This window comes from Protomyctophum parallelum (assembly GCF_964188405.1).
Source record: "Protomyctophum parallelum genome assembly, chromosome: 19".
NCBI lineage: Eukaryota > Metazoa > Chordata > Actinopteri > Myctophiformes > Myctophidae > Protomyctophum > Protomyctophum parallelum.
The window spans coordinates 38,968,672-39,108,111 of record NC_139717.1 but is presented as its reverse complement, the minus strand read 5'-3'; the positions used below and the strand labels follow the sequence as shown (position 1 = coordinate 39,108,111).

The 139,440-nt window shown below is 42.8% G+C and overlaps 4 protein-coding genes across 7 annotated transcripts; 3 read left to right on the top strand and 1 right to left on the bottom strand.

Annotated features, from left to right (window-relative positions):
* Window positions 1-42,264: 42,264 nt before the first annotated feature.
* On the top strand, window positions 42,265-54,112 carry LOC310876968 (fibrinogen-like protein 1; the record flags this gene model as incomplete). Its single annotated transcript, XM_083790616.1, has 9 exons — window positions 42,265-42,283; window positions 47,682-47,758; window positions 48,915-49,130; window positions 51,212-51,331; window positions 51,632-51,746; window positions 52,494-52,631; window positions 53,148-53,364; window positions 53,545-53,740; window positions 53,894-54,112. 9 exons carry the CDS (start codon window positions 42,265-42,267, stop codon window positions 54,038-54,040), a joined length of 1,245 nt encoding a protein of 414 aa, XP_083646742.1. The 3' UTR covers window positions 54,041-54,112.
* A 2,924-nt stretch (window positions 54,113-57,036) lies between these two features.
* On the bottom strand, window positions 57,037-80,608 carry snx9b (sorting nexin 9b). Of its 3 annotated transcripts, XM_083790176.1 has the most exons (20): window positions 80,264-80,608; window positions 78,508-78,594; window positions 77,796-77,870; window positions 76,741-76,878; window positions 75,620-75,697; window positions 73,404-73,569; window positions 68,144-68,176; window positions 67,458-67,593; window positions 66,191-66,275; window positions 65,489-65,614; window positions 63,969-64,086; window positions 63,726-63,856; window positions 63,110-63,213; window positions 62,877-62,980; window positions 62,588-62,665; window positions 62,261-62,337; window positions 60,330-60,419; window positions 59,289-59,403; window positions 58,914-59,005; window positions 57,037-58,566 (listed from the first exon to the last, which is right to left on the bottom strand). In XM_083790176.1, exons 1-20 carry the CDS (start codon window positions 80,276-80,278, stop codon window positions 58,519-58,521), a joined length of 1,896 nt encoding a protein of 631 aa, XP_083646302.1. In that variant the 5' UTR covers window positions 80,279-80,608; the 3' UTR covers window positions 57,037-58,518. The 3 variants fall into 3 exon arrangements, with proteins under 3 accessions (XP_083646302.1, XP_083646303.1, XP_083646304.1); XM_083790177.1 differs by lacking the exon at window positions 68,144-68,176; XM_083790178.1 differs by lacking the exon at window positions 75,620-75,697.
* A 4,333-nt stretch (window positions 80,609-84,941) lies between these two features.
* moxd1l (monooxygenase, DBH-like 1, like) lies at window positions 84,942-91,755 on the top strand (the record flags this gene model as incomplete). Its single annotated transcript, XM_083790615.1, has 13 exons — window positions 84,942-85,214; window positions 85,439-85,585; window positions 87,491-87,643; window positions 88,023-88,109; window positions 88,519-88,674; window positions 89,038-89,140; window positions 89,264-89,436; window positions 89,806-89,897; window positions 90,002-90,098; window positions 90,186-90,245; window positions 90,791-90,918; window positions 91,171-91,255; window positions 91,576-91,755. 13 exons carry the CDS (start codon window positions 84,942-84,944, stop codon window positions 91,753-91,755), a joined length of 1,734 nt encoding a protein of 577 aa, XP_083646741.1.
* Window positions 91,756-92,289: 534 nt separating this feature from the next.
* rps6kc1 (ribosomal protein S6 kinase polypeptide 1) lies at window positions 92,290-133,910 on the top strand. Of its 2 annotated transcripts, XM_083790723.1 has the most exons (16): window positions 92,290-92,447; window positions 95,398-95,433; window positions 99,527-99,647; window positions 100,598-100,713; window positions 101,027-101,120; window positions 101,276-101,329; window positions 101,441-101,878; window positions 103,180-103,301; window positions 103,545-103,643; window positions 105,471-105,518; window positions 106,111-106,243; window positions 107,532-109,208; window positions 116,634-116,723; window positions 124,694-124,776; window positions 128,279-128,374; window positions 131,589-133,910. In XM_083790723.1, the coding sequence occupies exons 1-16, from the start codon at window positions 92,346-92,348 to the stop codon at window positions 131,688-131,690; spliced, it is 3,411 nt and encodes a 1,136-aa protein (XP_083646849.1). In that variant the 5' UTR covers window positions 92,290-92,345; the 3' UTR covers window positions 131,691-133,910. The 2 variants fall into 2 exon arrangements, with proteins under 2 accessions (XP_083646849.1, XP_083646850.1); XM_083790724.1 differs by lacking the exon at window positions 99,527-99,647 and having other exon boundaries at window positions 92,312-92,447.
* Window positions 133,911-139,440: the final 5,530 nt, after the last annotated feature.

The following is a 139,440-nucleotide window of genomic DNA, read 5'->3' as shown; positions in this document are numbered from 1 at the left end:
TCCCTAAATGTGAAAACCGCTCTCAAAGAGCACTTACAGGTGGCTGTTTAAGTGGTCAAATGTCTGAGAATACACATGAATATGAATCAAACACAGATGAAAGTGCTGTCAATGAAGCTATCTATGAAATCTATGAAAAGGTCTAATCTGCAACACAATTTTATAAAATGTTTAGTGTGTGTGTGTGTGTGTGTGTGGGGGGGGGGGGCACAGAAAGACTTCAGTGCATTGTGCCTACACATGTTGCGACCGAAGGTCGCAACATGTGTAGGCACAATGCAAGGAATGAATGCATTCGCCATGTATCCGAAGGAAGTCTGATCCAATCACTTTTAGATTTACTCCAGTTTAAGTTTTGTTGTATTCAAGATCTGATTTTAGGCATGTTTAAGCCTCCAGGAAAATCCGTGTTGAGGTTCTTAATCCACTGTTTTTCATTAAAACGTCTTTGTCCTACTGTCCAGTTGGGATTGTGTTGAAGTCCAGCGCCTTTTAGGGCTTCAATGCCGTGAGCCGTGAAATGTTGAACCAACCTTGTGGTTGTCTTTTTTGCATTGTTAATATTATATCTGTGTTGTCCCAGCCTTGTAGCTATTGTTTTACCCGTTTCTCCGACATATTGTAAACCACATTTTTCACAAATGCAGTTGCTGGTTCTAGCTGTTATATGTTGTTTAATCTCCAATACGCGTTTTGTAGTTCTATTTTTGACTAATTGTTTGTGTTTGAAGTATTCTGGTCCCTGGCGTGCTGGTGTGTTGATTTATTTTAGCTTGCTGTGCACAAGATAGTCTTTAAGATTTTTGTTTTTTCTGTAGGCCGATATAATTTTATAATATTTTAGAAGATCATCCGTTCGGTTCTCAAAATTCCTTTTTATTCTGTTGTTGGCTAGTCTGCTCTGTGTGGAATAACTGGTTATCAGGGCTAATTTGGGGCCTCGGGTCCTCGTGTATCCTCTTAGTCTGAGGGCATTAAATAGCGTTTTACAAGCTGTGTGTGCTGTGTGTGCCTGCTCCATCTCTCTCTCTCAGCTAGGGGGTCCTTGGGCTGAAAACAGGGCCGGATCTACCATATGGGCACTTTGGGCATGTGCCCAGGGGCCCTTGGGCACCAGGGGCCCCTCAAAAAAAAAAAAATCCACAGAAAATGTCCCTGCTAATCCGAATGAAATAAATGGTGTCTAAAAAGATTAGTGTTTTATTGTTGCATTTGTTGGTGAGAAGGGCAAATTGTGTGTGTAAAGCAGCAACAATGTGCTAGATTGGCTGTCACTCTGGGGGGGGGGGGGGGGTAGGCGACCGGAAATAGGCCAATATAACGGCATAAAACCGCCCCAAAACGGCTCCAAAAAACAGCAAAAATGTTGCGCGCGGGTGAAGGGGGGGGGGGCCCTTTGAGCTTCAGTGCCCAGGGGCCCTCAGAGGTGTTAATCCGGCCCTGGCTGAAAACATTGAAGACCCCCTGCTGGCATGGTGAGTCAGAATAGGATACAACACACAAATGTGTGTGGTGAGGAATAAATTGGCATGACGACTAAATTGGGGAGAAAATGGGATAAAAGGGCACCAACAACAACAGGTGGGTAATGTATGACAGTAGCATTCGCCACAGGGAATCCTTAAGAATTCTCAGGGAGACAGCATGGCAATGGCTTTACTGATGATTAGGACAGCACTGGAAAGACACAATATCTTGTGATTTTCTCTCTGCTCTCCTTTCTCTGAACTCAAAAGGAGGACTCTCGTCAAGGTAACAAGACTACTCGCCCCGTTTCTGTTTTCCTCCCAGAATTTTCCCCAGTGAGGGGTGGGAGAGGCTGGACAGCAGACGGATGGACTTTGAATTTCTCTAACTAGAATTCCGGGAGGAAAAACGGGCAAGCACCGGGGCGAGTAGTCCAGTATTCCTCGTCAACAGCACCTGCACTTGATTGCTGTGAGTCAATCAATTGTTCATTCAAACGAGGGCATTTTGAACAACTACGCCTACCCAGAACGGGCAGTCAGGTGGGCACATGCTACTCGAAGGCAAGTGTGGATAAAAAGAACACACTCTTTTGTAAACATTTTATCATACAGGATTAGTCTACAACTTACAATATTTGCATCATATTTATTTGCATGCAAAATATTCTTTCAAATACAAATACTAGACTCAGGTCTGTTTAGTCAGGCGTTAGTCCTGTTAGTCAGGCAGCCATAAAGGATATAGGCATATAAGCTACTGTAGTCTGACAGGCTTACATTATTTAGCATACAGTAACATACATTCAGAAGGGGATCTCTAATCATAAAAAGCCACACCCGTGTGAAGTGAGGGGCACTAATATATTAAAGTCTAACTCATGTTGATTAGGTGATGTAATGGTGACAAAACAAACGTTCAATTATCTTTATTGTTAATGGCATTTAATGTTTGTGATAGGGACAAGATGACGTAGATTTTCCCTTCGTGGTCAATGGCGTTTTTAAAACAAATATTGAACTCAAAACAAACATTAAACCAGGAGGGCCCTCAAAAAGTCTAAGAAAAGGGTCCTATACAGACTGTTTGGAACTTTATCAAGTCGACGTTGCAGTCGTTAGACGTTCATCAGGACAGACATTTGCACTTTTATGGTTGTCCATGATGCGACGCAACTGTATTCAACCTTTGAGGTGTGCGTCTGCCTTCTTCTAAAAGCATTAACATACATTAACATACATTTTAGTAAGTTGTCCGTGGTTCTTGCAACCCAGCAGGTAGTCCAGGGCCCCCTGGGCACTGGCCCCGGTCCATAATCCAAGCCATGCTCCTTGCTGTATCAGCTTCTGTACCATACGACCTTGTGACTACACTTCAGTGTAAATAAATTAGACATGTCCCAGTAGAGACTAAAGGGATGTGTGCTCCGTTGCATCTGCGACGCGCTGTGATGCTGTAGATCAGCTATTTTCAACATGTGACAGCGAAGCATAAATGAGTGTATTCCCGCCCAGCCTTTTATGATCAGTGCAGGTTTAGCATATACTTTCTGTATGATAATAAGCCATAAACACTAAAGCACGTTTACTTTGCTGTACAACAGCGAAAATAGCCAGATCAGCTATTTTCCTTTTTTTTTTTTGCCAACGTTAGCAATATTGTTTTCATTGTTTTACAATGACAATGACATGCCCAAAATAGGGATGCCAGGTTGAAAGTGGAACAAAAAGGAGGACAGGAGGACACATATTTCTGAGAAAAAAGTAGAACGCAGCAGCATTTCCAGTTAATCACACTTAAAGGAGCATTCAGTGATTTGGGTGATTTGGAAACCCGCCTGGTCCGCCCCGGTAACAAGATGTTCACATGCACGCATACAGTGGGGGGGGACACGCAACAGGCCAACAGCACGCACACCAAGGCCCGCCCCCGCTCGATCATGATTGGCGGAAGGCCCCTCTCTATCCTGATTGGATGAAGGCTGGGCCACCTAGCCAAAAACGAAACCTACGGTTTTTTGACCCCAAGGGGTTAACTGGGGACATGGAGGAACTCCTTATATGGTCAGCACATTATAGTAGGCAGTGTAAAATTGCCCAAGGGCCAAGGCTCCAAAAACAGTCAGTGATGCTTTTTGTGGATTTTATTTCTCCCAACTCCAGCTCCAGTGCAGATATTCACAGTGAAAAAATATCAAACAGCTAAAATAATACTGGACAAAAATCCAAAATAAAGAACTCAAAAATACTTAATGCAAAACTTAGGACAAAGGAAAAATAACAAAACTGCACTAGGCTATGCCCAAGAAATGGGCCCTAGCAGCTCTCTCACTGGGCTGTCAGCATGTTGCCTGTCCGAGCATAACTGACCAGCTCTGCCTGCAGTCTCCCTTTTATAGGAGAGGATCCTACCACAAACAGAGAAGCAATTACATCTACACAGCTTATCTACAAACTCACAGATATCTGCTGAACATGTATAAGTAACCAAATAAATAGATGTTCTATTTTAGACTAAACATCATTTGGGTTTGCCTTCATTTCCGAAGATAATAGAAATACTTTGCTCATCAACATTGTGAAACACCCCTACTCCTCGACAGTACTTGGCACCTCCCCTCCTTCCTAAGCTGAATGGCTGAGCCCTGCTCTGGTTCAGCAGTTCGGATTCAGACAGAAGAGTGCCAGCACTGGAGAGGCCATACCAGTGACAAACAATGAGCTAACCACAGGTTACAATAAACTAACTGTTTTCCCTGCAAGTCTGTGTGTATCATTTCATTTGCACATCATTATGAAACCTGAATATCTTGTGAATAAATTGTGAATGCATTCATCAACAGTATTGACCTTATATCATTCATGATAGGGCCTGTCTGCCCCACTACCCACCGTCTGTGTGGTGTGTGCGTGCGTGCAATGTCCTTAATCAGAGTGTGTGTGTGTATATAGGCCAGGGCACGGGCTGCCCCGTGACAGGGAGGATTATCACAACAAAACAAAAAAAAAAGTGATATTTGAATGAAGTGAAATCACTCCTACAAGGCATGTCCTTAGTCATTTTTTAGTCTTCAACAACCACAAGTGATGCACTGTGCTGCTTTCCTGGAAGCTAAAAGGGGCAGGTGATTCTTGTAAAAGGGGTTCAACCATGCCTCAAGCCAATTTCAGGAGCACTGGTAAGCTTTAAGGAAGGGCACTGGAGCATCTAGGGCAGTTAAAGATGTTTTAATAGTGTGCAAGTAAAAATAAAAGGTGTGTGACAGTGTTTAAAATCAATGTCAATAGACCACATCTCTGTCAGGTTCATGACCTTAATGAAGATGTATTGACATTTTGAAACGATTGAAACGTTACATCACACTCTACTAGAGTGACAGTGTTTCAATAGCACCCTGCTCTGAGATGCAGCGCCTTCCTTCTGAATGATTCTCATCTTATAATCTCATCACTGTGATCCTGTACAAAAAATGTCTGAGCCTCTTTCAATGGAAACAGTGTGAGGATATAACCAGCACTAAGCCAAGCTTACGAACCACTATTGCTTTCTGCAATTTTTGTTTCCGAGTTTGAAATGTGTTTGCTTATTCTCAAACTGTAACAACATAACATAACTCAACATAACATATATAACATATCAAGTATACTCCGCTATCAAAATGCACAATGCTTGACTATTTGACTCATTGCAGTCCCAGCTCTCAGACATCAATAATTGTCTCTCCAGTCAAGACTGGAAGAACTGTCAGTAGACTCTGCACAGCATGCCTTATACTTACCGGTAGTTGTGTGTGGTGTTAGGCTCCAGAAATAGCAGATCTAAAAGCTCACTTAAATGGTAATGTAAATGGGTTACATTAACCCATTCACACACACATTCATACACCGATTGCGGCGGAAGCCATGCAAGGTACCAACCAGCAGCCGGGATTCGAACCGCCGACCCATGGATCATTGGACGACCTGCTCTACTCTACCTCTTGAGCCACAGTCGCCCCTCAACTTATTATAGTTAAGACTAACAAAATAACTTAAAATAGAAGTTTTCCCTGCATCAGCTATCTTACAAAATGTATGTAATTTGATGCGTTATGTAATACTAGTGCTATATAATAATAGCGACAGTAGGTCGCAGATTACTATGAAAACCTGCAAAGATTACTATGAAAACCTGCAAAACCTGTCAGTCATTTCATCAGTGAATTCCCTCCCAATCAGTAATGTGATCTATTGCATCGCATTGCGGCATTACCCACACTGTACATCATCATTTGGTGTTCATAATATTCAGAACGGGTAAGGGCTAGTAATATAAAGCAACTGCTGTACACTGTTGACTTGTGGCCAATAATTCTGATTGATGTACTGTATGGTGGTGTCTCTCTTCTAATTTGCAAATTAGTTGTTTGTGATTTCTCACTTGGATTGCAGCTCGGATCACCCACTTTATGACCGCTCACTTCAAACACTCTGTTCTGTTAGACGAATGGCGTAGGGGTGTTAGATTTCACTGCTGCCTGCCATTTAGGCCCAAAAAGATGAAGCGCACACACGCGCGTGCATACACGTTGTCATGAGAGTGCATGGAAACAAACACGGAGATAAAGAGTGCGCGCGCGCACGCACGCACGCACGCACGCACGCACGCACGCACGCACGCACACACACACACACACACACACACACACACACACACACACACACACACACACACACACACACACACACACACACACACACACACACACACACACACACACACACACACACACACACACACACACACACACACACACACACACACACACACACACACACTTAACTGGTACAATCCAGATTTGATCTGGGTGGACGTTTTGGTAATGCTGATACAATAGGAGCTACTGCCCTGGCGCTAATCAAGGCCGTTTTGTTTACCTGCATTGACCAGTTCAATCAAATCAACCAACAAATGATCTTTGTGCCACTAGCCGTTACCATGGTGACATGGTTTGGTTCTTGACTCTTACCTGTCCTGTGTTTGATTCTCACCGTTGTTGCTGCTATTGTATGACATCCTGCGATTTCCTCCAGAGGTCAATGAATACTTTATCTTTATCTTTATGTTAGGTTGCCATTGTTTACCCTCATTGTTTAGATGACTGAGCTTCTCTTCTTCCCAGCTAAGTCCTGCCCTATGCGGGAGCTAACTATTTCCGCAGACAACGCCCTGGTAACGTCTGTCCCAACAGCCAGGAATCTTGGTGTTGTCCTGGACAGTCAGCTCTCATTCAAAACTCACATCACAGCTGTCACTCGATCCTGTAAGTTCACACTCTATAACATACGACGAATTAGACCGTTCCTCACCCAGGAATCAGCCCAGCTCCTAATCCAGACAACAGTCTTGTCAAAACTCGACTATTGTAACTCCCTCCTTACTGGCCTACCAGCATGCGCACTTAAGCCTCTCCAGCTGATCCAAAATGCCGCAGCTCGCTTGGTCTTCAACCAGCCAAAATTCTCACATGTCTCCCCCCTGCTCCGCTCCCTCCACTGGCTCCCGGTCGCTGCCCGCACAGAATATAAAACTGGCATTCAAAGCAACCAAAGGTATGGCTCCCCCATATCTTGCAAGTATGATTGAACCCTACAAACCCTCCCGCACACTCAGATCAGCCAACGCAGGGAAGCTGGAAGTACCCTCACTAAAAACGCCGGGACAACGCTCCACACGTCCCAGACTCTTCTCCCTTCTGGCTCCAAAACTGTGGAATGCACTTCCCATTGCAGTCAGAACTGCAGCATCACTCCCAATCTTCCGCCGTAGTCTGAAAACCCACCTTTTCAGACTCCATCATGGCCCATAGCTTTTATGTGATGTATTCCCATGCTTTTGTTCTTGCTTAATGTAAATCGCTCTGGATTAAGAGCGTCTGCTAAATGCCTAAATTGTAAATTGTTTACCTTTCCAGGAACTGTTTTTAACCCCTGCCATTATCACAGCATTGGGCTACGGTGAACCCGCCCACTGAGTTCAATGGACAGGTGCAGGCACCATCCTGGGATAATAGGAAAGCGCGTGAGGTCACGTTCCTGCAGTTTTTCCAAAATGTAGTTTTTTCCCCACTTTTTTCTTCTTTTAGTTTTCCCTGTATTCAAATTTTTGCTTTGTGTGCCGAATAGGTGTTTCTTCCATTTTAACTTCCTTTTTGCTGAATTCAAATATTCTTCTATGTGTTTCCTTTGCATAATGTTTGTGTAAAGCACATTGAATGGCCTTGTTGAAATGTCCTCGCCTTACCTTTGATATTCAGGAGCCCTCAGAACTGAACATAAGGCACACAGATCGGATCAGTCAGCCTCCCTGAATCCAAACATTGATAAGAGAGATAAAAGCACAAATCAAAAGTGCAAACACTAGCATGACTGAGAGGTCATTTTGACATATTTTTTGAGATTTTGAAGTTGATTATCTTTGCCCAAGAAGCTTCCATGACCATCATCATCATCCATCATCATTCCATCATCTCAGAAATACGAATGTAAGCACATGTTACTTCTGTCACATTTTACTTCAGTCATGCTAGTGTTAAAAGCAGACAGGAAGTGCCCATTAATGCCCACCAACAAGTGGTTGTAGGGTGCGTCATCAGCATTGATGGAATTATGGTAAAAGAAGAAATAAAAACGTAGTGCTCACGAACTGTATAAGCACTGTTGGAAGAAGTACTATTTTTTTACTGAAGTAAAAGCAATATCAATATAAAAATACAGTATAATCCTGTATTTACTTGAGTAAAAGTACAAAAGTACTGTCATCAAAGTTATATTACCAAAGTGAAAGTAATCATTATTTCACCATTTTTAAACACTTTTTAAATGTTTGTCAAACTTTTTCAAAAATAGCAGAGCTCACAACGTGTCACATCACAACACATTAAGCTTGTATGTAGAACATCTATGTTCACAGTATACAACAGGGCTTAGTAGGTTAATGTCTGTTTTGTTATAATGATCTAAATCCACAAATTAAATCTGTTAAATTATTGCAGTGCACTAAAAAAGTACAATATTTGCCTCAGAGATGTAGTATTAGTATAAGTATAAAGATTGTAGTAAAAGTACTTGCAATTGCACTTAGTACTTAATTTCCACCACTGTGCATGAGGGTGTTCATACATTTTTAATTAAGATGAATTATGAAAGCTCAACAATACAAACAGTAAAATAAATTCTGTGGGCTTGTACCTTGTAGGGGTTGAAATTTGGAAGATGTGAGTGTTTCAAGTGTAATAGTTATTATTCAAGTAATAATTTTGTTAATATACAGAACTGTTGAAAATGAACAAGAGACCCCAGTGTGGCAGTAAGGATGCAGTAAGGATGCAGTAAGGATACAGTAAGGATGCAGTAAGGATGCAGTAAGGATACAGTAAGGATGCAGTAAGGATGCAGTAAGGATACAGTAAGGATGCCGTAAGGATGCAGTAAGGATGCAGTAAGGATGCAGTAAGGATGCAGTAAGGATACAGTAAGGATGCTTAGAGTTAGACCTGAGAACGGCTTCTACAAAGTCTTCTAAATCCTGACAGCTTTCTGAAAAACCTATGTTTCTAATATATCAATGGTTGTCCAACTATTTCATGTCAAGGATCCCAAAAATGATATGTAATCGGCCACAGCAAAGATTTGAGTTAAAAAACGTTAGTTTTGGAAGAATATACCGGTATATTCAAAGATTTGCGACCACATTTTCAAGATTTTTGAAACATAGCTGAGCTCGTAGCGCGGCACTCTGTGTCACGCTATGAGCTTGTAGATCTGCTATTTTTCAATAACTAAAGTATAACATAATGCTTAAAACACCAAAAGGGGTTCACGTCCTGAATAGGTTAAATTCCAACAAGAAGACGACAAAGAAGCAGCGTACATCCGTGCACGCTCATTGCTGTTATTTTCTGAGACCTTCCTTTTCCTCTGAGACAGGCATGTGGAGTCCACCAGAGTTTGTTTGACTGTGGCAGACACATAAGAGTTTCCTGCGGTAATGCGTCTACATTACACTTTTCAATGCCTGTTTATTGTACAGTACTACTACATTTCGGTTGTAAACAAACCATTCACAAAATAAAGTACCGTAGTACACTGAGTGAGTGGACAGGTGAGCTCTGTCCATGGTTCGGAAACACATGAACTGTGGAGCTGTCCAAGGTGCTGAGTAGTACAATGGAAAGGTGACAATGTTGTATAGTATGTATGTACAATACAGGGTAGACAGTTTACACTGTAACATGGACAGTTGTGACCAATTATCAAGTCCACATTTATTGGGAATAGATGCATTAGAGATGGCAGATGTGCCTGCAGTTAATCATGCCTGTGTTATAAGTTACAACTTACAAGAATGATGCATGCTGAGAAATGTGTATACTGTAACGGTCACTAATGTATAATCATAAGTCAGAGCTTTCCACACATTACCAGCAAGACATACGTACATTCGCATCTAGCAATGGTGTGGCCTCCCTGTCCACTCTTGAACTATTGATTGCCGTTGGTGAATGAAGCCTCACAAATCACACCGCAGTGTTCGGTGATGAGGCCGAGCTATGCAGGCTGCATGGCTTCTTGTGTGAATGCATTATAGTGTGGTGATGGTCTGCCATCGACTCTTTTGAAGACATTGAAATGGTGAGTACAAAAGTGCTTCACGTGAACAATGTTCCATGAGACTCTGAAAATTACTTTCAGATTTGTACAGATTTTCAATTACAATCCAACTTTAACAGTCCGTGTAGCAGAATCTACTTTTGAAGAGACAGATTTACACAGATACTACATTACATACCGGTAAACCCTGTTCTAGACAGTATGGCCAAAGACTGCTATACTGTAGCTACCTAAAGGTAAGTATAATTCAGTAAAATCAGTAAAAGGAACTAGAGGAAATTAGCAGGTAGACTTCTCTCATCCCAGCCCCTTCCATCATTAGTGAGATTTACAGTATGCTAAAACAAGTGATGACGGCTAACTTACTTGGCAGAAAACAATATGAACCAACCTGGCTAGTTTTAAGAATGAAGGAACTACTCCTCCCATAAGCCACTGCTCATACCTTTCTAATGCGTCCAGCCAAAACGATCGTTTAGCTTCAATCTTTCAATCACGATGTAAAAAGTGGTCAGATGAACTCAAGCCACCTGTGATCAGTGGCCTGGTTCTGTCACGGTTGCAGAATGACTGGCAAAAATCAGGAAGTCCTGATGAAGCACTATGCACACCATAAGCCATATGCTGAACCACTTCAGAAATACAACACAACAAACCAGATACTTCCAAGGCAGATCACAGTAACAAACACAAATGTAGTGCGTGCGTGTGTGTGTGTGGGTGTTATGAGTCCAGTCTTAAGCCCAAACCATTTTAAACCAGTACCAATAGGGTATGCACATACGCATAAAGTGAATGGCAAATCGAGTGGCAAAATGAGTGACAAAGTGAGTTTAATGTAATTTAATGCAATCAAATACAAGTTTTCTGTTTGGATGTATGGGCTGTCAATTAACCCATTCTGACCGGGCACCCATTTTGGTGTCGGCATCATGTCGTGCTTTAGCTATTGAAAAATAGCAGATCTACAAGCTCGTATCGCGCCACCGAGTGGCGCGATACGAGCTTTTAGGTCTGCTATTTTTTTGAAAAATCGAAGAGCGACTGACATTTTTTGAATCTGATCTCAGGTCAGAATGGGTTCGTCAGACCAGTGTGTGTCCGGCGGAAACCTCGTGTGAATCTGATCTCAGGTCAGAATGGGTTAAGGCCACTCAGTAGGCGTTCCTGGTTCCGGGTTTGATGATGATGTCACGCGCATACCCTCTATATGACTATGGAAAGTGCATGGGAGTGGCCCAAGTGGAAAGACAGACGGGCAGAGGGAGAGATGCAGAAAGAGAGAAATAGACAGTATAGAGCCAGACCATGACAGGTTCATTGAAATCTGAATTCTGATTTCTGATTTCGACTGGGTGCTGTTGTAGCCTATGTATGCACCCACAAAACCATGATTCCCCTTATCTGCAAATCAGACATCAAGTAGCAAAAATACACACATGGCCATTCAATATACTGTATAACAATCAGAACCACCTACGTCAGTAATTCTTTATACTGTAACCAAACTACTTAGGACCTAAAGGAAAACACAAAACTGTTGCTTTTGAAACCAAATTGCAATATTTTTTAACTGATTTAAACTGAAAATCAAAAATAATAATTCAATTCAATTGAACAATCAATAGATATCAAATGAAAATCTTCAAACTCTGATTAGTTTTTTAATTTCCACAGCGCAGTTCCTTTCAATGTCTCCAATGAGTCAAGCATCAAAAAAGTAATCCCAAAAGTATTCCAGAAATTATAAAGAAAAATGTCGATCAGATTATACTAAGATCCCCATATCTTATATTTTCAGAAAATCAAGTAGTTCATAAAGTCAGAAAAAAGAAATTGCTCCAAAAGAGAAAAAATATATATTCCTCACCCAACCTTCATGTCAGGAGGAGAGCAGGTTCCTTTGTCTAAAAGCTCTGAAGGGATTCAGAGATAAACCCTCAGAAATGTTCCTTGACCAAACTTTTATTCTTCCAGATCTCAAAGTTTTCCTGCCCCTTATGAATTTCTGATTATGGTTTATGGTCTAGTATAGACCTTAACCCATTCTGACCGGGCACCCATTTTGGTGTCAGCATCATGTTATGCTTTAGCTATTTAAAAATAGCAGATCTACAAGCTTATATCGCGCCACCGAGTGGCGCGATATGAGCTTGTAGGTCTGCTATTTTTGAAAAAATCGAAGAACGACTGACATTTTTAGAATCTGATCTCAGGTCAGAATGGGTTCGTCAGACCAGTGTGTGTCCGGCGGAAACCTCGTATGAATCTGATCTCAGGTCAGAATGGGTTAAAAGAGTCTCTATGACAAACCACCACCAAACACACAGACCTCCTCACTTCCTGTACTTTTATAGTTGTTCCTGGTACCTCACTTCCTGGAACTATTCCTAACATGCTTTCCCCACAGCTCCCCCCTATGAGCAAACCTTGTCTGCAGAAAACAAAAATATCTTTGGGGCTTTTTGCCTTTATTGATAGATATACAGTATGGGTTGGCAGGAAGCGGGGAGAGAGGGTGGCTGGCAGACACGCAATAAAGTTCGTTGGGATCGGGACTCGAACCCTGTCAGGCTGCCCGGACCGCTAAGCCGGCCCGGGCCATAAAACTTTTTTTTTTTTGCTGTTAAATATTCAACCATATTTTAACCAATATTATTCCCTTGTTATCACCCAGTGTTATGTTTCATTATCTTTCAATACTCGATAATAGGACAGGAAAACATTTCTTCACACATTTATGGGCAGTGTCACAAAAGTATTCACATACTTCCTTTCAATGAAGCTCACTGATACACTGTATACTATCTACCTGTAAAATAGTCCTTATAGAGGACAGCCATGTTATTTTATCCACTTACCTAAGAAATGAAGAGAGAGAGAAAGACAGAGTGGGAGGGAGGGAGGGAGGGATGAAAGTAGACAGGTCTAAGAGCAGTGATGTACTGTTCAGGATTTTTGTCAGAAGCTGAAATAAATTATATAGTGCAGATTTGAGGGTAGAGCGCCCAAAGGTATTTCGCTGAGCCTTTGTCTTCTCATGCAACAGAATTCTAACATGAAACCCACGCCAATGATCTCCTGCTGAACTCCTTAATGCCTTGATGAGGACGTTTAAGGTGAACCAACTGTCAAAGACAGGCCTGGAGGGAACAGATACATCGTCATCACGTCTAGAGGACGGATTCCGAACAGTCGATGGAAGCTATAGGTTTAGTCTTTGTTTTCAGAATGTGCTATTTCCATACAGTCCGTTACTTCACCTTGATAGCAGACGCACAGGCTGTCACTCATAACCTTGGACACGCCCCCAATTTATAGTTTGTGTTGTGGATTAGCAGCTACTGCTTCTGGTGTGAAACATACTGTATCAAACTGCAGAAATAAGATAGCCTTACTGTACAGAAAACTATAACTTAAACTTTGTTTAATGACTTTGCCTTCCAGTCCACTGCTTCTTTCCTTTTATTCTGAACATTCAGGTCTATATTCAATCTAGCTTCTCTCGCAAGAAAACATGAAAGCGCTCTAGGGAAACTTTATGTCAGCTAAATCAACACAGTTTCTCTGAGACAAGCAAAAAAAACCACTTCTCTCAGCAGAGCACTGTGTCTTCTCATTTGTTTGGTTGCCCCAAACTCTTCACTAGTGTCAAACATACTGTAAGTACATTTGAGCTAGCCTCAGGGTTGTTCAAATATTTGATATGGAGGGATAGCTACTATGATTCAAGAAGGTCTTTGGAGACGTAAGTGTTCCTTTCTGTAACCTCGAGCATTCATTGCGGAGATGTCAAAAGAGACATTTATATACACATCGGCCGTGGCTGTCTCATCTCATCAACTGTCTGAGTCAATATTGCTTGGACAAGGAGGCCTTCCCCCCTTGATTGCGAATCTATCCCCCTAGACACTATAGGCAACTGACTCCATTAGCTGGGCCAGGATATGATCGGAGATGGAGGAGTTTGAATTGCCAACACAATTTTACACACATGCACAACTGCACACACACACACATTGACTGGACTGGCGTATACTGACTCCCTCTGTAAAAAGGGGTTGGGCAGACTGCTCTTCCTCCGAAAGGTTACATTTCTTAATATCTGTTCAAAACTGTTACTTTTCCAAAAATTTGAAAAAAGGTGTCCAGTGTAGTTACAGTAGTAGTCGCAAGCTCTTGTTAATACTTTTCATTGGTTAAATATGAAGGAAACGAAAGGGCCTTTCTGTGTGGAGTTCTCCCCGTGTCCCCTAGGGTAGGTACCCTCACAAAAAACATGCAGTAATCCTGGTCTCTAAACTGCTTCCCCCTGGCCAGCCGGTGCGCCTGATGGAGGGGAAAGGAACTGGTTGGAATAAAGTGTTCCTTCCACGGAATCCACGCGCTACGTCCAACCAGGGAAACTCCCCCCTGTCAGGTGTAAAGGAGCAACTTAATTGGACACTCAGGCATGAAGGAAGCATGAGTTAAAGTCCGTTGCTGACTAGTTTGGCGGAGGGTGTGTAGAGCCCAGGATCACATTAGATAATTGACCCAGGGGTGAAAAATGGGTTACAAAATCGTGGGATAAAAAATAAAAAATAAAACCCAAAGACAAACATAACTACTTATAACCTGGCATATCTTCTTTCTTCTTTTGTGTATCGTCATCTGTTGTCCGACATTTCTTCTTATGTGTGTACTGTGTGTGTTGTGTTGTCTTGTATACTGTGTGTACCAGATTTGCTACTCTGTACAATCCTCAGTGTTAATGTACCTCTGACAGTGAGTTTATAGGGTTACTTCACGTCACAGTGGTACACAACCAGTGGTGTATATACTACATTTCGTCTTTCTGTGATGCTGTATGAGAACCTAACAATTCTTGCATGTTAGGAGAGATAAAGTGATATACTGTATATGATATATGTTTTTAATTCATCCCAGATTCAAACTACAATGATCTTATTCCGCAAATCACAAACTCAGTGAGAATACTGCATAATCTGGCCAACAACACTGACTGGCAAAAATGGAGGCCTGAGCAGTATTCTGACCGGGCACCCATTTTGGTGTTGGCATCATGTTATGCTTTAGCTATTGAAAAATAGCAGATCTACAAGCTCATATCGCGCCACCGAGTGGCGCGATACGAGCTTGTAGGTCTGCTATTTTTGAAAAATCGAAGACACTTTTAGAATCTGATCTCAGGTCAGAATGGGTTAATAATGAAACTGTCAGGATGTAATAGACATTTTTAGAATCTGATCTCAGGTCAGAATGGGTTAACACTGACTGGCAAAAATTGAGGCCCGAGCAGTATAGGCTACAGGGGCACCTCCTCCACTGCCTCCAGTCAACCGCGGTCCATCCACACACACAGCTGCCAATGTGATGCTCCTCTTCAGTCAAAGCACTAATAGGTTTCCATTCGCTCAAACATTGTCAAAAGTGCAATTGCCCGCATCACTGAACATGTACAGTACATAGCCAAATTAATTTCAAGAACCCGGTGATCTACGTGAATTAGGCCTATACTTTGTCAACAATATATTTCTCAGTTGCTAAAAATGTTAACAAAAGTGTAATTACATGCATCACTGAACATGTTGCATGTTTTGCAAGCAAAGCCCCTTGGTTGATGGAAATCCATAGCAAATATTATATTATTAATCCCATCATAATTTCCCATTTAAATCATTTCATTTTGAATAACTGTGTTCCTCACTCTTTACTGTAGACACAAATAACGGGCGCAAGAGATATTCTTGTGACCTGTTGAACCCAATTCTATTTAAAAATACATCATGTCTTCTGCTCTGAGGCAGGGGAGCTGGAAAAACCTTTTTTAATGTAAAGTTAAAGAGAAAAAAGGAAGGGAGGGCAAGAAACTTCTGCTTCCCTCCTTTCCTCTGTGGATCTACATAAGTCATGTCAGTGGGGTATAAGCATTGACCTGATTAGTTCGTATACTTTGAACTTTGTTATTTTCTAACCCAAGGTAATTATTTGCTCTGTTGGAGACAGAACATAGTTTTGGAAAGGAGATTGAAAAATGTTTTCACACCACAAAAAGTCAGATAGGCAGAGAAAAATATTAGCTCTTGTTTATGCAAGCTACTGAAACATAGCTTGTAAACGTACATAAACATGACAAATAATTACAAAGAAGAAAAACAACAAAAAAAGTGTTGTAACCTGCCTTTTTCTTCTTCTTTCTAATTATTTGTTCGGCCCGAAGAATTGTGTTTGCTGTCATGATTTGTCACAAGGCTTAAAAGGTCTTTAAATAAATACTTTTTGAAATGTCTATGAGGAAAATTAATGGGGAATAATTTTCTGGTCCCTGGTAGGGGACTGCGACACTCTATAGGGGTTGGGTTTAGGGCAACATATTTGGGACGAAAAAGTATGGTTTCAAATATTTCAATGCCTTTGCAGAAATATACATTTTCTGACAACCTGGTTGGGATTTTCAGTTCAATGAAAATTATGAAACATTTGATGCTTATTTGGAAAGTGGACTGAAGTCTATTAATTAAAAAAATCAGATGAGTCATCCTTTAATTGCCATATTCTCCACAAATGGGTGAGGGCGAGTGTGCGCATGCTAGAGAATGGTCCAGCCAGCCGTGTAAGATCCCTATGTGATACCACTTAGGTCATAAAAAAAACAGATGAGAATTTATTAGAAACATCTGTCAGTATCAAGTCAACTTATATTTTTTTACTATTATTTATAAAATGTGGACAAGTGGGTGAATAAATCAACTGGATTAATGGAATCACAAGATAATAAAAAATCACACCTGTGTGAAGTCAGTGGTGCAACTCCGTGTGGGGGTTCCCGGGGGAGGGGGGGTTCCAGACCCACAGGAATGCGCCCAGGGGACCGGGCCGGTTCCTGCGTGCCACCCCGCGTACTGTACTGTACTGTACTGTACTGTCACTGTACTGTCACTGTACTGTACTGGCACACCCAAAATCATCATATATACAGTTAATATGTGCGTGTGTGTGTTTGTGTGTGTGTTAGGTTGCGCACAGGTGGTGAAAAAAACAACCATGCTGTTTTCGTGCTCATACCCAGCCAGCCATCCACCCACCCAACCAGACAGCCATCCACCCACACACACACACACACACAGCTCCGTAAGTGAGTGGTGCTCCATAAGGGAGTGGTTGCACCACTCAAAAATCATACTGTATATGCGATCACCATGCAGCCAAAACTAATTTGCAATGTTTTAACAGCAAAGACGGCAACACATAGTTTAAGACAGATGTACGGTCTGTAGGCCTATAACAACCAACACGTCTACTCTACACTCTGCCAGAATTCCATTTGCTTGCAGATTGATTCAGACATCACATTACTGTATCGCCGTTTGTCTCCATCTCTGTATCTCGGTCCCCACAAACATTGACCACTCACAACACGACTCGAGCAGGTAAAGTGATTCTCAAGGAATCACTTTGATTCAGGTTGATGTGCATATCGTCTCACGGATCCCCATTTGATAACAATAGTTATATAGTTCAAATGTTTGGAACTATAGGCACCCGCTTTGCGGCAAGATCAAATCGTGTCGCCTGCACTCTCTTACTATTCCACTCGGCTACCACCTAGCCGGAGACACGATGTAGACCTACATCATCATTGGTCAACTACAATATTTTACAACACAACACAGCACAACAATATATAAACACTACAATAAGGGCAACAGTTAAAGTTAAAAAGAAGCAAGCTAAACTGGAATCAAAGGTGTTATGTCATTCATCACTTTACTTAATATAAAGAAAATTGATAGGCAGATTTCTGACCTGTCTAATGAGCATGGGACCAATTATATGAAGATAAAGATCTTTAAAAAAGTGTAGGACTATACAATTTCTTTTTTTTTATGCTACCACAATATTTTGCATATGGTGGTTATATGACATCTACCTGTATATGTAAACATATTATCATCTTTGGTATGTTCCGTATGGGTGTGTCACAAATATTGTGTTATATTATTCGATTTGATTTACTGTATACCCTGAAATCTTGAATAAACGAAACTGTGGGGGGAAAAAAAAGATCCTTAAAAAAACTATAAAATAAGATAAATTTTTAGCTATGCTCCAGTTCAACCACAGTAGGATTATCATGTGAAAATAACAGCCTGACAGAAAAAACATTCCGCCTTTCTCATTATTCCAATCTTGTCAGCCATACAAATGAAAGTAGAAAAACGAATGTGTTTTGGATCAGTAACTAGCTTGCAGGACTATATGACAGCACATCATCGCAGAGGCTTGAAGCAAAGCACAGGAGGATGATTTCAGTGCCATGACGCGTGAAATGTTTATGAGGCGCAGAGTGGAATGGGCGTTTGGCGATAAGCCGTGGGAGAATATAGAGCTAAGGACACGACATTCAAATTGCTTTTCAGAAACTGTGTGGAGCATGATGAAAAGCAGATTATGGGGTCTGCGGAGTAATCATCTATAAAATGATTTCCTCTTATTCATACATAGTATACTTTATCAGGCAACCTCAAGGTAGCCAAGCGTAACACCACATTTGGTCAGTCGTCTTACTCAGTACAAGGGATACACCTGTGGAATAAAACGACAAACTGATCTCAAAATGTTTAATGATGAAGTTAAAGGGATTGTGACATTAAAAAAAAGGTTTAGGTTTTAGGTTTTCTAATCTCAATTGCACCCAAAAAACATTAACTTTTAACATTCAGTAGATTTTCTTTGATCTGGGGTTTTCTGGCTCAAACAGGTGCTCTGATTTGCCGGCAGTTTGTGATGTAAGAGCCTGCAAATCCCATATATGTCAATGGGATTTGCCAGCAGCCTGTTTTCACTGTAGCTCAAAAGGCTTCCAATGGCACGGTGGCACAGTTGGTAGTGCTGTCGCCTCACAGCTAGGAGGTCCTGGGTTCGATTCCCCCTCGGGGCGCTGTGGGTGCTGGCGGCGTGTTTCCTCCTCCGCGTCATCAGTGCCCATACCCGAAGGCGGGGTTGGCGAAAGGGCCTTTCTGTGTGGAGTTTGCATGTTCTCCCCGTGTCCCCTAGGGTAGGTACCCTCACAAAAACATGCAGTAATCCTGGTCTCTAAACTGCCTCCCCCTGGCCAGCCGGGGCGCCTGATGGAGGGGAAAGGAACTGGTTGGAATAACGTGTTCCTTCCACGCGCTACTGTACGTCCAACCAGGGAAACTCCCCCCTGTCAGGTGAAAAGAAGCAGCTTGGACTCCTCATGCATAGAAGGAGGCATGAGGTCAGTCCGCTGCCCCCCCAGGTTGGCAGAGGAAGTGTAGCGCCCAGGATTACATTAGATAATTGGCACTGGGTGAAAAGAAAACTGGGTTACAAAATCGTGGGATAAAAATTTATGAAAAAAAAAAAAAAAAGGCTTCCAAACCCCAAAGAAAACTTCAGACCACAGAAAATCCACTGAATGTTCAAAGTTCAGGTTTTTTGGGTGTAATTGAGGTCATAAAACCTAAAAGAAAAAAGAAAAAGAAAAATAAATGAAAATGAATGTCATAAAACCTTTAAACTCTGGTTGAAATCGGGCCAGAGGTGCGAACACTAATATGTTAGGCAGATTTCAAAACTGCTATTGCTTTGTAATAAAATAAAATGTATCGTCACTGTCGGGCGGAAATCTGTACTGAAATGTACTGAAATGTACTGTAGGCCTATATCTGTTGTGAAGGCCCTTTAGGTCAAGAGCACACAGTGGAGTGCCTCAAGTAGTTATGCAGCAGCTGAGATTCATGATAATCAATAGATTAGACCAGGTGTGCTGCCTCAGAGGTTTAGAGAGTATGCACATGCATCACATTGCCACCGGGACACGCCCCCCTCATCTAGACCAGGGGTGGGCAACTTTGACGATGGAGAGGGTTACTATAGACACATTCAGAAACGGGTCTCATGGTCGCAGCCAACGTATTTCCTGTAGGTTGAAGACGACATATCTGCGGTGTAAACAGCTAGGTCTTCTACTACATTGAATGGTAGAGTGACTGATTGAGTGTCTGCTCAAACGTTACTCTTTTACCTGCTTTTTACTAACACTAACTTTACAAAGAATGCCCAGAACATCGGGACGCAGTTTATGGCTGCTCGCCTCCAACAGTAGAGGCAACATTCAACTTTGGTGAGAAACGGAATGTCAAAAAATACACCGTGGTGGCTGAGACCAGATCCATAGAGTAATGGTTGAGACGAAGCAGTGAAAGCAGTGAACACAAGGCTGCTGTACTTTATACCTCATACTAAGCATTTAAAGTATTTGGAATGAAGTACAGCAGCCTTGTGTTCATACAACAGAAAGACTGGCTATTGGGTAAGACTGGCGTTATGTATCTTTCAGGACCTTTCACTGCTTCGTCTCAACCATTACTCTATGGCTCTGGTCTCAGCCATGTTCTGTAAAGCACTTTGAGCTGCATTTCATGTCATGAAAGGTGCTATACAAATAAAGTTTTATTATTATTATTATTATCGCAGTGTATTTTTTGACATTCCGTTTCTCTCCAAAGTTGAGTGTTGCCTCTACTGTTGGAGCAGCCATAAACTACACAGGTTCACCCCGATGTTCTTGGCATCTTTGTAAAGTTAGTGTTAGTAAAAAGCAGGTAAAAGAGTATAATTTGAGAAGACTAACATCAGTCACTCTACCATTCAATGTAATAGAAGACCTGGCTGTTTACACTGCAGATTTGTCGTCTCCGCCTACAGGAAATACATTGTCTGTGACCATGAGACCCGTTTCTGAATTCGTCTATAGTTATTTCCAAATTCACTCCAGAGGGCCACATTGCATATTACTGTCGTAGCAAAAATCGGCTATTTTTACTGTATTTGAATTGAAATCCTGAATTTCTTTTTGCTATTTTTGAATTGGAATCCTGAAAAGTAACATTTTTATTTTATTTCAAATGCATTTTATGTATGTTAACTTTATTAACTAACATTGGACATAAAAAAAGACATACAGTATAGTCATTAAGCTACATATATACAGCATGTTTGCCTGTTTGGAATTGTAACAGCCGAAATCAATCAGTATTCTGATATTAACCTGCGGGCCGCATTAAGTGGTGGGGGCCGCATGTGTGTGAAATGGCAAAAATAGCAGATCTACAAGCTCACAGCACATCAACCAGCCGTGAGCTTGTTGATTGCAAATCGTCCATTTTTGCTACTTTTGCGTGAAACTGTACGACGAAGTATATGGCCCGACAGTGACTATGCATGTGTGCAGTGTGCACACACACACACACGCACACATCACAGTCCACAAATACACACATACTGCGTACTGTACTGTACTAATGCATACTGGGGAACAAAGTTCAGCCCATTACTCGCAACAAAAAGCTGAGGTTGGCATTAAACAGAAACCTGAGGTCAGCATTACAAGAAGCACATCTTGTGTCACAACATCCTCTCTCATACTATTGTAATGACAGAAGGGAATAGAAAGGAAACCGCACCGCACCGCTCAGAAACAGAATAAGTAAATTAATACTGAATGTATAGCTGAGTTTGCAAAGCCTACATGTGCACTCTGCCGGGGAAAGAGTACGCCTCTGTAAATAGCCTTATAGGCAGTGCTTGTATCTATCTATCTCCCACAGTCAAATGAACACTTACTACAGAGATACTACCAATTTCTTTTGAACCTGAACACCACTTTTGTAGGCGTACCTGTAGCATCTGCATCGGTCAGCTTAATAAAGCCCTTTAATAGTGAAAATGGTCTGTGTCATGTCATTACATTAACACTGCAGCACTACAGCCATTTGACTGACTGCCTGCAATTGGTCTAGTCTATTTTCGCCTGTCTCTGTTTGCCTGTTGCTATAATTATCTTCTACTGCCTTGTTCTATACTTCTGTCCTGCCTCCTCTCTTATTCTCTGTCTCTCTCTCTCTCTCTCTCCTGCCTCCTCTCTTATTATCTTTCTCTCTCTCTCTCTGTCTCGCACGCACATTCTCTCACACACACACACACACACACACACACTTCTCGGCGGCTAACGACTTTGGTGCCACATGTATCAATAGCGACCTGAAGAGTAGAGGAGGTTATTGTGGAAGCAGGAGGCTCATTCCAGTGTTGACGGATAGAGTGTATACTGATCGTATTGGCTGAGTGGAATGGCCAGAGAGTATATACAGTAAGCAGCCAAATTGGACCGGGCTCGTCTGTTCCACTGGTCGAGTCAGTGTGAGAGATGAAGTCATTCAACGTGCTGATTGACCATCACCCTGTCACATCCACTCCTGGTTTCACTTGCAATTTGATTTGTGTCTGTCTGTCTGTCTGTGCGTGTGTGTGTGTGTGTGTGTGCGTGCGTGTGCACGTGTGTGCGGATCAAGTGTGACGGTGTTTCTACATCAGCACTTTATACCTCCACACAACAGACATTCACTGTAACCATAAGATCAATATTAGCAGCATCCCTATTCGTATGTCACAACAGGCAAACATTTCGCCAACATATGCGGATCATGTTGTCATGCGTTGTGAGCTTGAAGATCGGCTATATTTCCGGTTGAAGAAATGCATTTAAAAAAGTTAGAGATGGAAAAAAAGGAGAGAACCAACAGACAGACCCTTGCGTGGCGGACGCCAGTCAAATAAGCACATATATATGGTTATACCGGTAAGTAGTGAATGACGTAAAACTGCACTGGCAGCAATGATAAATTGTATACACTGTTTTATGACAAAGGATAAATCAGACTTAAGCCTCACTTGCTGTCCATCAGTGCATTGGCACAGAGAAAACGTACTGCATTTGAGTGCTGAGCGGGCACAAAACACATTTACCACAAGATCTGACTTCCCATAAAACCCATCATTAAAGTATATATAGGCTATAGGTAACCACTTACGTTGACTGCAGAATCATTATCCTCTGAGGTTATTCTCCTGGCTATGGCCCATATGTAAGTTTTACAAAGTGATGCTTAATGAGTGAACTTGAAGCTCTCTCAAGAGCAATTCACTTTGACTTTGACCTCCAGACGTGGAGGAGGAGAGTATGTGTACAAAGGATAAACTAGAGAAGAGGTCTTCAAACAGGGGGTCCGGGACCCCTACAAGGGGTGCTCAGAGTTACTACAGAGTTACATTAACCACCCTAGCATCCCTATTCTGAGGGGAACGTTAGCTGAAAATAACGGCAAGGCGTTATATGCGCCTGTATTTTCGGCAAACAGGTTTGGTGTGTGTGTGTGTGGGGGGGGGGGGGGGGGGGGGGGGTAAATACACATTAACATTAATCCAACAGAATGCTCCACAAGTCTATGAAGCTATTTATGAAATCTATGGAAAGGTTTAATCTGCAACACACTTCATACAACATGTAGTGGAGGCTTCATCTCTCTAAATGAAGGGGTCCTTGAAGACCACTGAAGTAGAGTACATTGCTCTGTGCATGTATTGCATGATGCATTCAGCTGGTAATGGCCAATTCTCTCAGACAAAACTGTCTCATGGTAGAATCCGTCTTCATTTCCCAATACGTAATGTAGTCTTGTTTATATTTATTGATTAAGATCGAGCTGTAAAATAACCTGTAATTTTGTAATTTAATGGAAGGTTAGACCACTGCAACTGTGGTGTCTACTGTCTTGTAAACCGAGGTTATAGAGGTTAATAAAATGAAATTAAAACAATAAAATAATATCGCCTATATGCAGAATTGCGACTACATATCATAAACAATACTGAGCCACACAGTTCATATCTTTTCATGAGAGCTCTAATATTATTGCACAGCGCCAATATATGAAGCTATATAGAATAATAAAAAAAAAAGCTTCTTATCACTCTCTCCATTCTCTCCTCCCTACACAGAATGTCATTATCTTAATGCAAATGCACATCAAAATGCAAGCATGCATGTCATTACATCACAGAGTGGGAGGATGAAGATATGCTTCCAATGTGTGAGGGATTATGCCAATTAAACACTTGCTGTCAATCATACCCAGAAGACAACAGAACCTTGTTCTATACGCCTTTACTTTAAGCCCCATGTACACTTCTTTGCTCGTAGACAAGAGCTAATTCTCGACAAAGAAAACGGAAGCATCGTGTCACTTAAGCATCGATTCAACCTCACATTTGTGGTTGCGATTGGCCATGAGATGACGCATGTACTGTGTGATGATGTATGATGAGAAGAGTGCTCCTCACTTCACACGGGTGTGACTTTATCATCATGTAGAATGATTCAGTAGTGATCCTCTGTTTTCAACAAAGTCCTCCATGGTTACTGACACCAGGGGATGATAACAGGGTGGCAGGGTTAGAGGAAGCAGAGACTGCTCAATTCAAAGGATTTATTAATGAGGCAGGAGGTATAAGTCCGACCGATATACTGGTCAATATATCCATCACTATTTGACATTTCTTTGGACAACATTGTATATAGCAGTTGTGCAAGCCGATTAGTGTCCTTGTTTTTAACCCCTTTCAATCTTTCCGTACATACATACAATTTGGGCACGTTCCAGGTTGTACTTTATTGTTACATTATTATTATTATTATTGTACAGGAGGTACATATGAGTAAAACTTATTTTTGTTTGGCCTCCTTCAATGCAGTAGCATAGAGAGTGAAAAAAACCAAACAAAGAAAAAAAAGAGCATCATATACATGTGCATATAGTCTTGGTATATTGTACAGTATACACCAACATGATATTTTTGAGGTGCGCTAGCCCCTCCTATATACAGCTTTTGTCCTCACACGTCTCAATATTTGCCATTGACAATGAAAGGCAAATTCAGGACAAAAGTCTGCTAAATCTTGTCCCTACACGTCTCAGCATTTGCCATTGACAATGAAAGGAGAAATAAGGTCAAATTTCCGCCAACTATGGACGTAAATTAAACATCAAAACGCCATTGACAATGAAGGGAAAACTTACGTCATATGTAGCCTAGACGAGCAAATCGGCTAACCAATCACATGTCGGTGGGAACGCTTGGCCAATAAGGGACCACCATTCTTGATGATGATGTACGATGATGATGAGCGCCCCTCACTTCACACGGGTGTGATTTTTATTGTATTTCCCCTGCAGTCGCTATATACACTAGGGCCGGCTATATACAACAGATTTAGGAAGGTGCAGTTCAAGCATAATATAGTGCAAGAAAAGGACGGAGGTGTGCGAGACGGGGGGGCTGGCGTTTTCCTTTGCCCTGGTTCGCTTTGGTTCTCATCAGTTCGTTGATGCATCCGATTGTTTGGGGAAAGAAGCTTTTTCCCCATGTGGCAACGTCTCAAGCAGTCTGTGGTCGGGACGCCTTGAATCCATCATGATTCCGCGAGCTTTGCTGACACAGCGTTCAGTTAGTGCCCAGACTGTCTTCTATACTCACATATTGGACTCCACAGTCACCAGCAGGAAAACAGACGGAGAGTTCAGCTGGCGCAAAAGGAGAGCAAATGAATGGCGAGGATGAATGGGTCCTCGTTTTCGAGGCTGCCAATGATGATGGATGGGGTGAGATCACATCCGCTGATGCGTTCACTGTCCGCACAACCCTCTGCCTTTCCTCGCGGTTGCGGTTGGTGCAGCTGTCAGGTTGCATCTGTGCATGGTGCGTCTGTAAAAAGCTCTAGCTCTTTTGGGACCCATGCCAGCTTTCTTTGGTTTTTCTGAGAATAAGGACCAGGTGAGGTCCTCAGTGATGTGCACCCGCAGGAATTTGAATTCTCGGACCCTCTCCACTGCAGCGCCCCCGATCTCTCGGAGGCCTCCTGTAGTCGAAGATTGGCTCTTTCATTTTATCATGTTGAGAGCCAGGTTGTTCTCCAGGCACCATTGTGCCAGGTTCTCCACTTCTCTCCTGTTTCGTCATCGTTCATGATCAAACTGAACAAAGCCACGCAGTCGTAGGTTTACAGGGAGTAGAGAAGGGGTCTCAAGATGCATCCGTGAGGGGCTTCTGTGCTGAGGGTCAGGGGGGCGGAAGTCATTGTTCTCTGTCAGGAAGTCTAGAATCCAGCTGCAAAGGCTTGGGTTTAGACCCAGACTCTTTAGCTTGGTCACTGGTGTCTAATTTGAGGGAGATTATGGTATTGAACGCTGAGCTATAGTCTATGAACAGCATTCTCACATAAGACTCTCAAGGATGTGAGAGGGTGGTCAGTCTTAGAATGGCTGTTTTTGAGGGGTGCTAGCCCCTCCTACAGTATATACAGCTTTAATGTTTGTCTTTCAACGATGCTTGTTTAAGAAAACGCCACTAAAACAAACATTAGCACCCGTTGCTTAAACAAACATTATGTTGTAATTGATGTTGTAAGATGATAAGAGCGCCCCTCACTTCACACAGGTGTGATTTATATATATATTTCTTTAATAGGGCTGAAATGTTTAAATAAAATACATTCTATAGTCAAATGTTCTTAAATAGAAACTTTAATCAAATCAAAGTTTTTCAAATGGATTAGAAAATGTTGCACTTTTTTGACAAAATATTGTCCAAAATTGGGATCGACATCGGAGTCAAGACTGGTTGGGCTCTGGCATAAATCATGTGTGATATTCTGCCAGGAGACACACAGCTTCATCTTTGTGCAGGGGTGTGAAAGTGTGAGTTCCAGGCCATAATCTGCAACCTCTGAGCTACAGTACATGGCCATAATTACACGGACATACTTTGTGCTTTTGTTTTGTCATTATTCACTTGCTGTAATTCCCTTAGCAATGACGCACTGTGAACTATAGTTTCATATCGGCTATACGAAGCAATTTCTTTATTACATGCGGTTTACACTACAGTATATCCAATAACCCATTCTGACCTGAGATCAGATTCATACGAGGTTTCCGCCGGACACACACTGGTCTGATGAACCCATTCTGACCTGAGATCAGATTCTAAAAATGTCAGTCGCTCTTCGATTTTTCAAAAATAGCAGACCTACAAGCTCGTATCGCGCCACTCGGTGGCGCGATATGAGCTTGTAGATCTGCTATTTTTAAATAGCTAAAGCATAACATGATGCTGACACCAAAATGGGTGCCCGTTCAGAATGGGATAAAGAAGGGATACAAATTCAAGCATCTGAATTATGCTGACAGGTTGAATTACATGCTGATGTACACCATGAATATTGTTAGTCACAGTACGTAAGCTGTATAGTGGAGTGAGATGCACAAGGCACAGTAAATATGAACATCTAACACAGCAATATTAGATGTACCACATTGTAAGGGATTTATTAACCACTCAGGTCATCTGGGAGTTGCCTATTTATACGCTTTATGAAGATGTTCAATATTGACTACTATTGTCTTTAGACTTACTGTATCTATTCTGGGAATCAAATTAATCAGGGTGAATGTTTTGTCCTACAAGCACATTTTCCAGCTTAATGTGCCTACCCCTTGGAGTACATCTATTATATATACTGTATACTAAGGATATCCGCTGCATGGGAACTGTGGCCTTTGGGAACGCATGCCCCTCTGGCTGGTTATTCATTTACCTGTTATTATTAACACTGTACTTGTTGTACCCTTTAGTCAGAGTAAGTGCACCCATTATCGTAGTGTGTGTGTGTGTGTGTGTGTGTGTGTGTGTGTGTGTGTGTGTGTGTGTGTGCGTGCGTGCACGCAGTAATCGTGCATCCTCTATGGATGGAAAGACTGAGAGGCAGAGAATGAATACCATAAATTCCTGGAGGATGTGGCAGGATGTTATTGATAACTGAATGGTATAATATACTGTAAGCTGAGTCTCCAGCCCTGTGAGGATAACGACTCACACTGTCCATGTCCCTCATGTCGGGAGCCACGAGTCAGGACTGAGGCCGCTTCTAAAACAATGTCTTCTAAATCCTTCTGAAAAACCTATGTTTCTATGTCAGTGCTGCTGACTGCTGAAGCTTTTTCATGTCAAGGATCCCCAGAAATATCTGTATTTATATTTGGCCCCGGACCCCTATCTGAAAATATGTTGTTCCAAATTTGACTAGAAGCAAAGATTTGAGTTAATAACGCTCGCTCTGAAAGAATATATTGAAAGATTTGCGCCACATTTTCACGATTAAAAAGAAAGCAGATCTACAAGCTCGTAGCACGGCACTCAGTGTCGCACTATGAGCTTGTAGATCTGCGGTTTTTCAATAGCTAAAGTATAACATAATGCTTAACACCAAAAGCGTCCTGAATAGGTTAAAACTGCAACCAACCAACCAACCAACCAACCAACCATTTAATTAACCAAAACCAGCGTACTAGATCATCCTCTATGAACCTCTAATAAATTGTCTGGCAGGTAATGTCAGAAAACATGTGCTTCAGTGATCTGGTTTCAACTGAGAGTCAACACAACAATTAGCTTTTTATTCAGTTAATCAAGCAGTCCTAATATAAATGGTAAATGGTGCATTTATATAGCCTTTATCCAAGGAAACCATACAAGGCACTGTTTTCAGCTACTTATAGTGTCTGAATTCAGCTCTTTTGCTTGTAAGAGAAGGATAATCTATCCTCTGACGCACGCATGCACACACACACAAGAAGAATGTGTGTGTGTGTGTGTGTGTGTGTGTGTCTGTCTGTCTGTCTAGACAGTCTAGACAGACAGACAGACAGACAGACAGACAGGTCTATGAAATCACCATTCACTCTTCTACAATTCCTGTCACCCCAAAAGTGGAACAGCTCCAATTTGCCCTAATGCTCGATTCATACTCTATTGTATAACAGTGTTGCGTGCTGAGAATAGCAGCAACGTGCTGCATTGCCGCGTGTTGCGAGCTGGTAGATTTTAATCAGTCTTGGTTGGAACTGATTATCAATCTGTATCAATCAGGCTTCAGGCTTCACCTCCTGCAGTACCTGGCCTCCCTGTGTGTGTGTGTGTGTGTGTGTGTGTGTGTGTGTGTGTGTGTGTATGTGTGTGTGACTGTGTGTGTGTGTGTGTGTGTGTGTGTGTGTGTGTGTGTGTGTGTGTGTGTGTGTGTGTGTGTTTGTGTGCATGCGTGCATGTGGTCTTGTGTTGTGAATAGAGACTACCAATTCTCTCTATACAGGAAAAGAGGAAGCAAAAGCAGTGAAACACTCAAGTTTGTACAATCAATGCACTGATGAAAAGGCACCAGTCAGCAACACAGGGTGCGAGAGGCAGCAAAAGGAACAGGACAGATATTAAACATTCACTTCTACTGTAGTCTGCATGTGATGGGCTCCATATTATATGGTTAATGTGTGTCACATCGTATTGACATAGTAAGTCTGCACACCAATCATTTCTGTCTGTTATATTTAATGTTTATGTGGATATACAGTATGTAACAGCAGAGCTGTGCAGAAGAGTTTGTCAAGTGGGCGAGGAGGGTTTATAGATTTGTACCGGATGTGTTTTGCGGTGCTGCCTGGCAGCGCTGGCCTTCTGAAATATTCATGTTAAGCAAAAAAAATTGATTGTTTTGAGGTTGTGTTTGGACCCGTCGTCAATACAGTACACGGTGAGTCACCATTTCAAGAGCCATTGGGTCACGGGGCCTCATAAAAGTCTTCATTACCCTGGTCATACAGGGTGGACGCGACCTGTGTCACATTGGTCCTTGCAGGTGAGGTGTGCTGTGTCCGTCTCTCTGTGTAAGCAGCAATCTGTTAGATCTTGAGGTCAGTGTGTGCCAGTGATGACCTGAGGGTACTTAGAACACGGAGCAGGGATGTTAAGAAACAACCCTCCACTCACCAATAACTATAGCATGAAATATTGTGCTCTAAACGGTGCTGCGCTGCTGCTCGCTATCGCGTCTGGCTCTTTGGCCGACTGGTAGTATCGCGTAGCCAGACAACTATTCCACAATCTCCGAATGCTATATAGAGTCTGGAACTACACCTACCGAAAAAAAAAAAAACGTAAGGAAGCTGCAATTTCCGTTCACGTTTTAAAATAAAATGTACAATTAGGCATTTAGCAGATGCTCTAAATCCAGAGTGATGATTTTTATTTATATTAGGATAAATTAAATAAGTGAAGACCGTCGCGGAAGGAAGTGGTGAGGAGGCTTCACTTCCGCTTTATCGCTTACTCATAATCAGAGGGTCCGTTCTCCAGACTATAGGACGGAAGCTCTGACAGTATTGCCAGAGCCAACACAGTCTGTCCACGCGAGGGTAAGGTACGTGCCAATCGGATCCATAGGTCCCGGGTTCGCCTCCCGGGCCGAGGCTACATTGGAGGCAGTGGCGTGAACTGAATAGGCATCGTTCTTCGGCGCCTCTGCGTTCCGCGTAGTCGACGGCACGTTATACTTGCCTAGTTGTGGAGGTCCCCCCAGTCAGTCAAGCCTAGCTCCTGACTGGCGTGCGTGGACGTGCTTCTAGATAGGGAGATGCTATAGACCAGGGCTATTCAACTGGCGGCCCGCGGGCCAAATGCGGCCCGCGGAGCGCCCCCTAGTGGCCCTTGGAATAATAATTGAAAAAAAAAAAAAAAAAAAAAAAACGTTTTTTTTTTTTTTTTTTTTAAAGAGAAAGTTACAGGTATGATGTGCGCTATACAGTATATAAAGTGCTAGATTATCATAATGACAGTAATCAGGCATAGTTGTTTCTAGGGGAGGGGGGCGAGGGGGGCAGCCCCACCCCATGGGGCCCACGTGGCCCGCGACCCGCAATTTTATTTGCGCACGCATGAGACTGGACCATGGTCTTATTCAAAACTTATTTATTATTACTTATTATCTGTGGACCTTCAGCATTTCTAGTTGAGGACCCCTGGCCTACATAGATCTTTGTGTTTGAACACAAAATGCATTTGTAGAATCGAAAAAAATCCGCGCTTCGCGCGCACGCTGTGCGGCCCTCCACACACAATCATTCTACAGCTGAGGCCCCCGACCTAATCTAGTTGAATACCCCTGCTATAGACCTTGGCTCTTTTGGCTGACTAGTACACAAGGTACAACGCACGCGCCAATCGGATCCATAGGTCCCGGGTTCGCCTCCCAGCCGAGGCTAATCGCATTTCAACATTTGAAATGTATTTAGCCTGTGTGTGCGCTGCCTTAGGTATTATGACATTTCAGTCATGACCGCCCTATCACGTGTCGTGTGAGGAATCGATTCTCAGCGAGAACTCCCAAAGCAGCTCCAGCTGCAAGAACAGGAAAGGAAAAAGCCCTGGCACGTGTTGTTGTGGTCTTTGTACTTGTTCTTCTGTGGTGTTTTTGCCTACCCAGCAGCCCCTAGTGTCTACAGCCAGATTTACAAATGAACCAGCAGCATTCTCCTGCAGACGTACTCACTTCATACAATAATGGAGTAATAATCGATCACGATTTTTGGCATATTTTTCCTCCACTATTTTTCAAGAATAGTCACATTGCGATACATGGTCAGCTTGTAGATCTGCTTTTGTACAACACCGTTGTGTGACACAGTATTAAATAACGCTTACTTGGTTAATCACTTGGTTAAGCGATAGAATAATCGCTAAGAAATGAATGACTATTAGCAGCCCTAATAAAGTACATTCTTAACTCTATAAATAGTAAATACCCAACAACAGTTGATTCTGTGGTCAAGTAACCTGTGAAAAAACATCACATGTGTTTTTGGGGCTCCCATGTGTGTTTTCTATCCCCACAAATAACCAATTTTGAACAATCAGGCCTTCATGTCATTTGGGTGTTTTAATGGAAATTGCTCTCAGGAACAGCTCGACTGATTTTGGCCTCATCGTGATGTCATCAATGTCACCCTACTTTGAATAATTCCCCCTCTCCTTCAGTCTTCAGTTCCAAATTAGCATTTCCACTTTGTTTACAATGTTCACCATTGTTGATTTTCCAAGCTGGCATGGAATGGAAACAAGCCTGGTTTTATCTAGCATCAGTATTATAATGACTCAAATATTAAATAATCTGCATATCAGCACCCCCACCACCTCAGGACATTGTGGTACTGCAGCTAAAACTGCTTTCAAAGTCCAGAAAGAAATGCCAAGGCCTGGTTATATCAGAGTGGTGATTGAGGCTCAAACCATTAGAAATAACTTTGAGGGACATAGACCATATGATTATTAAATATTAAAAGCAGTTTTTAAATGCATGTTATTTGTGCTTTAATGGACTTTAATATGCTGGCAAAATAAAACTCACCATCGGTCTCTTTTGAAAAACATTTCATCAGAGGAAAGAGCAATGGCATTGGCAAGCAGTCATCTGGGTGATGCATTATTTAGTGATTTCCTTTTAAAACATTTAAACCTACACGCACGCACGATTTTTGTTTAACACAATACAAATTTGGAAGTACCATCTGTTGTTGGTGGGAAGTAATATGAGTGTACCTGAACTTAAATAGTACATTGTTGGATTTCGTCAGAAACTTTGTGCCATAAGCTACTGTATATCTCTAGCTTTTTTCATTTTTTCCACCTTTGTTCAACCAAAACGATTTTAATTGCTCAGAGTTCAAGATAACCGGCCGTGTCTGTCAGTGCCTAACGTACTGCAGTATACTGCAATCTCTGAACAGCCTGATCAATTATCATGTTTCCGGTGTGTGTTGTACACCAGCTGTCTTAGTTGGCCTAAAACATGTATATGTGCACATACTGTACTGTACTGTATGTGTGGGCTGCATGTGCGTGCAGTGTTTCTCCAAACTGTTGTGGAACAGAAGTGTTCGCGGCCCGTTAAGTGGTCAGATGGGTGGGCCTCGTGCATTTTTGGAGCATGTTTGTTTGTGTTGATCTCCTTCTTGTTTTTTGTAAACATAAAACATGTATTAATTGTTTACTTATATTATCATTAAAATCGAAGTGTTTTGCCAATTAGTTGGCAAATCAAATGTGTTGCCTTATTCCTTATTCCCCTAATAAGATTAGGCATAAGGGATAAGGTGCTACACGAGATAGGGCCCATGCAGTATCTTCACAGCCCACCAGTGGGCCACGGTACACATGGTTGAGAATCGCTACTCTATACACATATGCCGTTGTTTGTACAAGCATCTGTGCAGGCAGTGTCGCTGAAAGGTTAGGGGTGATAAAAGCACATTAAGGAACACACTGCGTTGGCTGTCAACTTGATGTGCAAGATGGCTGAACTCAGCAGCCAGTGTTTGTCACTCAGGTGGTCCCTTGGGACAGTGTCACGCGCAAACGCATGCATGCACATATGGCATACACATCCAAGTGGACTTTTACTGAAATACACATGCATTCACAACTCCTCTGGTCTGCTGGCTGAGGCTCTATTCACTTTTGTGTGAAAAGCTATTTGTCCACCTATGAAACCAAGGTTCAGCGATAGGTCTGTCCGGACACGCATAACAGATCAAGAGAAGATGATTCAAGGACGGAGAGGTATAAAGCAATGAGTGCTTCTTTTATCCAACAGCTTTCACCTTTCTGTCCTCCTTGACACACATGACAGATCAAGAGAAGATGATTCAAGGACAGGCTTTTGCATCTATTCACACATACAAGCACCCAAATACTGAATCCGAAATATATAAGATATTAATAAGTGTGTCTGTGTAGGTTTTTATAAATATTTCACAAATGAAAAGGTATTAACAAGAGCTTGTCACTAAATAACTAAATATGATCCATTGAAACACAGGTTCCTTTTTACCATTTCCGCCGCAATCGGTGTATGAATGTGTGTGTGAATGGGTGAATGTAATGCACAATCTATGTAAAGCGCTTTGGATAAAGGCGCTATATAAATGCACCATTTACAATTTATATATAAATGCACCATTTACCATTTCCTGAAGTAAAGGTTTTGGCTATATAAGACTTCCACTTGACAACAACGTGGGTTTCTGAGGTGCTCCACCAACCGCAGGATACGGTTGGTTGAGCTGTTTTTAAGGATAAAACCACAAAAAAAGTGCACGGAACATAGCACCTTCATTAACAGTCAAGCTCCCTTCCAGCACTCTCAGTAAAAATTATCTGGAGCCGCCACTGATTGATCCTCAGTCTTGAGGATCTCTGTCTCGCCTACTCCAGACAATCATTTATCATTTAGACTCTCTTGTGGACTGTCTTGTCCTTGTGTGGTGGTTATTAAACGACCACAGGCTCTGCCTGTTATCACTTAGGTCCACATTAAAGGAAGTCTCCTCTCTAGCTGACACAAAGAAAGATTTAAGTCGTTTCCAATAAGATTTTCTCAGAGAAATGTTTGTTCACATTTAGGGCTTACATTACAGAATATTCAAATATACTATTTACAATTCAGGCATTTAGCAGACGCTCCAGAGCGACTTACATTAAGCAATAACAAAAACATGGCATACATCACATATATAAAAAGTAGTTATCATGAATCATGTATAAACTAATAAATATGACCTACTTATGTGTTTCTACAGTATGTGTCTCTATCGCACGTACGCGCACGCACACACACACACACACGCGCACGCACGCACGCACGCACGCACGCACGCACGCACGCACGCACGCACACACACACTTCCCATATATGTCCCATATATGAAGAATAAAAGAATAAAGCAAGGAGGTGAGAAAGCAAAAAAGAAAGCCCAATAGCCCACATTTAACTGCCATGGCGAACAAAAACTCTGCGACATGCTTTGAAGGGGAAGTATTGTTCCCGGAGTGGGTGGTTGTCAGTGACAGTGGAAGGAAACATCCTCACACTCTCATTAGTGAATGTCATGTGGAGGAGAGATTGCTGGAGCGAGGATCATAGAAGCCTTGCTGGCTGTGCATGTACAATTCAAGAATTCAATACTGCATGAAAGAAGCAAAAAAGCAAGAAGCACAACAGAAACATTACACAGACTAGAGAACGTGCTCCTAGCTAGCACAGGTCTCTGCCAGGTCAGGTAGGATATTGTAGGTTTGGAATGTGCCAATCAGGATGGAATATGAAAATCACACCTGTGTGAAGTGAGGGGTGCTCTTTTCGTCGTACATCATCATGCTGTACATCAACTCATTCCGGCCGGTCACAAATTGCGTCCTCACCTTCGTCATCAATGTTTGTGTTACGCAACGTTTGTGTTTACACAAACACTCAAAATTGTCCATTCATTGTCAATGGCATTTCATGTTTGTGTTAGGACAACATTTGGATTACACTGCTGGACATACTGTAGGAGGGGCTATCACCCCTCAAAAATTGGATGGATCCGCCTTGATCACTTCACTATAGATACTGGGTACCGATTTGCCTGATGTTTGGACAAAATGAGTAGAATCTGCCTCCTGGTGGCGCTGTAATAGTGCAACGTTAAATGGGTGGCATTTGTTCCTCAACGTAGTGCGAATGTGCGTGCAAAGTTTCAGCGTGGCGGAGATAATAAAAGTTGCAGCATAGACGGTCAACTAGGAGTAAAGGCCAGGGAGGAAATATTAGTCTTTAGCTAGTGAGGATTTAAAAGTCCAGAGCCTGGGGCGAGCCTGGGGCGAGCCACAGCAATGGCTTGATCCTGATAGATCTCTGAAAGACCAGCAGTAGTGTGGTTGCCGGACTTCAGAGATTTAGCGTGTAGTGATGTACGAGATCGGCAAGGTAAAGGGCAGGCAGCCTTTGAAGAGTTTTAAAAACAAATACTAAAAGATTAACCCATTTTGGGGGCGGGAACCCCTTTTGGTGTTTTAGACATTGTTATAATTTAGCTATTGAAAAATAGCAGATCAACAAGCTCATAGTGCGCCACCGAGTGGCGCGCTACGAGCTTGTAGGTCTGCTATTTTTTTTAAATCGTGAAAATATTTATTTCAGATTTGTTTTTAATTTCGAGGTCAGGCCAAAATGGGTTAAGATCATTTCTAAAACAAACAGTGAGCCACAGGAGCAAGGCCAGGACCGGGGTGATATGCTCGTACTTTTTATACCGGAGATCACAGTAGACCATACTACAGCTGCATTCTGAACTTTCTCAACTGCTTTAGTGATGCCTGGGGCCTGTTTCACGAAACTTGGATTAACTAATCCAGGATTTAGGCCAAAACCAGGCTTTTTCAATCCTGGTCTTTACGGCCTGGTTTATTCCGTTCCACTAAAGCCAAGCGAGGCTCAGAATTGGCGGATTTGGCGAGCCGGGATCAGCAAGCCTGGCTTAATAGACAGTACGGCTTTTTGTCTCTAGACCCATTATGTGGATCACATATTTACTGATCCTTCTTCTTCATGTGGTATTAAGGCAGTTTGCATCCTTAATAGTTGCATTACAGCCCCCTTCTGTATATCTCATTATCTTTACTAATCTATTCAAGACTTACTGATACAAGGACTTAAGCTTCTAAAATAAATACTGCTGCTGTAATTAAAGAGAGAACATACTCTCAATAGTGGATAGACTGAATGATTAACTACCCCAAAAATATAGTTTACATTTTACCACTACTATTAACTTAAAACAGAATTCTTAATATTGTAAGCATAATGATATTGTCGCATTGTGATATTTGGCCATAACTCCCTCCTCTGAGGGAGCTACCTTTGGGGAAGGGGGTTGTTGTCCAGACAGGAGCCAGACTGGTGAGGGTCATGGGTTCATGTAGCATGCCAAAGTTTGTGCTATTGCCATTGAGAATGCATTGGGCGTTTAAGTTAAATAACTCAGAAACTACAAAACATTTCAAAGTAAAAAGTTCCAGCATGTGTCTCCACAGTAAGCTGAATTTTACAAAGTGTGAATGGAGTTTCTAGGTGAAAGTGATTTTTTTTATTTTTTTGATAGTGCCACTATCTGCCTATAAATGTCTCAAATTTGAAAGCACTATATTTCTAAAACTATGAAACATTTCAAAGATTCCTTTTCAGGCACACATGTCCACCGTAGGATGAACCTAAATAGGTTTGAATGGGGTTTCTAGGTGTAAGTATGTAGGACTAGTAGTGGGTGAAACGTTACAATGGTAATATGTTGTAAAACAATGAGTAATGGTAATATTTACAAATAATAATAATAATAATAATAATATAATATAATATAATAATTCTTCTTAACCGTGCACTTGCACGACAGCAAACCTATTCATGGGGAACATTCACCAAAAGCAGCTGATCTACAAGCTCACAAGCTGTCATGATGTTGTGCAGCCTATATATTTTGGTTATTTGATTTTATATAGTGTTTAAATTAGTCCTTTAATGCAGACCGATACAAATAAGGCAACATAAACCCATAATAATTGAATAAATCTGGAAAACATCATTGGTTTGTGATCAGTTTGACTGCTTAATGAACAGTAAAGACATCAGGATTAGGTTAAACCTGGCTGTTAGCCTGGTCCGGAGCAAAGTCCAAAGCATTAGTTTCCATGGTAACTAATGTAGCATCACTTTCATGAAACCGAATCAAGCCTCAACATATCCAGGTTAACTGGTTAAATGAATCTGGCAAGATTAACCAGCTTTCATGAAACCGGTTAATCGCTGATCCAGGATATATTAAACCAGGATATGTGTTAAATCCCGGCTTAATCTCTAATCCAAGTTTCTTGAAACAGGCCCCTGGTCGATACCGGCATACACAAGAGAGTTACAGTATTCTAGCCAGGATGAAATGAAAGCATGAATTACTATCCCAAGCTGTTAGGACTTTACCTTGGCTGGTAATTTAAAAAGCTCTAATGCCAGAGGTATGGTACAGTATGGATATAAGAAAAACATTGATGTAAATGTTGCAACTCAAGTGAAAATTTCCCCCCAATTTCCTCATTTCACTCAATGTAGACACAATGTTGCTAACCTTTACTTGTTAAATAGTTGCAAACCATTCAAAATGTGACACGTCCTCAAATTAATGTCGTACTGTAGTGACAAGTTCGGGCACATACTGTAAACCATGTGTCAAACCAGATACACGGGGCAAGAAATATTGGGAAGGTGGTCAGTGTGACGCTATCAGTAATAGATAAGATCAGTTTGTGTCCCTCTGGTTCATTTCCAATGTAAGGGTTCATGTTGGTGTGTGTGTGTGTGTGTGTGTGTGTGTGTGTGTGTGTGTGTGTGTGTGTGTGTGTGTGTGTGTGTGTGTGTGTGGGTGTGTGTGGGTGTGTGTGTGTTTCTGGATGAATGTATCATGGGTAAGTAATCTTTTGTATTTTATGGAGTGACTGATCTCAAGTATTTGTTGGGATTAAACCACCTAACTCCATGTTTTTTGTTTTTTGTTTTGCAAAAAACAGTGCTATTGAACACCGTTGACGTCTGTGTGTTGGTTAAAACAACATTGAACCAATTACGCGTCACCAGGCTTTCCACGTCGGAGGAAAGCCTGGTCTGTGTTCCAAAATCGCAGTGTGAACCGGTCTGGAGCGGATGGTAATTTACGTCATGTTGTAGTCTTGTTTTGTAGTCATCAGGCAGGAAACCACAAGGCGGAATAAGAATTCCGCCATTCATAGTACTGATTCCGTCTTGTGGTTTCCTGCCAGATGACTACAAATCATTGACTACAACATGACGAAAGTTACCATCGGCTCCCGACCGGATCATGAACCCAAAATGGAATGCTGCCCAGGCTAATGGAAAGTAGTAAAAAGACCTTCGGACAAAACGTCTTAACTCCATTGGAGCCTCAAACTGTAACTAAAGAAACTAACTCCACCACCTCTCCCCCTCTCATGTAAGAAATTGGCAATATATAAAGTCACACCAACTTTGAGGAGGCATAATTGCTTTGCTTTCAAAATATAAGGTCTTCTTCATTTCGTAGGTTAGGTGGTTTCTTCGCGACAGCAAACAGGTATTGCCTTTTGTGAAAACAAATCCAAAACAGGGCACAGAGGTGATTCCTCCTGAATGTTATTTACTTTGTCTTGGTATTCAGTGCATGTCGAATAAAACTGACAGCACACGTGATTTCACAAGGCTATTAGATATGGATATCTATTGGTTTGATCAATCTCACATTTAGATCTCTTTATATTGGTTCAGCTCTTTTGCTTGTAAGAGAAGGATAATCTACGCTTATAAAGTTTATAAGCATAGATTATCCTTCTCTTACAAGCAAAAGAGCTGAATTCAGACACTAGCTGAAAACAGTGCCTTGCATGGTTTCCTTGGATACAGGCTATTTAAATGCACCATTTACCATTTAGGCCTGCTTGATTAACTGAATAAAAAGCAAATTGTTGTGTTGACTCTCAGTTCAAACCAGATCACTGAAGCACATGTTTTCTGACATTACCTGGCAGACAATTTATTAGAGGTTCATAGAGCATATGAGGCTAGGAGTAGGAGGTAGGTAACTCTATATACTTTAGATATAGTTAATTAAGTCGTTTATGGGGAAGTACAGAATGTCTGGAAAATTATTAGTAAGCCTACGCTGGTCTGGATTTTGGTTAATCAAATGGTTGGTTGGTTGGTTGGTTGGTTGCAGTTTTAACACATTCAGGACGGGAACCCCTTTTGGTGTTTTAAGCATTATGTGATACTTAAAAACTGAAAAAGATCTGCTATTTTATATATATCTTGAAAATGTGGCACAAATCTTTGAATAATAATTGAAATAATGATGTGACGCATGGATCTTCTGGGCTTGAATGGATGTACTGTACTGTACGTATGAATTATGCTTGGGAAGATCAAGGAGATCAATAGTATAGTAGTCTGAAAGGCCTTAGCAGAACGTCTCTCTATCCTAAAGCAATGTTCTGAGTATTGTGCTTGGCATTTTAGAGGTCTCAGATCTAATGCAGTATATCACGACTAATGAGCGAAAGTCTTTCTCTCATTCACGCATGCACGCGCACACACGCACATGCACACGCACGCACTGCACACACGTTCCAACTCTTGAGGCCTGTAAATTATAGCATTCTTATGAATCTTATCGAAGATCAGCCCTGGAGCTCCAAGTCAGCGTATATAGCCCTTAGATAAAGATATTTTAACCTTTACTGATGGCTATTGTGCATATAATATGGACATTTGACCCTTAGTTACAGCTGATTCATTCATTCAATTAATTCAGTAAGCCCTTCAAACAGGAGCTGTTGTACTGTATTGTAAGCCAGGGGAAAAGAAGTGGATAAGTTCCCAGCGACCTCTCTGCCTTCCAGGCAGCAAGGCAAAAAAAGGAATATTCCTCCTAACACGAGCCCTACTTAGCCAACACAGAATCATCACCTCATCAGATTCCATCGCCGCCAGCTCCGCCATCCTGTCAAACTGACAACATCACCACCATCAGCGTTTAGCTGCTGTAGATGTCAACCTACGGCCATGAGTGTGACAAGTCATTTACATTTCAAAGAACAACCTAAACCCCTCTACAGTGTTTTACACTAGTATAGGCTACCTGAGAACGTATGGTGGTTGACACACTCACTGGTGCTGTAGCACTTTTGCTGCTCTGAGGGCAGCTTTTGAATGCTGCTCTTAGGGCAACTTAAATAGCTGTGGAGTCAGTACTGCTGTATGGGGCCGAGACATGGGCCCTTACAATACAGGAAACAGGAAAAGCCCTGGATGGAGTCTACACAAGAATGCTACAAATGGCACTAGGTGTCACATGGACGGACCGCATCAGAAATGTGGACCTCTATGGGGACCTACCACGGGTCACAGACAAAGTCAGAGAGAGAAGGATGAGGCTGGCAGGGCACTGCGTCAGGCACCCAGAACTTCAGGCAAGTAAATTGACCCTATGGGAGCCAAGTCAGGGCAAAGCCAGGAGGGGAAAGGAGCGTACCACCTATGTAGACGTGATGCGGCACGACAGCTTGGCTGACGACACTGAAGAGCTCAAGAACCTGATGTTGGACAGGAGATTGTGGAGGGCAGCGATCCGAGATCCCGAGTTGGTGTTGGCTAGACCTCACTCTCGCAGCAACTACTAATTTGCTGCTCTGAGGGAAGCTTTTGAATGCTACTCTCAGGGCAGCTTAAATGCTATACATACAACCATGTTAATTTGCTGCAGCAGGAGCAGAGAATAATTCAGTAGGAGCAGCGTAATGCGATATGGCTGCCTCTCCAGAATTCAAAATTCCTTTGAACCTGGCTCTCACTATTAGCCCCACCTCCCACTCTTGCTGATTGGATGGGCGCGAGGGCCAATGAAATTGAATGCTGCATGCCCTCAGAACAAGGCATATAAGTCACATCTGCCAAAAAGAACTGAACCGGCTGCCATTGGGAACCAACCGGTGGAAAAGGGGTCTGTGATCGTCTGTGATCACCGCCTGAGGGTGCTTCTCCCATATAGCGAACTGCTTTGCTTGTTATAAAACAGGGGTTACCAATACATCCCAATACTGGGGGGTCAAATTATGACCCCCCCCCCAGTCAAAAAACACCTTGTTTGAAATTCAACACTCGTGCTTTCCAAGGTGTGATTTGGGGTCCTAAGGATGAATAGAAAATGAATATCAACATCTTAAAACTAAAATGTTGAATTGTGGGTTTTGAGCTCAGGGGGGTAACTACCTGTCAGTGGGGAGTGTTGGCTGGGAGGAGGAGTAGGACTAAGGTCCTATCTGGGGGGGGGGGGGGGGGGGTACTACCTGTGAGTGGGGAGTGTTGGTTGATGAATGAATATCAACATCCTAATACATCCTAATAATGGGGGGTCAAATTATGACCAAAATATGACCCCCCCAGTCAAATAGACAGGAGTAGGACTAAGGCCCTATACGTCCTATCTGGGGGGGGGGGGGTAACTACCTGTCAGTGGGGAGTGTTGGCTGGGATTACATTTAAGATTTAATACAGATTACAGCTTGAATTTGATTTTCTGATCTGATAGGATAGGATATCAGAGTGATAGCAGTCCAGATTTTTGGTTTTGAACTCCCCAAAATCCAAATCTGATCCGATCAGATATGGCTTAAAGATTTTGAACTCTTGGGCCCTGCTGCTGAATACAGTATGTGTGTGTTTGGGTTGCTTACCTCCTCTTTACATGCAGCTAGAGCCTGCTGGCATGTGCATGGGTTCTGTTTGAATAGATGAGATACCAGCCACAAGGTGGGTTCTGTTTGAATAGATGATATACCAGCCACAAGGTGGGTTCTGTTTGAATAGATGATATACCAGCCACAAGGTGAGTTCTGTTTGAATAGATGATATACCAGCCACAAGGTGGGTTCTGTTTAAATAGATGAGATACCAGCTACAAGGTGGGTTCTGTTTGAATAGATGAGATACCAGCCACAAGGTGAGTTCTGTTTGAATAGATGATATACCAGCCACAAGGTGGGTTCTGTTTGAATAGATGATATACCAGCCACAAGGTGGGTTCTGTTTGAATAGATGAGATACCAGCCACAAGGTGGGTTCTGTTTGAATAGATGAGATACCAGCTACAAGGTGGGTTCTGTTTGAATAGATGAGATACCAGCCACAAGGTGGGTTCTGTTTGAATAGATGATATACCAGCCACAAGGTGGGTTCTGTTTGAATAGATGATATACCAGCCACAAGGTGGGTTCTGTTTAAATAGATGATATACCAGCTACAAGGTGGGTTCTGTTTGAATAGATGATATACCAGCTACAAGGTGGGTTCTGTTTGAATAGATGAGATACCAGCCACAAGGTGGGTTCTGTTTGAATAGATGAGATACCAGCCACAAGGTGGGTTCTGTTTGAATAGATGAGATACCAGCCACAAGGTGGGTTCTGTTTGAATAGATGAGATACCAGCTACAAGGTGGGTTCTGTTTGAATAGATGAGATACCAGCTACAAGGTGGGTTCTGTTTGAATAGATGATATACCAGCCACAACGTGGGTTCTGTTTGAATAGATGAGATACCAGCCACAAGGTGGGTTCTGTTTGAATAGATGAGATACCAGCTACAAGGTGGGTTCTGTTTGAATAGATGAGATACCAGCCACAAGGTGGGTTCTGTTTGAATAGATGAGATACCAGCTACAAGGTGGGTTCTGTTTGAATAGATGATATACCAGCCACAAGGTGGGTTCTGTTTGAATAGATGAGATACCAGCCACAAGGTGGGTTCTGTTTGAATAGATGATATACCAGCTACAAGGTGGGTTCTGTTTGAATAGATGAGATACCAGCTACAAGGTGGGTTCTGTTTGAATAGATGATATACCAGCCTCAAGGTGGGTTCTGTTTGAATAGATGAGATACCAGCTACAAGGTGCTAACAATCTCCAGGAGCCAGGCTTCTGCCAATCATTGTGTTACTGCTGGCGCTTGAACTTATTTGGCAGAGAGGAGTGGTCCCATTGACAACATGCAGATTGTGAATGGATTTATCTCTTCGCTGGATCAAGTTAAGTTAATAAGAAAGTTAATTAAAAAAAAGATGTAAATTCTGAGTCATAGCAGATAATCAGCTGAATTTTCTTGGGTAAGTGTATGCACTTATTCCAAGCCATGGGGCCATTTCTAATACTTCCCTCTTCAGCATCTTGAAGCTGTGGTAACAGACACTTAATAACACAGTACTTAATAATAAACGTGCTACAGTGGGGCCTGATTGTACAGTCAGTGAGAGGGGCATCACACATCACACTCCAAAACACAAGGCGATTCTAAGTTGAATCTTTAGTGCCACCATATGGCTAAACCTTTGTGTTCTCCATAATGCCATAATCTGTCCCAAGTCATTCTGAGACCATAATCTATTGGCTAAATTCAAATATTGAGCTACTGTACTGTAAATCTTGTGATATCAGGATGACAAAAAGGGGTCATTTTACTTGAAATAGCTGAAAACAGCTGCTCACTGTGGACTCTGGATCCGAGAGAGGGCGAGCTCCAAAAGTGGTATTTGGCATACCACTCTGCAAAAAATTGTATATACCGTTTTTCAAAACTAGACCTGTGCCCGTCGGCCACCTTGGGAACAATGCAAGTTGGGAACCTACAGTAGTATGCAATACCCGTTTTAACCGTATAGCTGTGTCCCTTTTGTAATGTGGGGTGCATGTGTTCCGACATACCAAGAGTCCGACAGTCATTAGTCCCACACCCTACCCAAACACAAACCTAACCCCAACCGCACGTGGACGCCACGGGTGATTTGTAACCGGCAACCGTCTGCACCAACCTCTTGTGCCCATAATGAGATCTCTGTATCTGTCTGTCTGCCTGTGTCTGAAGAGTACAAACTGACTGTGAAAAGTGGACTGGTTGAGTAATCAAATGGCAGGTGTGGGGTTGCCATCGCAATCAATTGGCTGAGGCTGGGAGTTGTACAGGTGAGGGTGAGGCTCATTAGGTCAACTGGCAGAGCCTGAGCAGAGCCTTTTGCGGGGTTTCTGGACAACGGTGTATCCCACCAACTCAAGGCCGACTCGGCCGAGCACTACACTATGTCAAATTTGAAGTCGGTAGCTAAAACGGTTCTCCAGTTACGTGGATTACAGACGTACGCACGTACAGAGAGACGTGGTGCATTTATAGTAGGATGGTATACCGTTTAGAAAAATGATTTGATTTAAATTTGTATTAACAGTTTGCAGAATGGCTACAGTTCAAGTAAAACCAGAAAAACACTCGTTACATCAGGGTCCTTTTTCAATTACCGGTAATCAAAACATTTAGAGACATTACAAATATACAAACTGCCAGTATTTGAACTGAAAATGAGTCAGCTCTACTGCTACTGTCCCCTCTAAAAGAAAATTACATAACTGTTTATAACTAATCAAAGACATTATTGCTCAATAGCCTTGCTGGGAAATCATAGTGGGCGGCAGGGGTGGGTGGGGTGGTCAGGAAGTACAATCTAGCAAAGCTACTGCAAGAGGATCATTATCCCATCACACCAGCCCTTTATTATTACCACCAGTGTTTATGATGGGGATAATGGGATTGCTGCACCTAAGTTCAGAGCATTTCTTTGTGTTATCATGGGCATGTAGGGGGCTGTGTGTGTGTGTGTGTGTGTGTGTGTGTGTGTGTGTGTGTGTGTGTGTGTGTGTGTGTGTGCACTGCACTCGCACGCAAGTGTGCACGCGCACGCAAGTGTGCATGCGTACGTGTTCTTTGGGCAGTTTAGGTGACATAAGCAGTGATTCACTGCTTACGGCCACGGACTCCCATTTGATATGGGATTAACATACAGTAGATATCAGATATAATTGGTCTGCCTCTCATACTGTAATGTTCCATTACTGTCTATGCACAGTATAGCTGTAGTTATAGAGACTCGGATCAAAATAGTTGTATTTACTTGTGCATGAAATAACGGTGAAGATAATCAATCAGTCATTAGAGTAGGGACCCCTTGGAACTCCTCAAAGACCCCCTGGGGGTCCCCGGATCCCATATTGAGAACCACTGTGGCGGCGATGGCTCAGGGATGGTAACCGTAAGGTTGCCAGTTCGAACCCGGGCTCCCCCAGAGTTACTGTCGAAGTGTCCTTGAGCAAGACACTGAACCCCTAATTGCTCCCGATGTGCTAGTTGGTGCCTTGCATGGTTTCCGCTGCCATCGGTGTATGAATGTGTGTGTGAATGGGTGAATGTAATGCACAATCTCTGTAAAGCGCCTTGGATAAAGGCGCTATATAAATGCACCATTTACCATTTACCACTGCAGTAAAACATTACACAACGTGTGTCATGTCAATACATCATTGTAAAAGTAATTGTAGTCAATTAAATAAATAACTAGAAAAAGTGCCCTTCTGGGCACAGGTCTCCACCAGGATAGGAATGTAGGACATCTGTTTGAAACTGAGCACTCCTGTGAACTTTGGAAGCCAATCTTAACCAATCAGGATGGAGTCTGAGAAATCTGAAAGACCGGTTTCGTTGAATGGCTCTAGAGAGACTGTGTACCAATTTTTGCGCGATGTTTGGACAAAATCTGTAGGTGTACTGTGCAAAAACTTGTTTTGCACAAAGCGGCCTCCTGGTGGCGCTATAACAGGCCGTTCTGGAAAGTTTGGGGCAGAGGTTCATCGTTGGCATCCAGGGAGTGTGTGTGCAAAATTTGGCATCGACCGGGTTAACGGTGGCCGAGATTAGCTGCTCACGGACACACACACACACACACGGACGGACACACACACGGACGAACGGACGGAGTGCAAAACATACTCTCCCCCCATGCCTTCGGCCTGGTGGAGACAATAAATACATTACTAGAACTACATACTGTAATTATTAAAAGGCACCATAGAGGTGTGCTTAGTTGAGCAACACCACCCTCTGGTGGACGTGTTTATGTCAAGTATTATATTGGGGTCTGTATACTGTATACACCTCCACCCACCTCTAAATGGTAAATGGTAAATGGTGCTGGTGCATTTATATAGCGCCTTTATCCAAGGCACTTTACAATGATTGTGCATTACATTCACCCATTCACACACACACATTCATACACCGATGGGCGATGGCAGTGGAAACCATGCAAGGCACCAATCAGCACATCAGGAGCAATTAGGGGTTCAGTGTCTTGCTCAAGGACACTTCGACAGTAACTCTGGGGGAGCCCGGGTTCAAACTGGCAACCATCCATCCTGAGCCACCGCCGCCGTCATCTCTCACTGCGAATCCTCTTAGGGTGGATTATGGGGCTAAGATTTCTACTACCGTATGTATACTGAGAGAGAGAGAGAGAGAGAGAGAGAGAGAGAGGCAGACAGACAGACAGAGGCAGACACAAGCACAGACCGAGGATGAAGGAACAATGCTTGAAAGAGAAGAACAGACAGAAGAAAATGTAAAGCAAATTTAACACAAACGAGGGGAATGGAAAGGATTCCTTGGCAAGAAGTGTGCCAGGAATGGTGTAGGAGATTATTGGGGACTGTGGTGAGTACATTTCACAGAATTAGTGTAATTTCAGAAAATGATACCATACTGTACTCTCTACAAAGCAACTTTACGATGCTACTAACTTGGAAGGATGACATAGCATTTTGCAGCATCATAGCTCTTTGAAAGGTACATTGGTGTGTGTGTGTGTGTGTGTGTGTGTGTGTGTGTGTGTGTGTGTGTGTGTGTGTGTGTGAGAGAGTGTGCGTGCGTGTGTGTGTGCTGCCGTGTGTGTGAGGGGGGGTCAAATAACCGGAGATCACCTTAATTGAGCTCACTGAAACTCATGATCTCCTTTAGGCTGCTGAAGCAAAGGTGTGTGTGTGTGTGTGTGTGTGTGTGTATGTGTGTGTGTGTGTGTGTATGTGTGTGTGTGTGTGTGTGTGTGTGTGTGTGTGTGTGTGTGTGTGTGTGTGTGCATGTATGCGTGTGAAGGAGAAAGAGACAGAATCATGCATGCATGAAATAAACTCACTACTAATGAGCTACTTGCGTTTCAGACCACACCACACTACATGCGTGTCTGTCTGTCTGTCTGTCTGTGAGTCTGTGTGAGAGAGAGAGAGAGAGAGAGAGAGAGAGAGAGAGAGGACTTTCTTTGTGAGTGTTGTGTCAAAGATGTAATGAATTCAATCAGGAGACCACCGCTGTTTTCCTCCATTTTGTTCCCAACAGGGAAAGAGAACAGAACCTTTCCAGAAACGGAAAACTCTCTCAGAGACCCACTCAACAGCGAGCAGACAGGGACAGACTGAGCAGAACCTACAGTAAACAACATGTGGTCTGCTCTGTGTGTGCTCTTGTGTGTAGCCCTGGAGGGCAGAGCAGACAACCAGTCCACTCAGGACAACGGTGGGGGCTCCCAGTGTGGGGAATACGCTAACCAGGTAATTCATGTCATTTTATAAACATGCCAATACACTGAAGGCTTATCTTTGAAGGACCACACTGGTGATCTGGCATGCGTAGCCCATTGACTATGACTCACTTCTTGACAGCAGATGCTGCCGAACATTTCCCAAAGCCTGGTTTGTTCGCCATTTCAGTACAGTATGTTGTGTTCATTTCAGTACAGTATGAAAATCAACAGTATTTTTAGTTTCTTTACTCTGCGTCCTCTAATAAAGTAGGCTACCAGTATGTGTGGCCACCTTCTTGTGCCTTGAAGACAGGTAAAATAGGTAATCCAACAGACTAAATACCATTATTGTTATTATTGTGATTTTTTTTTAATCCCTGGAGAAGAATATATTTATTAACTGAATTCAAACATCCAAATCAAGGACTTATTGACCGGCAACAGCTGATTATAAATTATTTAAGTTCCGTAACGTTAATGACTTGAGGGAAAATGTAAACAAAGAAAAAAGTATGTTATATGGCTGAAAACCAACAGACAATGCAATTGATGACGATATAGATCTTTAACGTGTTTTGGATGTAAAGCAGTCAACTTCAAAAAGCACTTTTACCTTTTTTGTCTTCAGACATTGACCAAATGACCATTGGCCTGCTGGTGGTCTACCAGTAGGTAGATGCCCGAAGGGCAATGTGTAATAACATATTGCATATTCCTACACAATATACTGTACAATAAATGCCAATACCTTATTGTGCATTTATATATAAATGCACCATTTAACAACATAGCCTTGAATGGCTTGAATTATGTAAGGTGTTTGTTTAGTTTAGAGTCAACAAGGACATGACAGACGTGACTGATGTGGAGGGTATTGTGACTACTGCACTTAGAGACTCCAATAAGAGACTGATAATTGGAGATGAGGCCAATTAGAGTGCTGTTCGAGGGACTTCAGAGGTATCGAGGAGTAGGTAGAGGGACTAAGTCAGGCATAATGTGTGATGTAGCTGAGGGACACTTCTGAGATGTTTCCCCCAGTTGCACATGCTTTCAACCATTCCCACCGCGGTGGCCATTTTGCACTTGCGTCATACTGCACCATGACGTAAAATAGCTGCTATGTGATTGTGAATTATGGTCATTCCAAGTTCTTTGACCACCTCTCTCCCCTCCTTTCACAGGTGATGGAGAATGGGATGTGTCGGCTGGTGGCCACGCTGCCACAGGTGGGCGAACAGAAGTGTCCAGACATGTTCCGCTGCACCGATGAGGTGTCCTACTGGCTGCACCAGAACGAGGACCGCAAACAGCAGATCCTCACACTGAAGGAGACTATCTCTGAACTGCAGGGGGAGCTCAGGAACCACCGGCACCGCATCAGGGTTCTAGAGCTGCAGGTGGGCGATTAACATACTATACCTTACTATTGACATACTATACTATACAGGGACGGCGGTGGCTCAGGGGTAGAGTGACCAGATAATGATAATGAATTTATTTATATAGCACATTTCAAGACATAGTCACAAAGTGCTTTAAATAACAGGGTAAAAAGTGACAACGTAGTCACAGCTACAACAAGATATCATTGAATGACAGCAGGCACAACATGAAAGCATACACACAAAAATAGAATAAGGTATGCAAAAGGAAATTAAGAGAAAGCCTTAACGTAAAGGTGGGTTTTTAGAAGGGATTTAAAACATGACAGATTTAGCAAGTCTTAAATTAATAGGTAGGACGTTCCATAGTTTGGGAGCCCGGATTGCAAATGCCCTGCCACCTTTTGTGATAAGCTGGGCTGTGGGGGTCACAAGGAGGGCTTTGTCTGAGGACCTGAGTGAACGTGTGGGCTTATAGGGAGCCAGCATGTCGGAGACATACTGGGGAGCCTGACCATTTACAGCTTTAAAAGTAAAAAGTAAAATCTTAAAATCAATTCTATAACTAAGGTAACCAGTGAAGGGTGGCTAAAATGGGGGTGATGTGGTCTCGTCTTTTTGAGTTATTTAGCAGTCTGGCAGCTGAATTTTGAACGAGTTGGAGACGGGATATAGCCTTCTTACACAGGCCAGAGTAAATTAACCGCAAGGTTCCCAATTTGAACCGGGGCTCTCCCAGAGTTAGTGTCGAAGTGTCCTTGAGCAAGACACTGAATCCCTAAATGCTCCTGGTGTGCAGGTTGGTGCCTTGCATGGTTTCCTCCGGTATCGGTGTGTGATTGTGTGTGTAAATGGGTGAATGTAATGCACAATCTCTCTGTAAAGCGCCTTGGATAAAGGCGCTATATAAAAGCACCATTTACCATTTACTATTGCCATACTATACTACTAGTACCATGCGTGAGTTATGGGAGTTAACTATAACAAGATAATTCAATAACAGGGAAGTAAGCAAATCCTTTTAGAATTGCAATCTGGCCTCGTAGACATGTGCTAGCAAACATGTAATGCTTCTAGTTTCAGGTTGCTTCACACAGTATGGCTTGGGGCAGATGGCGATATCTCACTGATATTGATCATGCCTGCACCACCACTACTTTTTTGTTTGTTTTGGTTGTGTCTGGCACGTCCTTGACCCTGGTCACTAACAGGATTAGCCTCCTGCTCTTCCACGTGTCGTGCGTCTAAGGCAGTGAGCCACCACACAAAGGTTAGCGTAGCTACTGTTGGCCAGAGCCAGCTGGATGGTGACCAGGGGTTAATGGGTGTTTCACATGAAAACTAGGTGATCCTTCCTGTTCCAGCTCGGAATAGATCATGGACTGATGCACAAAGGGGCTGTATTTTGCGTGTCTTAAGTACCAGGTCTTATTCCCTAACTTGAGTAAACGAAAGACCTGGAGGCGTGATCAATGCTCTTTGGCCACTCAGAATAGCCAAATGGCATTGATCACGCCTCCAGGTCTTTAGTTTACTCAAGTTAGGGAATAAGACCTGGTACTTAAGACACGCAAAATACAGCCCCTTGAGTTTTAAGACTAGTGCCTAGTGTGTGTGTGTGTGTGTGTGTGTGTGTGTGTGTGGGTGTGGGGGTGTGTGTGTGTGTGTGTGTGTGTGTGTGTGCGTGCGTGCATGCGTGTGTGTTTGAGTGTTGTAAGGATGTCACGATATGAAAATTACAGGTGCCGATTAACAATATTATCGTGATAATCCAACTTTTGTTTACTTGAACACCCACCATCCCTATTCTGGTGGGAATGTTTGACAAAAATAGCCAATCTAAAAGTTCACTCCCAACGCGTTGTGTGAAGAGATCTGTTATTTTTGCCAAATCGATGTGTGTAGAGTGTAGACTCAGTGTCATAAGAGCGTACCAAATGTACATTACATACAGTTTACAGGGTATAGAGGCTTTCAGTGGTACCGAATTTGCAGCTCAACAAAAGCTAATTCCTAGTTTATGACGGAGGACAATTTCACGATAAATCTTCTCTCATTCGTGCATGCCGTGTCTGTGCATTTACATTCACTGCCAGAGTGAAGAAAAGAACCATGCCAATGTGTCCGTGGAGCAGCGTTTTCATGATTTGGAAGTGCATTACGATGAAGCCAGTACTCTGCTGCACTTACAGGGCACTCTCATCCTAGACCTACAGGTATACTTACTCTGATCCTAGACCTAGACCTACACATACTCTTATCCTGTGGATCTACAGGCATACTATTATCCCAGACCTACGGATATTTAACCTGACTCCGCCAGATTGAAGACACTTGCTTCACATCATGAACGTGTGAACACAATACTGCCCCATCTGGCAGAGTCATGGGTTAATAATAACGTATATTCTCATCCAACACTCAATGCTCACATGTATTTCATGCAATTCGATGTATAAAATGGACAGTTTTCAAAGTCAAAATGGCCTGGACAATGTACCTGTTTTGCTGTTTAGAACCAGGTCCATAACCTAACAGACCGGGCCGACAGAGACACAATGAATGCGGGCTGCATGATGAACGCAGTCCAGCCCGATGCTCTGGCCAATGCTCAGGAGGCCCTGCACCCAGGTACGTACACACACACACACACACACACACACACACACACACACACACACACACACACACACACACACACACACACACACACACCAACTGCCATCAAAGACAACCTATGTCACTATGACTATGCATACCTCATGGTACAAACAAGTTTACAGACATCGCAAAACAAACTGTGGCCGGGCTAACCCCTGCTCACTTTGCTAGGGTGGGATGGCTCAGGGTAGAGGTCAGAGGACAGAGAACAGTAACTGTCTTGGAATAGGCCTGGTCTACAAGATATTGCGCAACACTACAAAGAAAGTATTTCAAAGATGTTGAAGACGTCCACAGTCACAACACCAAAGGGAGCGCCACAAATAACGTTCAACCCAGATTTGGCTCAAACAAGGGGTTAAATTAATTCTACTGCTATGCCATCAAAATGTGCAATTCCCTACCTAACAGGTAGGGAATTGTGTGAATCCTTACGCTCCACAAACTGCTCAAAATGAGCACTAACTGGTCCCTGTAAAAAAAAAAGATCCAAGTCTATTACCGTAAATGCCCCTTTCAATCTTCAATCTTTGTAGCATTGTATTGGTATTAAACTCTTCTGCGCTTCTTCTTCTTTTTTCTCCAAACTCTTAATAAAGTATTCAATCAATCAATCAATCAATCAATCAATCAAACCTTTACCACAACAACCTTCAACCCACCAGCAGAGGGAACCAGATCTCCCTTATTTGACCCGCAATTCTATCTCTTCCTCAGAGGTTCAGCATGTGAGGAACTGCCCCATTGACTGTGCTGCTATCTACTACAATGGTCTGAGGAGATCAGGACTCTACACAGTAGTGCCGGCATTGGGGGGCATGCCTGTGGAAGTCTACTGTGATATGGACACTGATGGTAAGTTGCAAACAAAATAAATAAAGTAACTGTATACACAATCACGCCAATAAGCAGATTACTGTAAGCATCAATAATATGCTATGGTGTACCATGAGATATACTGTTGTAGGCACATGACTAATGGCAGAGTGATGTAGTACAACACACCAGTGCCAATGTACATGTATAGTGCAGCCTACATGTGTACAGTACATACCTGTACACACACGTTACAGAAGGTAAACAAGGGTTCCGTGCTGTATATTCTCAATAAATATACAGTACTGTATATATTTGTATGTGATACTTAAAAATTGTATTCTTAATGTCATCACCACCCTGTGTTATGCCAACATAATTATAATTGGATATTAGCAATATTTTTGATCTTGTAATGAATTCAAATCCATTATCCGCCTAACTACCTACTAAAGACATATTATACTGCACATCTTGCCTTCATGTTAAGGTGACATGTGTTCCATATTAGACACTTCCTTACCAGTGCCATGCTTTGCTGTCCTTCATGCTCAGGTGGTGGCTGGACTGTGATCCAGAGACGAGTGGATGGTTTAGTCAGCTTCGACCGACACTGGAGGGACTACAAGGAGGGATTTGGTGACCTGCACACAGAGTTCTGGCTGGGCAACGACCACATCCATGACCTGAGCACCCAAGGAGACTACAGCCTCCGTATTGACCTGGAAGACTGGAGCAACAAGCACAAACACGGTCTCTATCGGAGATTCAGGTAGACTAATGTGTCTATTTGTTTAGTATTTAGGCCTTGTTCAGACTGGCAGCGCAAATCTGTTTGAACAAGGCTAAGGAATGTGATTAAAAAATGTGAACAGTGTGAACAGCAAAATAGCATAAAGACTCATCTTACCCACACATGTTTTTGTGTGCGTGTGTGTTCATGTGCGTACAGCGTAGACGATGAGGACCATCAGTATCGTCTCCATGTGTCCGGTTTCAGCGGCACTGTGCAGGACTCTTTCAGCTGGTATCATGACAAGCAGGGCTTCAGCACCCCCGACAGTGGCAACATCTGTGCTGAGATCTCCCATGCTGGCTGGTGGTATAACCAATGCTTCTACGCCAACCTCAATGGAGTCTACTACAGAGTAGGCAGTTATATTCATTTAGTAGTACTACTAGTAGTGTTAGCATTCGTGTTCTTAGAATTTGTGTTCATATAAAATATATAATGCAAATAAAATACAAATGTAATTCATAAAATCATTATTATTAACACAATACCTGTTGTTATACTACAGGGAGGCCGCTATACCCCTAAAGGCCGGGCTCGCCTGGGTCCTGACGGGATTGTCTGGTACTCCTGGAGAGACACAGACTATTACTCTCTGAAAAAAGTCAGCATGATGATCCGACCACAAAGATTCCGACCTCGTTTTTCTCCCTGAATCACTGTGACAATATCAATAACTATAAATTAAGACAAGAGAAATGCAGTGGGACAATAGCTACATGTATGAATGACGTGGGCTGCTCAGAATGCCGATAACCATGACATGGTGCATGCCTCTATTGTGATGTCCAGTGAAGACTGCATTTGGCGCATTTGTCTTCATGGAGCAGAACGTGGATGGACGACAATGCCGCTTTTATATTGAACGTACCTGGAGAACAGTTAACTTGCCACATTTAACAATACGCCCTATACCCTTTCCATCAGGAAGTGCATCTCCAGTGCTATACGGTATTTAAACTTAAGCCAGTGGCCTCTATGCCAATTGATATTTCATATACTGTACAATGGACACATTTCCTGTCATGTATTTTTTTAAACAGCTGTAATTTTGTACCACTATTTTGTACACTTACATTAGATTTTTAACAGGAAGAAAAGAGGTATAAGTGTAATATGGGAGGACTTGGACTTCAAAGCCCTGAAGGGAAACGTGTGGAATTGCCGGCAGGCATAGGATATTGCTGCTGTACACCAATGCTCTTTTCTCTATTACATGTGTGTCGAAAGAACAATAGGCTATTATTTTAACATCCTCTGACAGTATGAAATCTATGGTCAGTTGACTGAGTGGTCAAGAGGCATTCTAATGACTACAATGTATTTAAGGTCAATTGTGCTCGTTTTCAGTTAGACTGTAACAGGCATTTACAATCATCTTTTTTTATCAGTTGTTCATAAAACCATGATTTGATGACAAGAGTGTAGGTTTGAGCATTCTTGGGGATACTGAATTTCACATTTAACCAATAACCCTGCTGTACATGCACTGTAGCTATTAGAACATATATACATATATAGGCTACTTAGTTGTAACATACCAATTTCTCACATTTTGTATTACATATTTTCTCAAATAACCAAAGCAAGTACAAATATATGCCCACAAAGACCGGTTGTAGTATCAGTATCGGTGTAATGATATCATATCATGTCATATTTCCTATAACCATATATGCTGGGCAGAATATTATAACCACATTGTTCATAAAAGTGTATGTTGCTGAATGCTTCATACTAAAACGCTACCAATAAGGGAAAACATTAAAAGAATGTATAAGAAATACATGTAATCACGGGTGCCTCACGCATTAGGACATTCTAATGCATGAGGGGTTCATGCCCTGCTACTTAAGCCAAAACGCCTCACATGTGTCTCTGCAACACCCACCTGTCTGTCCTCATTCTCCTGATAAAAAAAGATGTCTTGTCAAACAACTTTCATTTTTCTATCGTAAAATTGTTACTCATATTCTGATAATGAGACTCGTCACTCGACCATAGCAATTGTCTTACAATGCATTAGCCCTGAAACATGACTGCCATGATAATTTGAGAGTCAAGAACCATGGCTAACAATGCATGTGCTGCTATATTGTGTTGGGCTACAGGCTGTGCACATTTACGGTTTTAACTTTTGCCAACTTTGGTTAACTATAGTAATTAGGCTAACTAGGAATTTTCATTATTTTCAGGAGCTAGCCAACTTCAACTGTTTGTATTACCCACAGCTATAACTTCTGTTTGTGACAATAAATCGACTGCATGCATTGAATTGCAAAGAACGGCTGATCTTAATTGTTCATTACTTACACAGCACCATTGAAGCACAAACTGTCACTAGTCCATGAGGTTGTTGTTGAAGAGTTTTCTGCTGTCAAACGGAGAATGACTGTTTCTTCTGCCATGCAATGGTCTCGATTTGCCCTGGCCTTTAAATGTGACTGCCCTGAATTACCCATGAAACAAAAACACATTTTCTATGCAAATCTGTCCACCAGAGGGTGTTGCAACTCAACTGTACACACCTCTAGGCTGTGTAATGTGTCAATCTGAGAACCCATCGGCAAAAATAAAGTACAGGGCCCTCTTTTTATTGATGCAAGTCAACAGTCTGTCTCGACTCAGACACACAGTATGTGTGAGCCGAGGTCCTGTGAGTGGGCCAGTGGGAATAGTCAGTGTAACCACAGTGGAGATTGCAGATAGGAATCCTTTGTTTCCAAGTGGATGTACAAAGTGCAAAACATTAAACTCACCACAGGAAACTTGGCAAAGTAGCCAAGCTTGCTTCTGGTAGTACTATAGGCCTACATTTTTACGTTTTACTACTGTAGAAATCCAGTAATATTACAATGGATTCCACAGTTCTTTACCACTATTGACATTCATGTGCCAATTTAACAGGCATGCATCTATGCGGTGAGTCTAGACTCTAGAGTAACCATCCAATAGGACACACACATCGGGACAAAAGTATAAATATTGTAGCTTTTGTACAATTAAGGATTCATTGCAAACGTCTTAATTAATTGTTATTGCTGGAGACCACTACAGCTGGTGTAAGTCTGGTGACGTGAGGTTAAATACAGGCTACTGTCTGGTGATAGACCGTACCAATAAGTAATCCGAACACCGCTCTCAGATGCAGATCCTGAATGAAGAGAACTTCCCTCCCAGCCCGGTGTACGATATAGAATCTTATGTCTAGCCCCATGCTATTCACCAGATAGACAAATCTATCATTTCGTGAGTTCATTGAAAAAATAATAATCTGGATGTAGCTGAAATGAGTGAGCTGAACCCAAGTCCATTGTCAAGTACTGCCCACACAGCAAAATCCTTGGTGCTAATTTAACCACATTCTATACGTTGTGTATATGTTTGTATGTAGGCTTCAGATCCAGCTGCACCTGATGGGGAATGAACTCTCCTTGAAAAGGTTCTTTCACTGCCTCCTCTCAAAGTCAGCACAAACACGCCCTTTGACACGCCGCACAGGCTACCAACTCATTCTCATTCCTACTACATCTCCACATGAAATCTGCTGCAGGGAATAAGGACTCTACTGTGAGTGAGTGACCATGAGTGTGTGTCTGAGACATTGAGAGAAATTGTGTGTACACACACACACACACACACACACACACGTCAAGTGAGTACAAATCAGTGTTTAATAAATCAAAACTGAATTTCTTTGCTCCTCTTTCTGAGTGACATTGTATTGTAAATATTTCTATACATAAAATAGTATCTCAATAACAAAAAAAAAGCATGGTAGATGATCCAATAGAATATATATTTATATATATATATATATATAGATTTGTATTTTTCAAGTGACAAGCAAACAAAGAGAGTGAGGATGAGATTCATGAGAACAATTGAAGCAGTGAAAAGCCAAGCGAAAAATGGGGGGAGTAATCTCATCACAGCTCAGTCCCAGACTCTGGACTAGCTTATTATATGTATATATATTTGTTATTTTTACTACTGTTAACCAGATTCTTAATGCTGCTTAACTGTTTAATGCTCAATTATTCTTATTTCTAAAGTACTGACATGGACTCCTTCATTTTAAAATCAATAATCTTAATGAGAAAAAAGGACAGAAAGGGGTACTTCAGTTTAACTGGGTAGACCCCCTACGTTTGGCACTGACTCAAGGGAGGCATTTGTTCGCTGACCTTGTATCATGCATAAACAAGTTAGCACCAAACAGAGTATATTTCAATCTGGGCATTCACTATAATTATCCATCTTTACAGGCATCAGCAGTTTTTTTTTCCTTCCGTTTTCTTTTTCTTAAAAAGTAAACAACAGCGTCATGGTATGCAGACGGGGATCCCTCCCACCTCTCCAAGAATTTCGACTTCCCCCGCGAAAGACAAGGCACATTGATCGGAAGACGGCTGGGCTTCCTGCTAAGGACTGAGGAGGTGAAGCCTGCAACAAGAGGTGAGGCACTGCCAGCAGTGTTGGGACATATTACCCACAAGCAAGAGTCTCTCTCTCTCTCTCTCTCTCTGCTGGGCTCTTAGTATAAGACAACATACTATTACTTGGCCCATGTAAATTATGTCGTAATGCAGTGGTTCTCAAACTCTTTTCATTTCAAGGACCCCCATAACTCACAGAGTAGACTCTCAGAATTACAGACCATTTGGAAGCCCCAACGGAACCATGAGGGTCCCTGGACCGCACTTTGAGAACCACTGTGTTGAAGCATGAAATATTCATAGCAGTTTCTTCTCTGCAAAACTCTCATTGGTGTAAAGTTACAGAATCTGTAGGATTTCCTCACACAATGCATGACAGAAATCTATATTTTTTTACTTCCTTAGTCACAACTTTGGAAACGGGACACATTACATTACTTTCCCTCTGATTATCAAGCACCTGTGCCCAAACTGTTACTTTTGTTTGTATTGTATTCATTCATAAGCTAATGAAATCATCCTCAAACACATGTGGGCATGAGTTGGGAAAGCAGCTCAAAGGGTGATTAAAAGAGAGAGTGAGGGAGAAATTAAAACAGAGTGAGGGAGAAAAAGAGGTTAAAGTTCAAAGGAGGGAAGTGAGACGGAGGAGGAGAGATGGTTTGGATGGCTGCTGAACTGGCAGCTGCATCTCTTACATTGTAGTAAACTGACTGTGTGCTTGTCTCAGTTTTTCAGCAATCTGGAGGATAGGGAGAGAAGGAAAATACTGTAAAATGATGTTGGGAGAACCCATGAAGAACCATTTTCTTGTTATGTAGATAATATCTCAAAATAACATTGGCATTCTCCAACCCAAGGCCCTTCAACCCTGGTCCTTGTGGATCCCTAGTACAGCTGCTTGTCTATATCCTACCAGGAAATTAATTGCATTCAATTCAATACCTGACTAAACTACTATACAATACAAGGACATCAGTACAATATACTAAACTTTATGTTAGGCCAAATGGTTGCCTGAGGACCAGAGTTGAAAATTCATGCCCTGCACAACAAACAATAAATGTTGAAAGAAATAATAAACATTACTGTTTCATAAAACTTGACTTGCTCCTCCAAGTACTGTTGCATGACCCTGTTGTAGTCATAGATACGGTTGCTATGGAAATGGTTCATCTCAGCTGTGAGGTGGGTGAGAAAAGAAAATGTACATCCACTTAGCTTAAAAAAAATATCATAATAAAAGTTTTTTTTAAATCACTATTGTCTGACACACATTCCTATTATCTTGACATCAAAAGTTTAAATATGTGGCCGGTGGCACAAAACTGCTTTATCCTGCTTAACAATCATTCAAGGATAAATTAAATATCAGATAGAATATCTTTTAATATTAGTTTCTTCAGAGGAAATCTGAAACTTTTAATGTGTCACGCCACAACTGTAGCATATTCAGTGTGATACCTTGTAGTGTATATGACATGACGCTGACACGTTTAGCCATGGTGACTTTGTCCTGAGGGGAGATTTTACTGGTCGCCACCAACTTGTCACCTTCCTTCACCTTCTCTATGCCTGCCTGGAAGCAATGGAAGCACACAAGTTCTTAAAGAAATCTTAAAAAACATATACTTTGTTGAATAGCATGGCTCTGAGCCTTGGCCCGCTTCCTTCCCCCCCTCTACGGGACTCTCTTTTTTGCAGAGCCTGGGGGTCGATGGGCGTGGTTGAGTCCTACGTCAGACTACGAGACCCTGCCTAGACCCTACCAGCACTGGAGAGCTAGCAAGTAGCAACATGCTAGCGAAACAGTAACATTAAAAGTTGTTTTAATAACCAAATCTGTCCTTAAACCAAAAAGTCAACCCACGGGAGACATCTCACCTAGTTACTGTGGTTGCCCTAACAACAGGGCAACCAGACTATTGTTATTGTAAATGAGCGATACTTTGGCATGCCAATTGTCCCACAGTTTTGGTAGCACACACTTGAGCCATGTCAAATCGACCGGCTTCATCGGGAATCGTGTGCTCGTATATTGCTAAGAGAAATGTTGTATAGTTTAATTGATATTAATTAATTCGTTCTCCAAGTTTTGGGCCAGAGGCACTACATCTCATCAAATGGTGGTCCGTGGCTCAACTGCTGAATCAATTATTTGGTTGTCACAGCTGTCTTTTGGCTTGTTTAGTCATTTATGTCTGTCCTGTCTGGTTTGTCCCTTTTTGCTTTCCTTAATATGAACGTGCGCTCAGAGACAGAGCTCGCTGAAGTGTGCACCCATCAACCCCCAGGGTCTGCAAAAACCTCTACACCAGGTCGTTCTCAGATCGGTAAACCAATATTCTCCAGCGGTTGCTCCTTGCACGCCCGCCCCTCTAGACCAGAAAGCAGGCTGGCTAGGCCAGGCTACTATAAGTCTAATGCAAGACTGTTAAGTAGTGTATATTTCTTCTTTGGGAGCTGGTATTGTATTTGTGCTGGAGACATTGGTAGCTGAGGTACCTTATGAACTCCAATGGTGTCCGGGAAGCATCCAAGGAGACCTTTATATTCATTGTTGGTTTCCATGAGGAAGTGAAGGTCTTTTCTAGGCTGCACATGCACACACACACACACACACACACACACACACACACACACACACACACACACACACACACACACACACACACACACACACAACATAAGTAAAACATTAAAAAAATTGTCAAATGGAAAGACACTCTCATTTTAGGGCATATGGCTGTAAAATGCAGACAATGCAATCAGGGCACAGGAAACAGGAAACTACACTCAGACATGAATACAGTAAGAATGACCACAATAAGTGAAATTAATCTGTCATCACTGGAGATATTTTTGCAGAACAGCGATAAATAAAGCTTAGCACCACAGTCTGATGTAGGCAACGGCAATCTGCAATACAAATGCTTATATATTACGGTGAATTAAAGTTTAAACCATGTGTGACTGCTACTGTCATGATAACGTCTTCATTGTTGCATGGAAATGCTTCATGCTAATGCTTCCATGAGACAGCAAAACATAACTAGAGTATCTAGACTGGTGCACCACATCACCCAAATGGATGCTAAGCTACTACAGCCAACCAAACTAGGGGCAGATCAAAGTGGTCCAAAGGAAAAGGGTTTGGCAAGAGAAGAACAACGTCTGGAACAGCACATGCTTACCAGATGAATCCTCCTTATGGTTGCTGCTCAGACATCAAATAAAAAGAGGGCCCAGGTTTGATATCGTTACATACCACACAAACCAGATACCCACATTCACACTAGATACTCAGGGAAGCTTATTCAACAACAGAAATACATATCAAACTTTGACCCACTTGTGATTGTCACTGATAGTCTGCCGTCCCTTGACCTCTACCCTTTTAAGATAACGAACACAATTCACTAACAGGACGCCAAGGTAAATGGGTCAACACAAAGCCACAAACAGGATGTAAACATTACAAAATGCGAAGGGTTCAGGAAATGTTCATAGATATTCAGGAAGTAGCATCATAGAGTGCAAGTACAGAGCCGGGGTAGAAAATGAACACCAGCTAAATCGAGCGACGGTCAAGGAGCCACAAATAGAGAGTTCTAAGACCTCTGCTCTGAGACATCAGGATGTAACACAAGGACAGGATGTTTCTCTCCATTTCGTCCCTTTATGAATGTGCGAAGCATTCAAGGAGGGCGTCAAAAAGGAGTTTGGCACAACTTGATACAAATGAGAAACAAATTTTGCCGAATCAGCCATACAGTAGAAACTGTTTCATCATTGTGTGACAGGGAACACCACTTGATATTGAAAGAAATACTCTTATAACAGAATATTGATAACAAAGTTTCAAATTAGCAGTTATAGGTGTGAAATACGTCGAGATTGAGCAACTGCAACTGGCTGATTTCACACATAAAAAGTAGAATTTAGAACTGAAAATGGGGAAATAGAAAGTATTTTCAGACCCTCTACTATAAAGTAGGCGTGACCACCGACCAGTGGTAAACATTTAGCGGCAAAATGTGTACTGTGTACCGTGTGTGTGGTTGTGTGTGCAGTGATATGGGTGCCATGGGAGACATATCGCTATATTATAGGTAAAGGATAAGGATAAAGAAATTGTGAATTTGTATATAGCAATACAATTAGCAATAAGAACAAATAATGCAATGCAGATCCAAGAGGGCAATTCCCTTTAAAACCAGGAAAGCATCGGTGTCATTTTGGATTTTAGCAGATAATCAAACTCACAGCCTGTCACTTCGTGACACCCTGCGAGTTTGTACATCTGCTATTTTTTAACACTTTTGGAGAATCTTGCAAGTGTGAGTGAGAGCTACTGATTTAGAAGGTGCTTGTAGAATCGGCCTCAGGTCTTAAATGGTTAAGCAGCAGCGATATCATAAGGTAAGAGTACGAACCTGCTCTGACACCATCTCAGCTATTTCTTCGTATGTCTTTCCTGCTGCTGTCATGGCATCAGTCAGCGTAGCCTCTCCTGCAGCAGGAAGAGATACAACATTTACAAATGACAATGATTTCACACGATATCCGTGTTCTGTGTTGTTAAACATACTGTACATTATCCCCACGGGACAACGAAAGCTCAGATTTAAACTACCAACTGATTTGATATGAATTGATTAATTAGACCTAAAGTGTTCCACCTGGGAAAGGTTGGTTCAGAATTGGGCCTAATACCATCATAATAAAGGCTGACACCAAGCATTTCAATCCAACCACAGTACCTTGGTATCCACTGCTGCTGAAGACAGATGATAGATTTTGGAAGGCTTTGCCGATTCTCTGGTATTCTTTGGGCAACGCTGGGAAGGTGAAATGAAAACACGTATACACACAGACACAAACAAAAAAACACAAGTAAGTTCTCATCGAAAGAGTTTCCTTGAGTTGCCAAAACACACAAGGTGAAACGTATTGCACCACACTTCATATCATATAAATAATAATTAACGGTGCAGGCAGAGCCTGGGTGTGGTCTCTACATAGCAAAGTCTCAGTGGAGTGTGTACATACGTCCTGTACATCTTTTCCAGTGCTCCTGGCCCACTGTGAGGATCTCCTTGACTCCATCATCCATAGCTTTGGTAAACCTACTGAACTGCTCGCACTTCTGTTCCCTGTGGGGTGTGCGCAACACACACACACACACACACACACACACACACACACACACACACTTTAAAAGATTTTCAACACATAAGTTTGCTTTTCTTCGTCGTTTAAAACTCTGTGCAGTGTTAACTCACACTTCTATAAGATCCAGATCTGGGCCTTCTGGCTCTATAGTTGAGAAGACCATCACTCCCACAGTCTCGTCCTTCTCTGCTTTTCTCTTCCCCAGCTTCCAGTCCTGAGTCAGTGCATCATTCAGTGTTATCAAACTCAACTAATGAAAGATAATACCATCCTGCTTAAACTCAAGTAATGACAGATTAACCACTCGGCGCATATTGATAAGTCGATTCTAAGAAAAGAATCCTGTGTATGCATTTCCTTGCACTCGGTGTAAAGAATCAAGAATAAAGACTTTATTTGTCACTCACTCATACTCAAATGATACCATTAACCGGCCGAAGTGATGCAAGTTACAGTACACCATTGGCCGTTTTCCCCTTCAAAATAATTTGCCATGAATCATGCGTACAGGCTATGAGATGTAGTCTATCCTAACAAGTACATCAGTACTACAGAGTACCTGAAAGGGCTTTACAGGCCCACCTTTATTAAAGGAAACAACCACCTCTGTCCTCCAATCAGGTGAGAAAAAACTCTCATGGATCTAATTGAGCCGTTTTCCCTCTCATTTAAGCACTCATCAGTTAAAGATATAGAACGTGGAAACGTACTGGAAACACTCCATACCTTTTCATCCTTATACGTCAGGAAGAGCTGAAATACGTCACTGTTTGAGAGAACGGGGTGCCTGCACATCCTGGTCATCCAACCCTGCAACCGCTCCATACGCATTTTTATGAATTCCTCCTCAAAACGCCCTGGTATGGAGGAAGGTAGGGAAGGGTTAAGGAGAACAGAAAGCTCATCTCTTTACTAACAGCAGGAAAGTGTTCAGCATGGTTGGTGGATATCGGAGGCCCCGTGTCTTACCTGTTACCTGCTTGTCTGGTAAGGAAGGAATGGGGATGGCCGACCCAAACTTGTACAGGAGCCTCTCGTACAACCAATCAAAATGCTTGTATCTGTGATTGACGGGTCTGTTTGTGGTCTGAAAGCCAATAAGCGGAGGGGTTATGCTATACAAGTTGCAATGTGTCTTCAAAAAGCTATTACATTTAAATTGATTCTAATTAAAGTTCTAAAAACAGACAATTCATACCAGAAGCATCAACGCTAGTCCATAATGTTAAAATGCAATAAATTGGGCGTGTCTGAAGTTAAAACAGCCTGTCTAGGTGAAGGAACGGACTGTACGTTGTACGGTGAAGTAGCAAATTGTAAAAACAAAGATTTAGATAAATTAATAAATATTGAGCAACTACATGCCCTATTTATAGGTGGCAACAAACAAGCTACTTCTACACTGCACCTGGCAGCTGTCTAATCTGGGCAGAGCGGAGATGTGAGGCCCCGGAGAATTGCAACCAGATCTGTCCCTGCTCCCAATACTGGGGATATTCTTTATGTATGTACTGTACGCCAGCCTGTATCTACATGCAACTGCTAGTGTAAAAAATAATATTTGCTATTTTTGCAGCAATTTGTTTGTGTCCATTTCAAGTAGTGTTGTGCGTGACTATATAGTCTGCTCCGTGACCACAGTGAGAACCGTCTATGCTCTTTGCCTGGGCAGAGCAGCAGGTCTGACTCCCAGCACCACAGCTGAAAAATGACACTAGCAATTTGTATAATCTTAATAAGTATAAACAAACTGCTTTACAAGAACAATGTTGGTGTAACAAATAGATTCACTGAGAAAATATATATTTTGTATGCACCGATTAACAACATAATGTGTGCCGAAGACGTCCACAGACATCCTAGGAACTATCCCATGCACACGTCTGTACACGTCTTGGGGGGGGGGGGGGGGGGGGGGGGGGGGGAGATGGTTTTCTTTGGGGGGGGGAATCGGATGGGCACCCCACGTCGCTATTTTGAAAGAATGAAAGGGCACATAATGTTAAATAGAGTATTCCCTGGTTTTAATGCGGTGCTCTGCTGTTGTGAAGTACTGAGGTTTAAGCTTTTATGATACCACAAAGACAAAGTGATGAGGCTCACATAAATAACAATAACAAATGCACACAACGCTTATGTATCTACGCTTGTGAGATATGCTTGATCATGTCATTTTGACATTGACTGATTGCATAGGGCCTGTAAATGGAAACAAGACCGCAAGGACTTTTTTTGGTGCCATCCCTTTTGGATTAAAAGTTTGACTGTACTGTAAATCAATCGATCAAAAAAGTCTTTGATGGTGACCATGACCATTAATCCTCTCTTTGGGGCAGACTACTGATCTTCATCATCATTAGTTTGCGCGTGCGCGCACACACACACACACACACACACACACACACACGACTGATTACAATACTGAGCTGCCATGCATACATTTTGGCAAGGCAACAACACCAGTGTAGAAGAGGTTGTTCGATACTCACATTAGGTATAACTTGGTACTCGATGTAGCTCTTCAGCCCGTACAATTTGGTGCCTTTCTTTGGGTCGGCCACCACACAATCCAGCTGGGTGTCTGGGTAGGACCACACTGGACCAACCTCTCCCGTCTGAACAGATGAGGTTGAATTTAGAATGAAAAGAAAAATGGCTAGAGTGTTTTGTAAATTAATTAATACCCAACTCTGAGCACGTATAAATATTTATTTTGTACACTAAAAGGTCCCTGCACACTGGACGCGTTTTCGGATTTTTAGCTGCGTTTTTCCGTTGGTTTTCCGAAAAACGCGTCCAGTGTGCAACCACCTTAAGAGTAAAATCAACACTGAGGATTTGACCGTGTAGCAAAATAATAAGAACCGAATACTCATTAGACACTGTCGACAATATAAAAATTAAAATGCAGCCAAAACCAAGTACTTAACCCATTCTGACCGGGCACCCATTTTGGTGTTGGCATCATGTTATGCTTTAGCTATTGAAAAATAGCAGATCTACAAGCTCATATCGCGCCACCGAGTGGCGCGATACGAGCTTGTAGGTCTGCTATTTTTGAAAAATCGAAGACATTTTAGAATCTGATCTCAGGTCAGAATGGGTTAATAATGAAACTGTCAGGATGTAATAGACATTTTTAGAATCTGATCTCAGGTTAGAATGGGTTAATATCTGAGATGTAGACGTACATAGATGGGTAACTTTTCTTTGCCCTTCACCAGCTGCTTGCACAGGAGGTAGAGCTCTGGCCCTGATTTGGAGAAACCTGGAAACCTGCCCATAGACAATCAACAAGTTCAAGAATTAACACTTTTTAACAGTTACATAATCAGTGGAGGCAAACCGGTTTCTTCGGCATGCCTCAACCCATCTTCTTACACAAAGCTTAACAGGGAAATGTTCACATGAATGATGGCTTCAAGCTAAGTAGTTTTATAGTATTTGTCATACAGCTATACAGGTTTAAATACAGATACGCACAATCAGGTTCAGTGTCTACAACAATAATATTAGTGACACACTCAGTGCTTAACCCATTTTGGGCGGGAAGCCCTTTTGGTGTTTTAAGCATTATGTTATACTTTAGCTATTGAAAAATAGCAGATCTACAAGCTGATCACGAAAATGTGGTGCAAATCTTTGAATATATATTCTTTCACAGCGAACGTTTTTAACTCATATCTTTGCATCTGGGGGCTCCCTGGAACAACATATTTTCAGATGTGGGTCGGCGGCCAATTACATATTATGTTTGGGGGTCCTTGACCCTATGAAATAGTTTGAGAACCACTGATATAGAAACATTGGGTTTTTCATCAAACTGTCAGAATTTAGAGTCAGTTCTCAGGTCGAAATGGCTTAAACGAGAAAATCTAGTGAATAGCTACTGTACCCTACTGTACCAAAACGAGATTATGAGATTTAATTAAAAAAAAAAAAGTATAAAAAAGAAAGTAATATATATATATATATATTATTAATATATATTTTTTTATAATGTTTTTGCATCCGACGTGCACGTGACGCGTACGCGCTTATTTGGCGACCAGAAGTACCCTCGTTCTGAGTGAGTCTCCGAGTATATATGAATAGAGAAGGCACCCAGAGGAAACCCCGAGGCGAAATGGACATAGTGGCCGAATGAAGGTATTGCAGCCTGGCCCCAAACACATGAACGCGCTGTCCGTTGACTATCATCGTACACGTTCACGACGGACGACGCTCGTGCGTGTTCAACGGCAGCACGTTCATGTGTTTGGGGCCACTCACCATTGCAATCCGTCCCAGAATGCACTCTGTTCCTACCAGGAAGGAGGAGTGAAATCGCCTCATGCGCTTTTGAGCAACTTAATGCAAGTGGATGGGAGGAGAACTCGGGTGTCTTCTCTATTCATATATACTCCATGGTCTCCTCCCTCTGCCTGTCCCCAATAGCCTACTGAATTCAACTCTTACTTGTAGGTTTTCATGGATGTTCCAGCAGCTCCACCTCTCTGCATGGCGCCGGCCTCCCCAGACTCCGGCTCACCATAACCTCCAGAGGCCGACTTGGAATCGTCCCACTCGTCGTCCCACTCGTCGAACTCTGCACCTATGGGTCCCGCACGCATAGGCTGTCACCGTCGTGAGGTTTCACTTGACGATCAATTGCCACACAAATAATTGTTGTAATCTTGTTTTTAAACATTGATTTTAGCATTTATATTTATGTATAAATAAAAACATCTGTTTCTGTTTGGCATTTAGGCTTCGTAACCAAAAATAACAATGCAAAATAATTGTGATCATCTCACATAATTGCGATTAGGCGATTATGTAATAATTGTGCTAATGCAAACACACACTTTTTGGATTTTCGAAAACACTAGGCACAGAAGTAAAAGTCTAACACACAGGTTAAGCATTAAAAGAAAACACAGCATACATGCATTATTATGATACAATCCTATTCAATTAGTTCAAATCTACTTAAATGTCATTAATAAGTTAACAATGTACACTCCAGATTTTTCATACACATGCCTTTAAGCATATAAAACATTTCCTGAAAGCCCATGCTAGTTTCTTTCAATCTATATTCAGTTAAGTCCATAAGCACAGGCATTAGCAACACTCCCAGCAGGCAATGCACTGGGTACTACCTGTTTCAACAAGGTAGGGATATGGATAGATGTCTTTGGGGAGGGGAGAAAAGAAAGGGAAATCAGTATTTTCCCCAGTCATTTCTCTTAATCAAATAACAGGTTTAATGAATAAAAGAGAGTAGTGTTTCCCTTTGACTCATGCAGCATGAGGCCAACTTTTCCATATTGTGGGGAAAACAGAACCCTGTCTCGATTTCGGCTTCCAAATGCTGAATCATCCCCAAAATAGAGCCTGAGGCCAGAGCGACTGAGCAGAACCACATCTGGTGACGTCCAACAGATTCCAACTCTGAACGGTCCAGCAGTGTCAAATCATTTAGTATTCAAACATTCTGAAGAGAAGGTTTAAACTGCCTGCAGTAGCAAATGTGAAATATTCACATCATCAGGACAGTTCAGATATTATCAGTACAGTAAGTAGAGCCAGACCAATATTATCAAGGTATCTGCTTATTGCATATTTTTATACTGCATGTTGTACGATATCAAAACTATTTCTCTGTGTATAATGGCAGCACTGAAGTGAATTATTTTCCAATATAAGCCTGACAATTATCATGTAAGCCCTATTTCAGTGAAAATAGGTGATCTAAGCTACAATGCGTTGTACGGTGACGCATATTCAGAGTAAATCAATATGTCAACCATTGTCGGGTATCTTACAATAAATGCACCATGTCTCTGTTCTCTGTATGTGTACGTCTGTAATCCAAATAACTCGAGAACTGTTCGCGCCACCGACTTCAAATTTGCCACAGGCATTCCACATCCACCACAGGGAGTGCAGTACCCAGCCTTGAGTCGGTCGGATAAATGGTTGTCCAGAACCGCCAGAAAAGGATCTGGTCACAGTGGTCAGGCTCTGCCAGTGGACCTAATGAGCCTAAACCCTCACACCTGTACAATTCCCAGCCTCTGCCTCAGTCAATTGATTGCCATGGCAACCCCACACTTGCCATTTGATTGCTTAACCAGTCCACTTTTTACAGTCAATAGGTGAATCCCAATTGGGAGTGTTCACCCTACAAGGTGCGGTACTAGGTAGGATAGGGTAGGGCACTGCACTGGCACTACCCTGTGGAGGTGGCATAGTGCACACGCAGAGGGCATGTCTGTGGATTGAGACGGCGTCCACTGGGCTGAGCTGGGCGGAGCCGAGTGGAGCTGGGCGGAGCCAAGCCGTGCCCAGCTTTCTCGACTGGCGGCCATTGCTGTTTACACGGACTGACTGCAGTGTTGTTAAAAGTAGTTAAAACTACCTTTTTAACCCACGGAATTTACTTTCAAGTAATTTTTGGGGAGTATTTAGTTGTTTAAACTTCATGTATGTGGTCAATTAATCATAAAAGGGCCTATTTAAAAATATCCCACAACGGCGTCGGAGAATTCAGAGAACCGTAGGTCTCGCTTTGGGGGCTGTCACCAGGGAGCTGTACCCGTTTTTACCTCTCCTTTGTCGGCGTGGGCCGGGGCGATTTCCCCCCGTTTCTCCTGCTGGGCGACGTGGTGCCCGTGTGTGATGCGGTTCGTTTCCAGTTGTTTTGTTTCCCCGGGTGTCGGGTGCAGTGTAAATAAAAGCTATTCTATAAAATATCTATTGTTATTACTACGTCGAATCTGATTTGGCTTGAGTCCTGACTCGTTGCAAAGAGTTTCTGAAAGGAAGGATATACCAAACTGCCATAGCCTACACTTCATAATGATAAATGTTTTTACATTTGGACAGAATACAGACTATCGTCGCATCTGCTGTTTGATTTGTATTAGCAGGCACCGATCAATCACTGATCATATAGGCTAAGTTTATTGCTATAATGTCATTTAATATAGGTATACTTTTACATTTAACCAACCACATATAGGCCTATAGCCTATACCTACTGTAAAGTGAGTATAAACTGTTAATTCAACTGAGGGAAATTAATTAATCAGAATGATACTCTTAATCAGTTAATTACATTTGCATTTACATGAATGAAAAGGTTAAACCAGGCCAACTCTCAGCTCTAAATGGATAGGCTACATTTATCACAATATTATTTTACTGTGTAATCTAACACAAATCTTACAAATGCTGTCACTCAGTTATTTAATTTAGGCAGAAAATATATCACTGAATAGTGTATGCAATTAATGCATTCAAAAGAGCTGAATAAATGTTTTATGGACCCATAGTAGTGATTATTATTTAATAATAATAATAATAAAACTTTATTTGTATAGCACCTTTCATGACATGAAATGCAGCTCAAAGTGCTTTACAGAGCAATGGAGCATTAAAAGACAAGCAGTAATGCAATGCAATACAGTGAGGACATGAATAACAAAAAATAAAAGATAAATTAAAAGCAATGTTGTAGAAGTGGGTCTTGAGCTGTGCTTTAAAAATGTCTACAGAGGCTGCCTGACGAAGGTACAGTGGGAACATGCCGTCGGCCCGTAGAAGCAAAAAGCTGCTTCCCCGTATTTTTTTGTTGCCATTTCTTTAGGCAAAGCGAGCAGGCCAGCAGTGGAAGACCTTAGGGGGGGGGGCGGTTTGGGACATATTTAGGCAGGCAGTCATGTAGGTAGGAAGGTGCGAGACCATTGAGAGCTTTATACACAAGTAAAATAATTTTAAAATCAATCCTAAAAACAACCGGAAGCCAGTGCAGTGAAGCCAAAACTGGAGTAATATGTTCTCTCATCTTAGTTCTAGTTAAAACTCTGGCTGCTGCATTTTGGACAAGTTGTAATCTGTCAGTTGTTTTCTTAGCCAGTCCTGAAAAAAGTGCATTGCAGTATAAATCAAGCCGAGAAAAAACAAAGGCGTGGATTAGCGTTTTTGCATCGTCCAAAGACAAATAGGCTCTGATTCGTGCAATATTTCTAAGGTGAAAAAAGGCAATCTTGGTAACATGATTAATGTGTTTGTGTGTGATTAATTTAAGTTGTTTTGCCATACCCATTTATTTTGCCATAAATCAGATAGCTTTAAGGTACGGCCATGACAGCAATGGTAGGAAAAAAGATATATAATATATTAATCATATTCGGATATTCGGTTTTCGGGGGGCCAACTGTTTCCTATATTCGGTATTCACTGCAGTTTCGGCCAATAATTTCCCTTTCGGTGCATCCCTAGTTGTATGACTGTATGTATGAGTATGTAAATAGTTCAATTCAACTTTGTAAATACAACATTTATTTATTGTTATTTTGTCTTCGGTATAAAAATGAATGAACATTGAACAAGGATACCGTATCTCAGACTCAATCATGTAATAAATAACGTCAAAATCAAGTAATTCCAGTAGAAAATTAACACAAATAAATACATAAAAAGTACATTCATTGCACATTGGGCCCTGGTGTTCCTGACCCTGCTCCAGACCCCAGTGCAGCTGTACCACTATGGTCTGGTATGGCCTCGGCTAGGCCTGGTGGTGCTGTAGGCCAGCAGTCCGGCTCCGCTCCAGAGACTTCCAGACATGGCAGTCTCACGTGATGGTGCTGCTGTAGGCCCGCCGCTGCAGGCCACCTCCTCACCCGTCTTTGGATACATGCACTCCTAAGGCAGTGGAGAATGAAGGTTTCAGAACCACTGGCTTAACAGGTTATTTGTATGGCAGTAGTGTTACAACTCAGAATTCCCTTATTGTTAAAAGAAAAAAATGGCTTTTGTGCTTGGGTAATAATTATGTTCTGTTGTGGTCCAATGATGACTTTACAACAGGTTGCCATGTCAAACATTAGAACTTGAAGTCAATACACCACATTAACACAATACATAATTTAACACAGATGAAACCATAAGAAGGTTAAAGTATTAAGTGCATTATACTATACATGGAATAAAGCTAAATATAATCTCAATGTAATGATGTTTTAGGCAGACCAGCTGAAGAAATCATGGCATTTCTGAGACTGTTCATGTTTCTGGAATATGCTTCTAAACTTGTATTCTATTGCTAGTTTGATCACTTTCACCTTAAAATAACATGAATTAATAAATGACTGAAAATAGCCAATCTACAAGCTCACAAGTCACAACATGTCGCACTGCAACGTGTTGTGAGCTTGTATATCTTCTATTTTTGGTGTGGACTTTTCTAGTCCTCTATAGCAGTAGTTCTCAAACATTTGACTGAGTGTACCCCAAAATAACTTTCATTCACGGCACGTCTGAATTACAATTTGTGTCTTACACACACAGCCAGACAGACAGACACACATACACACAACGCATGTTTAGTTTAAGCACAACGTCGGTGGATATTTTTTTCTTTGCAAGGAATCGGGACTCAGGTTGAATCAGATTCGACCATAGACTCGACGTGGTAATAATAATAATAATAATAATAATAATAATAACAACAATAACAATAACAATAACAACAATAATATAGTGGCTGTTATTTGTGGTGCACTTAGTTGACATTTGGGGGGGTGGAACGGTTGGGGGCGAGTTGCATGTGGGCTGTGGGTGTCCACAGTGGATTCATGTCATGCATGTGGATCGTTTCGTTCCGTGGGAGGGACGGGGGGAATCGCTTCGGCCTGTGCCGACCGGGGAGAGCTGGTGGCGGGTTGCATCCCCTTTGCTTGCAGCCCCCGGGGCGAGACCTGTGGCTCTCTGGATTCTCCGACATCGTTGTGGGATATTTTTGAATGGGCTGTTTTGTGATTGATTGACCGCATGTATGAAGTTTAAACAACTGAATACTCGGCTAAAATAACTTTAAAGTAAGTAATTAAGTTATTTAACTTACTTCCGACATCTTTCTTTTCCTCTTGTTGCTGTCCTCTGCTCTGCTGCGGGCTGGTGGGGAAGGGGTAGAAATGCCGAGAGCCTGCGCAGTACGGCTGCGCCGTGGCGATGTACACTGCACCGAGAGGGTACATCCCCAGTGGACTTTAGAAGCGAGCTCGGGCGGGGAAAAATAGTGCGTGGCCCAGTGCAGTATCAACAGGACACTTTTTGCGCTCTGTGGAATGGGATGCACTGCGGGCGCGGCGCTGTGACGTCATATACCACGAAATACGCACTTCTCAGTGTCTACACTCTCAATTGGGATTCACCTATCGTGTGGAGAATGTCAGTTTGCACCCCAGACATTCTCCACACATTATCCACAGCCGACCCCCCCCCCCCCCCCCCCCCCCCCCCAACCCCCCATTCATTCCTGATTTTCATTGTTCCCAACTTGCATCGTTCCCAAGTAGGCCGGTGGCCACAGGTGTTGGTGTTGTTCAAATTGTTCAAAGTCCCGCTTACCTGGGCCCTGATAGGCTTGAGGGTGACTCTGTGCACCAGAGCTCCAGGGATCAGCGGCAGCAGTGTTCCCAGTCTGAGTGCCCTCTGGCTTGGAGGCCCAGTTGTTGGAGGAGCCTCCGGTGGCATCAGAGTTGAACACCGACCATGGGTCATTACCGTTACTAGTCTGGTGAGCGGAGGGAAGAGGAGAATGTGAATAAAGAAGAAAGTCATTGAGTGAGGAAGTAGTAGGAAGAAAGAAAAGAGACAGACAGACAGTATCAGGGCGAGAGAGACAGGTGTAGGTTTTGTCTGAGGATACGCCAGCAGTGCTCTATTAAAAATCATGCGTTTTCAAAGTCATAATGAAAACCTGGCCTGTAAGGCAAGATATATAGTACTGTACTCATCCCAGTTGTCGACTGAAACAAAATCCTGCTCAACACGGGCAATAATTTAGCCACGTCATTCCCATACAAAGACACACATGCTGCTTACAGCCAGATACAATACAGCAACAACGCATTACACATTACATTAAGACCAATGATGCATCTGCATGCCATATACAGGGGAAGGCGTCCAACATGCTGTAAACCTTAAAGAATGGGTCTATGTACGTGCACATACAAAAAAAGCAGAAAGGCACGTCCACTTTAACATTCTGGTTTCAGGCTCAGCTATGCATTAAAACCCAGCAGATGTTTAACAAAGAAAGCTTATTTATAACACACACACACACACACACACATACACGTGTTAATTTTTTCACAATATTTTGATTTAGTCTTATGAATACCACACCATTTAGTCTTAGTCCTATTTAGTCTTCTGAAAAACCTTAGTCGACTTAGGTCACATTCATACCAGAGAGCTTTGCTGCGATTAAAACGAATCCTGCTGCGCATTGTCAGAAAGTGCGCTTCGTTTGGCAGGTGTGAAGGCTCATTCGAATCCTAATGCGCAGCAAATAACCGCATTTTACTCCGCCCAAAAACGTGGGTTTCGCTTCGCTGCGAATCGCACTTGACTACAATTCGGTGCAGGTGTGAATGCAATCCGCAGTAAATAAAGGAAATGAAGCAAACATGATGTGGCGGGTGAGGAGCTGAACACAGTTGGAGACGGAGAAGGCATATTTTACGCAGCGCAAAGATGTCCCGTTACTGTGGATAGACGTGGTCGAATAAGGAGACTGAAGCCCTGATCGAAATGAGGACGTGTACATTAATCAATTGCTTAAGAAAACACATAAAAACACTGCAGTGTATTATAGCCTACATAATATTCTGTCTGTCTGTCTGTCTGTCTGTGCGTGCCGTAAACATGGAGTGCTGTCACTGTGTGGGACTGGGGAGTTATATCAGTGTGCTCATGCAGCGCTGTACTGCATGCCCAAAAGAACAGTGTGTGGCGGCTGCTTGCGTAGAGAGAGAGAGAGGGGGGGGGGGGGGGGGGGTCCCAGACGGCACGACACATGCACGTTATGAGTGTAATTTTATCACCATAGATTTCACTGTGTAGGCTATAGTTTATGAATGGAACATTGATAAAGGTCCCCCCTGCTGCGTTTCCAATTGCTGCGAATGACAGTGTGAAGGCAAACCGCAGCCAATTAAATATGCAAGAACCCCAATTTCCCCGCCCATACGGATCCGATTCTACCGAAGTATTAGGTGAGAATCTGACCTTAGTCTTATGAATACCACACCATTTAGTCTTAGTCCTATTTATTCTTCTGAAAAACCTTAGTCGACTTAGTCTTTAGTCTTAGTCAACAAAATTAACACTGACACACACACACACACACACACACACACACACACACACACTCTCTTCAAAAAACAACACAATAGTCACTTATATTTTGACACTTTGATTGTGATCATTTAACATTGAAATATAAATGTACATTTGACTAATCAAATTTGAATGTCAATTTCATTAACTGTAGAGTGCATGTCAATCAGTCAGTGATCTAGAATATCATTTGTGTTTTTGTGAGTGCGTTGGTACTGATACATTCATCTGAGGAGCGTGAGAGATATAAATGGATTGTATATGTGTGTAATTGTCACAGGGAGTGGTGACCTGGGAGGTCAAATCATGCATTTCTGCAGGCTGCAGAATACAGTGGCAGATTTTTCAGAACGATCAGAGGTTGGGGGGGATATGGGGCAGATTGGGGGTGTGGGAGGTTGACTCATGCCAGTGGGTAGACTCATGCCCCCGGTTACCTCGTCGGGGGATGGGAAGGAGGGGGTTGCCGGGGTGTCAGGGGTGTCCGGCTGGGGACTCAATTCCCCAGCATCCACCTTGAGGTGAGGGGAAAAGAAGGTGTCATCATCATAAAGTCTATGTAGCATGTAGTGACGGGTTACACTTATGTGGGGAGGGCCAAAGGTGTGTGTATGTATGGAGGGGGGAGAGAGAGAAACGGAGACAGAAACACAGAGACGAGATTGAGCAAGAGAGACACGGTGAGAGGTTTCACCACCTCGACCTACTGACTACTACTGTTTCACCATTTAGTTTCAACAGAACCAAACCTCTGTGCCGTCATTATATCCTTTTGTTGCACTATTTGCAGTTATAAATGACTTGACCATGCAGAATATCCACCACGCCACCTGGTTGCACTTCTGCATCTCAGGGGCCCTCGCAGGGCTAAAAGTATGTACGTGTACGTAAAACGTCTGAGGTCATCCATCATGTCTGCTATCTTCACCAGGCTTATACAGTAACTCCATCACTCACGACTAGCTAGCAGCAACACCAACCAACAGTGTAAATGCAACACAGAGAGATGCCTAACACTGTAATGTACGTTTTGCATTTACATAGCACACATTTTTCTCTTTCCAAGAAAAGCTGTTAAATAATTTGAATACATGGTTACAACCTGATAATTTAGTATAATTTATGTATCAAATGATGTCAATTTCTGTCCTCAGTAATAGTGAAAAATATGCATTTAATTTATGAACCCATACCATGCTTAACCCATTCTGAACAGGCACCTATTTTGGTGTTAGCATCATGTTATGCTTTAGCTATTGAAAAATAGCAGATCTACAAGCTCATATCACGCCACCGAGTGGCGCGATACGAGCTTGTAGGTCTGCTATTTTTTGAAAAATCGAAGAGCGACTGACATTTTTAGAATCTGATCTCAGGTCAGAATGGGTTCATCAGACCAGTGTGTGTCCGGCGGAAACCTCGTATGAATCTGATCTCAGGTCAGAATGGGTTAAGTGGGTCTGGTATGAGCATAAAAAGGGGGCATTGCGGTTTTGAGGTCAGCCCCCTTGGTTTGGTGAAATATACAGGTCAGGTAACATCATGGTATGTGTGTTACCTGGTTCTGTGCAGGTGCAGGGGCAGGGGCGAATGCATCAAAGAAGGACAGGTCTGGAGCCACTGCATTTCCTACACTTGGAGTTGGAGCACCTGCTGCTGTTGTGGCTGCAACTCCTGAGGAGGATGGCTTTCTAAGCTGCAGGTGGGGTGACAATGAAGGAGGAGAGACAGACAGACAGAGAGCGAGAACAAAAAAAACAGGCCCATTAAACGCATATATTCCACTGACGTGTCACGTGACATCTAATGACTTTTAAAGACACATTCCTCCGGGGTTAAGTGACAGAATGTGATCTGAGCTTGGTATGTACTGGACTCCAAGTGGGTCTCTCACTTTTTTTTTTAGAACAATTCCAATTTAACTGAATGTAAGAAATCGCTCTAGAGTATCAAGACACTGCACGTGCACATAGTTCTGAGGCGACCAACACAGACTAATTCCACATCTTTCTCAGTATCGGTTTTATCAAAGATGTACGTGAATGCATGTATGCACTATGCACTATGCACACATACGCACAAACACACTCACAGAGGCATGTGTGCACTTGTGGACACCAATGATGTCAATCTATCTCTCTAATACATGTTAAGTTTTGTTAGTGTGCTTTGGCTGCAGTGCTCTGTAGTGTTTGGAGTCAGGCTAAACTGTTTAACAGACTATCTTTTTTGGCAAACATCCCCGCCCTCTTTCTGTCTCTTACTTGCTGTATTGTACATGGCTACTGAGTGAATCACCACCACCTTGTTGCCATTACCACTACACGAGGGGGAACCCACACATTCTTATAGTGTAAATTCAGCAGAACTTTCAACGAGTCACATCCTTAAATCAAATTCAGCAGAACTTTAAAGGAGTCACATCCTGCTAGGTTCAAACAAAAACATTAGATTCAGCACCAAATGTGGAGATTATAGGCTCTTGTTTTATTCATTCATTCAGACGTTTGAATGCATACAGTATGCACTACTGTATCCAGATCAGCATCTATTATTTAAGTGAAAAGAGCACATACTGTACAGTACAATGTTGCAAGTGATTCACTCCCTCACCTCAATGTAGTCCTCTGGCACAAGACCAACTTCCCCTCTGGAATTCTGTGCTTCCACCCAGCCACCTCCAATGCTCTGAAAGGAGACAAACTGTGATTGGCTATGGGAGATGCCGAACAGTGTAGCTTTAAGATAAGGTAGCCTGTGATTGGCTCTGGAAGACAAACACAAGTCACTGCACCAACGCCAACGAGGACAAACACTTGCACATTGATGGGACTTGGTGCACAAAGCCACTCCTACTTCCTGATAAGTTGAGTGACCTTTGAACTCTTTAACATGACATCATGTTTACTCACTCTCTTTTCATTGATTTTCTTCTGCCTCTGCCTGTGAAATCTTATTTGCATGTGATCATGTAAGTAAGTTGGTTTCACAGAACACTGTGCTGTCAAAGCATAAACTTAATATAACTGAGCTAGATAACTCAGAGCCATAGAGTAAGACAGTTACGATAACTCCGTTCACTTCAGGGGGCCTGGCTGGCTCTTCTACATAGACTTCTATTGGTTTGTCCCAGAAGTTTAGGGAATGCATTGGAGTCTATGGGCTCGCGCGAGTACATGAACCACATGACCAGGCTGTTTTCTGCCCCCTCAATGTCAGAACTCTGTCTTACTCTATGGCTCTGCCGCTATGAAATAACTGAGCTAATGAGAAACACTGAGAATTTGCATATTGTGTCTATGGTAATGAATACATGTTTGTTTACCTCATTGGTGATAGTGACTGTCTCGCCTTCTTTGACTGTCAGCTCATTGTTTCCAGCTTCGGCAGTGAAGTCATACAAAACCTGCGCCTAAATGAGTAAAACAAATGATCCGAATAAAGTGTCAAGACATCACACAATAACACCAGAGTGCCATACCTGTGACACACACACACACACACACACACACACACACACACACACACACACACACACACACACACACACACACACACACACACACACACACACACACACACACACTTATTGTGTTATTGAGTATATAGCCAAATTAAACAGGTCAAACTAGTTCTTCTAGGCCTGTTTTGCTGACTCAAAACAGACAGGTACTGCTATACACTGACAAGGTATGATCCACCTTTGCCTTAGTTGTCGGCTTTAATAGGTAAGTCAAGGCAAGTTTATTTGCCTATCACTTTTCATACACAACACAATTCAGGGCAATTCAAAGTGCTCTACACATACGTCATAAAAAGACCTTTAATTGTAATTACTCAAGCCCGAAGTCTTGTCATAGTGTCCCAGTCATATCAGTAGTTTACTTGGTTCCCTGAGGAACATAAACATGCAGACATACATTAAACAAAACCACATGCAAAGGGGTACAACACACACATGCGCACGCCACGTGCATACTGTACATACACACACACACACTTTACGTTTAATTAAACAATGTTCTATGTAATACCAATCATGAAAAAAACAATGTTCTATGTGGATAATAATCAGATCACAACCAGCTAGTATAGTGCTATATTTTCACTTGAAGTCTGTTTGTAGAACACTCAAGCTATTAAAGTGGTCTGTGTATAGTGTATACCCGCCGTTCGTTCAGTGAGGCACTGCACTCCTCACAACAGTGTAGAATTCACAGCACTAGTGTATCCTCCATAAAATTCATCCTGTCTTTTAGCTGCCTCTCTGAATAGAGGCTCTATTTTAAACTCAGCCAACCAGCTCCCATGGGTCCAGGTCGGAAGATGGGAGGCTTTCATGCAGGGACCCAAAGAAGCAGAGATAAGTCAATGTGAACTTATTAGTGGGCAATGTAAGTTGTACTAGGTCAGTCACTGACTCATGATTGAATGATATTGTATGTTTTTATCCCTAGACTGTGTGGACCACTCGAATGTACATTATGTTTTAAGCCTAGACTGAGGACTTTTCCCCCTTCTTTTTACATTTCATGTTTTGTGTTTTGACACAATGCAAACTGGTAGGCTACAATACTTTTAAGAGCCATGAACCCAACGACTCGTGCACGGTGCACTGTCAGTGATCATGTCAGTAATAATAATTTTACTGTATCAGACTTTTGCGTTCACAAACACATGCCTGTATTCATTGCATATAGGCTACATGCCTACATTTCCCAGCATTCCACAGAAGAGAAATGACCCGCTCTGAAGGGGTGGTAAAATGTCACAAGACACTTTAATGAGACAGATTTTCCGTGTTAAAAGGGAAAACATTCTCCGTCTATATTAAATTACTATTAGAAACCTCACTTACGTACTTCCAAAACAGAGTATTAATACGTTTTCGGGTCTTGAATGAGGGAGGCATAGATATAGCCTACACTACACCGGAAGATAGTTAAAGAGTTATTAATACGAACAGTGCGCCAGGCTAAACAGTACGTCTCAGTTAAAACTGTAGCTGCCTGCTTATCCCGATGTCGAGAGATCAGATCACCAAACTGTGTTGACAACACAGAATAAACGGTAAAACATACCTTGGTTGTTGCCATTGTCGGAGCGTTGATCAATCATTACAAAACAGGGCCGTGTGTTGCAAAATTCCAAACCCTCAGCTGGACATTTCCCCGCTGGCGTCAACTTAGTACGAAAAAACAAGGCAATTTCTTCTTGGGGAGGAAAGTCGTCGCTCGATCGTCGCCAGGCACCAATTTTAATACATCACTGAATACCGTTCCGTTTGCCCTTTAACCTGAAAACCAGGTAGAAACTCGGCGAGAGAAGTTCTATTAAATGAACTGTACTACTGAACTCCACAGACTGGCATAGTGAGTGTCAGTGTGAGCTACACGGGGAGCAAAACCGGAAAGCTAGCTAACCTCTGTCCAATGCCCCCCAGACATGACCAGTTGAAAGTTGTAGGCTAGTTTAATAGGTAGCCTAATACTATTATTAATAACATAATAATAATAATAATAATAACAATAAAGAAAGAAAATGACAACAGTATTATTATTATTATTATTATTATTAATAATAATAATATTTAATAATAAATACATTTTGAATTCCTTATTTTTGGGTTACTTTGAAGACTATAGGAATTCCTAATTCCTAGAAATGTAATGTATGAAATGAAGCCCACTTCCAGCTGTTTAATAGATTGTACGAGTTTGTATCTCAGAACCAGTCGGGTGTCGATTATTGATGTTTCGAGGGATGTGTCTCTTCATTTTTGACAGTAAGTTTTGACAGCTGACACCTGAGTCGAAGAGAGTGACACAAAACGAAATAGGCAGAAGTCGTCCTCTGCTGGAATAAATGTAACATTACACCAAAGGAGCCATCAGCAACCCTTTGGGCTTTGGCCGTCTGCGAGGGGCGGGACCATGATGCAAGAGTCCATTTGGTTCCTATTAACTATCACGACTGTACTGTACTTACTACTGTACTGTACTGTACTGTACTGTACTGTACTGTACTGTACTGTACTGTACTGTACTGTACTGTACTGTACTGTACTGTACTGTACACTTACAAAATTTGCATCTGACTCACTAGAGGAACAAAATGCAAGTAGACCCGGAACTCATGGCAAAAGGACTGATATCAGCTCATCTCAGAATAAAGTTTGCCTATATAAACTGATGTCTAGAACAGTTTGTGAGATGTGGGAGCATGTGAACCTCTTGTGTAGCATTGAGCAAGAGTCACTGCATGTTTTTATCTCTTTAGAAGAAAAAAGAAAAGGATAAAATAAAATGTTTTTTAATATTATTGTGAGTACCCAAAGCATGTAATTCCTAGAAATGTCCTGAAGAACTTCTGAGTGTACACAAAAGATGAAATAATTCGTTTAAGGTCTGGATGGAAGGAATATTTTATGACATTGTGCACTGGATAGAAACTCAAACAAACGATTTAGAACAGTACGTTCATGGCCTTTTTCACCATCATTACATCTGCATTCCTTTGAAATAGTAGTTGCTTTGTAGTAGCACAGCACTTTGTCTCTCACCCCTGTTGAGATCACATTTTCACAATATCAGAGACGCAAGCCACCGTTCTCATTGGCCCCTCGGCTGAAAAGAGGAAGAGTTGCATGGTGTTGTCTGTTTTAGTGATGGTATCAGCGAGGAAGGAGGGGCTTGCAAGCAGAAGGTAGAACATCCCACTCCACTGACACATGCCTCCTCTATTTGAGCGATCACATCAAACACGAGGTGGATGCTGGAAAATACTGCGGCATGGTCATGCTGGACCTCCAAAAGGCTTTTGACACCGTGAACCACTCCATACTGGTTAACAAGCTTAAAGCTATTGGTTTTGATAGCACATCAGTGAGCTGGATGCAATCCTACCTGGAGGGGAGAGAACAGATGGTGGAGGTGAACGGAACACTGTCCCCTCCCCTCCCAGTGAGCTGTGGCGTCCCACAAGGAAGCATACTAGGGCCTTTACTGTTCCTAATTTATGTTAACGACATGACTTCAGCTTGTGACTGCAACTTGTTCCTGTTCGCAGATGACTCAGCACTGCTGGTCTCGGACAGGAACAAACTGCAGGTTGAAAAGACCCTCAGCTCTGAACTCGGTAGAATCTGCACCTGGCTCGCTGATAACAAACTATCCTTACACCTGGGAAAAACTGAATCCATCCTCTTCGGATCAAATAGTAATCTCAGCAAGGCAGATGGCTTCTTGGTTCCTTAATGTAAACGAAGTCCACACCCACAACACCAGAGGGAGTGCAACAAACCATGTGCAACCCAGATTCGGCACAAACAAGGGACTAAATTATTTTCGCTCCTATGCCACCAAAATGTGGAACGCCCTACCAACAGTCATTAAGACATGTGAATCCCTTGACTCCTTCAAAACCGCTCTCAAAGGGCACCTACGGATGGCTGCAATTCGAAACTGGCCTCTGTCAAATCTGAATCCCCCCACCCCCCCCCCCCCATTTTCCCTCACTGTATATTGTATCTTTTCCCTTTTTTGCTTCCCATATGATGAATTCCTGTTCTGTTCTTTAGCTACATAGAAATGTCTATTTGTATGTCTCTAAATGTTTGTATGTCTTTAAATGTTTTGATGAATTGAACAATGTGGACCCTGTTGTAAACAAGTGTAATGCTTAATTGGGTCGTCCACTCACAGTTGACAGTCTTTGTATTGAGTTTGTGCTTAAAATGTACTGTAAATTCTACAAACTGTTAATAAATATTTCAATCAATCAATCAATAGTCAAACTCCCACCACATGCACTTGCTCGCTATGAGACTGATAGCATTGGCCATAATTCCATAGCATTGGCCATAATTCCATAGCATTGGCCATAATTGCATAGCATTTCCATAGCATTGGCCATACTTCCATAGCATTGGCCATAATTCCATAGCATTGGCCTTAATTCCATAGCATTGGCCATAATTCCATAGCATTGGCCATAATTACATAGCATTTCCATAGCATTGGCCATAATTCCATAGCATTGGCCATAATTCCATAGCATTGGCCATAATTCCATAGCATTGGCCACATAATTCCATAGCATTGGCCATAATTCCATAGCATTGGCCATAATTCCATAGCATTTCCATAGCATTGGCCATAATTCCAAATTAATATAATGTCAATGTCAAGGTAGACATCAGGGTATATACATCATGGTATACCCAGGGTATACAAATCTGGGAATACATTTCTTACCAAGAATACAAATTTACAAATGTGTTTGTAAAGGTGTCTACTAACATATCCCACATTGGTATCTATTCAAACACATTTTTGACAGCTGCTGAAAGTTCGGGTACCATCAACAACCAATATGGAAACATTTTCTAAATTTAATTATGCTTTAAGTAGCACGTAGCATATCAAACTAGGGGGTTTTCATAATTCTGAATCCATTCCAAGCATTAGTTTTGCATCAAAAACACTCCTTGGGCTAAAAACGGCCGTAGCCGTCATCACAAATGTGATGAGGTCAGAACATTTGGGCACATTTGGGCAAGTGGCTATATGGTCCGAATGTCCGGACATGTCGCCGGACATCTCGCTGGACATGTCGCCCCGAGGCAGGAGAGCTCGCCCAGAGGCAGAGAGGCAGAGAGTGTCCCAGTGTTAAGTATGTTATGTTTGAGAGATGTATGTTATGAGAGAGAGAGGAGATAGTTGCAGTGTAGCCTACTATTTCTAGTTTTACTCCCAGTGTTAATGTAGTAACACAGACAGCTCTGTATGTAGTTGTAGTGTACTATTTCTAGTTAAAGAAATCTTCCAATCCACTATATCTCAGAGCCGAACTAAGGTACCCAGTCGGATATCTTAGTGGCCACAAGGGGATCTCTTGAGATCCCTCAAGAAGGTAGAACCTGGGTTTGGGACGGTCGCTTTCGTTGGGCCCGGTCTGGACTGTATATTCTAAGACAGTTGGTCAACTGGTATAACAGGTATTTATTCTTATCGGGTGGGCGAGAGTTCTACTGTACCTTGAGCCTCAGATTGCAGATCTTCTTTCTCTCCTTTGTCCACCGTTATCTGATCTGCTGGTCTACTCTAAAGTAGGCCTACTGTATGCTTCATCCCGCTGCTGTCCATTTTCGTGGTAACAATCAGTGTTCATCTAACTTTGGTGTTGATCGATAGAATCTAGAAGACCCCTGTGTGATGATGATTCAGCTGATGTCCAGCATGGCTTCGGCCCCTGTTTCCGTTGGCAGTGGAAGAATGCCCTGGGGGGTTTCAGCCCCTTAACCTGTCCTTCGGACCCCCTCCCATTAGCAGTGAAAGTATCTAAGTGTTGTATTCCTATGTTGATGTTATATTCTAGTTGTTTTGGTTCTATGTTCTTGTCCTCCAAGCTGTTTCCCATGTGTAAACAGCTTGTTGTTCCCCAATCAGTTATTGTCAGATCATTTTTTATGTTGCATCATTTCTCTGTAAGGTTTTGTGTTCACCTGTTCATTATAGTATTACATTCCCAAACATGGGTTTTTAACACTATTTTGCCTCGCTGTCCTGCATTTCAGTTCTCACCACACGTGCAATGGTAGTTGGTGTAACAAGAACCTTCCTTGTTGTCGTTGAACAGGGGTGGAGGAGGGTCGTAACTTGAGGTTGACTCAGGTGAGGTACTCTACTCAACTGTGTTTTGTTTTGTGGACTGTGCACTCAGCAACAGTCTGAGTGATGACTTAGATCCAGCGGCAATATGAATCCTCTGTTTCATTTCATCCCACTGTTGCTGGCATTACCTGCGGGAACAGGAGGACAAGAGGACCCTCAAATGCCCTTCACGGAGCACCTAGACCAACAACAACTGGTCACCCTACAGTGGGGCTTTAACGATGTCCAGGGAATCATCACCTTCAGACTGAGCATCAGGACAACAGGCTGGGTGGGCTTCGGCTTCAGTCCAAATGGAGGCATGTCAGGGTCAGACATTGTCATTGGAGGAATCGGTCCCGATGGCAAATACTTTTCAGTAAGTCATCACTGAATCTTACCTGCTGGAACTGTTGATGAATAGTTATAGGCTCGGGATTAACACTATCTGGGGTAAATGTCACAGTCTAATCTAAACCTTGTTAATTTGCTCAAAGTATAATGCAACCCTGTAACTGTTCAAGCGTTATGTTCTCCGAAATTTGTCGTATATGGACAATACTTGGCCAGTAAACAGATTCCTCTTCAATTCTTGTCCATTAGGATCGTTATGCCACAGGCAATTCCCTCCCACTGGTGGACAAGCAACAAAGCTACACTCTCCTTTCTCTGACCGAGGATGACGGTCACACAATCATGACCTTTCAGAGGTCCATTCAATCTTGCGACGGGGAGGACTTCCACATCACCGTAAGACATTAAATTTCTCTCTCTCTCTCTCTCTCTTCACCAGGGTGACCAGGTTATAACTACTTTGTTTTGCTTTTATCTTACATATTATATGTATCTTGATTACATATATTGTATTTGTTGCACTTTCATTGTCAGTGGAAATCTTGTGTTACCTTCTTGTTTGTTATTCGTGGGTGTGGAGGGTCAAAGGTTCTACATTCTAGGACTGCTACTGTACTGCTGTAATACAATATGCAGTTTTGAGTTCTGGAATTATGGGAGGGGGTGACATGCAGTAAAGGCCGTTGGGATCTGGCACACTGCCAGACTGGATTACCAGCCAAGGTACCTGGACTGCTGAGCCACGGCCCAGAGGAATTCTCTAGCTTTTACAAACATACTGAACGATATACAGTGTGTACACACATGTAGGATATTTTATTAAGTTACATTTGTTTTCCGGTTATCATTAAAAAAAACTAAAAGTATGTGGAACAGTGTGTCACAGAGGTAAAAGTAAAAAATGACACCACTAACATTTCCAATGTTCCAATTTGTAACCTATTTCCTTATTTTCTTTTCTTTATATTATTACTTGCGCAAGCAGAGCACGCAAGTAATGTTTTCGCCCGGTCTCTTCCGCCGTGACAGCTGTCCCGCCATTCGATGTTTATGCAGAAAAACATCAAATCTGTGCCTGTTTTGCTGGGACCAAATGACCACAAATGACCATATTTCTTACGTCATCATTTAGAGCTAGTCATACGTATACTATATACATAATCAGTAAAAATAAAATAGCAAATTGTGCCTGATCTGCTGGGACCAGAGTACGTGGTGTGTATATGTATGACTAGCTCTTAATGATGACGTAAGAAATATGGTCATTTGTGGTCATTTGGTCCCAGCAAACCAGGCACAGATTTGCTGTTTTCTTGCATAAAATCAAATGGCGGGACAGCTGTCACGGTTTTTGGCGCAAAGTAACCACAGTATACCGCTAATCAACTTACAACTACACACTTTATACAGTATAGAGTATAGAGTATAGAGTATATATGTATACGTATATAGTATATGCCTATATACTATATATATTTCTTACGTCATCATTTACAGCTAGTCATACGTATACTATATACATAATCAGTAAAAATAAAATAGCAAATTGTGCCTGATCTGCTGGGACCAGAGTACGTGGTGTGTGTATATGTATGACTAGCTCTTAATGATGACGTAAGAAATATGGTCATTTGTGGTCGTTTGGTCCCAGCAAACCAGGCACAGATTTGCTGTTTTCTTGCATAAACATCAAATGGCGGGACAGCTGTCACGGTTTTTGGCGCAAAGTAACCACAGTATACCGCTAATCAACTTACAACTACACACTCTATATAGTATATGTATACGTATATAGTATATGCCTATATACTATATATATATACTATATATAGTATATGCCTATATAGTATATGCCTGCTTTGCTGGGACCAAACGACCACAAATGACCATATCTCTTACGTCATCATTTAGAGCTAGTCATACGTATACTATATAATCAGTAAAAATAAAATAGCAAGTTGTGCCTGATCTGCTGGGACCAGAGTACGTGGTGTGTATATGTATGACTAGCTCTTCACCCAAACTTATATAGATAGAAACTTGAATCATACTTAATAATACTAGGTGTTTATATGCATAAAAAAAATATTTCAAATGTTCCTTCACAGAGATACTGAGATTTGACAGTTTACAGCGGTCGAAAGGACTTGTGCGCTCTGCTTGCGCACTAGTTGGCCATTTATGGCCTACTAGTGCAAGTATGCAAGTATGCAAGTATGCAAGTATGCACTCGACAGAGTGCAGTTCTAGTTCCTTCTATGTTGTTGCTGTTGAAAAATATAGTTATATGATGTTTTATAGGCTATCCCTGTCAAGCTGATCTATGCCTATGGAACCACTGATGACATCAACTACCATGGAACCCGTAGAGGCACCAAAGAAGTCAACCTGCTTAAGTACATGCCCAGGACCAGCCTGCCACATACGGAATACATGGACATCAGAGTGGACAATGTAAGAACCAGCACAGAAGTTACAAGCTAATTTAAATTGGCGGAAAACAACGATGTATCATGCTTTCCAGTTTTACATCAGTTATTTCCGATAACAGAATGTTAATAAGTAGTATAATAAGTACTGTAGCTCGTTTTGTTGCCTGCATGTTGATTGCCCATGCTTGCTGCCTGGGGAAAAAAACTGATCAGTATGCATCTCAAAAGTAAAATGGTACCATGTTTTATGGTGACAGTATACATTATATGAAGGTTACAGGTGTGTGAATCAGTATTTGCAGTATGTTGAGTTTATTTAAATCAACTTATTTAATAAGAGGTTTCATCATAAAGTAGCCAATACCGTGTAATTAAAAATATAGTGTGTGATTTGATTACAGATCACTATTCCTCCTATACATACCTATTACCATTGCAAGGTGATGAGGTTACCATTAAGGCTCAACTGGAAGCATCATATCTTTCTGGTAAGGATCACATCTTAATATATTCTTATATCAATATTATATGATATCTCAGTTATCTTTTCATCATCGCCTGTGACGTGAACAAGCAATTATGTAAATTTTAGTCTTAGAAATATCAATGATAAAATGGTTCAAAAGTGTACTTGAAATCATAATAAAGAATATATAGCATTACTTACATTTCTGAAATCACAGTTTTACTACTGAAAAAGGACTGTTCTATTACAATACTAGTATTATAAACATACAATATAAGTAAAACAAGTAATTAGATAACGGCAATGAAAATGTGCAATTTGCTATTAGTTTTGACTATATTTGTACTGGTGTGCAGGTCATATACATATTTATTTATCCCCCTTTCTTCTCTTGTCCTTCTTTCATCCTCTCTCATCCCACTTGTCTACAGATTGAACCAGCTATTGAGCACGTGGACCTTGTTCACCACATGCTTCTATATAGCTGCCCTGCTTTTGTGACTGAAACTTATAATGGGCCGTGTTACACTGGTGACAAAGGGAACATGTGCTTCAGAGTGATGGCTGCTTGGGGTGTTGGTGCAGGGGTGAGCACAGTTCTTGTTTCTTCTAGGCTCCTTCTGAGTATGTAACATAGACACTGTGTAAGCTAATATCTTGTCCAAAACAATGTTGTCTCGGGTTGTCTCCCATCCACACCCTCCTTTATAGTTGTAAAAATGCATGTCTTTATTTGGCAAGTAGTAAAAATTATAATGATAACAATGATTATTATTATTATTATTATTACTATTATTATTATTATTATTATTATTACATTTTAAAAGCAAAGGAAAAACATAATTGAGAATAAAAGATCCAAGAGTTTTATTATGCATTATATTTCTTTGGAGAGAAAACAAATTGTTCTCAATAGTTCAAAGATTCTTTGAAACTTCATCACCTCATAGGACTACGAGCTTCCAGAAAATGCTGGGCTTCCTATCGGAGGTGAGGACAGTGATATGTTTTACAGACTGGAAATCCACTACAATAATCCAACCAGTGAAGCAGGTACATCATTTTGTTTTTTTACTATACAACAAAGTTCTCTTGCGTTCTCTTAGTCCTATACGTTTTGTTAGGTAAACACAGTTACATACTACGCCTTTGACCTTTACTGTCTCCTATGTGCAGGTCGGAGGGACAGCTCAGGGATGAGACTGTACTATACAGACCATCTCAGACCACATGAAATAGGCATAATGATGACAGGCCTAACAGTAGATCCAAGGCTGGGCTACAAAATCCCTCCAAGTGCAGCCAATTTCCACACTTATGGCACATGTAATACTTCTCTCTTTTCTGAGGTATGCAATTGTTCACTGTGGCGTTGCAGTAGTGTAGCAATGGTTATTTATATTTATATTTATTTTGTATATCGCCATTAATAAACAAGTAGTGTTCCAGCTGCATGAGCTCAAGGTAACTCAAAGACAGGTGAAAGGAAGGCAAGGAGAAACACATTTGATGTTCATATACAGTACATATATTTACATTTTAGGCGAGAAATATGCAATACAGTTGTTCTATTTTCATTCATTTCAGAGCTACACCTACTAAAACTTTGTTAACAATCTTACATACGGTGTAGGGGGGTATATGTAGGGTATATGTATATAACACATGTCCCCATTATGACTACGGATATGCTCTAAAAGCTGCTTTTTATCCCACAGATTGTGGATGGCCCTGTGTCTGATCTTCATGTATTCTCATTGGTATTACACACACACTTGGCTGGGCGGAAGATCAGAGCTGGCATCTTCAGGTGGACTCTATATATTATTTGCCCTTCAATAAAGTTTGATAGTTGGTTGACTTGTCTTAAACTGTATGTGGTATATATGTCGTTGACACTTTTTACCTCTTCAGGAATGGAAACCAGGTTGACTTCTTGTCCGTGGATGAGAACTACAACTTTGAGATGCAGCAGGTGACCAACATGGGGAACATCAAGACAATCAAGCCAGTAAGCCTCAATTGTCGAAGGCAATGAAAAAAATAAATTGTGACTATAGATAAGATAAAACGGTCTAACAACACTTTTCTCCGTCAGGGGGATGAAATTGTAGTGGAGTGCACATACAGCACAATCAATCGCACAGAATTCACTAAGGTTGGTGAATTATGTGAAACAATCTCATGATCTACTGTATACACAATGGAATGTAGTAGTCACTGAATATGGACGTTAAATTCAACCCTGTCTAGTTGTCAAGTCTGTCAAGTTGTCCCATTTAGTAAAAGTATTAGTTGTGTTTGTGTTATATCTCACCAACAGACTGTTTCATGAAAAATATGTTTGTCATACTGAGGCTATGACGTTGTCAGCTGATATAATGGTTGGTTGTGGGATAACCTTAAAACTATTCTTTCCAATGGAGTCTGGGTGGCACAGGGGGAACTTGGCTGCCACCGGAGATTGGGATCCGAGGAAGGGCACTCTCTGTCGTTGGCAATGCACACACACACACACACACACACACACACACACACACACACACACACACACACACACACACACACACATACACTGTGTGTGTGTGTGTGTGTGTGTGTGTAGCAGCCAAATAGATAAGCGTAAAGAAAGAAAATACATTTAGAAAAATGCAAATACAGTACATTACTAAGTATAATTCAATGGCCATTCCTCTCTTACAGATGGGTTTTGCAACCACGGATGAAATGTGTCTTGCCTTTTTATATTACTACCCTGCAATTGATGTCAATACCTGCGTGAGTCATCCGAACATGGATAACCTGACTGCCATGTTGGAGAAAGATAACCAGTAAGAAGACACACTCCACAATCAACACACTAACTGGATCGTATAGAACCACTAGATAGATCTTACAGGAAAGCTTAGATGTACTGCATATATCTTATAGAAGTACTGCATTATAGAAGTACTGCATAGATCTTACAGTATAGAGCTTACATACTGTAAGTACTGCACAGATCTTACATGAGCTAAGATACAGCCTTTTTAATTATGTGTTGAGAAAAGTTATCCTGAGTCCCTTGTGTCTGGTGCTGGCAGATCCACATCTTTGGACCTGGATGCTATTTCTACATATGAGGAATTGCTGAAGAGTATACCCCAAACACAGGTGGCTTCTGACGATGTAAGTGGCAGCAAAATTTGTATGAAAAGATGGTCGGTCTCCTTTCTTTGCTTCATCCATTATCCAAACATTATGTGAAGGAAAACCATTTTTATAACATATCGTGTTGTAAATGTGTTGTGTAATTCCAGATCTGATATTGATTTGATCAAATATGTCTACTCTAGATAATTTCCTCATGTGTCATCATAGACTGTGTGTCATGCACTGTTCTTGTTTTGGTACTGTTGATACATGTTTTATGTAGTAGTAGCCTAGTAGTAGTCGTAGACAGTATTACAAGCACTTCATTCACTTCACTTCATTCTTCCTTTCCGCAGAGTAACATCGAAGTGTACACTAATGGCATTGTGAGAAATATGATGAAAACACCTTCGGTCAGTTGTCGCAACGCTCCTGCCACTCTAAACAGCCTGGCTCCTAGAGGACTCAGCACTTCCTGGGTTATGACTTCAGCTGGAGGATTAATACTATTGCTGCTGTGGACTGCAGCGCTGTGAAGGGCAGCTCATTCCGTTTGTCAGCTTGAAAAACAGAACAACCAAAATTTTCTTTAACATACAGAATGAGAAATGAGACTGGATATTTAGTTATAAGAAAAACATTTCACAGACAGACAGACAGACAGACAGACAGACAGACAGACAGACAGACAGACAGACAGACAGACAGACAGATTAATTAAATTACATTATTTCACTACTAAATTCAGGTTATGGGTGTCTTGTTGAGCAAATTTGCTTTTTCTTTCACATTTATCAATTGATTTAAACAGAGATTTGTTTAATTCATGCACAGACAGGATGCTTGAGGATATTAGCCTGGTGCAGTGGTGCTTGTTTATTGTTTTTGTTTTATAATGAATAAAGTTCGAAAATAAACCCGAATATCAAATGTTGTAGCCTATTTCAATAACACACAGTACCCTGATGTACAGATTTTCCTCAAGGGGGTGCTGTCTCCTTAGTTTACTTGCATTGCATGTCCCTGACTCCCTGTCAACAACAGAACGGCTGGTTGGTTATCATCAGGGAATGAATGTGTGAAGGCTAGCTGGCTAGTGTTTTGGAGAGATGTTGTCACAATCAGAATGATATCGCAGCGGGAACGAGGAGAACTGGCTCGGTTTTATACTGTCACGGACCCGAAAAAGCACCAGAAAGGTTATACTGTGTACAAAGTCACCGCAAGGGTAAGCGGAGAGAGGATGAACACTGAACAGCATCTTGACAGCTGAGCTAACACTAGCTGCTAATGTGAGCTCTTTCACTGGAGGCTTATGGGCAGACAGACCGTCATATTAGCATGATTCGTTAGCTGCGTAAAACGCTAAGAAATGGAGACCTCAAGTAGACAACCCTCTTGTTAACCCATAAAGTAGCTATGCTAACTAAGTGGACTAACCCAGCGTTCGTAGTTCAAACAGATATTCAATTTCAAAGTAATCTGCGCTGTAATCTGGTGGTGCAGTTGGCGACGTGCTAACGTTACCGCTATAGCACCATTACCTTACATGACACGGAAGGCTGTCACTCCTGTTTTGAGCCTACCCTACTAGTACACAGTGACAGGACCCTACATAGGACACACACACACACACACACACACACACACACACACAACACAAAACTCTTATCAATGAACTTGAACTTTATTTTGTACTGTATATATAATCTCAGTTCTCTTTCAAATCACATTAAAAATAAACAATTATTAGAGGCAACATGACTTAGTTTTAAAAGTATGAACAAATGTATGCACTCTGTCGAGTGCATACTTGCTTGTTGCACACTAGTAGGCCATGAATGGCCAACTAGTGCGCAAGCAGAGCGCGCAAGTACTTTCGACCGCTATAAACTGTCAAATCTCAGTATCTCTGTGAAGGAATGTTTGAAATTTCTAATTATTAGGTGTAAAAAACATATTGTCATTATGTCACCATCAAAAACCAATTACACTCTGGCATTGGGTCCTTTAATCCACATATTTTTTACGTCATCATTGAGAGCTAGTTATACATACTATGTATATGTAATTTGTAAGTTGATTAGCGGTATACTGTGGTTACTTTGCGCCTACGCACCGTCCCAGCCAACCCGCCACTTTTGATGCGTATGCACCGTCCCAGCAAATTGTGCCTGATACGGCAGTGGTGCCAGATTGTATACATGTATACACAGGAGCATTACCTTTAATCCTCCCAACACTAAAACATATCGTCATTACGTCACCATCGAAAACCAATTACACTCTGGCATTGGGTCCTTTAACAGTTTGACTGTTTTTTACGATTAACCCGCATTTTAATCAACCCCCCTTCACTGCCGAGATTGTTGTATTACCTTTAGAGCATACGCTGAATTATTTGGGCTTTTAATCCGCGAAAATCCATCAAAAAAAGCTCCCGTGGTTTGTTATGATCTGTGTGTAGCATCCACCATCTTGGTGCACCCGGAAGACGCACACAAGATTGGTTTCAATGAGGCGTTGCACCCAATGCATTTCCATTGGCCTCAATTTCCCAGAAGCCCTAGCAGCCCACAGCATGTGACGATTTCCGGTTTCGTCATCACAGCGAAGGCATCCAGTCTCATACTCCGCGACGAAGACGGATTTTCTTTTGATTCATTACATTACGGCGGATTAAACACATAAAACAAAAGGCGGGTATGTCCGATACGGCAGCGACATTAACCTGGAGTAATCCATTCCCGGCACGGAAACTGTTAATCCACATATTTCTTACGTCATCATTGAGAGCTAGTTATACATATACACACCATGTAATCTGGTCCCAGCAAATCAGGCACAATTTGCTGGGACGGTGCATACGCATCAAAAGTGGCGGGTTGGCTGGGACGGTGCATACGAGTCCCGGGCAAAACTATTACTTGCGCGCTCTGCTTGCGCAAGTAATAACCAATTATTAGAGGCAACATGACTTAGTTTTAAAAGATTAGTATGAACAAATGTTCTGGTCTGGTTTTTGATTGATTGAAGTATTTATTAACAGTTTGCAGAATCACAGTAGATTCAAGCACAACAATACAAAAACGATGGTGGCGTAATAATGATATTTTTCAGTGTCAGGTGGATTAAAGGGACATACGCATCAAATGACCCGAGTAACCACAGTATACCACTAATCAACTCACAAATTACATATACATATATACAATTATACATAGAGTCATGACCTTTAATCACGTCATATGTTCATCACGTAATATGCTTACCTCCAAAAACTAAGTACGTAGCAAATAGCTAAACTCAATATTACAAACGTTCTTTCACAGAGAGGCTGAGATTTGAAAGTTTGTAACTTTGTAGCGGTCAACAGCACTAGTACTTTCACCACTACTTGGGTGCAACAAGCAAGTATGCACTCGACAGAGTGCAGTTCTAGTTGTCAATGCGTTTACTAAACAAACTTTGAACTAAAGACAAACATTAAACCTGTGTATTTTTGAGGGGCTAGCGCCCCTCAAAAATATACAGTGAGGGGAAAAGGGGTGGGTGGGGGATTCAGATTTTACGGGGGCCAGTTTCGAATTGCAGCTGTCCATGTCTATTGGGGTGAGTTTAATTTATTTGTTTCTGCCTAGCATGCCATTTGTTATGTACGATGGATGGTGATCATGTCACTGTGTATTCTCACTTTGTGAATGTTGTCCACTGTCCAATGCACACACTCGTTGGGGAGTTGGAGACAGCCCCAGCCAATTCGCCCTACAGCAAAACCAACAGAGTAAAAATGGCATGGCTCATTTTGTTTGGTTAACCTATTTCCTGAGGCCGAATAGATTCTACAAATGCCTTCTAAATCAGTAGTTCTCACACAGGGCATGATGAAGTGATGTGCTGTGAGCTTTTATATCTGCTGTATACAAATCTGAAATGAATGATACAGATGCTTTCCCGGTTTTAATAAGGGTCCTCCTTGGTTCAGGAAAGGTACAAACAACATTTGTACAACCATGTAGTAGCCCCTTTAGGGACCCTCGGTTACCTTTTCTGAATTTTGATGGCTATACCGCCATCCAAAATTCAGAAAAGGTAACCGAGGGTTCCGGAAGGGGCTAGGTATGTAGCTGGCTTCTGTACTAGTATTAAGCTGCTTGTTTTATGTCATTTCTCCACAGATAATCTCCAGGAAGAGCCCAGAGGATGTCCAAGAGGTAACATTATTTTCTTTCTCTCATCCCATTTATGAGGACTATGGATATTATTAATGGAACACTTCACACCAAGCTGACGTTTCTTCTATAAATTCATTACTTGTGAAGCCTCGCATTCATGGAGAATTTTTATTTTCTGGCATTTCCTTCAATGAAGAATCCCCAACTGAAGAAAACACTATTTTCGCATTCCGTTACGTCCTCGCATTGTGCGCTTGTTGTGAGCCACAATAATTGTGGCTCACAACAATATACTAATAATTATTATTAGTATATGTTTGGCATAATGGAATCTGATGTATTAATGGGCAGGTCAAGCCAGTTGTGTGTGGTTCCAGCTGTCTTGTCCACCTTGTCTTACAGCAAGGTCCTTGCAAGTGGCTTGGAAGAAACAATCTCTAATTCAATCTAATTCAACCAAGATTCATGGTTTAACTGCGAGTAATTTGTTGGGCATTCACTGGATATGTGCAGTAGCACATATCCAGTCAAGGGAGTGATATAAGTGTAGTTGGTATGAATGAATAAGCAGTTGTTGACTCAAAGACACTTATATTTTTGGCTCAGACAGCCCATAAACATTGATATCGTCATTGTTGGGTGGAAACTGTGCAAAAACGAAAAACATAGAATGCTCCTCATAACCTAATAACCTCTGTTCCAGTGGATCCAATGATAGTTATAATGTAGTTAATATTTTCATTGATGAACTATTTTAACCCATTCTGACCGGGCACCCATTTTGGTGTCAGCATCATGTTATGCTTTAGCTATTGAAAAACAGCAGATCTACAAGCTCATATCGCGCCACCGAGTGGCGCGATACGAGCTTGTAGGTCTGCTATTTTTGAAAAATCGAAGAGCGACTGACATTTTTAGAATCTGATCTCAGGTCAGAATGGGTTCATCAGGACCAGTGTGTGACCGGCGGAAACCTCGTATGAATCTGATCTCAGGTCAGAATGGGTTAAAACCCTATATGGGCAGTTGTATAACAATTGCCATAGTGACTGTCATGGTGGTGTTGTATGGTTTATTCCTCTCTGTCTCCCACTGTTCCTACTTTCATAATTATGTTTGGCCGCCTGGTCAATGGTGTCATTGGTTTAGCTTTAAAGGGATTGTGACATTAAAAAAAAGGTTTTGGAATTGTTCTTGTTTTTTTTAGGTTTTCTAATCTCAATTGCACCCAAAAAACATGAACTTTTAACATTCAGTAGATTTTCTGTGATCTGGGGTTTTCTGGCTCAAAGTTCAAACAGGTGCTCTGATTTGCCGGCAGTAAGTGACATCACTTACGGCAAATCCCATATATGTCAATGGGATTTGCCAGCAGATGTCACTGTTTCACTGTGTTGCCTGTTTTCATTGTAGCTCAAAAGGCCCAAAAAACCCCAAAGAAAACTTCAGACCACAGAAAATCCACTGAATGTTCAAAGTTCAGGTTTTTTGGGTGTAATTGAGGTCATAAAACCTAAAAGAAAAAAGAAAAAGAAAAAAAAATGAAAATGAATGTCACAAAACCTTTAAGGCTTATTATATTATTTGGTTTAGGCCTACATTGGTTTTAGACAGAGTTTACTGTCTTTTAGCATATGACATGCACATACTGTAATGAGCCACTGGCTCGTTTATGCTGATAAACATGCAATTTGGTGCTTTAGATCCAGCTGAAGTTAAGATAGGATTGTTGTAGCATTGCTGGCTCAGGCTGGGAGCGACTCAAAGTTACACTGTAATTCATTCCATGTCCAAAGGGTGTGTGTGTAGCAATAATCCTGAATTATACTTCGCTGTACGGCAGAGTATAAATTAAGCAATACACTGAGGCTTGGCTTGGGATTGAGATGTAACAGTATGACATTTTTTACATTTTTAGGAATGCCTTTGAACAGTTTTGTAGCCAAATAATTTATTTTGAATCGTTGCCTAGTCTTAGTCTTTGGGATCAAAGATGTCATTTTGGTGACTGAATATCCAATTCCCTTATTATCTTATATAGTTGCTTAGCTTAATTTACAGAATACAGATTATTTGCCAGCATTCTATTCACTAGGAATTCCATCACATGCACATGCACACACGCGCACACACACACACACACACACACACACACACACACACACACACACACACACACACACACCTTTCACACTAATACAGTGCTATTGAGCCCACACTACTAAACTGTCTGTCAAGTTATTAATGAAGATGATATATTTTATGTAGCCTCAAGTTAAATATTGCTCTAAAGTTTATTTGAGACATCATTGATTATATAAATTATATAATTAATGGTATTAAAACTCTAGACGGGCGTGCCCCAAAGTTATTAGTGCATCCACGCCCAGCAGCCGGGGAAAACCGTTTCTCAACGGGCCCGAAAATTAAGGCCCGGCCCCACCTGGACCCTCATCAAACCCTGTACACTCAAGAGAATGTCTCTGCTACCACCATATACTGTATGGAGCTGACCTGTTCTGACATTCCATATGTTGATCTGACCTCATCAAACCCTGTACACTGAAGACATGCTCCTTACAGAATTCAGTACAGTACAGTCAGTCATGCCAGTACAGAAATCATTCCATGTTTATCTGACCCCCCCCCCTTCCATGCCAAAGCGCCAGCGCTCGCCCAGCAGTCTGCCGTCAACGAGGCGGATGCGTGCGTGCGTGCGATCTCGCCCTTTTGGGGCGAGGTCGCTTCTCGCCCTCAGGCGTCGTACAGCTTACTGGTATAGTATATAATATAAGGTATATATATATATATAATATGGACATACAGTCTTGAGGTTCATCTCATGATTCCTTGGGTTCCCAGTCCCACCTTTCTGGTGTCATCACATTTCTGTATTCCCAACATTTTGCAACACTACTTGGCACACAGAGGAAACAGGAAAGGAAAAGGGCCTGAATCCAGCAGCTGTAATACAACAAGCATGATCTCAATTACTGTGTGTGTGTGTGTGTGTGTGTGTGTGTGTGTGTGTGTGTGTGTGTGTGTGTGTGTGTGTGTGACTGTGTGTGTGTGTGTGTGTGTGTGACTGTGTGTGTGACTGTGTGTGTCACTGTGTGTGTGTGTGTGTGTCTGCCTGCCTTCCTTCTGAAAACACACATCCCCATTGTTGAGTGGTGCTCCTCTTTGGGAGTGGTGCTCGGCCGTGTCTCTTTCACTCCGGCAGCCCAGAGCTTTCCGAGCCGAGCTCTACGTTATCTCCTACTACGTCTGATTTATATCAATGGAGTCAGGGTCAGGGACTTCAGGTTCGTTAAGCCACAGTGCTCTTTTTTGTTTTTCTAATCTAATTTCTAATTTATGTACTGGTATTTGGCTGTGAGATTAGTTCTGTGTGTAAGTGTAAGTAACTAGTGCTGGTTGGTTTGAGCTGTTAATTCAGCAGTTTTACTCATAATATAGCAAGCATTGTAGTTCTTTGGGGGGAGTTAGGCTAGTTTTTCATAGTTCTAAGTATTTCTTTTAAGTGATCAACTTGGTGGTTCCTCCTCTGCATGCATATGGAAACTGGCAAGTGAGAGTGATTTGACCTGAAGTTGACCTAATCTATGTAATGACAATGTTGTTGCCAGTATTTAGCTTGTTGGTGGTCAGGGTAACGTCGTGTCACCAGGCTTTCCACACAGCGGAAAGCTGTTTATGACTATGATGTGTGATCTGGTTTCGACTACGCCTACTAGAATTTTGCTACTAATATCCATATCTGGTTGGTTGCCCCGACATGAGTACCTAATACACTAGTCTCACCAGTCGCTACGAGTTACAGTAGAATAGTGCATGGACATACAAAACAAAGTATACCATTGATACGAGAAGTATTTGAAGAAACTTGCTGGATTCCCAAGATTTTACAGGTTTATGGGTAGGCCCAGCTAACACTATGGAGCCTGGTTTCCAAGGAACCTTTTTTGGGAGCACAGATTATATTCATACTCGCTGATTCTCTCTCGACCGGATACGAGTTGAGCCCAGCCTATAGGTGAGGCCGGGCATCACATTATCTTTCATACAGCTGGTAAAGCCTTCTTTTCTTCCTCCCTCCCTCTATCTTTATTCCCACATTCTGTCTCATTAGATAACGGTATGGAAGAGGTACAGTGATTTCCGGAAGCTCCATCAGAACCTCTGGCAGCTGCACAAGAACCTCTGCAGCCAATCAGAGCTCTTCCCTCCTTTTGCCAAGGCCAAAGTGTTTGGTGAGTTACTGGCATGCCATAGATTACATTCAAGGATCTTGATTTGACGTACAATCCCTGTTAACACTTTGTTAACCCATTCTGACCTGAGATCAGATTCTAAAAATGTCTATTACATCCTGACAGTTTCATTATTAACCCATTCTGACCTGAGATCAGATTCTAAAAGTGTCTTCGTTTTTTCAAAAATAGCAGACCTACAAGCTCGTATCGCGCCACTCGGTGGCGCGATATGAGCTTGTAGATCTGCTATTTTTCAATAGCTAAAGCGTGACATGATGCCAACACCAAAATGGGTGCCCGTTCAGAATGGGTTAATGGTTGCATGCTGGTTTAGTGCACTGACAATTGCAGAGCTACAAGCTCACAATGTGACATTGTCGTGATGCAACTAACTAAGTATAAATCACGCTGAAAGCGTCTATGACATGGCCAGAAAACATCATATTTGATAATACTGTACACGTGGTGTGCGTCACGTGGTGTCCATCACGTCACATGGTGTGCATCAATGGGGGCTTCAGCCCCTGCCCTTTTACTCTGTAAAACAACTGCCCTTTCCAGACCACAAATGCAGCATTTCCTATGGTGAAAGGCAGCGTTCAGGAACTCTCCTGAACTTGAACGAATCTTTTTTGCGTTGAACAAATTTGTTTAGAAATCCAGGTCGTACACCGCATCTCCACTAGCTAAAGAGTGCTGGGTTGTGCCCCGAACATAGCTGATCTACAAGCTCTCAACTTGTAGATGAGTTATTTTAGCTATTTTAGTCTAAAAGTGGCCTCTTACGGGATGTCAGCCCCTGCCTATCTAACACTCTGCACGTCCCTGTGTGTGTGTGTGTGTGTGTGTGTGTGTGTGTGTGTGTGTGTGTGTGTGTGTGTGTGTGTGTGTGTGTGTGTGTGTGTGTGTGTGTGTGTGTGTGTGTGTGTGTGTGTGTGTGTCTCCAGGACGTTTTGATGACTCAGTGATTGAGGAGAGGAGACAGTGTTCTGAGGACCTGCTGCAGTTTTCTGCTAACATCCCTGCTCTTTACAGTAGCCAGCACATAGAGGACTTCTTCAAGGTATGACACGCGCATGTGCGCACACACACACACACACACACACACACACACACACACACACACACACACACACACACACACACACATATGCACAACACAGTGAACTATATTCTCTTTTACAGTAGCTACTTTGAAACTGCAGTCCCTATTTTGGCCATTTTGAAAAGCTTCCAAAATTAATTGTGAAAATAGCAGATCTACAAGCTCGCAATCTGTTGCATTGTGAGGCACTGTGAGCTTGTAGATCATCTATTCTTTGTACCATGTGTACAGATAGAGCTTATGTGGTTAATGGTTGGCTGGTGGGTTCCAGGGAGGGGAGGTCCACGACAGCTCAGAGCTCATTGGACCGGCCGAGTCCTTTTCTGACTTCCTGGCTGACAGCCTATCAGACTGCAGCTCTGAAGGTAGGTTGAGACGAACAAACTGATCAGGCCGTCTTTCATCTTAGTTATATATATATATATATATATATATATACTTTACTCAGGAGTGGTTAATTCACAGGCATTCATACTGTGTCCGTGCGTGCGTGTCTGTGTGTGTGTGTTTTCGCTCTCAGTTCAACGAGATTTCAGTGGAGCAGATGATATAACAATCACGTCCGAGTATGGAGGTAACGCGAGCATGTGCACACATCACAAACACACTCAATCTTTCCAGATTGTACTATTTGTACATTTATACTTGATTTAGTAGATAACGGTCTGTTCTCCCCCCCCCCCAGGCCCGTCCAGCGACAGTGACCTGACCTCCCTGGCTGTGGACACGGACTCCCTGGCTGAGCTAGAGGATGGCATGGCCTCAGGCCGCACCTCCCCTAACCAGCCGTCCGGGGGAGCCGCCAGCATCAGCAGTAGTAACTGCAGCCCTCTCCTGCCCTCCCTGCACGAACGCCCCTCGCCCGCCTCGTCCCCGTCCATTCGTCCTGTCCCAGGCTCCTCAACCCCAAACCCGGGGGTCAGCCGGTCGGGCAGAACGACGCTTTTCTCCAGCAGTCTAAAACGAGTTGTCGGGGCGAACCTCAAGGAGCTGAAGTCGGATTATCTGGACAGGGCCAGCGAGCACATCCGCCTGGCGGTGCAGAAGGAGACGGAACAGGACTACCAGTCGGCTTTCAGCTACTACCGCAGCGGAGTGGACCTGTTGCTGCAAGGGGTGCAAGGTGGTTATAACCCATTAAGACCTGAGCTCTCTTAATGGATTTAACCCATTAAGAGAGAGGAGATGCACAGCCCACACGCACAGCACACTCACCAGTTGCAAACAATTATCCAATCACCTTCTCACTTACAAGCACAGGAGGAAGAGAGACTGACATACGTACACATAAAACATTAAAGAATCCAACTGTGGTTTGTAATTGTACAGAAAGAACAAAGTTCCACCAATCGGCGTGCGCTGACACTTGCTGGAACTGGAGACATAATCTATCACGGATGTTTGATTTTACAGGCACTTATTTTAATTGGAGGTACAAAAACACTTGGGAGAGGGGGGAGGGGGGGGGGGCAGAGCAGCTCGCAATTCATTTTCAATGAGAGTCGCTGAGTTTCACAGAGCAGCTCTGCTCCATGACTGTGTTCTGCCCTCCCCCCCCCCCCCCCCCCCCATGGAGCAGAGCTGCTCTGTGAAACCATAGAGTATTAAAAGGAGAGAGACTGAACCGGAGCCATATCCCCCCCCCTTTCCCCCGCTATTAGTTTCAGTGGAAGTTGCTCAGTGGCGTTTTGAAGCACTCGAAAGAACCGTCTACTTCCGCATTTTTCCGAATGTGGAAGTGCAAACGCGCTTAAAGTTAAAGCCCAGCTGCGCAGGGTTTCCTCGTCAACTCCACGGGTCCGCCTACAGTCCCACCTCTTACCACTAGGGCCGAGTGCTTCAACGTTGGAGAGCCTCACTGGGAGCCTTGTGTGAAACCCATGGACTCCATTGAAAATTAATTGCGAGGTGCTCTGCCCCACCTCTCCCTGGAACAGAGAGAGAGAGAGAGAGAGAGATTTCGTTTTAATAGTGTGTACGGGGCCTCTGGCATCAGTCATACATGAAAGACAGCGTGTCCTCTTGGTGTCTCCTCTGTGTGTCGCACGGCTCACAATTCATTTTCAACGGGAGTCACGTGGTTTGACGAGACAAGCTTGCTCCACGGCTGTGTTGTGGATGGAGAGGGGGGGCAGGAGACAGCCGTGGAGCAAGCTTGTCTCGTCAAACCACGTGACTCCCGTTGAAAAGGAATTGTGAGCCGTGCGACACACAGAGGACACAGGAGACACAGAGAAGACGGCTGTCTTTTATGTGTGAGTGCAGCCCAGCGTGCAGCTTCAGAGTACAATTCACAGGTTTAAGCGAAGAATTCTGAGATAGTAGATAGATGAAGAAAATGACCTGGATAAAATTCACGAAGCATAATGCCCCCTCTCTTCTTCTCTGTCGTGTCTCTGTTTGTCTGTGACCACGGCCCTCCAGGCGAGCCCAGCCCCACGCGGCGAGAGGCCGTGAAGAAGAAGACGGCGGAGTACCTGATGCGTGCGGAGCAGATAGCCAATCAGCACCTGAGAAGCACCATGGGTCAAGGGTCAACGCAAACGGTGAGTGACAGTACGCCGTCGCTGATCCATATCTCCATCTGTGCCGTGATGACACTCATTCGATGACCCGGGGTCCCCCCCTGCGTGTCTATACTTGATCCCCTCCTTTATTTCCCACCGTCGTTGCAGTGTTTTTAACGGATGTTCAACCCAGAATGGGGAATCTATCGGTCATGTGATTAAGAAGTCCAGACAGCCAAAGGTATGATTACTGAAAAAGTTGTTTTCTTTACCATGTCCTAGGCGATGGGGGCACAGTGCTGCCCTCCCTCCAGCAGAGCAGGCCAGCAGAGTCCAGCAGACGAGCTGAGGGCCTACAGGGTGCTGGGGGTCATAGATAAGGTCAGCAAAGCATGCCTTGATTATTAATCCTGCCGTTTTGCTTGAGTGTGCTCTTAATTTCACGTACAAATATCGTGCCATCGTGTGAAAAAACGGTATGAAGCTGTGGAGTCTGTTAATCTTGGTGAAAGTAAATCCCAGGCTGAGCATTTTATATAATATTTTACCTATTATCACAGGCGGAACAAAAACGAATGCGTCTTCCTTTTTCAAAAGAATGATTTTTTTAGGGAATCATGGGGTCTGCTTACTCTGCTAATAACTTGGAATATGTCCCGCTCCCAAAGTGTCTCCTAATTGCGTCCTTCCTTCCTGGACGGTCTATCCGTTTTTTTTAACGGCAGCAATAAAACTAAATAGGTTTCTTGGATGTGTGGTGGTAAAGGTTCGGTGCATGTGTGTTTAGTGTCAGTTATGTGTACCACAAGGTCAGTTTAGGTTGCTGGTCCCCCCAGCCAGCTGCCGACGGAGCAACTTCACCACTCAGCCATGAAATGACTTGGCAAGCGGCTTAGAGAGCAGCACACAACATAGAATCAATGATGCTGAGCACTCACACACACACACACACACACACACACACAAAGGGATGTACGCACACCCACGGACAACAAACCCCACAGATAATGTTGACACAGTACCAACATGTGTTACTCTATAGAGGAGTGCGCAAAATGTACAATATGTCACAAACAAGTCAAGAACAGCAGCACAACATGGCGTCCATAATGTGAAAACACGGGCGCAAGCTATAGCTATTTATACAGAGATACAGCATTGCTTGCCTCTGTCCCTCTCTCTCTCTCTCTTCCTCATCCTCTTCCTCCTTCTTTCACTTTTAATGGGGACAGAGGGGACAGATGGAGAGAGCTCCTCACCCCGCTGCCCTGCCCACCCTCCTCCCCCTATCCCTGATGTTTGTGTCTTAATTATATTAGCGCCCTGGCTAGCACTTCCACTCTGTTTACTCACAGCTCCATTCATATCCATTTAGCCTGCACCTGTTTGGGCCCGGCCAGGGTCACATGGAGAGACTACACACACACACACACACACACACACACACACACACACACACACACACGCATGCACGCACGCACACACACACATATGCACACGAGCAGAGACGCACAGGCATACACGCACACATATGCATATGCTCAAGCTCTCCCCTGAGAGGGAGAGAGAGGAGAGGAATGGAGATGTCAGAGGGAAAAGGGAGAATTAAAGGAGGGAGGAAATGAAGATGTCAGGAAGAGAGGGATCGAGAGAGAGAGCAATGGAAGAGAAGTGGGAGATTGGATGCAGAGGGCGGGTGGGATGGGTCTTTTGGAGGAGTGTGTTTATGAATTGCGGGAGGGCATTTACTCAACCATTATTCTGTGTGCAATAAAACATTGCAGGGCTCCGAGGAGGCATTTTGTTTTCTGAGGACCACATGTGCTCCTAAAGTGAAAATAATTTAGAAGGCCCTTGCCAGTTCGAATTGCATGTCACTCCCTTTCAGTTTTCTAGGTAGCGCGAGCATCATTTTAACAGAACATAAAACAGTAGCACATTTTGTTCTCACAACCCAGCCAAGCCTTTGTTTTCTTCAAATTAGGTTGGCTGAATCCGTAGCAACACTCACTTTGATACCATGTTTTCTAGAATAATTTGTGGACCCGCATTTATCTTCCTGCAACCCTCCTGTGGATGGTCTTTTGGGCTTGGGAGAAAAAAAGGGGGGAAAAGCCGAAACTCCACTGCTGTAGAGGACACAGCCACTATATTATCTGACTGTACACCTGCTCCTGTGTGGCGACTCATGGCACTGTTCCATTATAGGTTCTTCTGGTCATGGACAAGAGAACACAAGAGACCTTCATCCTAAAAGTAAGTTGTGTGTGTGTGTGTGTGTGTGTGTGTGTGTGTGTGTGTGTGTGTGTGTGTGTGTGTGTGTGTGTGTGTGTGTGTGTGTGTGTGCGTGTGCGCGTGTGTGCATGCATGTGCGTGCAGCCGTGCACCCAGTGGCGTCCTGACTGTAAGTGTATGTGTGAAGAGTGCCAGAAGCCCCTGTGTGTGACCTGTGTAATTGATTCTAATGGGCCTGTCCCTGTCAGCTCCTCTGCTCTCAGGCGCGAGACGTGTGCCAGATGCCAACGCACAGCGCCGGGCACAGATGACTACACCCACACACACACACACACACACACACACACACACACACGCACACGCGTGCCTATTCAACCTCAAGTCGATGTGTAGCACTGATAGATTTTGTGTGGCTCTTTTAAAGTCATGCAGTGTATGAGGCTTGATGACTTTGGGTTGGCATGGGGCATCGTCGGCACCACGTACGTTAATGGGAGGTTTCTCCTTTGCTATGTGCTCCCCTCATAATTTCACCCTGTAATAATCTTCAACTTAAAAGTAAGACCCCTCACTTATTTGTTGACTTGCCGCCTGTGTTTTCTGTGCCCTCCAGGGTCTCAGGAAGAGCAGCGACTGTGGGAAGCCCAAGCGGACCATCATGCCTCACACGGTGCCCAACATGGTGCAGCTGAAGAAGTTCGTCGTCTCCGAGGACACGGTCTTTCTGCTGCTGCAGTATGCAGAGGGTGAGACGCATGCACACACACACACACACACACACACACACACACACACCTTTTCCACCTTCCGTCTTATCATCACCTTCCATCTTTTACCCACCAGACCTCCCCAGCTCTCTCTCTCTCTCTCTCTCCCCCTCCTCTGCTGCTCTCTCTGTCCTTGTTCCAGACAGATGTTTGATAGAGAAGGGTGTATGTCACAGGTCATTATTCTGAATACCAGGTGGCGCTGTGCTTCATTAGCTATGCTAACACCTGGGCCTCCTTACATCCCACTCACTCTTGGTGTGTGTGTGTGTGTGTGTGTGTGTGTGTGTGTGTGTGTGTGTGTGTGTGTGTGTGTGTGTGTGTGTGCTGTGTTGGGTGTATGTGAGAGTGTGGTGCGTGCACATGCGTGCGCTGTGCACGTCGATGTGGGTGAGATGGTACAATGCAATACAGTTGCACTTTTTGCTGCTCTCTAACCCGTTCAATCTGGTACAGTCCTTAACCGGCGCCTGCTAACAATATCAACAATATGAATATCATATGGTGCTGTCTGTCTAGCATCACTCTGATTTAATAAAGCCAATGAACTAGCTTTAACAGCTTAACATTGCAATGCATAGATGTACTGTAGAAAAGCCCAGGTGCGTCTGTATTTGATTACGGTGAGAAATTCAGCAGAGAGACGGCAAACAGTCTAAATGAGGACAGACAGACAGACAGTGGGGCAGACAGGCAGACAGGCAGACAGGCAGGCAGGCAGGCAGACAGGCAGGCAGGCAGTGGGACAGACAGACAGACAGACAGACTGGGGGAGGCAGCGACCTTAGTGACATTGGACAGTACAACATGTGGATGTTTTTACTTGCTAAGCCATCGGGCTGCCCCGCAATCATTATCATCACTCACAACTCCCCATCCATTCTCATCACACACAACAGATGCTGGCTCACAGTCACACTCACATTGCGTGTGTGTGTGTGTGTGTGTGTGTGTGTGTGTGTGTGTGTGTGTGCGCGCGTGTGTGTTGCGTGTGCGCGTGTGTGTGCGTGTGCGTGCGTTTTTGTGAATTTAGCATGCCACTTCAGGCGACAGGTAATGTGAGGATTTCATCGAGCCAGTTTGGTTTTAATGTTAAACATGCTTAGTGTGCTGTTCACTCATTCTTAACCCCTGATATCTTTCTCCTTTTTGCAGTAAACATCCTCCATTTTCCTTTGCTTTTGAATGCTACTAGTGTACTTCCCTCCAACATGCATGCCCTCCTCCTACAAATTTAACGTGCTGTTCTTTTCATCTCACCCCCCAGGTGGTAAGCTGTGGTCGCACATTGGGAAGTTCCTGCGCAACTACAGCCCAGACGAGAGCTTTGACATCCCCTTCATCCAGAAGAGCCACACAACGGCCATCCACTCGCCACAGCACGCAACAGCCCAGCTGGGTCTGGGTTCAGCCAGCTCTGGCTCTGGGGCTGGATCTGCTTCTGGGCAAGGGGCACACCTCCTGTCTTTCCCTCAGAAAAAGGGACTGCCCCCTGGTCCCATGGTCTCCAACTCCGGAGCCACTTCCGAGGAAGAGGGCACCAACAGCTACTTAACACTTTGTAATGAGTACGAGCAGGAGAAAGTTGAACCTGATGCACAAGAAGGAGAGGCCCAGCGGGAGGGAGAGAAGAGCGGACAGGAAGCGTCGTCACTAGATGCCCCCGTTGCTGCTACGATGGCCACTTCCTCGCGCACCCGCTCTCTCATCAGCAACGACAGCCTCTCCTCGCCCCTCAGCTCTCAGGAACTTTGCTTCTTCACAGAGTCGTCTGACAATGGCGGCTGCGCCCTCGATGGCAACCGCTACCGTGGCGATGGACAGCACAACAGCGAAGTCTTCAGTCCCTTGCCCTCGCCTGCCGTGACCCTGTCTTTAGACCAGTCCAAGCGCACGCCAATGGAGTTTTTCCGCATCGACAGCAAGGACAGTGCCAGTGAGGTGATCTGCCCTGACTCTTGCGAATCGCGGCCCTGTCCTAAGCCCCTCCCCGTTGCCTTTTCCACGCCTGACCCGGGCTCCGAGGTCACGGAGGACCTGCCAGAGCTTGCACAGGAGGTGAAGAGTCACGTCTCAGAACTGTGGGGACTGGACTCTAGTGATAAGGGCTCCAATGAGTCGGTAGCGGTCATCTCCTTTAAGGAGGCAGTGGTGGAGGACGAGGGCCAGCCCCCGGACCTGCTGGTCAACCTGCCAGTGATGGACGGAGCCGTCAACTCCTTGGAAGAGGAGTTGGAGAGCTCTGGGGTTTGTCTGGGCCTGGAGGTCACGGCCTCCCCCCAGAAGAAGTCCACACAGCCAGATGTTCTCCAGCTGCACAGCCAGCCCGAGGAGGCAGAGGAACAGCAGCCGGCGGAGCAGGAGATTCCAAAGCTGCGGGCGGCGTCGGCCCCATGCGAGATCAGCCACAAATCCTCCTCCCCCTGTGTGTGGGTAAACTACAGCCTGGCATTTGGAGAAGAGGCCAATGTTGAGGTTGATCGTGCATGCCAAAATAAGGACCCGCTCCCTGATAACGCAATATTAATACCTCCTCCTTCTATCATGGCCATACCAGTTACTGACTCGTTGAGTGAGAACCGAGAACTCAGCAAGAGTCTGAACACAGACTTGGTTCCAGACCCAAGCGGAGTAAATGTAGACTCCATCTCAGCCACACACCGGGCTGAAGCCAGTACAGGGATTGAGAGAATATTATGCCTTGATGCCCAATTATGTACAGATAATAGTAATGCTAATTCAAATGGCAGTGAATATGACAAAGAAGTATCAAGGCTGTTTGCAGAGCTGGACAGGCTGTCTTTGGCGGCATCACAAGCCCGTATCCCAGAGGAGTTTGTGCGATCCTGGGCAGTGGAGATGGTCTTGGCCCTGGAAGGATTGCATCAAGAGGGTATTGTCTGCCGAGACTTAAACCCTAATAACATCCTGCTCAACCACCAAGGTTAGACTTAACAAGATTACTGAGTTTAATGTAATAAGCAACTAAGCAATCATGTTTTACTCTTGTGATTTGTTTCTGCCCTTTTTACTTTGCGCAAGCAGAGCATGCAAGTACTGCGATTGGCTGGGTAAATACAGTATATGTCGGCCCGGGGTATGTACAGTATGTTGGTGTCCTCCAACAGCCAATAAAGTACCACCATTCTTGGTGACGTAACTAAGGTACGTTTCAAGATGGGTATAAGGTCAATAACGGGTCTAAAGGATTTAGAATGGCATAGGGCTCTAGGACTCAGAGCAGCAGTGGTACCCAGACAGTAGAGAGCTCTAGGACTCAGAGCAGCAGTGGTACCCAGACAGTAGAGAGCTCTAGGACTCAGAGCAGCAGTGGTACCCAGACAGCAGAGAGCTCTAGGACTCAGAGCAGCAGTGGTACCCAGACAGTAGAGAGCTCTAGGACTTAGAGCAGCAGTGGTACCCAGACAGTAGAGAGCTCTAGGACTCAGAGCAGCAGTCGTACCCAGACAGTAGAGAGCTCTAGGACTCAGAGCAGCAGTTGTACCCAGACAGTAGAGAGCTCTAGGACTCAGAGCAGCAGTTGTACCCAGACAGCAGCAGAGAGCTTTCTGACTCAGAGCAGCAATCGTGGCATCTTGAGAGAGTGCAGTTCTAGTTTAGTTTGTGTCTATTGCAGTTTTCAGCGAACTAACTAAAGTGGTGAGGGAGAGGTTGTGGAGTGCACCCAAAACGTATGTCATACAGTAAAGTTGAGGTTGAATGAATGAATGAATTCCTTTCCAAATATAGTTACAAGTGTTTTACAGACAAGTTATAAACAGAAAACATAAAGGACATCACTAACAACAAAACATCAAGACATTAAACTTGAAAAATAACAGCCAGGGCATCAAAACAAATGACAAAACAATATTAGGAAAAACACTTTTAAAGTGTTTTAAAAGAAGACAGTGACTGCTAGCCAAGGGCAGGTAGTTCCAGAGCAAAGTGGTCCTAACTGATCGACAGGATCTAAAAGTCTCAATAGAAGAGCACAGAGACCAAATACAACCACCACACTTGTTAATTATATTGTATTGACATACTCTACCATACAGAGAAAATAACATTGTATTCAGTCTATTCTCTAAAAAATAAGTTGTAGCTTTAGATGGAGATAAATGTGGTCACTGGTCTGGTCACTAAGCCACATTAGCCAGAACTACTCAATGTTAATCTGTTTGTTGTCTGGTATTAACGTTGGCTACAAAGTTTAATTCCACAAGGTAAAAGCTGAGTTCTTGGAAGTTTGATTACATTTTTATTTTTGATGGGCGCTAGCCCCTCCTACAGTATATTCAGCTCTTTGTCCTAAATTGTGTCGCATTTGCCATTGACAACGAAAGGAGAATTTACGTCTGAGCTAATCGGCTATGTATATAATTCTCGTTAACCCATTCTGACCGGGCACCCATTTTGGTGTTGGCATCATGTCGTGCTTTAGCTATTGAAAAATAGCAGATCTACAAGCTCATATCGCGCCACCGAGTGGCGCGATACGAGCTTGTAGGTCTGCTATTTTTGAAAAATCGAAGAACGACTGACATTTTTAGAATCTGATCTCAGGTCAGAATGGGTTAATCAGACCAGTGTGTGTCCAGTGGAAAACCTCGTATGAATCTGATCTCAGGTCAGAATGGGTTAATAGTATTTGCGTCTGTATAACATGACCGAGAACTTGAGAAGTGGTATAGTGTGGGGCATTGTGTAATGCCTTATCTCAGTGATAAGAGCGCCCCTCACTTCACACAGGTGTGATTTTTAAACCCTTTAACCACTTTCAACCTGACGTTCCTAAGGGAAAAAGGTGAAGAAAAACAAAAAAAACTAGAAAAAGTGCCCTTCTGGGCACAGGTCTCCACCAGGTTATCCACAGATCCGTGCAGTTAGAGGTAAAAACACTTTTGGGCCAGTTATAGCGCCACCTTGAGGCTGAGTTGAAATTGTTCATGTGGCATTTCGTCCTCGGCCTAGTGGGAATGTGCGTGCACAATTTCACGGAAATCACGCGATGTGTTCATGATTTGCAGCATTTTGTTTGAAACTGAGCACTCCTGTGAACTTTGGAAGCCAATCTTAACACAAAAAATGCTGGAAACGTATCCATACGCTTTATTAATATCGAACGCCGTACGCGCGAAGCGTATGTATACGTTTTATACGTTTTTTTATTGCTTACTGTACATCAACGTCCTATGCTCCAGGACACCGAAGAAAATAACAGCTTTCGTCTCCAGGAAGCTCCAATATGTGATCCGGGAGTAAAAAGCCCCTCCCTCCTGAAAAGAGGTCTGTCTGTGGCGAAGACGCTCCCTCCTCCAATGCCTCCATTACACGTATGGGTCTGCACGGCAACGGCATAGACCAACGCAGATGTCAGGGCATCTAAAATGGAGTTACCCATACTCTAGTGTCTGTGAATACACTCGATTCCCCCTCCCCTCCTGTTTCTACATGGTTTCTCCCGAGGAAGCTTTGTGGGGGGAGTCTCTTGATCGCTTTGGCAGTTTGAGTTCCCCCCCCCCAGGCCCCACTGCGCCTTGCGATCGCCTTGCACCGCTCACTCATTCTCGGAAAAAGATATAACGCAGTCGTGTCGATTTGCCCTCTGCCAGTATATAAACCAAGAATAATCTTCAACGATCGCCATTTCATAACGTTTTCAACACGCACACGGCACACGCCATGATCAACTAACTGCCTGGCTACGTCTTCAGTCTTCACCAGCCATCGCTATCCGTTGTGTGTATCGCCATCGCGTCTTCACTTTGTTTGTTTGGGCAAGAAGCACGATCAGCGATGGAAAAGAGCTTTATATCCACGGCAGATAAGTAATGACGTATTATCGAAGGACCGCCATGATCAACTTACTGCCTACGTCTTCGTCAGCCAATGCAGCCATCATCGCTATCCGTTGTGTGATTGTGGATGTAGGCCATATCCACGGTATCGAGAGAGACGCCCGGCTGTGATATAGGTCTTATCACTGCAATTATAATGAATAAAAAGGCTACAATCACACAACGGATAGCGATGGCTGCATTGGCTGGTGACAACGTAGCCTCGGTCCCAGGCAGTTAGTTGATCATGGCGGTCCCTCGATAATACGTCATTACTTATCTGCCGTGGATAAAACTCTTTTCCATCGCTGATCTCTGCTTCTTTGCCCAAACAAAGTGAAGATAGCGTTGTCCAACAAAGCAGCCAGTTATTTGATCATCTCTCTCTCCTGTGCTTCTTTCCTCAAACATGTCCAGACATGTCAACCTCAACCACTAAACTCACCGATCCAGTAACGCATCTCACCGTTATACTATCGTTCTGAAGGCAGATATAAAAATAAACATAAATAAATTATTGTCATATACATACTACACACTGAATGAAAGCCCTAATTGTCTACTTTTAGGAGGAAAACAAATACATAATATTGATCCCATGTACAGTTTGTCAGGCTATTGAATGCAGTTGTTCAGGTCCAACTATTATTCACAAAATAAGGCCTATAGCGACATGTACATATTATATACCGTATGAAACAGAAGACCCTCTGCTTTCATAAGAAAAAAACTAATACTGTAATAATAATAAAAATCACACCCCTGTGAAGTGAGCATTTCCTCATGAAGTTATCATAGCGAGTTATAAAGGTTTAAAGTCACAGAGATTGACAGGCAGATATAAACATAAATAAATTATTATCATATACATACTACACACTGAATGAAAGCCCTGAATGTCTACTTTTAGGAGGAAAACAAATATACAAATATATACAAATATAGTTTGTCAGTAATTGGCTATTGAATGCAGCTTGCGCCCACCAGAGAGGATTTCAGAAAATGCATGGACCAGAAGAACTATTATTCACAAAATAAGGCCTATAGCGAAATGTACATACTATATACCGTATGAAACAGAAGACTCTCTGCTTTCATAAGAAAAATACTTCTACTGTAATAATAATGAAAATCACACCCCTGTGAAGTGAGCAGTGCAAGCAGAGAGTCTTCTGTTTCATACGGTATATAGTATGTACATTTCGCTATAGGCCTTATTTTGTGAATAATAGTTCTTCTGGTCCATGCATTTTCTGAAATCCTCTCTGGTGGGCGCAAGCTGCATTCAATAGCCAATTACTGACAAACTATACATGGGACCATGTGTATTTGTTTTCCTCCTAAAAGTAGACATTCAGGGCTTTCATTCAGTGTGTAGTATGTATATGATATTATTTGTGTTCATTTTTATATCTGTCTGTCAATGTCTGTCAACTTCAACCTTCCATATCTCTGCTGTTTTTTCAAGCGAGCAGCGTGCCTTCAAAAGCAGGTTTTAGAAAAAGGTCAATATCTCCAGAATGGAAGATGGTAGAATCATAATTTTTTTTTTAAATTGAAGTGGACATGTTTGGCCTACTTTTTATTTATGCGATGTGATTCTCGCTATAAGAGGCCCCTCGCTGTGGGCCCCTAAAAAGTTCAAAAGTCCAATGTTAATCGCTTAGCACCAGCAAGCCTGAGCAAATAGAAAACTCTAGCATACAATGTGTTAACCAATCAGGATGGAGTCTGAGAAATCTGAAAGACCCGTTTCGTTGAATGGCTCTAGAGAGACTGTGTACTAATTTGCGTGATGTTTGGACAAAATCTGTAGGTGTACTGTGAAAAAACTTGTTTTGCACAAAGCGGCCTCCTGGTGGCGCTATAACAGGCCGTTCTGGAAAGTTTGGGGCAGAGGTTCATGGTTGGCATCCAGGGAGTGTGTGTGCAAAATTTGGCATCGACCGGGTTAACGGTGGCTGAGATTAGCTGGTCACGGACGGACGGACGGACACACGGACACACGGACGGACGGAGTGCAAAACATACTCTCCCCATGCCTTCGGCTGGTGGAGACAATCACACCCGTGTGAAGTGAGGGGCGATCTTACATCATCATGCATCATCTCATTCCGGCCAATCAGGATTTCCGTCCTGCACCTTCGTCTTCAATGTTTGTGTTGGTCCATTCATTGTTAATGGGATTTAAAGGGATTGTGACATAAAAAAAAAGGTTTTGGAATTAGGTTTTCTAATCTCAATTACACCCAAAAAACATGAACTTTTAACATTCAGTAGATTTTCTGTGATCTGGGGTTTTCTGGCTCAAACAGGTGCTCTGATTTGCCGGCAGATTGTGATGTAAGATCCTGCAAATCCCATATATGTCAATGGGATTTTCCAGCAGATGTCACTGTTTTCACTGTTTTGCCTGTTTTCATTGTAGCTCAAAAGGCTTCCAAACCCCAAAGAAAACTTCAGACCACAGAAAATCCACTGAATGTTCAAAGTTCAGGTTTTTTGGGTGTAATTGAGGTCATAAAACCTAAAAGAAAAAAGAAAAAAAAGAAGAAATGAAAATGAATGTCATAAAACCTTTAATGTTTGTGTAGGACAAAGTTTGTTCACATACACCAAAAGCTGGACATAGGAGGGGCTATCGCCCCTCAAAAACATACTGATCACGCAAACCACATCATTGTATATTCATTCATTAGTTTAGTTAGTTTCATTCAGAGTCAGTGACTCTACTGGATCGATGACTACGGTACTGTAGGTGTGTTAGCTGGGGGCAGCAGTGGCTCAGGAGGTAGTAGCGCGGCCATTTGGGAACTAGAAGGTCCCGGTTCAATCCTAGGCTCCTCTTATCTCGCTTCAATGTCAAAGAATCCCTGAGCAAGACACTGCTCCCTGTGCGCCCCTCCTATGCCCAGCTTTGAGTGTCTGTGTGTACCACATAGTCTTGATTTGATTGGCTGCGCACGGAATGTGATGTATGATGATAAGAGCGCCCGATCACTTCACACGAGTGTGATTTCTTTTTTACCTACAGAGCTTGTAGTGATCTCTAAATTTAAGGTTGTGGCACACCAAAACAGATACTGACTACTACACTACAGTACGTCGGGAGATCAGAATGGGAGACATCTGTGTTAATACGTTTTTAAAAGTCGCTGCACAAACTACGGAGCCGACGGCAGTGTTATGTTCCTGCATGATAAATCTATCATGGGAGAATACACGAATGAAGAACATTATACTGTTACATTACATCCGGCCACTCTACCCTGCCCTGATCCACCGAACACCAACATGACCAGATCTTCCGGGTGGAAACATGTCGTTGTTTTACCAGGAGGTCACAGATTCCCTGCCTCACCTTTTTCTCTATTGTCGTCACCCGCGACCATCCCTCTCCACCTCGTTATCAGCACACGTCTAATTAGCTGAGTGGCTGTTTTCGTCTCCCTGGTGGTAATTATTGTTCTAAAGGGCCCATCAACGGCGTAGTGTGGTGCATCAGTCTGGCTAGCCGGGGCTAATGGCCTCGGCTACCTAATGACACCATTAGTTCTAATGATAGCGTTAACGGGTAGCAGCTAAACAGGAGTAATCGCTGGGCTGCGTGCTAGGAAAGAAAAAAAAGCATGTGGCGGGAGGGAGGAAAGGAAAAGAGTGTAAGAAAGTGCTCTTAAAGGTGAGTCAACCGTTTGAAGAGTGGAGAGAGGAATCTTAATGACGTGGGGGCAGTGGTTTTCAAACTTTGGGCACACCAGTGGGTCAAGTCAGAATTACAATCAGTGCAAAAATAGCCTCTATAACATGTGTTATTATCACTATATATATATATGTTTATTTTCATACCATTATTATTCCTAATACTAAGGTTTAACCACTTGAGCGCCCATTTCACACTGCTTGGAACCACTGAAGGGTAGACAGGAAGGTGGTGACTCCCAGGTAACGACAGCATTTATCCCCACCCTCACCAAAGCCTAACTCTGGCGCAGCAGTGGCTCAGGAGGCAGAGTGGTCGCTAGGAATTGGATTGCTAGTTTGACCACGGCTCCTCCTGGCATTGCATTGGGAGGATCCTTGACCCATTCTGACCTGAGATCAGATTCATACGAGGTTTCCACTGGACACACACTGGTCTGATGAATCCATTCTGACCTGAGATCAGATTCTAGAAATGTCAGTCGCTCTTCGATTTTTCAAAAATAGCAGACCTACAAGCTCGTATCGCGCCACTCGGTGGCGCGATATGAGCTTGTAGATCTGCTATTTTTCAATAGCTAAAGCATAACATGATGCCGACACCAAAATGGGTGCCCGTTCAGAATGTGTTAAGCAAGATGCTGAACCCATGACTGCTCCCCAGCTACGTACTGCTCCTAGGATGGATGATGGAATGCACAGTGCCAATTCATTCCTCTTCCCCTATTGTACATGTCTGCAACCGCAATGACAATAAAGGCATTGAACTGAATATCTCATATATCTCCATGTGTGTGTGTCTCCCTCCTTCCATCCCACCCTCTCTGCAGGTCACGTTCAGCTTACCTACTTCTGCAGTTGGAGTGAGGTGGAGGAGTCCTATGATCAGGATGCCATTGCCAACATGTACTGTGCTCCAGGTGAGAGAAACACACAACATACTGTACGTATGACTGTACAGTAAGTACACCCTCTTCATCCTCCATCCACCACCACTTTCCCAACGGCCTCAGAACCCATCTTGTCTCATCATAACGATTGTACAATGTGTGTGGGCAACTCCCCCAACCAAAGTGTGTGTGCGCGCGCGTGCGTGTGTACATGCGCGTGTGTGTACGCGCGCGACTGCGCGCGTGTGTACGCGCGCGACTGCGCGCGTGTGCGTACGTGTGTGAGAGAGGTTAATGCTATGCAGGCATGCAGGGCCGTGACTAGGCCACAGTGTCCCCTGGCCACAAAGACCTCATTCATAGCCAGAGGCACATAAACAGTCCAAGCGTGCATATACAACTGTGGACAGTACAGGGGAACAGTACACTGTGAACCAACCCTCTGGATGGTTAAATTGACAGACTACATGCGGTCACCCCTCCCTCCCATACCGTAACCACTTATAGAGTCTTATAGACTGTGTCGCGCAACGGATAGAGAAAACGGCTGATCTACAAGTTCACAATGTGTCACATCGCCACTATTTGGGAAATATCTGGAAAAATAACTGAACATGCTCAGTTATTTTTCACACGTGACAGAATGCCATGCCCCAAATAGGGAGGTTGAAAGTGGTAAAAAAAAAAAGTATTCTATTATTCAGTATATATATTACTGTATAATAATAATAGCTCAGATTTATATAGCGCTTTTCTAAATACCCAAAGCGCTTTACATGGGAACACCAGGAACAGACTTTATTAAGAAAGAAAAAAAGATCAAAGCTAAAACATAACAGATACAGGGTTAAAAAGATAAAAGGATAAACGAGACCTCAACTGGGGAAGGCTATTCTGAAAAGGTGTGTTTTGAGTGAGGTTTTGAAGGAGAGGAGAGAGGGAGCAGCTCTGAGATGGTTGGGGAGTTCATTCCAGAGTTTGGGGGCCGAAACATAAAAGGCCCTGTCCCCCCAGGTACGGTACTGTATGTATATATCCTGACTGAAACACATGGACACAGTGTTACTTTCAGTATATTATGATGATGATTATAATAATATATTAACAGAATTATAGTCTACACAGTATGAGAATCGGTACAGTGTGAGAATATATCCCTTGTCGTCAACTGCCATGCCCCTGTGTGTACACACACACACACACACACACACACACACGATTTTATTCTCTAAAACGATTAGAGAATAAAACCAAAGTTTGTTGTTTGGTGTGTTTAGAAAAACAAAATATGAAGTTTAGCAGATGTAGTTTGAAGCTGTCTCTTGTTGCGTTTCCTCTGCTGACCTGTAGAGTGTGCTGTGGTGCCACAGAGAGCGAGTGGTGTTGTGCTGCTGGTGTCCCTGTGTGTTGGTCCCAGCAGGCCTGTGGCAGCTATGGCATGCTGTTTAAAAGCTGCCTAAAACAAACTGACGCTAGGCTAGAGCACCATACCCCTACTTAACACCTCTGTGTGTGTGTGTGTGTGTGTGTGTGTGTGTGTGTGTGTGTGTGTGTGTGTGTGTGTGTGTGTGTGTACCATACCATTTCGGCTTTATGACTTACCTCATGTTGTAGTCTGGTTTTGTAGTCATCAGGCCGGAACCCCCAAACCGGAATTCGTTTAGGGCCTACCCAATAAAAGCCTTGATGTGGCGTATGTGAAGGTTTTGGCTGAAAACCTTGGAGTGGCTATTAATGTAGCACTTTTAAGTCAATGCAACTAGTCTAATATCATGCAGCCTGTCACCAGGAAAAAACAATATATGTTAATGACGTTTAGAACACTTTCATGTGGTTTTAGATTTTAGCAGTGAGGCTCAGTGTCTATGAATATCTAAAACCACATATTACACACACAAAGGCCCCCAGGAAAGCGTTCTAGATCTTCTAGACGTCATTAACATATCATTGTTTTGCAATTGTTTATGCATCGGTAAGGGTACAGTGGGTTGGAGATAATGTGAATGTATACATTTTCGTGCATGGATAAAGAAAATTACAAGCAACACATTTTGGCCAAAGGACACGCATGGCGAGAGAGAGACAGCTCTGTAGCAGGAAGGTTTGGGCACAAAGACAAAACGTAGACTTATTCTCTCAACCAGATTCTAACGAAAGTAGAAATTTCCACACATTACTATATAATGTGACACAGATGTGGCAAGTTCTTTCAGTTCAGAAGCTATATTGAAACAGCAGTTCCCAATGGTGATGATACGTCGCTTAATAGTAGATAACAATTTGGTTAAAAATAAAATATGTTCAGCTGAACACAATATTGAAGGTTGTTTAAAAGTCAGTCGTGACATGATTCCACCCAAAGTGTGCTGCCCTCAATCCTGACCTTTACAGTTGGTTGTCTACTGTTGAGGAAATATGGATCGATGGCGGCAGTGCTTTTTTTTTTTTTGAATATTCTGTTTTTTATTTTCAATTTTTCACAAAATACACAGAACACCCGTCCACAGCCCTCCCCCCTCCCCACATACAAACCCACATACATAGAATACAACACAGTTAAAGCATAATAACAATAATAATATTATACAAAAAACGTGAAAAACAAACAAAAAACTAAACTAAACAAAACAAAACAAGAGACAAATCTACTATTAGGGCTGTCAGTTCACCTCTATAATCCAATTCGAATTTCATTGCTTCATTATTTGTAATTTTCGAAAATATTCGAATATTTACATTGTTTATTTTAGCTCATATTTAGCCTATAATAATACACAGAATAACAACCCATTTTTTAATGCTTGCGCAAGTTGGTTACATTGTATTATTAGGCTACTGCCTACCGTCATTGCGACGCATTATCACGGGCCACGGCCCGGTTAAAAACGAGAATGATACACACCATGAACTGACCATAGACAATATCCCCTTTACAACTCTCTCTTTAGCCTATTAACCAAAATAAAGTCGCCACAATCGCCAGCCTATACACGTAGGACTGGACAGAAAGAGAGTGCAGAGAGTACAGACAATAATATGCCATACTATACTAGGCTGTTGCGCTGTGCTCTGATGCCTTCTCCACGCCACATGAACAATAACAACTCCACGTGGAGTGGACCCACGACGACCCACATATGAATTAGATAATTTATAAGAAATGGCACGGCGGCCATCCTTGCAGGCAGTGACAGAATGAGAATCCTGTAGGCTGTAACCTGTTCATTTTGGGGGGCATCAAACAACAGCCTGTTGATGATGAATGATACTATGAAACTTAACAACTCACCTAATGACGCCGCCACGGAGGATATAACATGTTTAACGTAATTCCAAAGTGTTTAGCCTACATTGTTTAAGTCATAGACGCATGCGGTTTTTATGAACTTTGGCTAAAAGCAATAAAGCATGTTGTTATTATTATTCCACTACCACCCGCACCGGTAGACTACTAGACTGTCATGGTAGCTGGCTACAACCTGAAACAACTTCCTATTCCTCTTCAAAATAAAAGCTACTTGTAACAATACTTTTATTTCTTAAGTGAACTACAGGATGTAGTAGACGCAGGATGTAGGCCTATAGTGGATAAATCACACAGAAGGCAGGAGAAATAAACTCCGCAGGCAGTCGGGGCTTTATTATTTTTAAATCTTGCCAACAGAATGAACAGGGATAATAAATGATAAAAGCTCCATTCGAATGGCAATTATTTTAATTTAGCTTTCGAATATATATTTTTTTTTAATATTCGAATTTCTTTCATATTATGAAATTCGTTCTGACAGCACTATCTACTATACACTAGAAATTTGTTTCCGGTAGCAGTCGATCCAGACTGAGATAGCTATAACAATACTGATACAGGTAAGGGCAGAGTCTCCATGTAATTCAAATAGGGCTGCCAAATCTTCAAAAATGTCTCAAAACCCCTTGAACTTCTCAAAGTATATGTAATCTTCTCAAGAGGGACACAACTGTTCAATTCTGAGAACCACCTTGCGATAGGTGGGGGGGAGTCAGACTTCCACGTTATTGCAATACATTTTCTAGCAACCCCGAGTGCCACCTCTATAAAATTTATTTTGTGTCTACCTAAATTTGCACTGATTGCACTGAAGTTTCCTAAAAGGCAAAGTTCAGGATCCAAGATGGCGGCAGTGCTTGATATCTGTCAGTAGGGGGCGGTGTACCCTGCAACTGAGTGAAAGGACCACTCCAACCTCTTTGACTACATTCTGCTCATCCTTTGACACGTTTCTCTGAATCTTTTTGTTTGTATCATTCTTTCTGTCCAACTTTAGCTAATTTGCGCGGCATGAAATGTTTTAAAATAAGAGCAATAATTTTGTGTTGCTTGCTCATATTATGCACTTACACCCAGCAGAACGTGTGTGTGTGTGTGTGTGTCTGTGTGTCTGTGTGTCTGTGTCTGTCTCCTGCCCTTGTTATGTATTGCTGTTTATCCAGACAGGGTCAGTCCCCACGATGGCTTCATTCCTGATGACAGATTTATGACTGTTTGCCAGAAAGCTCGCAGGGGGCCCAGTGTGTGTGTGTGTGTGTGTGTGTGTGTGTGTGTGTGTGTGTGTGTGTGTGTGTGTGTGTGTGTGTGTGTGTGAGATACTGTGTATGTTCAAGAAGGGTGGCAACATGTTTTTAAGCGGCATACACTCACACCCAAAAAAACACGGGAGTGGACGTGGAAAATATACTGGCAGGGCTGTTAATTTGTTTATTTTCGCTCTACAGCTTATTGACTTTCTCATCATGTCACAATTACTGATAAGCATCAGATGTTTTTGGGGGAGGGTTTTCTCATGAAAAGTCCAACAATGCAAGGTGTTGAGAATGAACAGCCTATGTGAACCAACTTGATGAGAACAGCTGAAGTGGCTATGCTGTGTATTGTTCAGATAAGAGGGAACTGACATGCTGTATTTAAAGTCTAAGAAACTGTTTAATGTAGTATTCCTCCCATTTGAGCAGACAAGTGACTTGAATATAGTTTTTTACCTTTCATTGTTGTTTCGTTTTCTCTCTACTTACCTGTCTAGCCATTTCTTTTTGTTTGTTACAGCTCAACGATCTGGAAGATCAACTGTACTTCCTGTTTTGAGCTGTCATCAGCCTATTGTTTTCAAAACTCAACTTCTCATAATTTAACTTGTTGAGAATCACGTTACAAAGTTTTTTTTTTCTTCTTTTGTTGCCTTTATTGATAGTATCAAGTGAAGATAGACAGGAAATCATCGTAGAATGCTGCTAGTCAATTATTTGTAGCAACTGTGTCAATTAGTTACTGGAGTTTCCTCCGTTAACTATTTGATTAGAGATTGAATAATAGTTTTAGAGGAAAAATAACTGCACTCTGCATTCTTGGAACCTCAGTCTCCTTACTTCCTACTTACTAATTTGTCTTCCTCTTTCAACAACACTGGTGTCTGTTGAGTATTTGGGGAACTCTGAGGCAGAAGAGAGAAAGTTCCTTATGGCCCCCGGGGAGGGTGGAGGCAGGTGGTGTGCGACTGTGCGTGTGGTTTTTAAGATATGACAAACTGCAGGGAACTGCTCCATTGTTGAGGAAAAGGGAAGAGGAGGAGATTATAAGGTGAACGCTCCGTGTTCTGCATCGCACCTCTTCCAACATCCCTTTTGTTGCATCAGCTACCTAAATGTTCCCCCCCGTGTACTGTGTGCTTTTTTTCCCCAAGACATGCAAGGTTAGGGGAAAGTGAAAGAGTTGGAAGTGTAGAATTTTGACTTCTATAGCGGCCATGTGAACTTGAAATAGTAGGCGCGTGCTCGCTGGCACACGCCGCACAGAGCACACTAGTAACAGTGGGTTGGAGGCAGCGACTCCGAAAGTTCCCAGTGTTTATTTGTAGCTCTGAGAATCTGCATTTGTGTAGCTCTGAATGTGCCAAATGTCCATTTATACCATCTCTGAATGGGTCCATTTATACACACTGAATTTAATGCACACTCAGTGTTTTATAGTGTGGCCCGTGGATGCCCCCTCCCCTTATTCCGATCCTCTTTTTCTATTTCGCCCTGCCTTGCTCTGACAGAGCAGTTAAGTGTAGCCAGCGCCACACTACTCTCCCTGCAGCTCCTTAGACATTAATCCATTGTGATGACAATCGACCTTGCTCTGAGACTGTGTGTGTGTGTGTGTGTGTGTGTGTGTGTGTGTGTGTGTGTGTGTGTGTGTGTGTGTGTGTGTGTGTGTGTGTGTGTGTGTGTGTGTGTGTGTGTGTGTGTGTGTGTGTGTGTGTGTGTGTGTGTGTGTGTGTGTGTGTGTGTGTGTGTGTGTGTCCAGTATCTCCCCTCAAGCTCATAACCGTGCAGGTATCACTAGTCCGTTCAATGACGATCTTCTCTCCTTGGCTGTCAAAACAGTGGTGCTGGGGAGGCCTGAAGACTCATTGCTCAGTTGGCTGAGTGTGTGGGTAGGGGGGGGGTGGGGGGGGGGGGGGGGGGGTGGAGGCTGTGTAGGGGGGGGTGGAGGCTGGTGGAGAGGGTGCACGTATGTACGTACATGTGAGTGGTATCATACCCCAGTCTGGGGGGCTCTCTAACCTTGGCTGCAAGAGAGCTGCACAAGCCCCTGCAGCTACTCACGAGCCTCCAGGAGAAAGAGTGGGTCTTTGTCTGTGCTGAGGAGCCTGATCTCTGGGCACATGCAGCCCCCTGGGTCATCAGCCCCCTACCCCCCTCCCCAGAGAAAGGACAGCAGAGAGGAACTGAGCGGCACAAGGGCCATCTGGTGCCCAGTAGAGCTGGCGTGTGCGCGCGAACACACATGCATACACAGAGACACGCGTGCACACACACACATACAGATGACTGTAGCAAATGAGTATCTTCCTCTTGCTCCCTCTGTCTTCGTCACACAGACACACACAGTGGAGCTCCAGCAGCCCTCCAGCTGAGCGGCCTGTCAGACTAGCTGTGCGTCTGACTGTGGGAGAGGAGCACCGGGAGCTACATGCTGGATAGAGGGGAGGCTTGAGAAATGGACGGGCACCGCGCACACTGTTCACCTTGTGGTTCAGGGTTTTGGTGGGGGGGGGGGTGTGTGTGTGTGTGCGCAAACTGTTCAAGACAAGCAAAGACACCTGAGGGAGCAATGCGAAGGAAATATTTGTGCAGGGAGAGAAAAAGATTACTTCAAAGAGCTTGAAATGTTTAACGAGAATCACAGGCAAAAATGTTTCTGTGATTTTATATTTGGGAAGTATTGTGCGTGTTTGCCGCTTGTGTGTTCAGCCCGTTGTGTGTGTGTGTGTGTGTGTGTGTGTGTGTGTGTGTGTGTGCTTGCGTGTGTGTGTGCGTGCGCGCGCGCGCATGTGTGTGTTTGTCTGTGAGTGAGGTCAGGTCATGCAGATGGTGTGAAGTTGCAGCACAGACGGTTTCCTCAATTTAACTGCTTTTTTATTATGCAAATCACCCTTTTGTGAGACACAACTCGAAAGTGTGTGTGCGTGCGTGCACGCGGCCGCATGTATGCCTGCGTTTGTGCACGCACTCTGAATTGAGTCAGTCCAATGAAATATTAAGTAGGTTTAGATGTCTTTCACACATACTGTTGAGCATTGTGATGCACAACATCAGAGCAAGTGAAGGATGTATACAAGCTTACAAGTCACAACTTTGCGCTGTGATGCATTGTGAGCTTGTAGATCTGCTGTTTTTGATGAGCAACTAAGTATACTAAGCTTTTTTACTTTTTTACCTTTACTTGCCTACTTAATTCCCTTTTAGTATAAACATGAAATACAGTAAGTTCTGGTGGCACCTTCATCTGACAAATCAACAGTGTAACAAAAACACTGTCGCCTAAATTCAGTTATATGGTTTTTGTGTCTTGCATCGCTCTGTCTCTAGAGTTTGTCTTATTTGCTTAATTTATTGCTCCGCTCTTGTGCACATCTGCTATTCCTCTGCTTATTGTTTAGGTCATTCAACAGCCTTTCTTTCTCATTCTTTTGTTGCAGAGGTGGGGGGAATCGGCGAGGAGACAACAGCCTGTGATTGGTGGAGTTTGGGAGCCATCTTGTTTGAGTTACTCACTGGCAAGGTAAGTCGAAAGTGTTACATTTGTGTGTGTGCGTGTGTGTGTGCGTGTGTGTGTGTGTGTGTGTGTGTGGTGCGCAAGGTAGGTGTCTTGGCATTCAACTCTCTCCCAGTCTTTATGCCCATGCCAGAGTGTGTGTGTTATGTGCTTGAGCAGTAGGTGTGTTTTGTTGTTTTGTGAGCTGCGTCTTGGCTGCGGTCTCGTTCTCTGGTTCTCGGGGAGTGCCAGGGGCGTCGGTGTGACTTTCTCCCCCAGCCTGAGCTCCATCTGCTGGGCCACGGGGTCACCTCTCCCTGGGCCCCTGTGCTGGCTCCTGGAGCAGTGCTGGGCTGGGGCATGCTGACCTCAGATCGGTGCATAAAGTGAAGACTGGGGCAGCTCTCTAGGTGCTGTGTCTCTGTGGCTGGTCCAGGATCAGGGTTATTCAAGGTATGAAGATTCATTCCAGACAGGCTGGTGGAGGGGGGGAGTCTGTCTGTCTATATACATTATATATAAACGTGCTGTGTGTATAGATTTAAACACAGCGTTTCACACGCACCACGGTATAACGTAACAGCAGCTTCCTTGAAGGGAACACACCACAGGTGCAAGGCATCCCTTACGTTTTTCATTGTCTATTACATTTGAATAAATTCTAACTGATCGCCAGCGGGCTTATTTCCATATCAGCCATCAGCAGTTTCCCCATCAGTAGCCTGAACACAAGGTGGTCTTGTAAGTTGGTGTTATTATGTTGAATAATACACTCACTCACACACACACAAACACACACACACACACACACACACACACACACACACACACACGCACACACACACACACACACACACACACACACAACTCATTCAGCCCCACAGATGTCTCCTTTGATGATTATGTCTGCTTGCAGTCCTGGCAAAGACGTGTACGCACACATAAACACACAACACACACAGTCTCTTGATCCTTGCAGGATAAGATCTCGCCCAAAGCAGTCTTGACTGCGGCTGGGAACTCGGCCACATCTCCTGCAGCACAAAACAAGAGGCAATCGACCTAACCGATGGACACACACACACACACACACACACACACACACACACAGTCACAGTCACTTGCTACACTCTCCCAACACTACACAGTCAAATCCTCATTGTTAATTTATCCCTTTGTAACCCTGAGAGTACAAATGGAAGCACATGGACCCATAGGGGCCCATTTTGTTCCTATTTGTACACTCTCAGAGTTAAATGAACACCGAGGATTTCACAGTATAGAGACGTATGAGCCGAGGGTGTGTGTAACATACAGCGATTATGGTCATTACGATCAATTATTTTGACAACGGGGCCTGTAGTTGATGGTCAAAGAAAGCACTTGCCCAGCTCACGCTCCAGATAAACATCCACATTCCACACAATCGACAAGCTCTCTCTCTCTCTCTCTCTCTGTCCCCTCCACCCTCTTTCTATCTACTTTTTCCCCTCATGGTTTACGGAACCCAAGTGAAACAAAAGTAATGCGAGAATAAAGATAATGCTGTATTCAACTGACTCCTCCGTTTGTTTGTATAGGGAGACAGAAAAAAATATAGTAACGTGGGGGGGGGGAAACAAGAATTGATCAATTATCAATATTAATTACCACCAGCTGCTGCCTTGTTATATCTCCAGAATTGTGCTTTGAAATGTAAATAGCTGTCTATCTGTATTTACAGTGTGTGTGTGTGGAAACAACAACAGGATCTGTCCAGGTGACTGTAACTGTGAGAGTGTAGCCTTAGCCTACTACAAATGGAGCCTTTTATAACAATAAACTCTGAGACTGTACAAATGGAACGTTATGGGTCCATTTGGTTGTATTTGTACACCCTCAGGTAGACCATCCTCCAAACCATTATATATCGCACCTCACGCACAGCTGTCGTAGTGTTGACATTGGCTTGGCAGGTATTAACCCATTCTGACCTGAGATCAGATTCATACGAGGTTTCCGCCGGACACAAACTGGTCTGATGAACCCATTCTGACCTGAGATCAGATTCTAAAAAAATGTCAGTCGTTCTTCGATTTTTCAAAAATAGCAGACCTACAAGCTCGTATCGCGCCACTCGGTGGCGCGATATGAGCTTGTAGATCTGCTATTTTTCAATAGCTAAAGCACGACATGATGCCAACACCAAAATGGGTGCCCGGTCAGAATGGGTTAAAGGACATCTCTCATACGTACAGTATGTGTCAATGTCGCGGGGGTCCGCGGTAGTCTAGTTTCATCAAAGTAGTGTCGGATGGTTTGACTTCATGACGTTCAGCCAGCATCCCATGGCTGAGAGGTCGGCTAGAGGCAAAAAGTGTCCGGTTGCCTAGAGACGAGGCAGCCAATGAGAATGATCGCTTGCTAGTACGGGCACTAGGGCAGCCAATGAGAGAGATAGCTTGCTAGTCCAGAAAGGCAAAGCGATCGTTCATAAACCAGCTCCGCTGTAGCTGGTAAAAAACATTGTTTTTTTTTGTTCTGTCTCTCATGGACGTAAATCCGCACACACACACACACACACACACACACACACACACACACACACACACACACACCAGTTCCAAGAAACAGCAACAGCACTGTTATGAGAATCTGTGTTATTTCAGGTGCTTTGATCTCTCTCGCTACTGTTTGTCCAGCAGTGGTGCTTCCGTGGGTATAGGTTCACACACTGGCATTCCAAATCAGATGTTTGACCAATCGAGACTGGAATTGGTCTGAACTGACGATAACGAATGGAAACTGATTTTTGGTAATCCTAGGTAATTTGAAATGTGATTCAAATGCGATTAATGAAGAGTCTAATTTATATACTGGGACCAATGTTGTGCTTGACAGTACCTTGTACTGTTTGCATTTTATTGTCTAATACAATTATCAATCAATCAAACTTCGACATGCGATGGTGTTGCTTGCCGAACTTGTAGATGGACAGTTATAGAGCGTCATAGTCCCGCCCCCTTTCAGAACGACGAGCGGCCAGGAAGATAATCTCTCATAAACTATTTATTTAAAGACCTTTAAGCCTCGGACAAAGCCAACTCGGCCCCTGATAAATCATGACAATAAACTTTTTTTTAGACGGAATAAATAATTAGAAAGAATAAACAAAAACAAAGTGTTGTACCATGCCCTTTTTTTCTTATTTCTAATTATTTGTTCGGCCCAAAAGGTTTTTGTTTATTGTCATGATTTGTCAGGAGCTGAGTTGGCTTTGTTCGAGGCTTAAAGGTCTTTAAATAAATACTTTCTGAAACGTCTATGGGAAAAATGTATGGGAAATTCTGTTCTGGGCCGCTCGTCGGGGGTAGGACTGCAATGTCCACAGCAATGTCATTACAATCTGATCTATCTGATCACTTGCTAAATACAGTGTGGACACAGTCAGTCCTAAAAGATCATATTATTGAAATTCCTTTTTCTCTCAGTCTCTTTTGTTGTTGATTGATACGTTGATATGTGCTCTGTCTCTCTCTTGCCCTCTCAGTCTCTTCTGCACTGCCATCCAGCAGGGATCAGTCGCCACACAGACCTCAACGTCCCCGAGAGTGTATCAGAGGAGGCCGTCTCTCTGTTGGAACAGGTCTGCTTATATTGCATCACTTGTCTTGCTCTGTTCCACATCCGTTTTATATTAATTAGCTCATTGACCGCCGTCTAGTGGTGGCTTAGTGTGGCGCAGGCCGCCATACATTATAAGTCCCCATAGAAGCTGTGTCCCCATAGAAAGCATAAGCCAGCGGATTTTCCATTTCCGGTTTGTTCCGGGTTTTTTTTCTCACCAGATCGCTACCGGAGTGTTATGAGGGGAACATAACCATAAACAAACCATGGCAACGTCACTATGACAACATAACCATAAACAACCCACGGCCACGTCACTATGACATCATTTATGCAAACCCGATGATGTCATTGTGACATCATTATAATGATGAACTATATCAAATCCAGCTGGTGGTATATCACATCATCATGCTTATGTCACTAATATGACTCCATAACCATATAAAGAGTTCCTTAGTTAGTTGTACAGGATGACCATCAACTGACAAGAATAAAATGTATATGCTACTCTTTTGAATAGAGGTACGTTAGTGACTCACTCACAGGGTCCCAAATTAACACCTACCAGTACTGCATTAGCATTCAAGACACTGCTACAGGGTAAATGTAACCTCTGATCGGTAGGGAAAATAACTTTGGTCAAAGTGTTTAACTCGTTCTGTGCCACTACGTGGCAGCAGAGTGTATCTATATCTAATCCTTGCCAGGGCTATTTAGCTATATTTGGTCATTTTCATTTTCGCTTTCCCGGCTTGGAGGCTGCCATTGTAACGATCATCTAATATTAGCATGAGCTCACACCGTTTACCTTTTGCCAGAAACATGTCGGGAGCGATGCGATACAAAATCACAAATCACATCCAAACCTCGGATGGATGACGATAACCAAGGACAGCGCACGTAGTTTCCGAGTTATGAGGCATTGAAAATCCTACTTTGACTGGAAGGTAAATGGGGGCATAAATCCTGGTGTTGGGGGGGTGACGGAGGCGTTGCCTAGCAACCGGACCTGGGTCTTGAGTGCATGTCGTCCATTTACACCAAATAATCTCCTTATGCATCCATTAGCTTGTATGTTTCAGTTTTGAGTGGATTTTGTCCATCTTCCATCTTCATCCACTTCAAACAAATAATAAGAGCTCTTATCAGTCGGGTGCTCAGAACAAAGGCAAAAACATTTCATTCACACGAACAATCGAACATGTAAACACTTCACCTTGCCAGCCTGCCTCTAATACTACTCCTCACAAAGAAATATCTCCGGTACACACTGTGTATCTGAGTGTATCTGTATCTGAGCTTCGGTCCTTCCGGACCATCTTCAGGCATATCTTTCTTTAATATCAAAATCTAAGCCTTTGCACTATAAAGTACTGGCACAGAAAAGGATCCTATTAAACATCAAAATTGCAGTATGAATAGCGTTGGGATCCTTTCGGATTTCAACGATTCCGGTTCCTTAATGATTCCCCTGGCCAGCCGGGGCGCCTGATGGAGGGGAAAGGAACTGGTTTAGAATAACGTGTTCCTTCCACGCGCTACGTCCAACCAGGGAAACTCCCCCCTGTCAGGTGTAAAGGAGCAACTTGGACACTCAGGCATGAAGGAAGCATGAATTCAAGTCCGTTGCTCTCCCCATGTCCCCCATATATGGGGACTATGTTGGTGGAGGGTGTGTAGAGCCCAGGATCACATTAGATGATTGACACAGGGGTGAAAAATGGGTTACAAAATTGTGGGATAAAAAAAAAAAAAAAAAAAAGATTCCTTAGCGGTTCCCTTTAGCGATTCCAATAGGGTACAAATGGAACCAAATGTGGAAATGGAACCTAAGGAGTTATGGTGGTCCATGAAATGTTGAGAACCACCGGTATTGTAACGAGAACACGCCAGCTCTGACAATGTGATTTAAAATAATAATAATAAACGCTTCCTGAAATGGTTACAAATCTCATGGAACTGATTCCCTGTCCTTACATCCAGTACCTGCACACACACGTGCTCACGCACACACACACACACACACACACACACACACACACACACACACACACACACACACACACACACACACACACACACAAATAAATCATGATGGGGGCAGCAGACAGTCTACCCGTGGCTGGAAGGTGGCCGGTTTGATCCCCCGGGACGGGCAGTGGAGTGAATGAGCACTACTCACTCCTCCCTCAAAAACCCACCATAACAATCTGGTTATCTTTTGATTGGTATTAATATGACTAACCTGTTCTTAAGTGTAGTTAAGTACAATTCTGCCATGACTCCTGCTGCGATATGTATTAAGAATTGGTACACAATCACAGCATGGGTGTCCTTAACTTGGAGCAGTGCTTTTGATAACAGAGCCAGACGGATATTTTATATTGCCCAATGCCTGGGCGTAAGTGCCCCAGCTCGTTAGTCTGCTGTCCCAGATGAGAGGGGCCATTACACAGTGTGAAACGACAGTCCCCAGTGTGCGCCTGTTAACGCTACATCAGCTCTTGTATAAATAGACATAGTTTAGAGTGCTTTTCAAGTCTTTCATTGTCGATATACGGTAACATAACCACATTAGCTCTGGCATCCCAATTAAAGGTTAAAATGATGTAAATTAAAAAAATATATATGTTGTGAGCTTGTAGATCAAACCGATTGATTGTATTGTGAAATGAGGGGCGCTCTTGTCATCGTACATCAATTTATGTTTGCGGACATTTGACATTGCTACAGTACATAAGGTACTTAATTAAGGTGGTCCCTTTTTGGTCAAGCGCTCCCACCAACATGTGATTGGTTAGTCGATTTGCTCGTTTACACATGACGTAAGTTTTCCCTTCAATGTCAACGGCGTTTAATGTTTCATTTACGTCATATTTAGCGGAATTCTCCATTCATTGTCAGTGGGAATTTTATGTTTGTGTAAGGCGAAAATCTACACTAATAGCTAAATATAGAAGGGGCTAGCACCCCTCAAAATGAAAATATTTCAGGATATTTAATTTAGCTTTTATTGTTTTAATAAAAAAAACCTGTGTGTTTGTTTATGTGTGTCTCTGTGTGTGTGTGTGTGTGTGTGTGTGTGTGTGTGTGTGTGTGTGTGTGTGTGTGTGTGTGTGTGTGTGTGTGTGTGTGTGTGTGTGTGTGTGTGTGTGTGTGTGTGTGTGTGTGTGTGTGTGTGTGTGTGTGTGTGTGTGTGTGTGTGTGTGTGTGTGCGCGCGTGTGCACAGCTCCTCCAGTACAACCCAGTGGAGAGGCTGGGCTCAGGAGTGGCGGGCGTGGATGACATTAAATCACACCCCTTCTTCTCCAGAGTGGACTGGCTCAAGTAGGCCCCTGTGGATGACGGCAGCCAGGAGCAGTTGCATGCTGGGAAATGCACTCCCCCAAAATAACTACTTTGCAACTGAGTGCACAGACACACACACACACACACACACACTCAGGCAAATTTACATTTGTCTTTAAACAGAACAAGCCTTGATGACAAGTTTCCCCTGACATTCGTGATGCTGATGCAACATTCACCAACAGCACTCAGTGGCCCTTTAAAGCCGCTGTGCTTTGTGTCAAGTTTTGGGGGATTTGCCAAACTACATTGTATACATCACTCCATTGTTGATTTTGCTGTTTCTTTAATGCGACTTGACAACACTTGTGATGCAATACTTGAATGGTCCTCACTGAATGAACGGTGAATCACTACAGAAATGTTGCTTTAGTTTACACTAGCCTGAAGCTAGGGCTGGGCAATAAATCAATATATTTGTGATCTGAGACCAGATTATTGGATATTGTGATGTGGCATAACTGTTTTATTTTCCTTGTTTTAATAACGTAAGCCTTATTTTATACAGTGAAACAGTGAAAATAGCTGAACTAGTATGCTCTTGTGAGCTTGTACGTTTGCTATTTTACGACCACAGATAATCGTCACAAATTATACATATTGAGGTATTTGGTCAAACAAAGATTAATATTTTTGCCCAGCCCTACTGGAAGCCTAAATGAAATGACTGACATTGTGATGTTTATTTCACTACTTAAAAGTGAGCGAATCAAGTCTGCTATCAAAGTGCAGAACTTTGATAGACTTCTGAACAATATCCTCTTTCTGTAGTGATTCTTAACAGTGCTTCTCAAAGTGGGGTCCTTGAAGGGGTCCGAAGGATAAATCAGAAACCGTTTAACCATACTTCTTCAGATCTACAAGCTCATAATTTCTCAATGAGACGGATTGTGACTTGTGAGTAGATCCGGTGTTTCCGAAACATTTAGGAAAAGCTTTTAACAACACAAATCTTCTCTTATGGGTGTCCCTGTCGCAATGTTTTTTTCAGATGGGGGTCTGTGGCCAAATATCAATTTGGGGGTCCTTGACATGAAAATGTTGGAGAAGCACTGGTTTATAAGAGCAGCCATTCCTCAGTGTTGTGCTAGCCAACACAACCCCTTGAAAGCAAAGAGAATAGAAGTAGAGCTTTCATTTGAGCTCGTTATCATGCACTGATCCAGAATCGTATATTGTGCTGCCGAAATTGGCCAGCAAACAATATATTGATGATTTTCTTTTTTTTGTTCCCCCTCCCCTTTTAAGAATTTTATTTCCAAGCCGCTTTTAGGTCAGGCAGAAACCTTGTATGTACAAAATCAGGAAAAACAATTACCTGTGTGGATCTGACGTAGCCTAGTTATTATAGTCACAATGTCTTGGTAATACTTTTCATTGATTCAATTTATATAAACCCACAGACAGACTTAATCACTTGCATCCCATAGGTGACATATTTTGAAAATAGCTGATGTACAGTACAAGCTCACAAGGCATCACTTCGGTGTGTGCTTGAACATTATCGCTTTTGTGAGACACTGCCATATGATGAAGTATACAATAGTGCATTCATATACTGTATGAAAAAATCATATGTCTTGATACAAGGTTTCTGCCTGACAGCGACAATATGCAGGGTAACAGATGGCAGGATGGATACTGTCCAAAGTGAACGAACAAAACAGTCTGAAGTAGATTGCTGTTGTGTGTGAGTTAGGTATTTGGTTTGAATAGGGTGGAGATGCTTGATGGAATTTGGCCCAGATTCCAAGGGCTAGTTGTGCAGATAATATTGAAGCCATGGCTAGAGAAAGAAATGGCATTGACCCAGGCTAGTGTTTGAATCAGTAAAACTAGCCATTTTTTGAGGTTGTAAATGTCTTCTAGTAGAGTTTTTACATATTCATCTCAAGAAAGTGCTTTTCTGTGGATCTGAAAATTGTTTATGACAATGTATTATATATTATTTAATGATATAGTTATCTATTTAAAATGATTAACTGATGTTCCAAGATTGTTTGTGTCCATTGCCATGAACAGAATCTTACTGTAAATTGTGCTGACTGAAATTCATACCTGTACAGTAGGTTCAATTCAAGGTTTTAGTTGCACTAGCGCAGTGGTTTACATGGGTGGTTTAAATGTGGTCCACCAGCGAATGGAGAGGAACAAGAAAACAAAAATCTAAATAAAATGATATGTATGTCATATTAAAATGTAATTCATAAGATTACTGTGCCTGTTTAATCACTTAAGTTAAAGCGTTTATTTTTATGTCAGCAATAGGGGTACACGGCCAAGAGGCAAAAAAAAGAAAATGGAGAAAATAGCAGATTGACAAGCTCAGTTGCAGCTTGGAGATCAGCTATTCTTTTAAGCCATGCATTCACAATAGGGGGGCACAGCCAGAGGCTATGGCTATTTGGGGTCCTTGACATGGAAAGGTTCTGTAACCCCTGCACTAGCGGGGGTCAAACTGCAGTCACTGAGTGTACCACTGATCTGCAGGACTTTATTGTGACCAATGCAGGGTTTCGGTGTTAACAAAACTTTATTACTGATTTTTATACTGACTGAACATATTGTCAATTCCATGCCTGTTGCAGTGCATCAAACAATGCTAGATTAAATGACACCCACTGTGATTTCAATACATCTCTATAGTCTTTGTACTGCAACCGGTGAAGTGTTAGTAAAAAGCAGGTAAAAGAGTAACGTTTGAGCCGACGATAAAGTCACTTTTCCACTCACTGTTGTAGGAGAGGTGCCTGTTTACACCGCAGCTGTGTCGGCTCCGCCTACAGGAAATACGTTAGCTGCTACCATGAGACCCGTTTCTGAACGTGTCTGTGTCTACTGACAACTGCACATGTTGCAAGATTGACAGGCTGGTAGAGAGAGAGAGAGAGAGAGAGTGTGTGTGGGTGTGACTGTGTGTGTGTGTGTGTGTGTGTGTGTGTGTGTGTGTGTGTGTTCTGAGGCTATACCGCTCCTCTCTTTGATCAGTAGGACTGATGACACTCCTAAAAAGCTGCTGTCACTCCTGCTGAGTATCATTGTTACCGTGATAGAAGCCAACAACACATCAACAGCATATGTGGTCTCCCCACACACACACACATTGAGGTTATACAGGTACTTGTAGGCAGGGGTCATCATCGCCATGTTGGCTTGTGGTGGACATTTTTCTCAACATTCCATTCTTGCCACGGACATAAAACACGAGTGGACAATAATATTACCAGAAAGACATGAATAGATAGCCCTAAATGACCATAACAGGTCTATAACTCTGAGAGTGTTCAAATGGAACCAAATGGACCCTTATGTTAAGGGTCCATTGGGTTCCATTTAAGGCTTATGGGTCTATTTGGTTCCATTTGAACACTCTCAAAGTTAAGGGCGTCTCTGCGAATAAAACATTTGAGAACCACTGTACTAGTGGACTCCTAATGTGCCACTATGCTAGTGTCATAATAAATAATTGTCATAATTGTCAGCCTGGAGACTTAATTAACATTCAGTAATAGGTGTTGTGATAAAAATGAGAACAATATAATGGTGTGTAAAACAGAACATCTAGAATTTGCTGCGGACATGACCAAGTCTTTGCCACGGACGCGTTTGTCATGTTGGACATGTTGGTGACCCCTGCTTGTAGGATACATCTACCAGGTCACCAGTCGACAAATCTACACAGTCAGAGTGACATCATCAGCGTTCATTTAATCACTTCAAACCTTGCATCCCTAATTTGGGCACGTCAGTAAAGGAAAAGGTTTTCCAAAAACTAGTTGAACGACGCAGATCTGCAAGTTCAGAACTAATCCTGCGAACCGCTCTACCGATTAGTGCCAAACTTTGTATGCTGTCACATACATGTTTTATACTTACTTTAATTTTAGAATGTAAAACACAGTGAATTGCGTTCTGATTAGGCTTTGGAGTCAGACGTCAAAAGATTTTAATGTATCTGATTTAATATCTAATGTATTACATAAGTTTAGCCACTTAGGGAGACATGTGAGAACTTTGGCTGGTTGAAGACAAAGCGTGCGTGCTGCGGCATTCTGGATTCATTGGAGAGGCTTAAGTGCACATGCCAGAAGGCATTGTGAACTATAACAAGTTTCCCCAACCTCACCTCAACTCTATACTTCGCATACCTAGCAGCACTGGGATCAGTTGAAAATAGCAACATTACATAACCACTTGAACCCTAGCATCCTTATTCTGGGGCAAATATTTGCCGAAAATAGCAGATTTGCAAGCTCACAACATGTCACGGTGTGATGTCTGCATTGTGATATCAACAAATTTGCAAACAAGTTCGCAATGTTGTGAGAGCTTCTAGATCTGTTCTTCTTTTCTTTCTTTTTTAAGATATTTTTCCGCAGCTTACGCCTTTTATTGTTTTTTTGAAGGGACAGACAGTAGATCTGTTCTTCTGACCAAATGTTTACCACCAGAAAAATATTCACCAGCCCTGATTGACAGGGCTCTGGACGAACAGCAGGATAATCACCTGTGAATTATAACACCCAGAATAGGGATGGTAAAGGGTCTATGTGGTATTGTGGTTAACACAAAGGAGTTTTTTACTGTGTTAAATGTACAGTAACACTTACTGCCAAGGACACACGTGCATCTATACACACATGGATAAGTGGCTGTTAGCAGATATTCCCTGGTGTCAGCCTCACTGTCACGGGGGTCTACAGTCTGGGCTGATTAGAGCTCATCATAAAGACATGTCTCTCACGACGCACTGTCTCGGGGCACAGGGTTCACCGCAGCTTACTGAAGGAATCTGTCAATCTCACTGCATGTGGTGAGAGTCTACAAATGGGTCCATTTGGTTACATTTTGTACACTATCTGACTTGACTTGCAAATAGATCACTTAACACTGAAGAGTGTGTTTTGTGTGTGTGTGTGTGTGTGCGCGTAATTTTTTCCTTTTTTGTCTCCACCAGGCCGAAGGCATGGGGAGAGAGTATGTTTTGCACTCCGTCAGTGTGTCTGTCCATCTGTGTGTGTGTGTCCGTCCGTCCGTCCGTCTGTGTACAGCTAATCTCCGGCACCGTTAACCCGGTCGATACCAAATTTTGCACACACTCCCTGGATGCCAACGATGAACTTCTGCCCCAAGTTTCCCAGAACGGCCTGTTATAGCGCCACCAGGAGGCCGTGACGCATGCAGAGCATGTGGAAGCGCCCGTGCTCCGTGGCCCGCAATATGTCGCCGACCCTACTCCTGCGTTTCCAATATACACGGACACACAAGTCGACATTCACGGAAAAACGACATGGAACAACAACAACACAACCTGCATGGAAAACACATGGTCAGTGGGTAAAGTGATGTGTGTGATGTGCGTGCATGCGTGCGTGCGTGCATGCGAGTGTCTCACTAGGATCGCACTGCGACACAGACGCATGGTGTTAGATGTCGAGATTATAGTATTCTAGTATATCTACAAAGTCACCTATACGACAAAGGAGTCGTATCGGATCTCGGATCGAGATTGAGTATGTTATGAACTTGGGAGTGTATATATATTATAGATGTTGCTGCTTGGGACAATACGATGCCCTGTCCTTGAAATAATACAAACTCTTTAAACTCACTTGCCATGGAACAATGACTCCTCATGAACAAAAGACCAAGGTACGCACGTGTGTGTGTGTGTGTGTGTGTGTGTGTGTGTGTGTGTGTGTGTGTGTGTGTGTGTGTGTGTGTGTGTGTGTGTGCGTGCATGCACGGCGTGCACGTCCGTGCAGCGTGCATGAGTGTGAGACAGAGAGAGAGAGTGAAAGGAGGAGAAGCCACAGGGAAGGACTCATCTGGTCAGGGGCGAGATTAAGAGGACAAGCCAAGGACTCCCATGATGCAACACAGACCTCTTGTTCTGATATGAGCCCAGACCTGCAGGCTGGACATTGACCCCTGAACTCACACAGCATCCTAGATCATGTCTTTCTTTATAACACTCTCTCTCACCTTATCTTTCATATCCCGCCTTTCCCTACCTAACTCCTGAAATCTACCTCTCTCTTGTACACACACACACACACGCGCAGCACGCACACACACACAGGCACGCACATGCACACATGCACACACGCGCGTGCGCACACACACACACACACACACACGAGCACACCAACATGCAGACAGCAGCCAAATGGCCTGACCTCTGCTTCATATTGCTGGTGGTCAGGTTGTGTTTTTTTTTCCCTTTTTTGTCTTTGACGGTTTGACTTTCCTCCACCAAAGCCCAGGAGGACTCCTGTAGCCCAGGGTGGGGGACACACACACTCTGAGCTGAGCTGAAGAGTTCTGCGTCCGAGACCCCGGAGCATCTTCTCCAGCTTCTGTCAGAGCCATGATGTCATTATGAAGAGACACAATGCCTCCTACCCCACCTCACCCTCACCCCACACACACACACACACACACACACACACACACACACACACACACACACACACACACACACACACACACACGCCTGCCTCCTGAGCATTGTGGTAAAGTATAAGGAACAGAGGATGGTGGGATGCAGGTGCTAGTCGGGATGTAGAAGGGTTTAACCACTGATGTTTTGGTCATGTGCGCTTGTAGATTGGCTATTTTGGATCAATGAATGAATTGATGAAATTGTTTTCATTTTTCATTCAAGTTTTCACCCGACATGGCCAAAATTGGGTTAAAGTGGTTAAAGATGAGTTTGTGTTACTGTATAGCCTACTAAGACTTTTTAAAATCAGGCATATATACTGTATAGTTAAATACTGTCAAGGTCTCAAGTCAAGGATATAGTTTTCTAGTGGAATTTTTAAGATGCCTTAAAGCTTGTCTGAAATTAGAGCAGCGTGCTGTTATTTAAAACATTGGTTCTCAATGTCAGGTCTGGGGACCCCCAGGGGTCCTTGATTATTCTAATTTGACACCATTAATAAACAGGCAAAGAAGTTATACCAACCAGAGCGAAACGATAATAAGTTACTGTATATTTACAGTTTAAGTCCCAGAAATACAATACTATGTAGGCCTACTGCAAATCAAGCAAATCAGCATGTTTGGAAAAACAAAACACTGCAGTGTACACTCCACAGTGGAACAGAGAAGTAGGCTATAGGCTCACATTATGGTCTAAACGGCCTTAGCCCAAAATGTAGTTTATCGATTCGGACAAGATTGAAAATGTCCTAATCGATAAATACATCTACAAGAGTCTACATTTTGGGCTAAATAGGCCTACTGAATAATTATAACATATTAGCTTATTGAATGATGAATAATTTGAGTGTAAATTTCTTGTAAACAATAGCTGCATAATATCAGGACAATTCTCCAATCCTAATGTTATTTTAGTTTGTAATTTTCAGCCTTCCTCATGTAGGCCTACAGCTTCTTGCAAACTTAATAACTGCACATGCAAACACAAAGTTTCACCACCCCTTAAAATAATGTTTCATATCCAGTTGTGCGTGTGCGTGTGTGTGCGTGCGTACGTGCGCGGCGTTGGCTAATTTGTGTTATTAGCTAATGACATGACAGGTTTGTCGCGAGACTCGCGACGCGGTTTGAACCTGGATTGTAATTTGTACACAACCGTTGAAAACAGAGATAGGTAGGTAGCCCCATTGCATAGGCTATTCGTATTCAATATTTAAATATATTTATGACCAAAAAAAACAACTTTATTTGGAATTTGTGTTAGAGAGATAATAAACAAAAAGAAT

Excerpts from the sequence above, each read along its gene's own strand:
- snx9b (XM_083790176.1), bottom strand. Across the intron at positions 77,871-78,507 it reads CAGTCACTATCACCAATGAG|AGCATTGGAGGTGGCTGGGT; the intron begins GTAAACAAACAT and ends GTCTCCTTTCAG. Across the intron at positions 66,276-67,457 it reads ACATCCATGAAAACCTACAA|GTTTCCAGGTTTCTCCAAAT; the intron begins GTAAGAGTTGAA and ends GTCTATGGGCAG.
- rps6kc1 (XM_083790723.1), top strand. The coding sequence starts at position 92,346 with ATGATATCGCAGCGGGAACGAGGAGAACTGGCTCGGTTTTATACTGTC. Across the intron at positions 106,244-107,531 it reads GCTGCTGCAGTATGCAGAGG|GTGGTAAGCTGTGGTCGCAC; the intron begins GTGAGACGCATG and ends CTCACCCCCCAG. Across the intron at positions 109,209-116,633 it reads CATCCTGCTCAACCACCAAG|GTCACGTTCAGCTTACCTAC; the intron begins GTTAGACTTAAC and ends CCCTCTCTGCAG.